Source organism: Heliconius melpomene, chromosome 21 (genome assembly GCF_056956725.1).
Source record: "Heliconius melpomene rosina isolate 202511_hmr_F chromosome 21, ASM5695672v1, whole genome shotgun sequence".
Taxonomy (NCBI): domain Eukaryota; kingdom Metazoa; phylum Arthropoda; class Insecta; order Lepidoptera; family Nymphalidae; genus Heliconius; species Heliconius melpomene.
Window position 1 is genome coordinate 5,148,131 of NC_140409.1, and position 121,896 is coordinate 5,270,026.

At 32.0% G+C, this 121,896-nt stretch overlaps 6 protein-coding genes and 3 long non-coding RNA genes across 11 annotated transcripts; 5 read left to right on the forward strand and 4 right to left on the reverse strand.

Moving 5' to 3' along the window:
• The first annotated feature begins 7,633 nt into the window (after positions 1-7,633).
• On the forward strand, positions 7,634-12,100 carry LOC146526969 (uncharacterized). Its single transcript, XM_085206153.1, has 2 exons — positions 7,634-7,761; positions 11,589-12,100. The coding sequence occupies exons 1-2, from the start codon at positions 7,634-7,636 to the stop codon at positions 12,088-12,090; spliced, it is 630 nt and encodes a 209-aa protein (XP_085062279.1). The 3' UTR covers positions 12,091-12,100.
• Positions 12,101-12,841: 741 nt separating this feature from the next.
• Positions 12,842-13,988, forward strand: LOC146526970 (uncharacterized). The gene is made up of 2 exons (XM_085206154.1): positions 12,842-12,859; positions 13,464-13,988. The coding sequence occupies exons 1-2, from the start codon at positions 12,842-12,844 to the stop codon at positions 13,986-13,988; spliced, it is 543 nt and encodes a 180-aa protein (XP_085062280.1).
• A 977-nt stretch (positions 13,989-14,965) lies between these two features.
• Positions 14,966-63,733, reverse strand: LOC146526971 (period circadian protein-like). The gene is made up of 33 exons (XM_085206155.1): positions 63,629-63,733; positions 62,812-62,895; positions 61,683-61,840; positions 61,051-61,145; positions 60,684-60,755; positions 60,162-60,293; positions 59,747-59,822; positions 58,170-58,373; positions 57,071-57,299; positions 56,248-56,359; positions 55,685-55,804; positions 54,226-54,375; positions 51,983-52,101; positions 51,489-51,578; positions 50,796-50,945; positions 50,275-50,452; positions 49,577-49,715; positions 48,714-48,818; positions 47,560-47,661; positions 46,969-47,118; positions 46,184-46,335; positions 44,273-44,419; positions 43,521-43,601; positions 41,925-42,107; positions 41,604-41,708; positions 41,326-41,427; positions 40,746-40,883; positions 39,981-40,081; positions 38,849-38,868; positions 29,265-29,474; positions 25,495-25,560; positions 21,104-21,237; positions 14,966-20,588 (listed from the first exon to the last, which is right to left on the reverse strand). Exons 1-33 carry the CDS (start codon positions 63,715-63,717, stop codon positions 20,265-20,267), a joined length of 4,317 nt encoding a protein of 1,438 aa, XP_085062281.1. The 5' UTR covers positions 63,718-63,733; the 3' UTR covers positions 14,966-20,264.
• A 3,292-nt stretch (positions 63,734-67,025) lies between these two features.
• LOC146526972 (coatomer subunit gamma-like) lies at positions 67,026-71,876 on the reverse strand. Its single transcript, XM_085205764.1, has 2 exons — positions 71,206-71,876; positions 67,026-69,238 (listed from the first exon to the last, which is right to left on the reverse strand). Exons 1-2 carry the CDS (start codon positions 71,749-71,751, stop codon positions 67,190-67,192), a joined length of 2,595 nt encoding a protein of 864 aa, XP_085061890.1. The 5' UTR covers positions 71,752-71,876; the 3' UTR covers positions 67,026-67,189.
• A 2,427-nt stretch (positions 71,877-74,303) lies between these two features.
• Positions 74,304-79,469, reverse strand: LOC146526973 (uncharacterized). Of its 2 annotated transcripts, XM_085206527.1 has the most exons (3): positions 79,176-79,445; positions 75,649-77,092; positions 74,304-74,554 (listed from the first exon to the last, which is right to left on the reverse strand). In XM_085206527.1, the coding sequence occupies exons 2-3, from the start codon at positions 77,027-77,029 to the stop codon at positions 74,529-74,531; spliced, it is 1,407 nt and encodes a 468-aa protein (XP_085062653.1). In that variant the 5' UTR covers positions 77,030-77,092; positions 79,176-79,445; the 3' UTR covers positions 74,304-74,528. The 2 variants fall into 2 exon arrangements, 1 of the variants encoding a protein (XP_085062653.1); XR_014879316.1 differs by lacking the exon at positions 75,649-77,092 and having other exon boundaries at positions 79,176-79,469.
• An 887-nt stretch (positions 79,470-80,356) lies between these two features.
• LOC146526974 (uncharacterized) lies at positions 80,357-82,752 on the forward strand. Its single transcript, XR_014879253.1, has 4 exons — positions 80,357-80,515; positions 80,849-81,020; positions 81,186-82,540; positions 82,573-82,752. It is a non-coding gene; the product is annotated as an uncharacterized LOC146526974 (long non-coding RNA).
• Positions 82,753-95,452: 12,700 nt separating this feature from the next.
• Positions 95,453-100,620, reverse strand: LOC146526975 (uncharacterized). 2 transcript variants are annotated; one of them, XM_085205765.1, is made up of 3 exons: positions 100,327-100,606; positions 96,800-98,243; positions 95,453-95,703 (listed from the first exon to the last, which is right to left on the reverse strand). In XM_085205765.1, the coding sequence occupies exons 2-3, from the start codon at positions 98,178-98,180 to the stop codon at positions 95,678-95,680; spliced, it is 1,407 nt and encodes a 468-aa protein (XP_085061891.1). In that variant the 5' UTR covers positions 98,181-98,243; positions 100,327-100,606; the 3' UTR covers positions 95,453-95,677. The 2 variants fall into 2 exon arrangements, 1 of the variants encoding a protein (XP_085061891.1); XR_014879240.1 differs by lacking the exon at positions 96,800-98,243 and having other exon boundaries at positions 100,327-100,620.
• An 887-nt stretch (positions 100,621-101,507) lies between these two features.
• On the forward strand, positions 101,508-103,903 carry LOC146526976 (uncharacterized). Its single transcript, XR_014879245.1, has 4 exons — positions 101,508-101,666; positions 102,000-102,171; positions 102,337-103,691; positions 103,724-103,903. It is a non-coding gene; the product is annotated as an uncharacterized LOC146526976 (long non-coding RNA).
• Positions 103,904-119,336: 15,433 nt separating this feature from the next.
• Positions 119,337-121,662, forward strand: LOC146526977 (uncharacterized). Its single transcript, XR_014879246.1, has 4 exons — positions 119,337-119,495; positions 119,783-119,954; positions 120,120-121,450; positions 121,483-121,662. It is a non-coding gene; the product is annotated as an uncharacterized LOC146526977 (long non-coding RNA).
• The last annotated feature ends 234 nt before the right edge of the window (positions 121,663-121,896 follow it).

The following is a 121,896-nucleotide window of genomic DNA, read 5'->3' on the forward strand; positions in this document are numbered from 1 at the left end:
TCCAACAACATCACCACCAACAACGTCACAACCACCAACAGTAACACCAAAACCCGATGAAGATTGTGATACAGGACCAACAAAATGGCGAAACTGTATGTTTAGATATAGCAAAGTTTCGTGGTATAATACAAGAAGTTATCGAAGAACACAAGCAAGGCCACTGAAAAAAAGATTCTTAAAAAAAAAATACTTAGAAAAGTTTTATTACTAAAAAAATATTTCTTAAAGCATAATTTCAAACACAGTTAAACAGAAATCTTATTCTTATCTATCATCATTTCAAGAGTCAGAATCATTTCAGGATAGAAACTTATTGTTGTACGTGTAAAAGTAAAATGGTTTTCTTTTTTGAAAGTGTTATTTTTTTTTATTATTTTAAAATAGTATACTATTTTAAGTGAGCGTCATAAAAATGTAAATAAGCATTGTAATATAACAGATTAAATAACTTGAAAACTACATATTTATTTAATTTAAAAATAAATGGTATTATCACAATATAATGCTTCCTAATAAGAATTTACAATATGACGATGACATAATTATAGTATAATCCACCTATATCTGAAGAAAAGAAAGGAAAGAAAAGAGGTTTAGGTGTGTTTTAAAAAAATATATGTCTAATTGTTATTCATCTCGCCGCTCGACTCGCTGTAATCCAGTAACTAAAACACAATCCAGCACAAAACTATGTGTATAATGTTGAATTTTTTCTTCAATATCTATGGTTGGTTTAGATTTTTCAGTTGCAAAGTTTTTTTTACTTAATATTTATTTGATGATGAATTTTATGTTAATCTAACATTTGAATGATTGAATATTTATATTAATCTAATATTTTCAAAATTATAAAGGAAACTATTTCACCCTGAAAATAACAAGAACAGACAGAGACAACCTAGTGTTGTAACACTCCATTCGCTGTACTTAAATCAAACAACTGGATGTTTGACGGCAAGCTATTACTTGCCGTAGAAGCAAAATTTGAGAAAGTAAGCAAGCGCTACGTTTTCAATTTCTTCTATTAAAAAATATTAAAGAATTTAAGTCTTGTTTATACTCTAAAATATCATCATTTTTAAACATTCAACACCCTAATATCAAACCAAAACACATGTGTAATTTAACTATAAATCTATACTAATATAATAAAGCGGAAGAGTTTGTTTGTTTGTTTGTTTGTTTGTTTGTTTGTTTGTTTGTTTGTTTGTTTGTTTGTTTGTTTGTTTGTTTGTTTGTTTGTTTGTTTGTTTGTTTGTTTGTTTGTTTGTTTGTTTGTTTGTTTGTTTGTTTGTTTGTTTGTTTGTTTGTTTGTTTGTTTGTTTGTTTGTTTGTTTGTTTGTTTGTTTGTTTGTTTGTTTGTTTGTTTGTTTGTTTGTTTGTTTGTTTGTTTGTTTGTTTGTTTGTTTGTTTGTTTGTTTGTTTGTTTGTTTGTTTGTTTGTTTGTTTGTTTGTTTGTTTGTTTGTTTGTTTGTTTGTTTGTTTGTTTGTTTGTTTGTTTGTTTGTTTGTTTGTTTGTTTGTTTGTTTGTTTGTTTGTTTGTTTGTTTGTTTGTTTGTTTGTTTGTTTGTTTGTTTGTTTGTTTGTTTGTTTGTTTGTTTGTTTGTTTGTTTGTTTGTTTGTTTGTTTGTTTGTTTGTTTGTTTGTTTGTTTGTTTGTTTGTTTGTTTGTTTGTTTGTTTGTTTGTTTGTTTGTTTGTTTGTTTGTTTGTTTGTTTGTTTGTTTGTTTGTTTGTTTGTTTGTTTGTTTGTTTGTTTGTTTGTTTGTTTGTTTGTTTGTTTGTTTGTTTGTTTGTTTGTTTGTTTGTTTGTTTGTTTGTTTGTTTGTTTGTTTGTTTGTTTGTTTGTTTGTTTGTTTGTTTGTTTGTTTGTTTGTTTGTTTGTTTGTTTGTTTGTTTGTTTGTTTGTTTGTTTGTTTGTTTGTTTGTTTGTTTGTTTGTTTGTTTGTTTGTTTGTTTGTTTGTTTGTTTGTTTGTTTGCTTGCTTGCTTGCTTGCTTGCTTGCTTGCTTGCTTGCTTGCTTGCTTGCTTGCTTGCTTGCTTGCTTGCTTGCTTGCTTGCTTGCTTGCTTGCTTGCTTGCTTGCTTGCTTGCTTGCTTGCTTGCTTGCTTGCTTGCTTGCTTGCTTGCTTGCTTGCTTGCTTGCTTGCTTGCTTGCTTGCTTGCTTGCTTGCTTGCTTGCTTGCTTGCTTGCTTGCTTGCTTGCTTGCTTGCTTGCTTGCTTGCTTGCTTGCTTGCTTGCTTGCTTGCTTGCTTGCTTGCTTGCTTGCTTGCTTGCTTGCTTGCTTGCTTGCTTGCTTGCTTGCTTGCTTGCTTGCTTGCTTGCTTGCTTGCTTGCTTGCTTGCTTGCTTGCTTGCTTGCTTGCTTGCTTGCTTGCTTGCTTGCTTGCTTGCTTGCTTGCTTGCTTGCTTGCTTGCTTGCTTGCTTGCTTGCTTGCTTGCTTGCTTGCTTGCTTGCTTGCTTGCTTGCTTGCTTGCTTGCTTGCTTGCTTGCTTGCTTGCTTGCTTGCTTGCTTGCTTGCTTGCTTGCTTGCTTGCTTGCTTGCTTGCTTGCTTGCTTGCTTGCTTGCTTGCTTGCTTGCTTGCTTGCTTGCTTGCTTGCTTGCTTGCTTGCTTGCTTGCTTGCTTGCTTGCTTGCTTGCTTGCTTGCTTGCTTGCTTGCTTGCTTGCTTGCTTGCTTGCTTGCTTGCTTGCTTGCTTGCTTGCTTGCTTGCTTGCTTGCTTGCTTGCTTGCTTGCTTGCTTGCTTGCTTGCTTGCTTGCTTGCTTGCTTGCTTGCTTGCTTGCTTGCTTGCTTGCTTGCTTGCTTGCTTGCTTGCTTGCTTGCTTGCTTGCTTGCTTGCTTGCTTGCTTGCTTGCTTGCTTGCTTGCTTGCTTGCTTGCTTGCTTGCTTGCTTGCTTGCTTGCTTGCTTGCTTGCTTGCTTGCTTGCTTGCTTGCTTGCTTGCTTGCTTGCTTGCTTGCTTGCTTGCTTGCTTGCTTGCTTGCTTGCTTGCTTGCTTGCTTGCTTGCTTGCTTGCTTGCTTGCTTGCTTGCTTGCTTGCTTGCTTGCTTGCTTGCTTGCTTGCTTGCTTGCTTGCTTGCTTGCTTGCTTGCTTGCTTGCTTGCTTGCTTGCTTGCTTGCTTGCTTGCTTGCTTGCTTGCTTGCTTGCTTGCTTGCTTGCTTGCTTGCTTGCTTGCTTGCTTGCTTGCTTGCTTGCTTGCTTGCTTGCTTGCTTGCTTGCTTGCTTGCTTGCTTGCTTGCTTGCTTGCTTGCTTGCTTGCTTGCTTGCTTGCTTGCTTGCTTGCTTGCTTGCTTGCTTGCTTGCTTGCTTGCTTGCTTGCTTGCTTGCTTGCTTGCTTGCTTGCTTGCTTGCTTGCTTGCTTGCTTGCTTGCTTGCTTGCTTGCTTGCTTGCTTGCTTGCTTGCTTGCTTGCTTGCTTGCTTGCTTGCTTGCTTGCTTGCTTGCTTGCTTGCTTGCTTGCTTGCTTGCTTGCTTGCTTGCTTGCTTGCTTGCTTGCTTGCTTGCTTGCTTGCTTGCTTGCTTGCTTGCTTGCTTGCTTGCTTGCTTGCTTGCTTGCTTGCTTGCTTGCTTGCTTGCTTGCTTGCTTGCTTGCTTGCTTGCTTGCTTGCTTGCTTGCTTGCTTGCTTGCTTGCTTGCTTGCTTGCTTGCTTGCTTGCTTGCTTGCTTGCTTGCTTGCTTGCTTGCTTGCTTGCTTGCTTGCTTGCTTGCTTGCTTGCTTGCTTGCTTGCTTGCTTGCTTGCTTGCTTGCTTGCTTGCTTGCTTGCTTGCTTGCTTGCTTGCTTGCTTGCTTGCTTGCTTGCTTGCTTGCTTGCTTGCTTGCTTGCTTGCTTGCTTGCTTGCTTGCTTGCTTGCTTGCTTGCTTGCTTGCTTGCTTGCTTGCTTGCTTGCTTGCTTGCTTGCTTGCTTGCTTGCTTGCTTGCTTGCTTGCTTGCTTGCTTGCTTGCTTGCTTGCTTGCTTGCTTGCTTGCTTGCTTGCTTGCTTGCTTGCTTGCTTGCTTGCTTGCTTGCTTGCTTGCTTGCTTGCTTGCTTGCTTGCTTGCTTGCTTGCTTGCTTGCTTGCTTGCTTGCTTGCTTGCTTGCTTGCTTGCTTGCTTGCTTGCTTGCTTGCTTGCTTGCTTGCTTGCTTGCTTGCTTGCTTGCTTGCTTGCTTGCTTGCTTGCTTGCTTGCTTGCTTGCTTGCTTGCTTGCTTGCTTGCTTGCTTGCTTGCTTGCTTGCTTGCTTGCTTGCTTGCTTGCTTGCTTGCTTGCTTGCTTGCTTGCTTGCTTGCTTGCTTGCTTGCTTGCTTGCTTGCTTGCTTGCTTGCTTGCTTGCTTGCTTGCTTGCTTGCTTGCTTGCTTGCTTGCTTGCTTGCTTGCTTGCTTGCTTGCTTGCTTGCTTGCTTGCTTGCTTGCTTGCTTGCTTGCTTGCTTGCTTGCTTGCTTGCTTGCTTGCTTGCTTGCTTGCTTGCTTGCTTGCTTGCTTGCTTGCTTGCTTGCTTGCTTGCTTGCTTGCTTGCTTGCTTGCTTGCTTGCTTGCTTGCTTGCTTGCTTGCTTGCTTGCTTGCTTGCTTGCTTGCTTGCTTGCTTGCTTGCTTGCTTGCTTGCTTGCTTGCTTGCTTGCTTGCTTGCTTGCTTGCTTGCTTGCTTGCTTGCTTGCTTGCTTGCTTGCTTGCTTGCTTGCTTGCTTGCTTGCTTGCTTGCTTGCTTGCTTGCTTGCTTGCTTGCTTGCTTGCTTGCTTGCTTGCTTGCTTGCTTGCTTGCTTGCTTGCTTGCTTGCTTGCTTGCTTGCTTGCTTGCTTGCTTGCTTGCTTGCTTGCTTGCTTGCTTGCTTGCTTGCTTGCTTGCTTGCTTGCTTGCTTGCTTGCTTGCTTGCTTGCTTGCTTGCTTGCTTGCTTGCTTGCTTGCTTGCTTGCTTGCTTGCTTGCTTGCTTGCTTGCTTGCTTGCTTGCTTGCTTGCTTGCTTGCTTTAAACTAATATATTTTAAAGTACTTTCTAATTTGACATGCAATTTATTCTGCCATGTTAATAACAACCGTCGCGTCGCTACGCAACCGTTACCGCGACATTTTGATATTCATTCTTATGAAAATAAATATAATAGACCGACGCAAAAATATTCATATAGTTCAAGCAGGCGTAGCCGCGTCCGGGTCCACTAGTAATATATAATTGTACTACGTGACATATGAATCCACACTCTCTATACATAAGGCAAAGGAGTTTGTCCCGTTGAAAATTAACCACAACTAAGCGAACTCAAAAGAATATTTTCATTAAGTTACAATAAAATTTTAATTTAAAGTTCTATTTGACCAAAAATTATTTCTTATAATTCCGCAGTAGGAATACCCACTTGAATATTCTAGATATAGCCAAAACTTTAGTCCGCTTCAGTTATTAAAAGTTTAGTCCTTATTGCGCCAACTCCATCAATTATGTCTTTCTGCCCCTCTGAAAGTGTGGTCAATGAATAAAATGATATTAAGCTTCACGGTGTATCCCGCTTACAGCAGGGTAGGTAGAGGGAACCTAATGTTAAAACAGTCCGTCCCCTACTTTCTGTCAAATATTACGAATGCGTGTTGAGTGGCGGAACTCAACTAGTTTGTTGGCTCAGTTGAATGTGGTTAATTAGTAAAAGATAGTTTTGTATCTATCTTATAATTTACACGAAAACAAATAAATACCAATCGATATTTAAAAAATTATGTTACTTAGTCCTTCACTTTTCTTTCCTCCATTCAGATTTTGCTTTTTTACAGAGTATTATGTCTAACCAGATCAGGGATATGTTTTTTAGCTTCGTACCTATACCGCACATGTTAGGGAGGCAGAAGGAACCTGGAAACCTAATGATAACAAACTCCGTTCCTATTAAGTCATCCGTAGCCGTTCTGAAGACATTGGCATTCTGCGTGTTGAGTAACGAAACTCAGCGCAGCGCTTTACCTCGTCAGCAGAGCAAGATAAATGAAAATATTACATATTTCATCAAGAAAATGAAAATATTACATATTTCATCAAGAAAATGCAAATATTAAATATTTCATTTCCTCGAGTAGGAATCGAACACACAACTGCACGACAGGCTTCAATAAATTGCATATTTGATTTTATTTCCTCATATGCTTATTTCAATTGTAAAAGTTTTCCACAATAAAATAGAAAACTACATGCTTAGTAACACATGTGTGACTACGCTACGTTATCGCAAATATAATAAATAACATATTTTTATTATTATAGCATTTGTTGGGAATAAAATGAAAACAAAAACAAATCATTTAAATGATAAAATGCGAAGCTTAAAAGTCTTCGAGGAACTTTTTAATTCATTAAACATCGAAACGATCCTATGCACAGATGAAATAAAGAAAAGGAAAATGAGAAAGAGAAGTGTTGAAAGAAATGAATATGTAATAACACCGGTGTCAGATAATACGAATAAACTATGCAATTGTTACCCCAGAACACTACTAATTCCGGCATTTATAACAAACTCTAAATTCAACAGTTTTATTGACCGCATAACAGCGAAAACAGAAAAAATTCAAAATAAAGTTAATTATTATTCAAGCGAGTAAAATTATGTATTTCATATATTTTAATTTTTATTACTTTAGTATTAAAAAAAATATTTAAACATTTCTCTAAAACGTCTTAATCTAAGAATATTATACTAGCTTCTAGATACGGCATCACATGGAAGTAATTAAGAGCTCTGTATGACATCGTCACATCGAATACCAACCCAAACAGAATGTTTGATGTCGACCCAGTAGTTTCTGAGATTAGCGCTTTCAAACAAACATACTGTTCACCATTATAATATTAGTATAGATATAATCTAAGACAGCATGGGAATAGAAATAGAAATTCTCCTTGCTCTACACATGTGAGTGTCTGTATCGTACAAATAATAATGATGATAGTAATCTCTTTATTGACAGCAACATATATCTTTTTCCTATTAATGCGAGAGACAAATCTTGGGGCATGTAATGAACAAGCGGCACATGTTCCCGTGTGCATTATTGTCTGGGAAAACTTTTAATAGATGTGAAATATTAGGAATTTTGAGTTTTAGTAATAGGTACGCAAAATAGCAATTTAAGGCTGAACTACTGATGGCCTCTTTTTTTAGTTTTAGTTTCACGCTGAAACACGCACAGAGCAGGATACGCAGCCTGCAAACCTAGTATTAAGATTAGGACACTGAGTTCCCAACTTTCCGCCGAATTCTTGAAACCTTCCGTGTACAATGGTGGTACTCGTTACCAGAACGAGGAAATGAAAATATTAAATATTTCATTCCCCCGAGTGGGGATCGAACCCGCTAAACAACGCATTTAGTCATATGCTTGTGCCCCTGTGCCATTATGGCTTCACAAATAAAAAAAATAGAATGAGTGGAAAAGTGGACAACGCGGTATATCTTTTATTTCATAGTTATAAATAACAAAAACGCACAAACGTTTTTTATACACTTTTAAAAGTAGTAATCTTGATGTGGTCCGACACATTCCACACCGAGTATCACCTTTCAGCACCCATTATCTTAAACTACGAAGAAAAGGAAGGAAGGGGAATGTAGGTATACCACCACCATATACCACCTATTCGTACGCGGCGCTTCGCCTCCACTTTCTTAATGCGAACGGTTAAGGAGTGGAACTCCCTACCTGCTGAACTGTTCCCCGCCAAGTATAACCTGACCGTCTTTAAAGAACGAGTGAATAGGCACTACCTAGGCAAGCATGCTCCACCTTCCTTCACCAGGTGAGATAGCGGACAAATGCTTGTCTATCAACAATAAAAAATAAAAGAAAAGGTATCATATCATAATTTACATTTCAGTATATCAATTTTGCTTAAAAATAAATAGCACAATTTATAATAATCGTCGAATTCAGTTATATATATTTAACATTTAAACGTATAATAAAAACATACTTTACAAAATACAAACTTTTTACAACTTTGATATTTACAAACAGAAAAAGTAAAATATTAAATGAAATGGAAAATTATCAAGAACTTAATTGCCTGAATGCAGCCAACGAGATCTCTTTACGCGTTTTTTTAAATCTCATTATTTTACTCGTACACACATAAATTACACAGGATTTTATTTTTAAATATTTATTTTTCATAACGGTAAATAAATAGTTTCAGACATTTTCACAAGATATTCTGTAAATACTTGCAATATTCATGTATAAGTCAGACATTTTATTATATTTTTGTATTTATAATATATCTTTATACGTTCTTAACATAATTACTTATTATTGAGCTCTCTTTTTCGTCTGGCAAGTGGCAGTGGCAAAAAGTGTGATTGTAAACCGGCTCCTGGGGGTACGATCCCCCCTTGAGGAAATGAAATATTTATTTAAATTTATATTTCCATTTCTTCGCTCTGGTGTTGAGGCAAAGGGCGGCGTTGAGTACCGCCACTCAACACGCAATGTCTCCAGAATTCGGCGGAAAGTGAAGAACGGAGTGTCTTAACACTAGGTTCCCTCTGCCTACCCTGCAGTGTGTGGGATACAGCGTGAAGCTGATAAAAAAAATCTTGCAAACGCCGCCTTCAATGGTTCAATCTTTATAATATGTTATCATTGTCCAGGCAATTATAACGATATGCTAGAAGAAAAAGAGTGCTATGTGAGGGATACGACGTAAAGCTGTTTTTTCTTGATAGTTTTTATTTGCTTATAATTTTCAAGATCTATTCCTTTAAATATTATTATTTTAACTATTTATATAATCACATATCAATTTTATTATAACACATTTTAAAGTCATAAAATAAAACAATAAATATTATAACGGAATTGGTTTTTATTTTATGGCATTAGTTGTGAAATCGGAAAGGAATTACAACAAATATAATTTGATGTCAGCCAGCATCGAGCCCATGGCTTCATCATGAATAGAGCAGTCATCATTACTGTTCTCTGTTTTCATTTTTGTATTAGCTATAATATCACTGATACTGAAACTGAAACACTAACAAATATAGAAGGTAAATACACTCTTAAAATTTATTATTGATCCTGTATTTTTTTTGTTTTTTTTATTTATATATTTGTTTTAAAATATAAAATTTAATATAAGTAAGTTCTATGTAATGAGTAAACAAAATTAAAAAAATAAATATATTTTTACAGGTTGTCCTCCAAATTGTGAACGCCCACCGATCATATTTTTACCGGTGTTTATAAAAATTTATCGATATCCAAAAAACAGCACCGTAACAGGGTACCTCCCCAAAGCATTGTATGACTACTTTGACTATGAATAAAATAGATTTCGACATCGAGATTCCAAGTACAAGATAAAAGAATTATTTGAAATTCTTGTAAATCGTCTTGTAAATTTTTATATTTCGGTAATTTATATAATTACCGAAATATTCACACAGCGGGCCTGCTCGATACACAAAATATATGACATTTTAAAAATACCTATTACATTGAAACCACCATTTCTTATTTATGGCTGGTACCTTAGAGCCCCACATTAAATGTTTCAAATCCTTGTTTATTATAATTTATAACGCAAAATATACCTAAATCGACTACAAACGCAGTTGTTTGTTTGATTCCCACTCGGAGAAATTAAATATTTCTTATTTTCATTTAACGCACTAATGACGTTACAGTCACGACGGCCGCTATAGTTATCTATATATATAAAATCGAAAGGTCACTCGCTCATCACGAAATCTCAGAAACTACATGTGCTAGGAATCTGAAATTTTGCAAAGGAGTACTTATAGGACGTAGGTGCACGCTAAGACGGGAATTTGCAATATTCGACTTCTAAGGGGTTGTTTTAGGGGTCGAAAGTTTGTATGAAACTTCGTTACTACAAATGCTACGAGTCTCAAATTTTGCATAGACGTCACTAGGACGTAGTCATGGAGACAGAAATTAATAATAACATAGTTCACGCGGGTGAAACCGCGAGCGGGCCGCTAGTGCTATATATAAATTAAAGAAAGTCATTCGGGACGCAAAGTGAAGAGTTTTTTAAGTATATAATATAACATTATTCTAAAGAAGATTATTAAAGAAAGATAATGTAATTGATTATTCGAGGCTTCTCGTGGCGCAGGGGTACAAATGTGTAATAGTAAACGCAATTGGTTGTGGGTTCGATCCCCACTCGAGGAAATGAAATATTTATTTAAATTTAAAATTTCATTTCTGGGCTGCTGGCATGGCTGGTGCCGAGAAAAAAATGTTTCGCCACTAAACACGCAATGTCTCTAGTATTCGGCGGAAAATGGGGAACGGAGTGACTTAATACTATGTTTCCTCTGCCTCCGTAGTGTATACTTTATTCGGAATACAGTGACACTAAAAAAAAATTGAAATAGATAAATATATGATAAATATGTAGGTATTTATTACTTTATTACATTGAAATATATCAATTGATAACACAGAACACCCTGCGTCCAACCGCGTTTCGTGCATATCTATAAAAAAAATCATTTGAAGTATAAAGTTGACAGTAAAACAATAATGTCTCTTTTAATAAAAGAAAATCTTAATGTATTGCTGCTATTTTCTTCTTTTCACTGAAAGCGTGCGTCATTGTATTTCGACTCGCACCAAGTCAATTACATCACATGGCAGGTGGTCTTTAAAATTCGTTCGCTGACATTCTTCAAAGGAACAAGAGAACGTGGCTGTAAACAGGTGTTAACAATACCTCGTTGAAATACTGACTGACATTTTGCTCTGGTGATATTGTTGAAAGATGAGCTGGTATGTTATAGAATATTAGATAACATTTTTAAATTTTGTTAGAGTATGTCGGTTTCGTGTTGTAAAAATTATATTTATATATATATATATATAAAAATATAATATATATATAGTTCATTTATATTTGTAAATATTTTTTTAAATATTAGACTACTTGCAACCTTTTCATTAGTAATTTCTATCATTCATTTCATGGAGTGAGGGTTTCAGAAAAGACAACATAAGAACAGTACAGGTAGCTGATAGAAATGCTGCTAGAAAACAAATATTAAATAGAAATAAAAAAGCGAAAAAAAAGTTTGAGAAACTTTGTTTTCTTTGCTTACATTTTGTCTCACGCCCAAATGAATAGACTATAGATTGCTAATTAATGGTCAACGATCAATAGTGTTAGGTACTATTATAAAGTAACAAGTTCAGCAAAAGGGGGGCAATTATAGGAGGTGACCTCTCAAAACACGGATGAGCAACCACGGATGAGCGTACTGATGAATTATTTTAACGCAGAATAAATTTCACGCCCACATATACGAGTATTGGCGAGAAGTTGCGGATTGCTTTAATTGTGTTTACATGGTACCGGTGCAGTTCCACTACATTGTCATCTGAGTATTTCGCTTTAGAAATTTAACCTTCATTATTTATTTATTTGTTGATCTAAAGATTAGTACATATATATTTAAGATTACATAAATAGATTTATTACATATTAACGATTCAAACACGGCCAAATGTACATTTAAATATATATAGTTTTATATCAATTTTAATTGTCTAACAATTAATACTTTTTATTTCGCTAAAATTAATTTCCTTAAACCACAGGCTTATTTGGCTGAGCTGGCCCTTATTTTTTGGGCATTATTTGGAAGCATCCATTACTGGGATCACGTACATGGACGACCTTGACTTCCCACAACGCTACAGGGACGTGAACGAGTGCAACCCATTTCACTGGCATCCTCTACATTTGCCGGAAGAATGCTTACAAATGTTTGAAAAGTTAATGCTCTCCGGACTACGTACACTCACGCCATACAGAATTGTTAAAGAAAAAGAACACCAGGCCGAATCTATATATTCATCGAGTTACTTACATATTCCTATTTATAGAACTGAAAAGTCATATAATGAAATAGAACCACAGACACCATTTCAAATATTGTTCAAAATGATACAAAGAGACGTAAATTCTTTACCCAGTGCCCCGACTTTGGCTATTTCACCGTTTTTCGGTATGACAGCTCTGTATCGACAACCTGTGTCCTACAAAACTGTGGACATGATAAAGAAATTGAGTAAAGCTTACGCGAACTCTTATTATTAAGTAAATATATGAAAACAATAATAATAATGATAAAATATGTAATTTAATTAATGTAATAAAAAAGATTAAAAACCGATTTGTTTTATATTTTTTGTATTTTAAAATATTATTCGCAATACATTCATTTTACTTTCTATATCTAGCTAACTGCAACTCATTAAACTAAATTTAAACTATAACAAGTCTAGTCTTTAAAATCTTTGCTCTCAGTTTCACATTTAATTATTTTTTTTTTATGATATTGCATTCTTCCGTAAATATAAATCTCATATTACTTTTCTATGAATCCTTTTAATGGTTCTAGCATTTTATTCTTTAGAGTAGTGTATAAAAATCTTTCATTATTTACTAAATCCATAGCCTCGTTCTTTGTGCGTTTTATATTATCCCCTGACATCTAATATCGTCTTACTAGACGGTAAACGACTGACTTTTTAAACTCATAGTGTTTGAGTGACCTCTTTGTAGTTGGAAGTCATTTTTAATCAAAGTTGGAGCTCTAAGGACTTGAGTAATTCAATTATGTTTGAGAGAATCGAATACGCCAGGAATAGAATTGTACTGGGTTTAAATAATAAAAAGTTCTTAAATTATAAGCTTAAAACAATCAATAAATATATTTTTTTTCTTTTGTGTGTTTTCTCAATGAACTTCTTAACTTCAATTCTTTAAAGAAATGTATCATCAAGTATTATAAATATAGATTCCGTACCTTGTACACCTTGAGAAAGCGTGAAAATTTCAAGCCCAAATGGCACGAAAAGTGGAAGTGATGCTGTATCCCGCACAAAAGCAGAAAAGGCAGAGTAAGCAGAAGGAAAGAAAGGGTTCTCCATTTTCCGCCGAATTCTGGAGGCATTGCAAATCAATATCGCGCTTTGCTTCGATATCAGAGCAAAGAAAACAGAAATATTAAATATTTCATTTCCTCGAATGGGAATCGAACCCACAGTCTGTCGCAGTTACAATCACACTTTGTCCCTAGTCGTGACTGACATAATATTTATTATGTAACTTTTAATATAAAATAGTTAAAAGAAACACAAAATTCATCATAACATCAGTACTATTGAAATCCATTGAGTTTTATTAAAGTGAAAAGTTTGCCCATTTTCTATGCTCATTGTTCTATGAAAAAAATAAAAGAGACCCTATTGTCCGTTCAAAAAAGTCCTTTCATTGAAAAGAATCTACATAGAGAGAAATTCCACTTTAAAATCACAAATACAATCATTGCAATCAACAACTCCACTAATGAAAATTATAAGAAACAGCGTTTATTCACACCAAATGGTAAGCTTGACATGCAGATAATAATTTAAAAATTATCTATTTCACACATATTTTACCCTTCTTATAAATATTTTTTTCAGCATATCCTTTTGGTGATGTCGTTTGTATCAGAAATTTCGTGTACTTTAACTGGCTTAACATATATGGATCCTTTAAATAATAAAGAACACGACAACCGACCTACTTTAGAAAATCCTTGCAATCCACTATATTGGTATCCAAGAAACATACCAGAATACTGTCAAAATAAAATAAACGTTGATCTGCCCCAAACGCCGTACTGCCCTCCAAGCACCACCGTACCCTCGCTACCGCAAACACCGCCTGCTGTTGACCCTCGTTTGTTACCCATGCTGCAACCTGTACCTATACCTGTACCCGTGCCTTCTTTCCTCCCAATGCCCCCACCTGGTCTAATGCCGCCTCCTAGGATTCCTGGGCAATTCGGGATGGTCCCAGGATTACCTGGCATAGTGAGTCCAGATGGAGGTATCAATATAATGCCATTCTCAGACGCCTACACTGATATGCTTGAACAACATAAAAATAAAGTAATACGAAAGAAATTGAAAAGGATATTAAATCGCTTCAATTATAATTATTGAAGTACATTTTACTTTGAAAACGAGAATATTTCTTGAACAAATACATATTTGTGTTCGCATATTATAATAGGCATTTGACAGAAAATAAATTATATGAAAAAATATAAGTTTCTTTGTTAAAAATATGTAATTTAATAGATAATAATGATAGAATCAACGTAGAGCGATCGGTACGTAAAGAACCATTCAACAATAAAATACCGGAACCTCGTGAAAGAAATAACGTTTTAACCACGCTATGCTTTTATCTTAGCAAGAGACGCACTGAAAAAAGTATAAAAATGTTATACTTCCAGAATCAAAGAAAATATTTGTCAAAATATATACTAGATAGGTATAAAGAATAAAAGATTACATAATTAATATAGTGCTGTCAAATCAAAATTAAGAACATATATTATCATGTACACTATCAATTGCTATTATCTAAATATATATACAAATTTGTTTTAAATAGACTCTCAATCATTTGGCTCACACAGAACGTAAACCTCATCAGGTATAATAGCATTAGTCAAAGTGTTCATATTAATGCCACTAATTGGAGCATCCATAATAAGTTTCCCTTGAAATCTGTTAATCGAATTTAGGTATGAAAATTGTACCTACCTATAATATTTATCTTCCTGAAACATTTCTATAAATATTGATTTTTTACACACTGTATCTTATATTTAGCAGGGTAGGCAGAGAGGGCCTTGTGTTAAGATACTCCGCTGCTCGAGAGGCATCGCGTGTTAAATGACGGAACTTAACGCCGAACTATACCTTGACCACAGAGCGAAGAAATGAATATTAAATATCTATTATAATATTAAATATCTCATTTCCTGGAGCGGGAATCGAACCCACAAGTCACAACATGTCGTGTTTACAGCACACGCTTCTGCCGCTGCGCCACGACTCGCCACAATAGATATATGATAGATAGAATAAAAATGATTATCTACTTTAAAAAAAATACAAAAAATCAATACAAGTAAAAATTTAATAGTTTTTAAAATAGCGATGTTTCATGATAAAGCAAAATGTTATTTTCTCTATAGAAGAAAATTTTCAAACTGAAATACATATTTAAAATAAGCAATGCCTTGGATTCCAATCCAATCGGGTTTTTCCATTAGGCCGCAGACCAAAGAAAATTTACAATCTACTGAAAATTTTATTCTATCAGAGTCGGCACTTTCACCAACTTAATGGAAAGATAATGTGATTTTACAGCACCATAGCCGCCATAGCGTAGAAAATGAAAATAACATAAAGAACACAAAACATAAGAAGTACATAATTTATTAGACAAACTCTAAGATGCCATAATACTTTAAATCGGATTAGAAATAACAATAATTATAATATATTAGTAAAGTATCATACCAAGTTATTAATAACAATATTCTCACGTTACACAATAAATGTGTGAGCAGTATTAATTACAATATTAATCAAATTCCTTATGTAAAATATTTCTTAACATATTCTTACAAACAAATGGACGGACTTTCTGAGGGCCTCTGTATATACAAATACTTACTTAGTTTTAGCGTTTAGTTTTTAATATTTTATTCTAAATATTAAAATAATTGTTACATATCGATTTTGAATCGTAATAATTTTAATATTATACTTAAGTCGTAAGTGGGATATACCACGTATTTAATCCTATTTAAGTATCCTGTTGCCGCGGAGTGGGTATTACAAATTTATTCTACGTCTGAATCTAAATACAAGACATGAGCAGATAGGGACAAAACAGAAATATATAACTGTGAAATCTATTATTTCACTATTGTAATGTATGTATATAATTCAAATTCTTTCGAAACATATAAAAGCGTTTTTAACCGCCTACAAACCCAGTTGCTACAAAATTATTCCAAAATTTAATTTATTGTTTAATTTAATTTTACGTTTTTTTTTTATCTAAGTCGATAGAATTTTGAAATATTTAGAAAGACATAGCAACAAGTTGATCATTATAAATATGTACTTATTTATATAAAAATGTATGAATTAAGAAAATCAACGTCATTCTAGTGTTTTCTTATACGAGAACAATATAACATTTAATCATATGTTAAATAAACACTTAATCTAAGAAGAACACTTTCAAATCTTTAATCTTATTTGAATTGGAACCAGCGCCTCTTGGCGCTGATAAATTCAACATCTATACATCTGTAATTATTATATAGAATTTGGATATGTTTATAAATTCTTAACATGTAAGAGTGTAAGAGACACAGTGAAACACATGTAGGTGCGTAATAATTAGCAACGAAAAACTTAGTTAAAACGAACGCATTTATTTTATTTTTATTATTTATTTTTTTTTGTTGAAATTAATTAAAAAAAACTCTATTCGGTCGCGAACCTCGCATTACATAATATTTACCCTTCCACATTTTCGATTGAGAGGTCCGACGGTAGACGACCACAGAATTTTCAATCAACCGATGAAATGCATATAAAATTATAAATAGCTTGTATCTATTTTAGTTAGTTTAAATACAGGCACATCGGTGTGGTTTTCGTAATAGCATTGAGTTACATTTAATAATTTAAATTCTGTATTTTTTTTAATATCAAGTTCAGAGGGTGTGTTTTTGTGATTATAAAATTATAATTATTAAAGCATTTGTATTGATCAAGTGCTGAGATGTTACTAGGGATCTACCTAAGACTAGCTAATAATATCTAAACAATATCTAAAATAATAAAGTAATTGGAATGTATCGTATGGACGTTTATAATCTTATATATACCTAATAACTAAAATAGATTTTCTTAAGTACTAAACAAGATCTACATTTATACTTATAATAAATGTGTAGAAAAGTCGTTTCTGTACATTGAAAATATAAAAAAAAAATTATCCAGGGTGATATCGTACTGTTTACGAAGTCGCTCAACCCCAACCATGCAGCCGTGAAGCTACAGCGCGCCCTCGACCTGCTGCCGGACTGACTGGCGGAGAGGAGGCTCGAGCTGAACATCGCAAAAACCTAAGCGATCAGCTTTGGTACCCAGATGAGACAGCCTTCTCCGCTGATCCTGCAGGGCCAACAGGTCCCCTGGAGCAGCCGAGCAACCAACCTGGGGGTTGTGATAGACATAGATGTGACAAGGCATATGTCAGGCCTCACTTGACATACGCTAGCCCCGCGTGGTACGCCCTCGTCAGCGAGAACCAGCGAAGAATTGTGCAGGTGGTCCAGGACTTCGCCTTACGGCGAATAACCCAGGCACCTTCGAAATTCAACACTCCACAAAGACCTCAAAATGGAAAGCCTAGAGGCTCACATCGGCCGGCTTGCGTCTCCACCGGGCCTAGTGCCCACCACAAGGACGCGGTCATAGTAATGGCCGCCGCCATAAACCACGGCGAGAGGGCATCGCCCAGCTGCCGTTTCCCAGAGCCATGGCGCTGGAGGAAAGAGATTCAACAATAAATAATTAATGTTGATAAAAATATGTTATTTTAAACAAATTCATTCGTAGTACAAACTACAAAATAAATAAAATTGAATAGTTTGTAAAGGTTACTGTATAGCGATACAGTATACATACAGTCTATCAAAACATTAAAGGTTTCAAGAAATTTATATTTGACAAAGTAGAAACAGATACGCAACGATGTCTATTGACTACATATAATATTATAGTAATGAATGTTGATAACGCATAAAACATATTATTGAGTTATTATTTGTTAAACATTAGTTACATCGAAAAGGAATATTAATGAAAATCTTGAAGAGTAATCTTAACAAATTATAATAATATATTTCATGCAAAAGATGTCATTTTCTGAATCGCGCTGGTAAGATGCTTGGCAAAAGAATGACTTTAAAAAAAGAATTGATTATGTGACTGTTGATAAATGTATTTTTAAAGTACTACGATATAACGTCACAATAAGGACCACATTTATATTTTTTTTTATTACTAATAAGAAATATATTGCAAATTATTATTTTACTTATGATTTCTTCAATCTTTTTGTTAAAAATTTTTTTCCATAATGCCCAGATATTCCGATTTGTTTTTTTTTCATCATTTTTCATATTTGACGTAGTTGATGATACATCGAGTGACGAGTACAACTAGGGTTAGAGATTGCATTTTATTAGTATGCTACTCATATATTATACATATGAAAATTGATATAGAGGAAAGTACATTTAATACTATAAGCTGACTTTAAAATAATTTGAAACACCTGACATGACATGGTAAGTAATGTTGTTCTTATTAAGTGACTCTGAGTGATTCAATGCACTTTGAGAGACCATCCACTAGAAAAGTTAACATGGCAAAGTCAAAAAGTCAACAGTCAAGTCTCCTTCGTATTTAATGTATTTCTATTATTTGTAACTAGTGTACGTCGCGTCCAAGGATTCCCATCCTTCATCCTTTAAGACTATTTCATTATTTCCCATTTTGGGGGGAAGGAGCACAATAATATGGTATTTACGACATTATATTACACATATTGCGAAAATGAACCATAAGAATTAACAAAGGGAAATGAAAATCTAATCTAAATTCGAATGTAATATATGTGCATCGGAAATGCAATCTAGATAACGTGCGTTTCGATAACCCTAATTCATTTCAATGGGCAATGTCAGGCGGACTATATTTATTTTAATAATAAAAAAAAATACAAAGGGATCATAATTGACTTTGCAATACTAATGCATGTTAAATTCCATTAAATCAAAAAGTCGAGATTTATATTACAATAGGAGGTGCACAAATATTATTTTTCAAATTTATTTCAGAAGTCCGCGGACGAAATATATTTATAAAATATATTTCAAGTTTTTAAGCTAATTTTGACAATAAATCACAATATTAAAAGCTATTTGATAAAGGAGGGGAAGGGAGAAATATACAAACACAAAATGACATTTACATTAAACATTCATAAAACAACAAGTCTAGAGTAAAAGCGGACGGACGGACGGACGGACGGACGGACGTACACTATTGTGAATGAAAAAGGTTACATCAAATGCTTATACATATTACACATACATACACATATATGAATTAATTTATCACTTATTTCTCATTATTGCTTGCCAGCGAGATTTATTGAACTATTTTTGTAACTACATATTTCATATATGTACCTATATATAGTATTCGTTTAACAGTAATGAACAAACAATAATGAACAACAAATGTATTACTTACATAGAATAAATATAGAACTATAGTGACAACTCGTATAATAAAAAACGATTTCAGCCGCGCTTACTTTATTACTATACTAAAATATACACATCTTTAACAATTAGAAGACAACAAAAACTATTTAAATATAATATTGAATTGAAAATTAAGAAGATATTTCAAACTTCCTAAATATTTGCATGATATGGCGAATATTATGGATAATTGACGTCAAAATGACTTTTACATTTTAATTACACCACCGAAGTGTTTCAGTCTATTAACATTTCTGGCAATAATCCGTAGTAAAATGAGATAATTTATTAATAGACTGACTGATAATATATTACTTGTAATTATTCATTAGAATAATATTTGAAAATTACTGTGAAGTAACGCATTCATATTAATTTGTTACGTTATGCTCGGCCAGCAGTATCTATCAAAGCATTGTAGGTCATTATTTTGAACTGAATTATAATTCCTAATATTTGAATTATATCAAGCTATAATACCTCTAAATGGGGAACACTGGATTCCCTTTGCCTATCCTGCTGTGTGCGGGAAACAGCGTGAACCAATTAAAAGAGACTTCCACGTTACTGTTCTAGTTAAATCGAAATAAATACTTTCCCAGGAAACAATTATAATAGGTAGGTATATCCTGCCGCAACATGTGATGTTTGTGCTCTACTGAACTATATATGTGATGCTTCGTATCTCACTGATGAGCCAGGGATATCGATCGAGGGTACGACGACGAGCGGACATTTATATCATCACCAATTATACATCATCTTCTTGCTCCTTCTTCTGTATACGTATTATATCTTCTAGATACTTGTATGTTTTTAATATTTCGACTAAATCATTTATAAAAATGTAAATAATTCAATCAAAAACAAAAACAAGAAAATACAGATATTTCAGTATTTTATACTACTTTACAAATTCCATCATTAATGTTATTATAATAAACTTAAACTTCTACTGACAAAATATCCATATTAATAACACACTTTTAAATATATAAAAAGTGCATTATATATTATTTATTAACGTGACCGTTTCTCCGCCAAACGTCACAGCCGGGCCTCAGAACCTGTGACTACCGGCCGGCTGCTCTGGAGGTGTCACATTCATACCCATATTATCATATGAGAAATCTAACGTCGTATCTTCAGCTGGATGTCGATTGCTTAACGTCGTGCTTATAGTCTTCGGGGTCGTTGCGCCAACGCTTTTCTCGGTTTGGGTTCTGTTATCTAAGTCCCTGGCGTTCAGTGGCTGTGGGTTCTGTCGTTTTGGTGGGTCGGGGTTTCGTATCTCTAGTTTCAATTCGGGTTTCGGTTTCGGCATTGCCATTTCCGCGTGGGGGTTATGATGCGTAAGATCACCTGGGTATTGCTTCACACGATTCTGGGAAGAAAAACCTGAATATAAATTGTTTATAACCTTATTTAGTTGACTTGAAGTAAATTGGAAGATATTGAAGCATTGCATTCTTTTTATAGAATATTTTTAGATAAAAACCCATAATATACTTTAATAAGAAAACAAAATTCTTCTATTAGTCGCAAAATCAGTATCTAATACGGTATAGGTAATGAATAGAAATTATGAAGATTTTTTTCAGATACTTCTTCCGTGATTCTTTTTCTTTTATAAAGATACAGAAAAGTAGTTGCAGTCGTGGCGCAGGGGCACTAGCGTGTGACAGGTTGTGAGTTCGATTCCCACTCGAGGGAAAGAAATATTTAACAATTTTATTTCTTCGCTCTAGTTCCGAGGCCACTCAACACGTAATAGCCCCATAATTCGACGGAAAGTGCGGAAAGGAGTGTATTAATACTATGAATCCTCTGCCTATCCTGCTACGCGCGGGATGCAGCGTGAAGCTAAAAGAAAAAAAAAGAACAAATAATATTTATTACCTTTGAAGGCTGAAATTTCTGCTTAATATAACGCCAAGACAGTTTTCCCCTGCATAATATAATGACGATGAGAATCAAAACTGCGAGAGCAACGCTGCTTACGATGAGGGCTGTCTGCGCCTGCCGCTGGACACCTTTATGAAGAAAATCCAATTAAATTTATTGCATTTAATAAAAAAATATAATTTGATAGAATTGAATTGAATACTCGTAGTTTTACAGCGTAATATTTATATAACTATTATTAATAATAAAATATAGCTATTAATGCTTCCTATCCCAGATATGGGTAGATATACGCAGAGATAATTTATCGTAAACATAATACGAAACTTAATAGCGGAACTTAAAATATTTTTGTAAATATAATACTCCCCCGAGTGAGAATCGAACCCACAAACATCACATGTTGCGCCACGATAGCCTCATATTTATAATAATGTCAACATACAAATAATACATATTTAAAACATCAACATTAGGAAAGTCATTTAAATAAAATCATAATTTCGCAAAGGCAAAGGCAAATTACATTCTAACAATGGATGCTGTTTGAACAAGCAACACAAAAGGTGTGATCTAATATTCGCATTCTTTAATATTACATAAGAATAATTATTTTGGCGGCAAAATAATTTAATACACAGATAAAACAAAAAAATAATTACAAATAATACAATAAAATAACGATAAAATAGCATATTTATAAAAAATATGTCGCATATCATTTTATTTCTATAATCAAATAATATAATAGAAATTGACTACTTTCGTGAATTATTCCTTTATAATTCTATAAAAACACAGTTAATATCACTCTCTCTCCACGTTCTCCACGTGCTACCTAATTTTCTAGATATTGTGTATTGACTGGCGTAACTCAACGCGGCGTCTTAATATCAGAGCGAGAAAATGAAAATAATTCATTTCCCCGAGTGGGAATCGAACCTACAACCGTTGCATTTACAATGAGACGCTGTGTGGCTGCTATACACCGCCATGATGGCCCCACCACTATTTTTTTTTTCTGTATCCGCACCCACCAGGGTATGCAGAGGGAACACAGTGTTAACACACTCTGTTTCCCTCTCTGCCCAATTCTGGAGGTATCGTATATGCGGAACTCAACGCCTCGCTCTTCCCTCGATAACAGAGCGAAGAATCACACCCTTGCGCCCCACCGCCACGACGGCTTCATAATAATTTAATTGATAAAAAAGTTTTCAAATATTACATAATAGCCGATCTGGCCGGTTTCGCCCGCTTTGGTTACAAATATTTATTAAATACAAATATTTGTATATATATCTCGCACATAGCAGGGCACTCTGCAAGCTTAGTCAAAAGCACTCCGTTCACCACTTTTCACATAAATCTGGAGGCATTACGTGTTGAGTGGCGTAACTTAAAAGGAGCAAAGAAGTGAAAAGAAATGAAATAAAATATTTCATGTTCTCGTGAGGAAATCGAACCCAAAACTTGTCGCGTTTACAATTACCCGCTTGTACCAATACGCCACGACAAGCCTAAATAATATTTAATTAATTTTACATAAAAATTATCATTTATTTTATGTTTTAATTTAATATTTTTTGAATTTCTGAAATAAATTAATAGTTTAACATATCTTCCGATAGATGGCGTTGTAAAGGAATAATTCAAGCTATTGTTTGGCGCAACCGCAAGTATAAATTAAGTTTTTTTTTAAGTATTATGTTATGAATCGTATCTGTAGGTACAAACTTTTTGGGACGCGAATTTGTACTTAATTGTACAATTTGCGCATTATTTTCACAAGTTAACAACTGATCAAGAATGTCGATAGTGAAAGTAGTGAAATTGTACCAATAAGTACAATTTCACTATCGTCGTTCGGTCAATCTCCGTGAATCTTTAGAATCATTGGATTGATAGACTCAGGAAGCGACTCGCTCTTTGCTCAGGCTAACGTTATATCGTATTATATTGAATGTGTAATTCTTGTGCTATATTCGTATCTAATGAATATAAATAGGCACCTTTAACTATAATGTCATAAATTAAGAAGTAACAAATATTAACTTGGAAACATGCAGCAATATAGATTCTAATTCTATTATGTTTAAGATATATTTTATTCCCGTTTTCATATGTCTGTGTATTTAATACCATTTAAATAAATGGTAGGAAGAGGGAATATAGTACTCTAAGACACTCCCTTCTCTACTTTCCGTTGAACTCGCCACCACGCTAAACTCGATATTAAATATAAATAATTATTCGAATACAATACACATACAATTATGTCAGGCCTGTTGGCATATAGCATTGTAAAACATATTATAAGTAGATACATTAATTTATAACTGCCATTGTCTCCAAACTCTTTCCAATTGGCGAAAGAGTTCTTGACAATTGTTTTGTTGAGCACGAGATAAAAATATATTGTGAGGCAAGTGGCCTAGAATGAAGGAATTTTAATAAATATATATTCCACATGTGACATAGCTGAACACGTCTTGGGACCAGCCAAACTTCTGGGATTTATCTAAACCAGAAAGACAAGGTCGCAGTACGTAATGCTGTATTATTGTCTTGTCTTACGATCCGCAAAGGCCAAAATTAGTGAAGTATAAACATGTTAACTATAAGAGGAGTAAAATTACTCACTCACAACATAATAATACGCTACATTTTGATATTTTATAACTTAAAAAAAAATATCCCATAAAAAATCAATAATTCTTCTACATCGAACATTGCATTCTTATAATTTTTATTCTCGTCTAGTGTCTCGTTTAATTAAAGAATTATTTTTTAAGCATATTTTCAGGTTAACAAAAAATAACATTTTGTAATTTAAAATCTATTTCATTATTTTTTTTATAATTAGACTTCATTTAAAATGCCATTAGCTATTTATTACCCATAATGTATATAGATTTAAGTAAATATATTTTGGAAGTAGTAGCTTATATATGTTTTATAAATATATTTACTATGGATACTTTTTATATATAAAGGCCATAAGGCCTCATACTGACAAAATTGCACATTATGTTTACTTGAAGATATAAGAATACTTCAACTACTAAAATAAATTAAATATTTTCCAACTTGTTTCAAATGGTATCGTAGGATCATGATACCATCAAAGGATGCGGAACACTTGATGATGGAGAACACTTGACTCCCAGACGCACCCTGGCGAGTATGTGCTATCGGTGCGCGTACGCGGCAGAGATGGCTATACTATGATCAAACGTTAAGTAAGTTATGTGAAAAAGTAAAAAAAAAGCATAACTTACGAAAACAAATATTTCAAACTTAAGTTTTCTAATATTTATTTATTTCCTTCCTGATTTTGTTTTTATATTACTCTGTTTTTCAGTGTCTTGTTAAGTGGCATAGTAGGGATCTAATATTTAATTTAAGAAAAAAATATATATTAAATATAAAAAATATATAAAAAATTCTATTTATACTCAATTTATTATTTAATGTATTATACTAATAAGCATCAAATCTTACTTAAAACTGAAAACAAATGGGTGGAAACAAAGGGTGAATTCTAAAAGACTCCGAAATATGTGTTCAATTAAATATTTTTAAGAGTCAGAATTTCAAATTTCATAAAAATCGGTACTGATTTAATTTTTTTTTCATACAAATTTTCAACCCCTATTTCACCCCTATAGGGTTAAAATTATTCAAAATACCTTCTCAGTGGATGTCCACGACGTGCGACGACTGTGCGTGCGTCTTACCTCAGTCAGTGGAAACATATCCTTTTATATATATAGATAGATTATACTAAAAAATTGTATTCGCTTATTGAATAAATAAAATTCGCAAGTTTGTCTTATTGCTATGAAAAATTGTATGTAATGCGTTCGCCTTGGAACTATAAAATAAAACACTTAGAAAATAAATAGTTCTTCTCAGTCGCAATGCTCTTGCACTTTGTGTACACAGATTATAGAAAGGAAAGAGTAAACAACATTAAGTGTTTTAGATGCAATAAAATCCCTACGGGATCCCTGTCCTGGATGTCCTGATATCCCTGGGTGAAAAAAAAACCTCCTGCTCCGGTAGTAGTAGTTTACGAGCATACTTTAAAATATTATCATTGAATTATCATTATTTTATAAAATATAAAAAAGCAGTTGATTGAAAATAACAATAACATCGATAAATTAATATTCACTTGCACTCGTTAATTCAGATATGTTTTACTTAAATCATACATATTAATATAATACAAATAACAATGCGATTTGGCAGGTCGTGCTTCTCTATCGCTCGTTCTGCGCTCTCGCTTGCACGCTCAGCTCAGACGGAACGTGACAATGAGACACTTTTTCATGCGTGCAGCCGGCGTTATCACGTCAAAAATAAATGTTTGAACTCACCGCTTATATCAGATGGTGGACCAACTCCGTCAGATTTCAGCATGTATCTCAAATCCAACAAGTAACCTGAAATCAAAGGTAATAATGATGATTTAGCAAAACCCATACATATCGCGTGATTGATTTAGCCTCAATATACCACAATATTACTAAATTATCTGTCAGGATCCACCAGACACCGAAAATGGAGATTTGGTAAAAAAATAACATGCACCGCACATGTCGTATATCTTAAACAATGCATCGATTGGAAGGAAGGAGAAACGAATAATTTTAGTACATACTATAAAATTGATAATTAAAATAATGTGAATTATCTATAAGTTAAGAATCGAGTAAGGCAGGGGTTAAATTCATTTTAACTTTTAACACACCTACAGTAGAGAATTGAAAATGTTCTCACATATAATAATAAAGTTTCTATATAAAAATATTTTCAATTAAAAGTAACAATTATGGACGTTCTCTACATTTAAGTACTTCAAAAAGCACAAAGTTAATTTTTCTTTTAATAAAATTACTCATTAAAAGAGCACGCGAGTATATTAGTGTCGTATAGTTTACCGTATAGGAATGTACAATGGAGGTGCAGGGACGAGCTTCATATGATATTTAATTTTTCATTTTATAAAGGAAAGTTAGTTAATAGACGCTATGAAATTTACTAAACAATTTCAATAGACGTCCCACGGCATGTTGAAATATATTTGTCAAAGGAAAGAATATTAGAATGTGCTATCTGCTTTTTATTGTTCATACTGCAGGTGGGTAACTAGGTACCTGTTTCGACATGTTGGTCACACACGCGCACACACACACACACACACACGCACACACACGCACACACACACAGACACAGACAAGTGTATTCACGCGACTGTGCACACATATACCTGTCCGTGTTCCAGCCAGCGGACCATGACGTTTTGGCCATTGTAGCACCCCTACCATTTACCTGTTGACTCTTTTAATTGATTTGACTTGTATTACCAATTTAAGAATAATATTGTGTATTTGAAATTTTTCTTCATCATTTCACCATTTGAGTTCAATAATATATATAATAAGATTATTTAAGTATTCTATTTTTTTGTTTTACTTCTCTAAATTAAATATATTGACAATTTAAATCTTTGCTGCTCCTTTGCATAATACGAAATAAACATTCGTTAAGTTACATGGTAAGCGGAGACTAATTAAGCGACGCGACGCCCTCGCTCAGGCATCCGCTTTCTTTTAATTCTAATCATTGCTGGACCGTCCTCTGACTTCGTTCTGTTGCTGTTTGTTTTCAGTATTTGCTTAAATGAACGTTATTTTTACACTTCACGCTGTATTCCGCACGCAGCAGGGTAAACAGAAGAAATATAGTGTTGTGACACTCGGTTCTCTCTTTTGCATCGAATTCTGAAGGCATTGAGTGACACCAGAGATATGAAATGAAAATATTAGATATTTCATTTGCTTGAGTGGGGATTGAACACACAACCTATAGCGTTGAGATACACACATTTGTGCCCCTTCGTCACGGCTGACCTTATAAAAATAAGTAAATAAAATCTTAGCCGAGTCCACAGAATTGCCAAACGTGACATATAGTAGGTATTCAGTGTTAAATTAATGAAGAAAAATAATCAATTTATATAAAATTAATAACATGAGAGCTGCTAGATCGTTATAATTATTATCAAACAAATGTGTTTAAATTTTGTATGGAATTTTGCATCTATAATAAAATAGGATTCCGGGGCCGTAATTACATTCGTGTCAAAATCAGCCAAATTGTGAGGCTTTAGTTTTTGATGACAGTATGGCAGTATGTCGGCACGTTCCAGGTAACATTTAGTGGACAAAATTAACGATAAAGTCATTGACGACCAGAACAGAACGACGAAATTATGAAATTTTGTCATAAACTACGGTCGAACAAAAGTTAAAATTACTCGCTATAATTAAAATCTCAAATGATTAAATTTGTATGTGGGATGGGTACCAAATTGTTACAAAATAACGTTTTAACATGTATAATGGGTTCGCTTATTAATATGAGATTGTAAAATCTAAATTAATATTTCGCTCTATTTCGATTATGTCCGTTGTATTAACATAAAATTATTAAGTTTCATTATCAATAACAAACACGGGCAGCACACCAGGAATATATTATGATTCCTTACTTATCTATTATATCTATATATATAAAATCGAAAGGTCACTCACTCATCACGAAATCTCAGAAACTACAAGTGCCAGGAATCTCAAATTTTGCATAGGAGTTACTTATACGACGTAGGTGCTCGCTAAGACGGGAATTTGCAATATTCGACTTCTAAGGGGTTGTTTTTGGGGTCGAAAGTTTGTATGAAACTTCATTACTACAAATGCTAGGAGTCTCAAATTTTGCATAGACATCACTAGGACGTAGGCATGGAGGAAGAAATTAATAATAACATAGTTCACGCGGGTGAAACCGCGAGCGGGCCGCTAGTAACTTATATACGATGAAAAAATACTGAGGGAAGCTTAAATCAATTATTAAAGAAATATCATTTAAATGTACAATTGAGATGAAAGCTGTACTTGAGACAAACCTACGTGATTTTTTGTAGTGCCTTATTATTGAAAAAATAATATTTGTATAGATATTATTGATAGCAATAAATAAAAGAATAAGGAAAAATTATATATCCCATGTTAAAATTTACTAATTGCAAAATCCAAATCAGCTTCATGCCGTATCCCGCTCACAGCAGGGTAGAAAGGGAACCTGGTGTTAAAACACTCCGTTCCCCACTTTCTGCCGAAGTCTGGCGGCATTGCCTGTTGAGTGGCAGAACTCAACGCCGCGCTTTGCCTTGACACCAGAGCGAAGAAATGAAAATGTAAACGTAAATAAATAGTTCACTTCCTCGAGTGGGTATCGAACCCACAACCGTCGCGTTACAGTCACACCCTTGTGCCGCTACACCACGACCGCCTCAAATAATTATTTTACTAATTGCAATCAAGACTAAAGTTACAATAACTTGAAAACAGGCTTGGAGGCGACGTTCGACCTAAACCTTACATTCTTAAACTGGTGTGCGAGTGAGGCAGTACTAGTTAGAGAAGGCTAACCTATTTGTAGGCGGCTTGCCTCACGAAACTGGTTGTAAGCAATACTGCAAAATAACAAGTTACTCTATGACAATAAGCAATTAAGCTCATTTTAGTTGTAAACTCCTAAGAAGGCCTCCATTATTATTGTATGTAGGAATATTAGTCATCGTCAACTTAAAACGTACATATACTCATCTTAGCTTAAGAATTTTTACATAATGTTATAGAAAAGTTTAAACTATTTTTAATATTAAAATAATAAGTAAATAAGGTGGCCAGTACTGGCGCAGGGGATTAGGTGTGTGACTTTTAGACCGACAGGTTGTGGATTCGATTCCCACTCGTGGAAATGAAATGTGAAATGTTTAATATTTTCAGGCATGAGGCAAGGCGGTAAAGTGAGCATCGCCACTTAACTGAATTTAGCGGAAAATGGAAAGTGGAAATATCTTAGTGGGAACGGAGTGTCTTAATAATAGATTTCCAGGTAACCTCTGCCTACTTCGCTAGATGCGGCATACAGCGTAAAGCTAAAGTAATTGTGTAAACTACTATATATATATACTAAAATACCTTGTTGAATTGCTATGAAATAAACAATTCGAATATATAAAAAAATCACTTCTATAAACACGTTGCCATAAAATGTGAAGAACTCCAGTCTAACCAACCTTGACACTCCTTGATGCAGAGGCCAGAGTCGTAATTGTGATGGGTCTTGTTGCAGACGACGCTGCAAGGCGCACAGCGGTTGGTCTCCGGAGAACAGTACTCATCCAGCTGACACGTGAGCTGGCCACACTTGATGCCATCCAGCGTGAGCTGGGCCGAAGTGACCCCAGCCACGGCCAGGAGACAAGCGAAACGAGACATTTTCTTGCCTGAAAAAAGTAAATAGTGATGTAACGGCTATCTCAGCTTAGGTAACTATGATTGAATGAAAAATTCAATAGCGTATTTCGTAAAGCAACATTTAAAAACACCATGGATTTTTTCAAAGGACCATTTTTATATACTTCAAATTATAAATCTTTTAGAGGCCAGCCGTGGCACAAAGTGTGACTATAAACGCGAGAGATTGTGGGTTTGATTCCCACTCGAGGAAATTAAATATTTAATATTTTCATTTCTTCGCTCTGGTGTCGAGGCAAAGCGCGGCGTTGAGCTCCGCTACATCCTTTACATCAACATGCAATGCCTCCGGAATCTGACAGAAAATGAGAAGGTTGTGTAATTGCTAAAAAAAATTTATATATTAAAAGAAAACCTTCTAAAATAAAATTAGAATACACACATATCCACTAATTCCTTACTATTCGCACTAAAAAGTACTTAATAAGTGTAGACTAGATTACATTATGAACTTCAGATTAAATTTAAATATCAATTTTCGGTATTCCTGCGTAAAATTTTAAGAATGAGGTTTTCTAAGCATATGGCGGTATGAGTCATCCTCCAGGTAGGCAGGTAGGCCGACGGCTTTGCACGACGGCGTGAGTAAATATTGCCCGATAGACAATGTCGACAAACAACACAGGTGTTTGTCCCCCTTTTTACTACGTCAGATGCTTTACTATCGTCATTATTAGTATGACATAATAGTCATTAGCGGCCTTGCAACTTGATTGATTTTATTATATCGTTTAATTTTCCGTGATTTGTACTTGAAATATTAAGTTTTTATTGTAATTAACTTTATTGTTAAAAATCATTAAAAAAAAATTCTAATAAAAAGATAAATACACATTTGTAATTATGGCTAGATAATTAATAATTAATAATATATTTAATAATTAAATAATATTAGTTATTTATATTTTTGTATACCGTAACAGTTCCTTTTATATTTACGAACGTTTATAACGTTCGATAAATATAAAAGTTTACGTGACTTCAATACAAGAATAGAGAAATCTTTTACTAAATAATAAATGAATGGAATGAGTCATCGTCGACCTAATGGAAATAAAAAAAAATGTTTTCTTAGCCACTGCAACTCAACAAGCAATGCCTCCAGAATTCGGCGGAAGGTCGGGAACGGAGTGTTGTAACACTAGGTTCCTTCTGCCTACCCTGCTGAGTGCAGGATACAGCGTAAATCTGATTTATATATTTTCTTAGTATTCACTACTAATTTACTTCCAAATATTACTAAATATTACTTGTACTTATGTATAAATAAAGATAAAAGAGTTTAATCAATAGTACCACAGTAAATAGCAAAACGTTAGAAAAATATGGATTATAATTATTATAAAATATACCTACTGAAGCTAGTATTGTGAAACTCCATGAAGCCAACTTCCACCACTGAATATTGAAAGACGAAATGGAAAAACTACATATCTTAACAAAGCTAAGCAAGTATTGTAGAATATTACACATGCACACATATTTAATATATTAAATTTAAGGAGGAAACATTGATTTTACAATTGTAATTCTTTTAATCATTGTTTGAAATTAAAATATAACAATGAAAGGGTCTCACAACTTTTACAATACTGTTGCTTAGTAACGGGACAAACACAGCTTTAAGTAGATGTTCAAACAAGGTTCTAGTCTAGTCCTTTTTAGCGCAGTGGAATGTGCGAGTCTAATAACAATGTTTGTAGGTTCGATCCCCAATCGAGATGGCGAACTATTTTCCTTTACTAATAATATAAAGGAAAGCGTTGAGTTACGGCGTGAAAGTCGTGTCGATTATCTTAACATCTCATTCTAATTTTAACCGGAATAAAAATTAGCTTTTGAAAAAAACTACAAAAATTCGTTATATTATGTTACGTGTTAAGATCAAAAAGTTAATAGTGTTTTAAACCAAGTTATAAAATGTTGTGAAATAAGTTTTAATTAAAATTAAATTTTAACAGTAACATCAATATTATTCGTAATTAACTGTTCTCCTTTTAAATAAAATCAACTTTTTCAAGGTTCTGTATTTCAATTATTTTCTTTTAAGGAAAAAAATAATATTTTCATTTCCACGCTCTGGTAACGAGGCAAAGCGCAGCCTTGAGTTGCATCACTCAAAACGCAATGCCTCCAGCATTCGGCGGAAAGTGGGAAACGGAAGTGTCTTAATGGGAACAGAGTGTCATAATACTAGGTCCGGGTTCCTTTTGCCTACTATGCTATGGGGGGGATACAGCGTTAAGCTACAAACAAAGAAACATATAGGTATTTACTTACAAGGTAAATGTTTTCATTCACCTTGAGACACCTCACGTAATATAAAGAATCTTGTAGTATCGAATAATATTTTATTTAACTGTTTTACTGTCAGTTATAACTTACAGATAATAAATCGCGGCATAAGAGTCAAATGAACGTATCTACATTTTCAAAATTTTAAAGTACAGCCAATTATACTACCTCTATTAATAAGTCGGTAAATAGAATAATATAAAATGGTGATTATTCACAGTATTTTTGCTCTTCGGTAAAATTTAGAAAATGTAGATACGTTCATCTAACCCTTATGTCGCCAAATATACGTCACAAAAACTAGTACATTCCAAACTTTTATAATAATATTGTGTAGATATTATAATTAATATTATTTTGTGGAAGAGAAACAGCAATTTGATAGCTTAGGATTTAATAGAATCGAAGTATTAGAAATGTCGATCTAATATACGTTAGAATGCCTTGCAGAGGCAATGTGTTCAAGGGGTTTTCATCTATCAATTTAATCAAAGCTGATTGATATATCGGCTTAATAAAGATCACAGCAGGTAGAAATCAAATTTTTAGTTCGAAATTGCCAACCAAAATGCCTTATTTACTTAGAAAATATTATATGGGAGGAACTGTGTTACGATATCCACTATAACGTAGAAATCTTAATTATAATTAAGACTTCTAAATGTGCATTAATTTTTCTATACAATAAACTTTTTTTGTGCATTTTGTCTTAAAAGTATAATGTATCTTTGACTTTTTTTATTATCTTATATCTTTTCTATAGAATTTTAATCAAAAAATCAAATAAATTTTAACAATGTTAGTATATAACAAGTAACGGAAAATCGAGCAGTATAAAATCTAAATCTAGATCTAATATCGATTTCTAATATAATTATACTAATATATATAATTAATAAAAATAAAATATCAACATTATATATACACGTTAATAAATTAACTGTGATATAGCGAAGGTAGTAATGAAGCATTTATCGGAGTGTATGACCATCCAGGCAGGTTGTTAAATACCATTCAAAATAGTTCAGTGCAATATCCGGGGGAGCCGTGTTCACCAATAATATCCGGTTGTCTCTCTAGTGCCTTTGCTGCACAAAGGTGGTCGTAGTTGGTTGCTTATATTACAATTAAGTTGAATTTATATAACGTTTCATCACTATAGCAGGGTAGGCAGAGGGAACCTACTGTTAACATACTTGGTTCCCCACGCGTAACGAGTTGAGTGGTGGAAATCAAGGCTCCACGCCAGACCGAAGAAATGGCAATATATTTAGATAAATATTTCATTTCATCGAGTTGGAATCGAACCTACAACCATTCGAATTTGCAATATATTACACAGTGTTTTTGCTATCACCATTAAATGAAACAACAATTTTAACTACGCCTAATACAATTAAAACAAAAGAGATTTTGCCGAAAATTAAAAAGTGATATTTTCAAACAAAATAAATAATAAAATTATTTTTTAAAAAATAAAACACCATTTGTTAACCTCAATTCAATAAAATTCTTGCATGTTCCATTTATTTTTGAAATCGTATAATTAAAATTTGAATGTTGTAGGATTAGAAATATTGATAAAAACGTATGGCTTATTGGTGAAAACGTCAAGACGGTTTGCAATTGACGGGGATTCGAATCTAGCTACGTTCAAATATTTACAATTTCATTGAAAAATATTTTTGTATGCTTAGCTTAAAATAACACTTAATAACAGTAAATATAATAACATAAGTTTTGAATTAACCACGCTCTTATCCATATCCTATAAAAAAAAATTGTAGTAGTAATCAAATTGAAAATATTTTTGGCACGTAGATACTCAACTATGAAAACCTTTCCACGCAGTATTTACCTCTTTTGTTATAAATAATTGTATTTTTATAATTTGGAATTAATAAATAGATTTTATAATTCATGGAACACATATAGTAATAGTATAATAATAATTAACAGAGTGACTAACAAGTATTTAGCCTCGGTTTGGCCGTATTTTGGCCGAAGCCGAAACTATGGCCAAATCTTCGGCTGGTCATTAGTATTGTATATCAAGTAAAAATGCATAATATTTCTTTGAAGATTAAGTTTTTAAAGTAATATGAACGGTTTTGCAACAGCATACGAGTATAACGTCATAAAATTAGAATACAGTTTTGAATGTGCCAGCTAGTAAAGATTCATACAGCCTTTACTGGCTCTGGATACCACTGTAGCATACAAATGAGACAAAAACAATAAATATATACACTATTGCTATTCCGAGTGCCTTTATATTGAAGCAGCTTTCCTCATCACTTTAAAGTTGACGTTATAAAATTGTAGTTCTTGTCGCCGGTTATAGGTAACCTTAGTTTTTCTTTTAAGGGTACCAAATAACTGAAATATCGGTAAATATTATATTACCGTAGATTAAATGATTTTCTTTAAAGAAGTCGGTTTACTTCAGTTTTATGTTTCAGTTTTTTTTTTATTATTAAATTTATTTTTCTTTATTTCTGCATTTATCAATTATATTATATATATAATCTTTTTCTATAAGTAAAGTCGAATAATAAGGTTTCAATATGTCATTAAAATGATGTCGATAATCGTTTAACTTACTGTTAAGTGACTCATTTCTCCTTAACTTTCACATTATTAAAACGTAACAGAACACAAACAATTAAACATAGACAATGTTTAACAAAGAGATGTGAAAACTTTTTTTATTACTTTTAAAATGTAATGAAATTTGAACCCATAACAACGTAAAGCGTTTCAGTGACGCCTCGATGACGTCACACGTTAGCAGGTATAAACAGTAGACATGTATACCTTCCTAATGATGAACTTCCAAGAAAAACTATTTTTATTATTATAATAGAATACATTGTTAAATCTCTCTTTGGTTTCTTAAATATCGATAAAGGTTAATTTATGCTGTTTAACTTAAAAATATGAGGCCATTCGTGGCGCGGGGACACAAGCTGTGACTGTAAATGCGACTGGTTATGGGTTCGATCCCCAATCGAGGAAATGAAATATTTATTTTAATTTATATTTTCATTTCTTCACTCCGGTGTCGAGGCAAAGCGGAATTCAGCGGAAAGGGGGGAACGAAGTGTCTTAAGGCTACACCTCCCTCCTTATGCCTATGCCTCCCAGCGTGCAGCGTGAAGCTGATTTTTTATTACTAAATTAAAAATATATTACTATTTTATAACATTTTCATTATTCTATATATTACCTAGTTAATCAGTTAAAACGAAGTATTACACATCTGCGCTTAATAAACATGAAATTGTGTGTGCTTGTCTATAAAATAGGGAAACGTGTTCTTGGTTTATTTAAAAGTACGTGATATATTATGGATTTTAAAAACATTGATATATTTAAAAGTACGTGATTAATTTTCACATAACTCTTATAGGTCAAGCTGCCTTACATATCTATATATATAAAATCGAAAGGTCACTCACTCATCGCGAAATCTCAGAAACTACTGTGCTAGGAATCTCAAATTTTCCATAGGAGTTATTTATAGGACGTAGGTGCTCGCTAAGACGGGAATTTTCATTATTCCCTTAGGAAAGGGGTTGTTTTGGGGTTGAACGTTTGTATGAAACTACAAATGCTAGGAGTCTCAAATTTTACATGGACGTCACTTATAGGTACTCATGGAGACAGAAATTAATAATAAAGTAGTTCACGTAGACGAAGTCGCGGGCGTGCCGCTAGTTTAATATAAAAAAAAACTTAGATATAAAATAAAACATCCAAATTGTTGAATGATTTCAGATTTTCTCTCCTAAATATAATATCTAGTATCCTTATTACGCCTTCTTGGAATCCTAATGAACCTTAATGTCATCGTTCGTTATAGAAACACTTCTTATCTATTTCATTTATCACCCTAACAACGTTGACTTTAAAAAAATTGGTATTTAGTAGTCTTTCAAAAAAGAAGATAAAGTTTCAGTTTAGTTACATTATCAATTCATACATTGACTTATCTTACAATGAATATTTCTATTAACAACATAATATAAGTAAATCGTATTATTAAGTATAAAAAACAGCATTGCAAAAGGTCAATGATATAATTAAAAATATTAGTGAAAACATCGCAATTTTAATATAATTATTTATATTACAATGTTTTTTTTACACAGGCAGAAGTAAAGTTAGTTTGTGAAAGTTTTTATTTTTACTTTAACTTTATAAAAATGTAGTTACGCTATAGAATAAAAATATATTATCTGACCAAGTTTTAAATGACTCATTCAGGTAATATGTAATTAAAAACATCTGAGATCACTCAAGTAAACTTTTTATAAGTATTTTTTACTACGTTTAAAATAATTTAAGGTTAAATCCTATCTTTATAATAAATAACTTTTAGCTTCAATGGAGCACAGAAATATACAAAAAAAAAACTGCAATCGACAACTAAGCAAAAGAATTGAAACAAACATCCACACGGCATTGTAATATGATGACGAGTTACTGTAAACGGATAGACTGACGTGATAAGTAAGGCTTTGGCGAAGCAGTTTTCTGTTTTAGAAAATTTCTTACATAATACGAAATATAAAAATAAACTTACCCTATACAATTATCATTGTGACAGACAGGAGAAATGGAACACTATATAACACTGACAACTTTCTAAAGTAAATTTAATACTGTTAAAGCCTTAGAGGCTCGGCGGCCAATCGTGGCGGTGGGTGACGGAATGCGACTCTTGCGCAGGTAGAGCCGTGTCGGTGTTAGTGGATACTTGCTTTGTGTGTGTTAATGTAATTATTTACATTGTAGTCGCAGAGAGCATGCATGTGTGCGTTTCGATAGCGTAGCGATGTAACAGGTTCTTGTAGCGGGTGGATTTCTTTTTAAACACTTGAAAATACAACAATATGATTAATACAATATTATGTACGATAATGACGTTTTAAGTGATTGATAAAATATTTAAGCAGGCCCCTATATTAACAGGTGTACGTCGTTATACTTAATTATGTTAATTATGACTTAACTCAAATTTAAAAATAAAACATGGTTACCAAAGTAGATTCACAAATATATTTTAAATATTGTAAGTGTTATATATGTGTACTTTATATTGGATATTCAATAGGGAGGTCATTCAAACGTAGAAATTTAAAAAAAATATCTCTAGAGCCCTTTACGTTGAAGCTCTCTCATATTGCATATTCTGTACGAACTATTTTATTTTTCAAAATATTTAAAAAAGAAAACACGTTAAAAGGGTGTATAAAAAAAACATCTTTCCTCTAAGTGCATAATAGTGTCTCACATCAAATGAAACATTTTTATTGTTTTTAGTTAAAGTAAATAGACATATTTTGTGCAATAAGTAGGTATATAATTGATATAAGACAACGCTCGTAAGGCTCTTTTTTCACCAGTATTCGTATAACTCTTTAACATTTCATGGTACTGATAAGGTAGAGTTACGGTGTTTCATCACTTTTATTATTCTTATCATTATTATTATAATAATCTGTTTTTTTTTAAACTGGCTTAAGACGTTACTCAAGCTTGATGTTGTACACTAGAAGTTCTTACAAATAGTAGTAACTCTACTTAATGTATACGTATTTCCTCTCTCCGTTTGTTTGTAATATAGAGAAATATTTTTAACTTGATGTTACTTATGAACTAAGACGTTAATTCATCTCAGGGCCCACCCGATCCCCCTTTCCCTTCCTATAGCCATGAGCAGAGAAAACCTAATGTGTTTGTAAAACATAGTGTTTTTTCATTTTCTATTATAATTAGACATATTGCTCGTCGAGTGGCTAAATTCAACGCCACACTTTATCTTTATAGAAAAGGACATTATAAGAATTGGAAATAATTTAAATCAATATCATTTCTCCGAACAGGGATTAGCACCACAGACATACATATGTACGGTTTACGTATTTATTTTTAATATTAAGTTCCACATGAGAGCAATCCAAAAAAAATGTTTTATTAAAAAAGTATGTGTAAACCTACATGTCGATATCTTTATATCTGTGGAGCACAAATATAATACAACAAATACTAGGTTTAAAGTTTTAATATCTATGTTGGGGTTATAGTTTTAAAGAACAAAAACAAGCAATGTTTCTGCTTGGCCAAACTCTAAGTCACCAAAACATTGGGATAAATAAAAGAAAAACAAATTTTAAATACATCTTTTATTATAAACATTGATTAGTAAATTACACAATTAACATCAAATTAAAAAATAACTATCATATAAACTTGAAAGTAGGTATATAAAAGTAACTTATAAAAACAAACGAAGCATTATAATATACTCTATGCAAGTCGAAATGGCTTTAACTTTTATATGTTTAAGGTATAAAATATTCATAATTTGCATATGATTCAAATTGAATACATTCTCTTATAAAATATATAAAAATTCAACTATTTTCAACAATCGTCAATACTCTTTATTTCTAAATATACTAATTTCTGAGAAACATTTTTGGTCCTTTATATTTTTTTTTTTGTACTAACATGATTTCGGCTTTATAAAAGATACGTATAAAATATTATATCACAATATAATATAATCATATTATAGTAACGTAATAATTTCAGATTTATATTTTAGTATATTACGTAAAATTCGAACTACATATAAGTGGATAGTCAACGTGAGACATATATCTACATCTCACGTTGACTATCATATATACTTATATGTAGTTCGAATATCATGTAAATATAATATATGTATAATTTATAGATTTCAGTTAGCACAATTTAGATCAATATATATAAGAAAATACATTTTCAAAATTGTATATGTCCCAGTAAAATTATAAAAACTCTCTACCCTCGTCTCCTTAAAATTTATAAACAATAACTAACTAAGGTAACTAATAAAAATATATTTTAGATTTTTTTATAATAATTAACTTATAAACATTGAAATTAATTCTCACAATTAAAATATAAATGCAAAATCAATGCATATAATATGTGCGTAACAACAAAAATCTCTCAATAAAATTGCTTATATAATATATTTCTTACTAAATACAATCATAATGCACACTATGTCTAAAAAAGAACAAGAACTTAATTTAAATTTAGTTGAAAATAACAATCTCCTCAAATATAGTACTTGAAACTTGAAACCTTCATAATATATTACACAGATAGAGGAAATCCATAACCAATAAAAAATATATGTAAACATACACTTTAAGTAAAATATAACAAATTCTATAATATTAAAGTAATTTTTTACCATTTTTTTTATTAAATATAGTATGTATTTTTAATGTATGTAAAATTTACATTTAATATTAATATAAGGTATTCTAATTAGTGAATTTCTCAGAAAATATAATATAAATATAAAGTTTATAGGGTATTTGGATTGCATATACATATCAATTTATGTTGTTTAAATATTGGAAGAAAAACAGATTTTAATTTTCATTTAAAAACATTAAATATAAAACTATAGCTTTTATAAGTGAAAAGTATGTAAAGAAAATCTGAACATATAAGAACTATAGACATACGAGTATATAAATAATAAATATTTAACAGGTATACTTAAAAAACAATTGCTAACATATTATCTATACAACATGTTATGTATGATATATTGTGTATCCATTGCGAAAAGAGTAAAATTCTGAAGCATAAAAAAATTACATACTTTAAAAATATATACTTTAAATAATAACTTAACGCTGTCTCACGAATAGGAAGCCAGGTAAAAAAACCTAATATTAAGACATTCCGTTCTCCGGGCACCACCCAATTTTTAAGACATTGTGTATTGAGTGTTGGTTGCCACAGTGATAATTCGTTCACTCCAGAGTGTAAATCAAACCTAAAATCATCGCGTTTACAATAGGTACTATTCTGTTAGGATTTTAGTTTTTTTTACATAACACTATCACATACACTATCACATACATTAAAACTTTATTCACTCGACACCTACTAATATTTATAAGAGTATCTACCGCACAGATATATATTTTTATCTTTTGTAAAAATAATTAAATATTTGTAAAAACGTGAGTTGTGATGCACGTTCAACAACAACTGCAACGTAAAGAAATTCGAGCGACTTTTGTTCTTATTTTATATAAACTACCATTATATATTTATTTCGGGATGCTCTGTATGGACATAAGCAGTGCAAGTACTACGATCTGGATGAGCTCCCTGCGTCCTCTGGCGGCGGCAATGGTGCATCTTCTTCATATATCATCACCAGTTTGCTGTATTCTCGTTTTCGACGCCGAATCTGCTTTAATATGAATATCATTCGATTAATTTCTTAATTAATTCTATATCACTCATATGTATACTTTAAAAAATCAACTTCACGCTGTATCCCGCTACGGCAGGTTAGGCATAATGGAACCTAATGTAAAGACACTCCGTTCTCCACTTTCCGCCCAATTTTTCAAAGCATTGAGTAGCGGATCTCAACGCCGGGCTTTTGCCATTGTGCCAGAGAAGAAAATATTAATAAATAATAATTTACTCCCTCTAGTGGCGATCGAAACCATAACCGTTGCGTTACGACGGTCTAAAATCTTTAATTATTTTTCACGTAATTGCATTTTTTTGTCAACCTTATACTTTATAAATAATACAGAAAGACTAATTATGAAGTTTAGGAGAGTCTACTCTAATATTAAATTCTATATCAAAGTTATAGACAATAATAATTTATAATATTAATATGGACTTAAAAATATATAGTAAAACGAGCTGTTTTCAAAATTTTGAAATTTCGCCGTCTACGTACATTCTATTTTCGATTATTATTTTTCTTCTTATATCGTGCACCGATATAACGTCTCGTCTCATCTCGAACACGTTATATATATAGGAGAAGTGATTTGCTTATCCTGCGAATTTTTGCTGTCGAAATCAATGAACAAAGAAATTATACATATATATACCTTTGATGATTTCGCCGGGGTCTCTTCACCAGAACTGCTGGAGCTGGTAATGCCTTCTTCTAGTGTAAGCCTTGCGGCGACTCCCTCTAATTGTAAGTCTAGGTAAAGTTGTCCCAGCTGCTCGTTCACCATTGAAGGCTGAAAGTAAAAGAAATAAATATTCAAATTTAGGTACACATTTTATAACTTTACTTTGTATCCCGCCATATAAAGAGGCAGAAAGCCAGAGAGACAGAGTGCTAGAAGAAGAGTGTCTTAGCACTAAATAGGGTTAAGGCAATCCTTTCCACACGCACTCCCAATTTCCTAGATATTTCATGATGTGTGACGCTGCTCAAAGCCGCGCCTTGTCTTATAACCAGAGCAAGGAACTAAAAACATCTTCACTCCTTCAAGTAGGAAACAAACCCACGACTGTCGCGTTTACACATAGACCCTGTGCCCCTGCGCCACGACGGTTGCGTATAGCTATATTTGCAGTAACATTATCTGGCAAGTTTCTCGTAATTAATTTTGTCGAAACGAATATGTTTTAAGCATATCTTGATGGTTAATTATCATTAATAATAATGGCACTGACTTGTTCAAATTTTTGTAATTTTTCCTTATCGCGGGTTAGCACCTCCTCCATATTTTTCGTTAGAATTTGATATTTGTAAATAAGCTCTGATGTGAGACAAACCTGCAAAATGAAATTCTGATTAGTACTGTTTATAAAATATTTAATAGTTGGTAGTGCTCACAATTCACAAATTGCTAAACAAATCCTTTATTTAGGCGTCTTTTTATACAATGTCTAAAGTTTATTCCTATCCTTAATATGGAATAGTACTTTAAAAATGTAAAAAAAATACTTACTTGTTCCATTCTGGTGACTTTCATAGGGTGTGGCTCGTTTGTGCTGCCCGTATCAATATTTGACATTAGTGAGGTATCACCCATTCGCCTTTTCTTCTGCCACAACTGTTGATAAACGGAATTTTATAATAACTTTAAATTATATGAGCAGTATTAACAGCATGGGCCCTTATATGTTTTCTCTTGTAACTGCTATCGCTTATATCTGGTAACGTGCAGGCATAGAGAGTGGAAGAATCCGATTTGTCAATGTCCGATAAAGGCACCACAAAGCCGTCAGTGTAGTTTCCTATAAAAGAAAAGCAGTAGGCGTGTACGTACCATTCCATCTTCTCTATTTGTATTTCTCACATCACTCTCTTCAGTACTTCCAGATTCAGTCTTGAAAAATGACGAATAGAAAGAAGAGTAGCTAGACTCCTCATCAGTCTTTTCGATAGTGCCATCACTATTGCCACGGTGGCTTTTCCTTTTCAATTGATCTTGAACTGGTCGCTCAGTGCACTGATGGCAAAATATTATAATTTCTATATAGCAACAAAGATGTTTGCCAGTACTTTAGTAAAAACTAACAAAAATCTTCAGAAGATAACACTAGGCTTTATTTCTTAAACGGATTACTATCCTTTTTAACGGAAAAGAGTTAAAATGAGTATATTTCTATATATACAACCGATTAAAAATAAATATCAATAGGACATAACTAACGGGTACTGAGCAGAATCTTCTTGCACAACCAATTAATGGTAAAACGTTGAAAGATAGCCAGTGTAATATATAACAATATCGTCTAAAAATAATCAAGTAATAAAGTATTTACTTAATTTCAAATATACTATGCTAATAAAGTAATACATAAAACATCATTTACAACTCTAATTATCACTTATTTATATTATTTAATGATGAATATTAACTATGATAATAATTTATTTTCAAATTTGAGAAAAAAAAACAGAAATAATACAATAAGCAAAAGCATGAACAATCATTTAAATATACGAAAGAAAGTGTAATTACAAAATAAAATTCACTTTTTTTCTGAAAAGCTCGTCTAATGAAGGCAATAGTGCATGATGCCCTATCATCTATGTAAGTATCAAGAGTTGTTTGTACAACAACAACAATATACTATTAATATGGTTATTTTTCAGTGATTATCTGTGGACGACATCGGAAAAATATCGAATATAATAACTTTAGAATACGAATAGAAATATGAAAAAAATAGAATAATTTATAATAAACCATATTTACTTGTGCTTCTGACTTCATGTAGAAATTGATTTGTTATATATCTGTGGGTAGTAGGGTAGTAGATGCGATATACATATCTTGTGAATATCGTCTAATGATGTTTTATCTTAAAAAAAATGTAGACATGAGCGCGTATGAACATCAACTTACCTATGTCAAGAAGGGTTACAATAATCATTTATTAATTTTATGATATCAAAATCATAAGTAAACATAGATTTGTAACTTGAATAAAAAGTGACTTGAACTTGAACTTGACAACCCATTGTCATATCTACTATAGTCCTGATACGAATAATTGGAATTTGGGAAAATCCGAATAATTTAAACCCACAAATATATATAATTTATATAAATATATAAGAAAGTTGGAAATTTGGAAGTGATTTCTATCAAGGATCTTCATCAAACAGCCACCATGCCGGTCATACTCTGGGATATAATGTTAAGCAGCATGCCTGCGTGCGAGTAACGATCACTTGTTGAACACACATCTTTTTGTTCATGTTACTAGAAACATTATATACAAGTTACTGAAAGCTTTATAGGTGTAACATAATTGCATAAAATAAATACTAAGCAAAAACATATAACTAAAATAAATTATTTACTAACATATATACGACCACATAACATTTAGGCCCATTGTCTTATTCTAACCTGAACATGATTGAATGAAGATCTCATTTCAGAAGTAAAATTCCTTACCAAACCTTGTAAGTCGCAGCCGCCGCTCGAACTCTACGAGGTATTGAACGAACTTTAGCAATGATCTTTGAAATATAAATTATGATAATTTTACACATTTAAATTTGAATAACTTATTTAGATTTCATTAATATTCAGAAATAATTGTTTTCTGTTGCTCGTCATGTCCCCTTATTTCAAATATGCCTAATAATGTTCGATTGAAAATATGATGTTACGTGAAATATTTACAACAAACATATGAAAAAATATCAAATCAATATACTAACACTAATAATACTTGGAGCGTCTTTGTAGTCTAGACAAGTGTAAGTTCCAAGGTTGAAATGTTCCAGTACAAGATGGGGTTTTGTAATATACTATTATTACAATTAAATAAATCGTTATCGATGACAGTATTTACGCTAAACTATCAAATAACAATAATAGTAGGGTAAACCATACAGCTCTTGCCCACTTCAGGATTTTAAAGGCATCGTTATAAAAATGCATAAATATATGGCAGTTACTAAAATACTTGCGATTTACGGTTTGTTACCCATTACGGTATTTTTATAAGTATTGCCAATATATGCAGAGTGAAGAAAATGAAAATAATAAATAATACATTACGCAAAGTGGGAATCCCCTACTGCGCCACTCAATTCCATGAGCAAGCTTTGGTTTACCCTACATATAAACGGAAGTTTCCATCAATGCCATACCCTATTAGAGGTGCCAACAGAAGAATGACGGACGTCGCATGTTTTTATCCCATCCTGTACATTTGATTGTGATTCTGCAGTCTTCTCTCGCCGGGTGTTCGTGGTAAACCATTTGCCGGTTTTCATTGGCAAAGTAAGCTTACACGCCTGCGATGTATTTTCATTATACGATTGACTTATAAAATATTTTAAATATTTCAAGCTTTTGGGTTAACATTTGTTAAATGAGCTGACGAAGCGACAGTATTATTGTATAATTTCTAAATGAGTACTTATTTGAAGTAATTATGACGTGTTGAGGTGTTACGTGATATAGCAATTGAAGTAATAAATTCCACCCATTATGTCTGAATATCAACTTTACAGTGGCAGTTTTAATGTGAGAATGAATTTTGCTTTTGTAATGTAATGGGTGGGCTCAGTATTAGGGCATGTATTATTATTCTTGATTTTTTTTTTATCTTCACGCTGCAACCGCTGTTAAGACACTCCGCACCCCACATCCTGCCGAATTCTGGAGGCATTGCGTGTTGAGTGGCACCAGAGTGAAAAAAATAAAATGCCGCTGCGCCACGACTGGCATCGACGAATTTAATAAACAATTAACACAACAATAAAACGTTCACTAATATTAAAATGCCAAACGTTATATGCAGAAAAATATATATAATACTATATTTATAAAATACATATATAAATATGATAATGGAAATAAAATTAGTTTTTTAATGTTAATGCAAGAAGCAAGTGTGCATGTTAACATGAGTTGAAGCGAGTAAGCTTTGTACGGTGTATGACAAAAAACCTAATTAAGTCTTGCACACAAGGTACATACATGACGAAATTAAGTTTTTGTAACTATTATTAAAAAAAGTGCAAGAGGAAATGTTACTGGCTGATTAGGTATAGCATTTGTCTGTCAGTTGATATTATATTTATTGTTAAATACCGCCATTTTCCATCGCCAATACTTATATACGAAACTTATTATCGACTAGCAGACTAATACCACCTTGGTGTAACTATGTCCACAATCTAGTGAAATTATCGTAAAAAAGCTATTTAATATTATATATAGTGCCCTACATTGAGGGGATATGCAAAGAACTGTAAATATTTATATATATTTACTATAAATATTGATACTGATTTTGCAATTGACATTTTTATTTAACCCTCAAAATTATATACAAAAAAACAATAAGCATTCCTTATTGTAATTTGAAATGCTCATCATGTTTAGTGATTAAAAATGTACATGTTTATAAAGTAGAAAACAAACGGATTTTTTAATAAGTTCGAATACAAAACTATTAATTCTATTTAAAAATATATATATTGTATGATTTTCTCAAATGTCAATAAATTAGGCTTACTTTTAAGTAACTTTTAAAAACTATGTTTTATAAACACCTTTTTATGTTATAAGCAATTGTTTATTTCTTTTAACTTTATGTTTAAATCCATTTTATATCCTACGCCTTAAATGATCAGATAGTTCAGATACCTATTTCACTTATTCCTAAAGTCCGCGAGTTATATTAACTTACATATTATAATCTTAAAATATAAATATCAAACAAAACAAAATAAAACGTATATAAACTACAAAACACTTAACTAATTATATATGGAGATTATTTAGGAAAAAAAAAACGCTCATAATAATAATTTGTTGAAAGCCGTTGCCAAAATCAAATGTAAAATCTAAGAAGAGCTCTGATTTGAAATGTATTAACAATGTTAAATCACTACTATGTAAATAAAATTATTTTGTCAACAACATATAATATTTCTCTCTCACAGAACTCTTCTTATAAAATAATGTGATACATGTTACAAGTTTGTTAATATAAAGCAAGCCCCTTTTGCCATATTATGTACAAAATAAAATATTAAAAAAAAACTCACTTCTTCGTAATTTCTGCCGGAAAGGCCCAGGGGTTGGAAATTTTGTATATTAGGATTTACAAAATTCTGTTGCATAGCATGCACTTGGGGATCAACCGATGAATACATAAATGGCGATCCATAGACAGCCTGGCCAAACATCATGCAGGGCACTGAAAAAAAATATTGTAGATATAAATGTATGGAAAATCATGTTCTGGAGATCCATAACCCATTCTGATACAAACGGCCGATACCGAATTGAATGCAGTATTTCGTTTGTGGCTAACTTTCCTTGACATTTGTTGTTTGTCTTATTTAAATCGGTTCATGAATACAAAAGTTATATCAATATAAAATATTTTTTCGAGTAAATTAATGTAAAATAATAATAAAAAAAATAATGTAAAATAATGTTGTATTGAATTGGCTGAAATTCAATAAATAAACATTGTGTTTAAAATTATAATGTTACTAGAACATGACAGTAATCCAGGATAGAAAGATATAAAATATAGATAGAATTGAGGTCGTCGTGGCACCGCGGAACAAGGGGGTGACTGTAACGCTACGGTTGTGGGAAGTGAAATCTCTGGTGAAGAGGCAAAGCGCGGCGTTGTGTTCTGCCACTCAACACGCAATGCCTCTAGAATTCGACAGAAAGTGGAGAACGGAGTGTCTTGACACTTAGTACCCTCTGCCTGAAACTAACTTTTTTTTTGATAGTAAATAAATAATTGTCTAGTTTAAACGGGTTTAAATGGCGAGCGGGCCACTAGTATGAATATATATAAAAGAATACATACTTAGATGTTGAGATTGATAGTGCATATTAGCACTATTGGTGACTGCGGGTCTGCTAGCAGCGCTTGTACTTGGCGAATTTATGCAAAACATGGCGCTCCCTTCACTGAGATGTGGAAATTGTCCTCCATTTGCACTTGAATTTACAGGATCTGTTATATAATAAAAATTATTTTAGAACACCATATAAACATTCTAACTAAAAGCAAAAAACATCAGTTATAATTTTATATGATTTCTAAAAAATATTTTTCTACATTTAGTGTGAAATAATACTTTTTAAAAGTTAAAAATATCTGGTTTATATATTTATTATAGAGTATTTTTATATAATATAACATAAATAAAGACGTCGAAAGCGTGACGATTGTGGGTTCGATACCCACTCGGGGTAGTGAATTACTTTCATTACATTGCTCTGGTAACAAGTCAAAGTGCGACATTGTGTTCCGCCATTTAACATGCAATATCTCGTAATTTGGGTAGAGCGTCAACAAAAAAAAGGTATTAACACAATCCGTCCGTCCGTCCTGCCCAGCTAGAAAGTGAAACGAAGATATAAAAAGAAAATACTAGAAATCAATGGAACTTACGTGCAAATCCTTGGAATTGTGTTGTATTGACATTACCACTGCTGGCCTCGGTTGTAGATATAGGTCGATTAACCGCTGGAGAATAGTACATTGGGAACATGCCTGTAATAAGTTAATTTATTTTAAATAACTTTTTTTAATTAAAAGCGCGAAAATATTCACGCTGTAACCCGCATATTTCATTAGGGTATGGGTAGGAGAGCGAACCTAGTGTGAGGACACTTCCGTTCCCCACGCATTGCCTAATTTTCGAGGCATTTCGTGTTAAATGGCGGTATTCACTTTTGTCTTGTTGCAGGGACAAAATTGTAAAAATAGTATTAATAACTCGAGCAGAAATCGAACCCACAACCGTACCGTTTACAAGCAAAACCAATGCCTCTGAGCCACGGCGCCTTACTACTTACTTGCTGGTTTAATTTTGAAACTTTACCGTATATATAATAACACTATTTGTCTAAAGTAAATTATAATATCATTACATAAAATTGTCTATAATTTTATACCTTTTGCATAAAGGTACAAAATTTAATATTCTATATATCGAAATAAAACAAATATCAAATTTGTAAGTGTTGCAATGTTTGTAAATAATATACGTAATGACGTTGTTATTATAATGTTTTCTTTGCTTAATAGTTTTTAAATTTCTTTGTAAATCATATATTAAATACATTTAAATTTTATAATCTAGCACGTGTATATACTGAGTGACTTTCGTAGTTACGAAATGGATGAACCGATTTTGATGTAGTTTTTTGTTAGGAAAATGACTTAATCGTAAGTGTTATAAGTATTAAAGAAAATATTTTCAGTTGATTCTATATCATCAGCTCTTTTCTAGTTGATGATAGGGTGTACACAAATTCCATTGATCTGATCCACTTATAATTTCATATTTTATTTACTTTTAACACTTATGTTGGGGTTTTTTTTATTTAATATTTTTGTTAAATGGAAATACTTAAGAGTTATGTAAGACGTAAGGCATTCTAAATGTCCGAGGTAACTTAGGTATCGGTAGGTACAGTGTGTTACATCAAAACAATAAACGTGTACCTTTGTCAATAAATAGATTATGCAATACAAAAAGATTTTTTCAAATTGAACCAGTAGTTCGTGAGATTGGCGACTTGTAAGTCCATATTGCTTACCTGGCACGTGCATGGGGCTCATTATTGACATTTGTTGTGGTATTCCCAGACCAAGTATGAACGTATTCATACCATTCACAGAAGTCCCTGCCCAAGGTGAACTCACTGAAAATTATGTTTAATAGAATTTATTTCACTATTTAGGTATGTATACATTTAAATGGAAAGTTAACAAGAAATTTTAAAAAGTTTAAAAATATTGAAAACAAAATATAATAAACCTTTCAAATAACAACGTTTTTCATTCATTTAGTTATTTCTTTCATTGGTGGCAATTTAAGGATCTTCAATTTTTGATAATTTGGTGCCGACTCAAATTAACTTAGGTTAATATTACATTTTATTAATATAAGAAATTCTTTGTTAAGATTAACTAATATATAAAATTGTCCGTGGAATGGAAAACCATCGGTTTTTTGTCGTTTGTAACCGACGAAAAAACCAAACCGAAACGAATTTTACAATTTTGTAAAAAAAAATATAAAACGGATCGTTATTATTTTCCAAATCCATCGTATGAAATCAAATGTAATATATATGTGATTAAACTTGTTAGATAAAAAAGAATCAAAAATCAAATCAGCTTCACGCTGTATCCCGCACACAACAGGGTAGGCAAAGGAAACCTACTGTTAAGACTCTGTTCCCTAGTTTCTGCCGAATGAATTCTGAGGACATTGCGTGTAGAGTGGGAGAACTCAACGCCGTGCCTCTACACCAGAGCGAACAAATGGATGAATGAATGAATAAACTTGTTAGATGCTAACAATAACATTAAAAAAAAACTATTTTTTGTAATAATCAATGTAGACATTATTCTTATTGAATATATATTGTCTATATTTAATAAATAATCAACTTACCGGTTGGAGAGACAGTTGTAGGCTGAGAAACATTAACTAAATTTGGACTTTGCCTCCTTCGAAGTCGTGGAGGTGAGCACCGATGCTTGTGCCCACTTGGTTCTTCTAACTGCTTTGAAGCTCTCTTAATACCGTGAGGCTAAATATGAAATATATATAATTAATTATATATCGTTTTAGTATTTTTACTTTCACTGAAAAAAAATGGAGACATTGCGTGTTGAGTAGCGGATCTCAACTAGTTTTGTGCTCTGCCAGAGCGAAGAAATTAAAAATAATTAATTTCTTCGAGTGGAGATCGAAGTCACAACTGCATTTACAGACGCTGTTCTTCTGCGTCACGACTGCCCAATAACATGTCTACTTAAAACAGAAATTAATTCATAATTTATTTATGTAATTACTAACACAACACATAATTGGATATATTGTTTACAATAAATAAATAAATAAGACATTTGATTATTCAATTGAATTGAATTTCAAATAAACATGCACATGTTTTTTGTTATTTTGATGATATGTAATATGGTTGTTATTAATTAAAAATGATATTTAATAAATACACACATATGTAACTCATGAAATTAACCTTTTTGAACCTCAAATTCATTCTTTGTCAAATAAAATTCACATTTACACACTACAAATTCATCCAAAAAATAACAAAATTTCTTGTCTCTTAGCATTTACCATACCTGAGATTCTAAAGTTGACAATGCCGCAGTTGGGGGTTGATAAAACGCATTGCATCTTGCAAGATGCTCTTTTTTCTTCTGTCTCGTTTCGTTTGACGATTTATCTCTATCGCCTTTGTTACTTGATCTATTTTCCCGATGCATTTTTACTAGTTCCTTTTCCATTTCGGCGTTATGTCTAAAACAAAGCAATATTTTTAAAATACAAATTCAAAAGTCATTATTACTAGTTGGGTGTTTTAACGTATGTAAAAAAATCTAACAATGTACAAATCGATTACTTAGGCTTATAAAATTCATGTGAAAGTTCTCAATTGTTTTTATATGTATTTTTAAATACGCAAGTACATTGACACCCAGGCATATCAGGATACGACCATACCAGGTCCAAAACTCATTCAAATACATAGTCTCATCAATTCGGTCCTGTCATTTAGGAATAATAGGGTGACAAACACACATACAGAAGAATTATATATTAAAAGGATGTCATGAAGAATAATAATTATAAAAACACTAACTTGCTTAGTAAGGACTCGGTTAGCCGAACTTGATGGTAGTCGTCCATGCTGGTTTGACTACAACTTGCTAGGACGACAGCGCTGGAGTCCGACATACTGGTACCTTCGACATAATCCCCTGAACTACATCCCATTGATGATAAGAAATTGCTGAAATTATAATATCATCAATTAATATATTCCATGAAATATCCACTTTGCTATAGCGAAATTAGAATTGAGCTAAGATTTTTTTAAAAATGTAATAAAATTGCCTCCTAAATTCATACACTTACAATCACTCCAGATCTACAGTTGACTTTTTATATACAATTCTCTTAAATTAATGAAAAACTATAAATATTAATTTTATCTTATTTTAATAAATCTATATATATATAAAATCGAAAGGTCACTCACTCATCACGAACTCCTATGAGTTACTTATAGGACGTAGGTGCTCGCTAAGACGGAAATTTGCAATATTCGACTTCTAAGGGGTTGTTTTTGGCGTCGAAAGTTTGTATGAAACTTCGTTACTTAAACTATTACATTACAATACATTTAACTTACTTCGTTAAATGCTAGGAGTCTCAAATTTTGCATAGACGTCACTAGGACGTAGTCATGGAGACAGAAATTAATAATAACATAGTTCACGCGGGTGTAACCACGAGCGGGCCGCTAGTATTAAATATATGTAGCTGTACCTACCTACTAGCACCTCCAGGCTTCTTCATGTCCATTTTCGTATCAGGCAACGGCACGGTGTATTCTTCAAAAGGTTCGTGACTATCAAAATATCTGACGAGAGTAATGATTTAATGAGTTAATATAATTTTTAAAAATCAGTCTACAGTCGTGGTGCCCCGCGGCACAAGGTTCGATCCACAGATTGTGGGACGGATGTTAGGATCCCAGATTCCCTCTGCCTACCCTGCTATGTTCGAGATGAGCACAAATATAAAAAAAATATCTATCTTAGTTTGCGATGGATGTGAGTTCGATTCCCACTCGAGAAATGAATTATTTTCATTTCTTTATCCCAGTAACGAGATAAAGCGCAACACTCAACACGCAATGTCACGAAAATTGATCAGAAACAGGATTAACAATAAGTTTCCACTGTCTAATATCCAAAGTTGTCTCCTAAAATATAAAAAGAGATAAAAATGTCACATCTATTTTATGAGTATTATTCACATTACCTTTGTAAGTTTTCATTGTAATTAAGCTGATTGTAGCTTATCGGCGTTTCGGTACTGGATTTGCTGTCATTGTAGTCGTGATGAGGTGATATACCGCCGAGCATCACGGAGTCGCGTTCCTGCGCACATAAGCAAATACCATGAGACAGTTATTTCTAGTGATAACAAACATTATAAAGTAACATTAAAATTTTAATTGAAATTAAAAGATGCCACAATATCTTATTTCAGTAATGAGATCTAAATTTTTAAGTGGGGAAACCTAGTGTTAAGACACTCCGTTTCACAACTGTCGCATTAGTTCGACGCTGCCCCACTGCGCTACAACGGAATCGTAAATGCATATTTAAATAATAGAAATTTACATCAAAGCGAAAACATTTTGTTACAATCCATTATGTTTAGGTTCATGTAAACTTAGTCATACAAAAATATTGTATTGTAAACAAGTTATTTTATAAGTTTTAATATAACAAATTATTTTATTAAATTAAATATAAATAAACACCTTCCTATATCTTATAAAACAAAGTCGCTTTTCGTGTCTGTCTGAACTTTCTAACTCTTCTTCTTCTTCTAAACCACCCAACGGATTTTTATGCGGTTTTCACCACTAGGTCGAGTATTTTGCAGGGAAGGTTTATATATAGTTTATTATTTGTACATTCTTATATAAATTAACATAAATACGATAAATGTGTCTAAAGTCCTACCCGTTGAGACACTTTCGCGCATGCGCTGCTTTAATGGTAAGTACTACATGAAAAAAATGTACTGGAGTATTGTTCCTCTTAATAAGATCTACAAAAAAGTCCGCGAGAGCATATTTTTATCTTTTAAGAATAACGTGTAGTGATCATATTTCTGTCTAAAAATAATAAATTCAATATATTTTTTATTGTGAGGGATATTTTTCCATAATGTTATTAATCCTTATCCTTTAAAATACTTTATTAATTTTCTACGTGAAACGAAGATAAAATTTGCTTTTTACACTATTTCGAAATTGCGAGTAGTATTAGAGAAAAACGTATTTAATTGTTGACATATCCCGACGTTGACTCATCAGCTGTGCCGACTCAAGTTTTACTTATCCCTTACTCTCAGCATATAAATAAGTATATTAGTTACGTTGGCCATTTAATGTAGATCAAAACTGTCTTTTACTGTTTTTTCATTTTAATAAGTACTTTAGAAGTTGTTACAATATCAAAACATCCTTGCTGCGAAACGCGCCCTGCGACGTTTTGCTTATACAAGCGCGTCATGAGCAGTCATCGGTGGTTCAGTGGTAGAATGCTCGCCTGCCACGCGGGCCCGGGTTCGATTCCCGGCCAATGCATTCTATTTAATTTTCCTCACAGGCAGCCACGTAGTGCTTGCTTTTCATCAGGGACAGAATACCCTCTTCAGCATTAACCACAAGCTCGAAAAAAAACCCACCCGCTATAGAGGCATAGCAACGAAGATTTAGATGCGTTTGCACGTATTGGATAATTGGAGTTGAATGTATTATTTCAGCGCGATATATTTGGTTTCATATTTTTTGTAGTAGTTATTAGTAGGTAGGCTTTTGTTTATAATTTCTTTCGTTTAAAAATAGTCATTTAACTGTCTAAAAATGGTCATTTAAATATATTTTAATAAGTACTTGAAAAGATTAGTAGCACAGATTTAAAATTACGGTACCTACTAAAAATCCTTGCTGTGTAAAACAATTGGAAAATCCTTATTGAAACTACGAAAATGCGGGTTGCATTAGGGTTTAATTAATTTTCACATTATCTTAAGGGCTTTGCAAACATACATTATATGAATAATCCAGTAGTAAAAGCGGGCGAAGCCGCAAGGGGGTCGCTAGTATAATATAAGAACAATAATTCTCAATTACATATTTTCGCGAAAAACGAAAATAAGAAATTGTATATCTCTTATTTTATTTATTTTTGTTGACATCGATCAATATCCACAACAAACTACCTTTGCTTCTTAAGATTATCTTCACAATAAAGAGAACCCACCGAACGCAACGATAGTACGAACATTGCGTTTAATTGTAACTTCTATTGTTAGATTTTTGTAATATTTTGAAATTATTTACTATTTCAAGAAAACTTTCTTACGGCCATTTATTTAACCAACTTAGCTTACTTGAAAACATATCTTAACAGGACATGTCAAATAAGTAATTACACAAAAAAATCGAAAAAGGCAGGATTTACAGGCAAAGCAGGATCACTCACGTAACAACTGTGATCAGGATCATGAATTTCCAATCTAAGTTCTTCATCTCCTTTAGGCGTGTCCTCCATTAATGTCTCCATGAAGGACGCCAGATCCTGACACCGCTGGCTCATCTGCTGTTTGGCAGCCTCCGCTGGTTTAGTCAAAGCCTGAAACATAAATTATATATTTATTTATTTATTTTTCTATACAGAAAGTCCTTAAAATACTCGTAAAACATTTTCTTAGTGTCACGCTGTATCCGCGGGGTAAGTAAAGGGAATCTTGTGTTAGAACAATCCGTTCCCCAAGAACCGCCCAATTTTCAATTTTAATTTGCACATTTTGCAAGGAAACTAAAATAAATTATTCCCCCGAGCGGAAATCAAACCTACATATAGTTTCATAAATTTTAATTAAAAATATAACTCTAATACAGACATAACAGGACAGCTTAAATTTTACAAACAACATTTTAATTAATATGTTTTATAAGATGCGTATAAGAAGCCCTGTGTCAAATTTACGACTAAACGATTCAAACGAATGCAAGCTTTTGTGGAGTCATCAATAAGTAAGGATGTTTTTAATCTAAACATTCTATGAAATATGTGCACCGAGAGACAAAAATTTCTTGTAACTAAATACTCGAACGATTATCATTTCTAATGAATTAAGATGAAGTCATTAGTTTATGTACACTAAACAGTATTATGTTACATATCAACATAGTAATCTATATATATAGATAGGTGTGATATTTTGTTATCTCCTTACATTTTGGATACATGTCGTATGTTAAATATAAAAGTAGCATAATTCTAAAACCACATTTTACAGTATGGGTCATTTAAGGTTTATCTATCTTGTTTTGTATTCTCTCGCTGTGAAAAAAAAGTGTTAGTGTTTTTGAGATGGTATTTAAAATGTTACAGGCAATCTGTATAATTTTGGCCTTATATACAATATCTGAGGCGTACATTACCTTAAAGTATAAAATATTATGGATGATATTGTCCATTGTCAAATATTCACATATCGCACCAAGGTAATTAATAAAATTCCTAGGGGTTGTATAGAATGCCTGCTGTTCTAAAGGTAATGGGTAATATAGATAAATCTTGGTCCATATTCCTATATTCGAGGTATAATATTGTCTTACACACAGGCCGAGTCAGAGACTCTCATGGTACAGGGGCATAAACCCCGACCGTATGGCGATGATTGTGGGTACGTTCCCCAGACAAGGAAAAGAATGAAATATTATTTTTTAATATTTTCATTCTTCGCTCTGGTGCCAAGGCAAAATCCCGGCGTTGAGTTTCGCTTCTCGACACGCAAGCCTCGAAAAATACACTAAGTAAGTGTCCTCTATGTGTGAAATACAGCGTTATGTTAAAAAATATATTTTATTCCTTTCATGAATATGGCATGAATATCTTGTAATACTGTTGTAAAGAAAAACGTCATAAAACTTACCTCATTCATAATCCTGGTTATATTTTGTCTCAAAGTTTGTGCCATATTTTTCTCTTCTTCTGACAGTTTTAAATTGTTCTCAGAATCCGGTGATTGGAAGACGTCAGGGTTTATTGGTCCCTAAAAATATAAAATATATTGTAACTTTATTTTCTCCATGAACTTCCTTCAATTTGTGTAGAAAAACGTAAGAAGTCATTAAATTTTTGTTCATTAAAAAACAATTATTGTATGTAGTCAAGATAAATGCCATTATAGTCAAAAGCAAATCAGCTTCAAGCTATATCCCGTTACACAGCCAGTTAGGCAGAGAGAACCTAGTGTTAAAACACTGCGTTCCCCACTTTCCGCCGAATTCTGGAGGCATTGCGTGTTGAGTGGCATAACTCAACGCCCTTTGCCTCGACACTAGAGCGAAAAAATAGACATATAAAATTAAATAAATATTTCATTTCCTCAAGTGGAAACCGAACCCTCGACCAGTCATGTTTACAGTCACACTGCGCCCCCTATAAAATTACTATATTATGTCATAATTTCGTACCATTAGTAACGTGACTTACCTCAGTTATAAAATGTTTTCCTATGACAAATTCCAGCTTTTTTGACCAAGGATTAATAAATGATGACCACTCAGTTTCTAATTTTAAATAATGTCCATTTTGAGCCATCATTCTGTATATAAATAGGTTTATTAAAATCTTTTATAAGTATTTGAATTTTAAGCAGAGAGTTTAAATACTGTAATCAATACTAGGTTTATTAGTCGCGCGCCGTCTAATTTTCGAGACATTGTGTGCTGACAGAAGAAAACTACAATACTAGTACAGTACTACTAGGTAGTGTATATAAAATAAATCACCTTAACGCTGTATCCCGCATACAGCAGAGTAGGCAGATCGAAGAAATGGAAATATAAACGTTAATAAATAATTCACTTTCTCGAGTGTGGATTGAACCCACAACTGTCGCGTTACAGTCACACCCTTGTGCTGCTGTGCCACGACGACCTAATTTTTTATTTATTTATATAAATTTAAAAAATATAGTACAGCACGCCTTACTTAATGTCCCGCAACAGCTTATCATGCAATAAATATATGCATTATCAAAATGTTTGCACAGTTTTAAAAATTGATTTGTATTCTCTACTATATGAAATACAATAAAGGTCAACTTTAACTTTTACGTTTGCACTTTCGAATGGTATAAAAATGTGTACTAACGAAAAAGAAAAAACGGCAAATGAAAATATTTTGCAGGTTCATATACTAAGCCGACGTTATTATCAAATAATATGTACATTTTTGAAACTTTGCCCACCAGATCGGAGCAATGAAAACAATTTAAATATAATCTAATATTATGTATGTAAATAATACATACCTATAAGGTTTCGACCTCGAGACAACTCCTTCCTTGACAATCGTCTCGTATACTTGGCGTAAGTAGACCAAATCCGCTGGATGATACAATTGCAAGGCATCCTTCTCAACAATATCTTGGGGCAAGTAGCCAAGGTATGGAACTGATTCAGGATCTATATATTCCAAGCTACCACTTGAAGAATGCCTTATAATGAACGGTACAGCTTTTGAAATTGCTTCGTTTGGCGCTGAAAGTCGGATAATATTGTATGAAATTAAATAGAAAAACTATATTCTATTTTCTAAGATAAATAAAATATATTTTAAGATAATATGACTATCAATCTTTTATTCTGGTATAGGACCAGACAGAGTATGTAGTGTTTTATATATGGTTTCCTTTAAAATCTTTTTTGGTAAGTAAATTTTAAAGTAGCTTTCCGTTATTTCACTTATTAACAAATTTTCATTTTCTCGCCTTGGTAAAGCGCGGCAAAGCGCGACGTTAAGTTCCGCCGCTCAACACGCAAAACTTCGGCGGAAAGTGGGGAACTGGAGTGTCTTAATGGGGAACAGAGTATCTTAACACTAGGTTCCTAGGTTCCCTCTGCCTATTCTGCTGTGTGCGGGATAGAGCGTGAAGCTAATAAAAAATAAATATTATATACCTCATGCACGTAAACGTGTACAACATTTATATAAAGAGTTTAATATAGACTATGAATTAAGGAAAGGGCAAGTCAACACAAGTGGGTGTTGTGTAGGTGTGGGTGGTGGATCGTATCGGCAGCTGCAGATAAACGTGAATAGACACGTGCGTGTCACTAAATCCATGTTTTTCGCTTTGTAGGCTTCTTCGGTAACAAAATACAATAAAAACTTAATTACCACTGGACTTATTTTAAATATAATCTATTGGACTTTTACTAGTCTGGACTTGGCGTAAAAAAAATTGACTATAGACTGTCAAGCTCAGTCTCTCCGCACAGTTTCACTTGTATTTTTTAAATTATTTTAGCATATATTGGACACGTTTAATAAAAAAAATACATTAAAAAGAACCCTATTAATTTACAATCATAAACAATCTTATCGTATACTAAAATATCGATACTTACATTTGAAAGCGGAAAAAAACGGCGTTGCCTGTATCACTAGATAGATCACATGTCCCTCTTCATCATTGATGTTCTTAAAGTAAAATTTCAGCATGAAAGGCATGAACGTCACCATTCTATCTTTCACTCCAAACCCTGAAGAGAGCCCCCTGTATCGTCTTATACGACAAACCATCGAGCATACGTGGTTGCCTAAAACAGGCGCTGCTGGACATAAAAAAACACATGTTAGTCACACATACCTTCGAAACTGACACACAGGATAACTTAAAACTTTCAATGTATCGAATAAAATAAATATCAGAAGAAATGAACTCGTACTAATAACATAAAATTTATCGACAGTTGCATAGTGTCTGTAAATAGATGGAGTCGTCGCGCTTATTGGCAATTGATAATAATAATAATAATTTATGGTAGAGAAAGAGAAGTGAGAAAAGATACGAAATATAAGGAAAATGCACAGCGGGCGGCCTTATCGCTATAAGCGATATCTTCCAGGCAACTTTAAGGTGTAGGAGTATGTAAATCGGTAGGCGGTGTACTTAATAGTATATAAAATACTTATATATACATAAATATACACATACATACATTAATACATACATACATATATATATATAGTGCTTAGAATAATTAATTAACATATAAAACATAGAATTATTATTAAGCACATACATATATAGTTAAAATAAAAAATATATATGACTAGCGGATGCGCGCAGCTTCGCCTGACCCAATCAGTGGTGATTTAAAGATTTTTCCATACAAACTTTCAACCCCTTATTTGCAGCCTTAGGGGGAGAATTCTAGAAAACGATGAAACACGTGTTCAATTAAATACTTTTAAAAATCTAAATTTCAAATTTTATAAAGATCGGTGCCGATTTAATTTTTTTTCTATACAAACTTTAAACCCCTATTTCACCCCTTTAGGGTTAAAATTTTTCAAAATCCCTTCTTAGTGGATGTCCAGATAACAAAAGTAAACATCTGTCCAAATTTGACGTTTCTACCATAAGCGGTTACGGCTGTGCGTGCGTCTTACCTCAGTCAGTGAGGACAAGTCCTTTTATATATATAGATAGATGATAGAGAAAAAAAATTAAAATAAAAGAAAAAAACAGAACATAACAGTAAGTACAAAAAAAAGGAAGTCAAAATTATTACAGAAAAGAGTAGTGAGCTTTAAGCAGCTATTGATAGGAAGGGAATTCCATAATCTAGGGGCCATGACTGTAAAGGAGTTGGTGAAATAGGAAGAGGAATGAGAGGGGATTTTGAGGATTATATTTTCTTGAGATCGGAGGGAACTCAACACGCATTGACTCGCATTTAGAAGGTAAGCTGAGGACGGAGTGTCTGGACTCTAAGTTCTCTTCGCAGCGGATGGTAATGTTCACCATTGCACGGGTAATAAAGTCCACACTAACAGTGTTGCGGGCGGTTGCTAGTTTCATATAAAACACATTTATCTGACAAACACTAACTAGAATGCCAACATAACATAGTGCATGCAATGGCCAAAAGCAAAAAATACAGTGAGTTGGCACGATGGATTGAATTGAAAAAATTACCTTTCGCTTGCGTACCATTAACATTTTTCGGAACTGCCAGACCTCTGGTGATTTGCGACGCGAATGTGCTGCGATCCTGTGAATATATTAACACATGAGTAATAACGAAAAATATATCTAACTTTAGAAAAAAGTTTTTTTAGAAAATGTATAAAAGTTTGAACGCAGCGGGACTTGCACATAGTATAAATCTTACAAAGAATATTCCGCCTTAAATAAGTCATGAAACTGAAGGGCCAGAATTTATATTAATAGACAATAGTAAGTTTAATCAAATCTACAAATTATCATCGAGGGACAAAGGAACAAAACCTATATATGGTATATATGAACTTACGATTATATAACATACAGTATCATATGTTAATTATTAGATTAATTAAAGAAAAGTTTAAAAATTAAATAAAATACCTACCCTTGGATGAACAAAATCTATGAACGATCTGCCAACCCACATGTCCTTAGGAAATCCGAGGGCGGTAGTGATGGAAGACGCTGTATACATGACCACTCCATCTTGCATAGATATGACACATGAGAAACCATCCTGAAAAAATATTCATGATAATTTGATTTGATATTTTTATATTTCTTACAAATAATTTTAAAAAAGTAAAAACAAGTGTCGCCGCAATTAGAAGCAATAACAAGCATAATATGTTACACCTAGAATATATCTAATTATCGAAAATATGAAACTAAAATTTTAAAAAATGTACATAAAATAATCGGTAAACCGTATAATCGAATATTGAATTTATTCACCATGAGAATATGGCTACTTAAAAAATCAGGATTTTAATACAATATTTATTAGATACTTTCACAATAATTCACATACCTTTATGTATATTATTTTAAAAAATAAGGTAGATTATTGGCATATCTGTTTAAATATTAAGTAAGCATTATCGAATAAACAAATTATTGAACTTACTGAAGAATGTACTGAATTCCGTCTGCTAGTTACATGCGCTGATACCGGAATTGGTATATTACAGGAACTTGACTAAAAGAAAAAAGTCGGTTTATAATATATCTTTGAAAGTACTAAACGTTACGTTTTATCTCTTAATAAATGCTATTTATAATTATTAAACATGCTCCTAAAGTCTATATATACGAGTGTTAAGTCAAGTAAAAGTATATAAAACTCTATGTATATTATAAATTTAGTGTATAATGCAAGTAAAATTAAGTAAACTATATGTAGTAGTTGTGTAGTGTAGTTAGACTAATTAAAAGTTATTTTTAAGATTGGAGCCTTAATTATAGAAAAATAAATTAATAAAAATATAAATTACTTCGTCTTTTCCACAAGTTTTCTCTGGACTTATTATTTCCATACTTTCAGGGCCTTTCTCCACTTGTACGGTCGACGTTGGGGGTGTACGAGCAACTGCAGAACAATAATATACGGAAGATAAACATGAACCTACTATTCACTTGCTATATATCTAGAAATCTGAAAAAAACCACCCCACCACCATCGAAACGACAGAAATTCCTTTTTACATACCAAATCAAATCTCCATATGGCATTTTTACGTAACTTTTGTACTTTACCTTACATAAAATGAGATTCGAAAGTGTCTCTAATAAGCCCCGAAATTTAGAATTGGGATAATCGAAAGCAATGGATCTGCAACTTCTGTAATAATAATAATATGTTTATATCTTTCGTCTGAGTATGTTCATATAAAAAGAAATTTTCCTGAAAACAATGTTTTTTGTTATTATTTTCAACGGTGCGCCTAAAGCACTCAATATTTATTAAAATTCCACCCAAAAAGTTGCTTAAAATTTAATAATTTCTATTTGTTTGAGAATTGAAAAACATAAAAACATATCACAATATTTCACTTATAAATGAGTTTTCGTTTCGTAAAATACCTACTTAACATAACAACCGAAAATATTAGTTTGTATCACCCACCATCTTTAATATCTTCTTTCGGTGATTCAAAGACGGGCGCAGGAGGCCATTCATTTTCTTTCTTTGTTTCTGTAGGGTTTGTCTCGATCTTCACTTTCTTCTTTTTCTTAGCTTCCTTGTCTTTAGTTCTTTTTTCTGGCGGTTGGCCTAAGTTGTTGCTAAAATAAAATTTAAATTAAATGTATTCCAGAGGAAGAGGAAGTAATTTATTTGTTACGATCTAAACTGACGACGATATGCATACATATTACAGTACCTAGCTTCATATAGAATAGTTAGTAAGATAGTACTCTAACCAATCTATATATATAAAATCGAAAGGTCACTCACTCATCACGAAATCTCAGAAACTACATGTGCTAGGAATCTCAAATTTTGCATAGGAGTTACTTATAGGACGTAGGTACTCGCTAAGACGAGAATTTGCAATATTCGACTCGAAAGTTTGTATGAAACTTCGTTACTACAAATGCTAGGAGCCTCAAATTTTGCACAGACGTCACTAGGACGTAGTCATGGAGACAGAAATTAATAATAACATAGTTCACGCGAGTGAAACCGCGAGCGGGCCGCTAGTGCATTTATATAAACAGAAATTCAAGTGCAAAATTTAATCTGTAAAATATGCTGATTTAAAATAAAACAAAAATGTACTTAGTATTCCATAGAAAATTTACACATAATTCCTTTTTATAATATCTTAATGTATCATGAGGCCATCGTGGCGCGGCGGCACCAGGGTGTGATTGTAACGCGACGTTTGTGGGTTCGATTCCCAATCGAGGAATATGGAATATTTATTTACGTTTATATATCCATTTCTTCGCTCTGATGTCGAGGCAAAACGCGGTGTTGAGTTCTGCCACTCAACATGCAATGCTCTAGAATTCGGCAGAAAGTGAGGAACGAAGTGTCTTAACACTAGGTTCCCTCTGCCTATCTTACTGTGTGCAGTCTTAAAACTAGTTATAAATATAAAGAAGGTAAATCTCTACATCTATGCTAAGACGCAGAATAGACAATTCTCTGTTATATATATGAATAAATAAATAAATTATTAAATTGTCACACATATGCTTCTTTTAATAAAAAATATTATAATAGAATAAGTTAATCTCTGTTTACTTACCTATATCCAGAAGTGGAAGGCTTACCGCCATAACCACTGCTTCCACTTGAATTACTTCCAGAATGAGTAGACTTGGAACTGTGACTGAGTAATAAACATATATAATTTAATAAAATGTTATTTAATTACTTTATGGTTGATATTTTCCTATCCTGCTAATATTATAAATGTGAAAGTTTGTAAGGATGGATGTTTATTCTAATTTCATGCAAAAACTACACAACGGTTTTAAATGAAACTTCACTATAATACTTATATCTTATTTACAAATTCTCAAATTACAATATGTATACAGAGTCGAAGCGTCAGCGCTTCTTTTACGGGAACAGCATATAGGGTAAAATATTTTAAACTCATACCTAAAGAAATTAATCAAGATACCTCAACAGTTTAGACATAGGCTTTTTTTTTCATTTCACTATGTTTATCCATACCTGTATTTCATGTCACATACTACTACATGCATGTAGTGTTCCCAGTGTTATGTATACTATTGTATATTTCTCTTCCATTGTGTAACATTTATTAATAAATGAAATAAATAATGAATAAATACATAATATAAGTATTGATTTAGTAGTTATTTGAGGCTGTTGAGGCGCAGGGGCACAAGTATGTGACTGTAAGCGCCAACGTTGTGGGTTCGATACCCACTCCGGGGAATGAAATATTACCTTTAATTTACACCACTTAACATGCAATGCCTCAAGAATTTGATCGAAAGTAGGGACCGGAAGTGTCTTAATGGTGTACCCTGCTATATGCGCGACACAGCATAAAGCTATTAGTATTTATTATTCTCGTCCTCAACACTTACCTTCTTCTGGATTGGCTGTTACTACAGCTGTTTGAATATGCTGAATCTGATATTTTAGCATTGGTCTCCGAGTCATCCAAATTGTCCATAATTATAGTTTTATTACTGAAAAATATATATTTGTATAATATCGCATATATCAGGGACGGCGAATATTTTTTGAGGTATGTGCCACAAAGTCACAAAAAAATATTTCTTAAATAGGCAACAAGACTTAAGTGTAAATTAATGATAATTTTCAATTCATTTTTATCAAATAAGACATCTTATACAAAAACCATTTTGTTTTTGTGTGTACCACCAAAATTTTCAAACATGCCACTTGTGGCACGCATGCCATTGGTTCACTATCCCTGGTATATATTATAACTTACACCTCAAGGTTGTTTTATCATTTAGTATATAAATAAATAATAATATTGTAATATATTCTTATTACTAGAGTACAGAAGTTCATTATCCATTTTCATATATTTACAGATTTGGCTGAGTATTTTTAATAACAAGTTTAAAAGTTATGCATTCAAAGCCTCCGCATCTCAAAACTAGAATTTTAAAAAATGATTTTAAAGCTAACAATATCTATTTTTGTAAAATTTAAGTACAGTATTAAATAAAAGCATTGATCCACTAGACATATTTTTTTGATATAATTATGAATAGATTAGTTTCTGAGTGGAATTTATTATACAAAAAATTTGGCTTGCAATATTTCAAAATAGTGAGACAGATTTAAAATCCATTTACATAAATAAATTTAAAATAACAATACTTTGTTTTTAACAATTATTTTTAAGTTATCATTTCGCAAGTAGGCTTATTTTATTCGCATACTAAATATCAAATCGCCATTGCAGGGGTGTAATAAATATGTACATGAACTAAGCATATATTATTTTTATTATTTCAACATAAAGGTGTTTAAAACTCTTTTAAGTAAGTCTTGTACTACAAAATATTAAAGAGCAATTTTCCATAAAATTTTAATTATAATTATAAAAAAATAAATATTTATAAAGAACAACATGAATTATGAGGTGTATAAAATTAAAGTAATTAAACAGAATAATACTTAAAGATTAAAAAATAAAACATAAGTAAATGACTTAGAACAAAAATAAAGTTTAACAAAATAAAATGAAGAACTATTTACTTTACAATTTGTTAATTACTTTCCAGTTTCATTGCAATAGTCATCAGTCGCATAAATATTTTTTTTTCTTACAATTCACATTAATGATTAAATAAGAATCTATAATTTTAATAGAGTATTAATGAATAGTATATTCATAAAAGTATAATTATAAAAGTCTATCATTTTAATAGTACTAGTGCATTACATTTTAAGCAACTAAAATGTAATTTATTAATTAATACTATTAATATTATGGGATTTTATAGTAAGCATAAGTCTCCTCAATTTTAATTATAGTAATTAACTAAGCAAATATATATTGTAAAACATCTTACCTGCAATTGAGTTAATAGCTCATATTGCTAATATTTTCTTGCAAATATCACGTAAATTATCAATATAATTCTTTAGTTCTTATAAATTGTCACTAATAACTACTTTTAATATTTTAAGAATTTTTATGGTAATTAAAACAGCACTTCCACTAACATTTGTTTACGATATAAAGTTTCTCACGTTGTGTTCGTAACGACTACTATGGGTACATTAGGCTATGCCTTTTGAGTATAGGGATGTCCTAGTACATCGATTAAACTAGTATATCGATTAAATCACAAAAAAACCGTACACTTAAAGGCGTACATATTTTTTACTATTTATTTAAAATGTGAAACATGACGTACATAATTGTATATTGTGAAAAATCTTGAGATAAAATACTATTTAGTACGTTCCGACAATATTACGCGACGGGCAGTTTATATTTATTTATTTATAAATATATGTATCTGTGTATATGAGCTTATCTTTTTGTATACATCATAAATATATTATGATCTTTGTTTTTATAAAAGGTTGCCTGTAAGAGATTGCTTGAAGCAATAAGGCCACCTTTGCATACTTGTTTTTATTTATTTCTTTTGTATTTGTATTTTTTTATTCTATTATTTGTGTGCAATAAAATATAAACTAAACTAAAAGGCTGTTAGAAAGATCCATATTTTAATAAGTTTACATTATTTTTGTAACGTATTATTTTGTTACTATATGAAATTCTACATACTACTTTAAAACACTGTGACATTTCCACTAGAAAATTTATCTTACATATTACATCTCTTATCTTACAATAAAAAATGCATTTTTTAAAATAATATAAATTATCAACATCATTATTAGTATATTTTTACACCACTATCATTCACGCACTGGAACACGTGAACGGCGAGATAGAGTGAAACAGGTATAGTGTACGTGTCTCGCGACGTGCGCCCGAGAACGTGGCAATTGAGAGGAACAGCGATATTACGATGCAGCCAGGCTTGTGGAAATGGAAAATGAAGGCACAGGAATTATTAAGAGGAAATTAACTTATAATGTCGAGGCGCGGCGTTGAGTTTCGCCACTCAGCACGCAATGCCTCTAGAATTCGGCGGAAAGTGGCGAACGGAGTATCTTAACACTAGGTTTCATCTGTCTACCCTGCTGATTTATTTTTATTTTTGTATTTATAATAAAAGATGCGTATCATATAGTTACGTATCTCCTTACGCATATTATTAAGATGATATAATTTTTATATCTATCCTGCATTACATTCAATAGACATTAATTCCATACAGGTTTATCCTCTACATATTCTTGTACAGCTTTACTTGTTAGAATTTTTTTTACAAATACTTTTTTTTTTAAAATATTTTTTTATATACACGTATACTTATGTTTTAAAAAGAGTTTAAAATATTATTATTAGTCCTGAAATTTCAAATATACTTATAGGATTTATTTATTTTCTTTATAAAAACTCAAAACTTATTTATTTATCCCTAAATTGAAGGCAAATGTATATATATATGCACAAAATAGAAACATGCGCGCACACACACTCGGACACACACACACATCCATACACACACATGAACGGATATCTTTTTTTTTGTGAGTTTGTTGTTATCTAAGGAGTAACTGGAAAACAGCGATGCTTGAGAGTCAAAACTCAAGCATCATATAGCTGAGTTACGCCTTTTCCCATAATGTCAGCTGTAATGTCCTATTGTTATAAAATTGTATATGTGTATTTCATGGCAATATACGAGTTAATTTATTTTTATTTAAAATATTAGTACTCAGGCCTAATTTCATTTTCTATCATTTTTTATCTTATAATCATTATTTTTTTAATTTAAATAATGTCTAAATTCTATTGTATGATAAAATCTTATCATATACCAAAATTGTAAAACAAAATAAAAAACATGTGAATTTATTTTTAAAATATTTATTTCGCTTTTTAGTTACATTACACTACATAACCATCGAGTTTCGGAGTTTTTGTATATATATATAATAATTAGTAATAAAGAATAATGCAATTAATTATTATAATGAAATATAAAGATTATTTTAAATACAAAGTAGAATAAAGATTAACCAACGGCGGCCAATAATAATGTTGCAATATTTTCACGGGGTGAACGGGCAGTCAGCTGCATAGTGACAGATCCTTGGGCGGCCACCAAGCGCGCTCGAACTAACACCGGAATGCCTTCACGCCACAACCCACTTCCTCGAATCTCTTTGACAGCTTCTCCTCCTACGGCTGCTTTGGGAAGCCCCAAATGGTTGCAAACTGCAAATGCTGCTTCATTTACATCATTTTGTGACAAACCAAAAGTGTCACATACTTCTACGGCTGAGGCGGCTCTTTCCCAAGTGGCTTCCCATTCGTCGTTGGCGGCGCGAGTTCTAAATTGTTCAGCACATCCGATCTCAACTTCTTCCAGTGGGTACGTATCAGCGTAGCCTTCTCCGGAATCCGGTAATCCTGTGGTGGGGTCGCAATCTCGTACCACAAACTCTAACGTTGCCCCGAAATTGCCCAACGTCTCTATTGGATTCTCAGGGAACTCTAAAATGCAGAAAACGCTTCCTTGCTTATCATATGGTAATTCCTTACATCCAACTTCTCCAAGAACTTTGTAATCAGGAGCAACATCAAGGCGGATGTGCACCTTCTCTAAAAGCTGATCACTAAGTGTGTTTAAGCATTCAAACTGCAACACTAAATATTTTGAGAATATATGTTTAACGCAGCGAACACGATATTCAGTTTCTGGTTCTGTTAAATCAATAGCTTCACACGTCTTGAATATGGGACCAAGTTTTTCAATAGATGGAATAACTTTTAGTTGATCCGAATACATTTCTTCACGAGAAACAATTGGCTGGTTGCGCACTTCGACTTGGGCTGGCACTTCTTCGGGTTCTTGGTGTTCTTCTGCAGTTGGTACACTCATAATATTGAACGGTTCATCAATTTTTAAATTAATATGATCCTGAAGAGCTTTTTCTAACAAAACAGGATTTGGTATTGGTACATTGATGATATATTCATCAATCAACTCTCGATCGTTTGTGTCTAATATGGCACTATAAAATATTGCCCGGTCGCGAACTTCATCATCATCATCTAATTGACAACGAGCCAAAAGTACTCTTATATTAGGTAGAAGTTCTTCACGTGCAGCCCCAAACCGTGCAACTGCGGATACTGCTGCAGCTCGAACAGGCCCAGATTCCAAGATAACTCGGTTGTAAATATATCGAATGTACCTGGATGGTTGGCGAGCTTTTGGGCCTTCGCGCCCCAAAATATGCAAAATTCGAACTGCCAATGAAGTATGTTCACAATCTTCAATAAACTCGCAAAGATGCGCTAAGCCTGTCTCTTTAGCGTCAGGATTTTCTTCGACTAACGCAATAATTGTATCTGCAATAGCAGTCTTGTATTGCACACCTCCTTCATCTCTAAGCATTCCAGCTAAGAAAGCCGCTAATGATTGATGTTTTCGTGGATATTTTGAGCAAAGCCTCCTGATAGCGCGTACAACTACGATTTTAAATTCATCTGAAATCTCTGACATGAAACTTGATATTTGTTTCATTAGTCGATCAATGGAGCTCTCAGCTCCAGTTGCAAGAAGAGTTGTCACGGCCAGGGTTGCTACGGAGCGATTCGGATCTGATATTAAATTTTCTAAATCTACTGCACAAGCGGCTACGGCATTGGGATGTTTTGCTGTAAGTTTGGCCAGAGTACGTGCCCCAGCTAACCTTAAGGTAGCTTTAGATGATCCACAGAATATTTGCAGCACGCTAACTGCTTGTGCCAAGTCACGTGCGGATTTTCTTAAATTGACGATGGCGTGTGCTGCTTCATACACAACGATTTCTGATTTGTGACGAAGACATGACTCTATGAACTCTAAGTATGGCTCTGAAGCATCGCTTTGGTCTTCCTCTGCGAGTTTTGCAGCATGACGTACTAAAAGGCAGAGTGCATATGGTGATCGCAATGGAGAACGGGCCAATTTTGTAACAAGCTTCACTGTCGACAGGCGATCATTGCGTCGGGCTCCGGCAACTACAGCCAAAGCATGATAAGATACCATCACATTGTCAGACATGATAGCTTCCTGAAAATAAAAAAAATATATCAATATATTTACAAGCTACTGCTCTTTTTAATCTACCCCATTATACTTCTTTCATTGTTTCTAAGTTATATCATATTATGTTATATAAACTAAAATCCATTATTTAAATACTATCTTATACCTTATTGTAACAATATTTCGTTTATAATTCTATTATTTGCACAGATAAATAGTTTATTAAACTATGATCTATAAATGACTAAAAGAAAAATTATAACTATTAAAACAAAATTAAAGTCAATATTTTCAAGATAATATATTTCCGTGTAAATTTATAAGCAATAAATTTACACAGAAATATATTTTTTTACATAGCATATAAGTTGTATTAAATCATCAAGTCATTGTTACCAAAGTAGCAAAGTGAAAAAATTTCATTCCCCCAAGAGGGAATCAAACCTACAACCACTGCATCAACAGTTAGAGCACTCTAAACTTATGAGGCGTCACAACGCCTCAATACATTTTTATTATATTACAATTTTTAAATAAGTGTATAGTAACCATTAGTTTTTATATAAAATAAAATAATAAAAAGTGCTGTTCTGTTAAACTGTTATAATACTATGTTACATATTATTTGATAGAATCTAAACAAAAGCTTAAGTATGTTACAAGGTGTGAGTTATAAGTCATATAATACAATGTTAATAACTGATATGTCTTACCCCATAGTAGAATGAAAATAATTTAAACATAATCATCAATTTCATAGAATAATCATTAGAATTATTTGCATTTCCTTACTCTGTTAACAAGCCAAAGCATGGCATTGAACTCCACACTTAACATGCAATATATTGTAAATTTTGCAGTGCTTCAGGGAAGGACTGTATTAACACTGGATTCCCCCTGCCTATTCAAACAACAACATGCGCAACATGTGGGATACAGAATGAAGCTTAAAAATTATAATAATCATTCTACTATGAATGTAGAAAAGTGAGATGTTGCTAAATTTGAAATTTCAGCTTAAACCATTCGCTGCCATGCCTAAATTATATGAAGTCATTCCTATTGCCATTTTATATTTTGAGTGTTATTGTTTGCCAAAACACTGTTATTTCATGGTAAGAGCACATATATTATCATACATAATCATTTAGAACGAAAACCAAAGACAAGTGTACTAGTCGTTGGCAACGGCATGGGAAGGGAGAATGGTTTTTTACATATTTATATTTATGTTTGTGGCCACAAAAAATTTGCTAATTCAAAAGCCTGCATGTTATAAGCAGGACAAGTACACTCTTCCTGGCAATGCGTGACACCCTGCCAAAAACGAGTATACTTGTCCTTAGTAGTGAATGGGTTAATGAAAGCAAAGTTGTTATATAAAATACTGGTGAACCACCTGCTGCTTTGCTTGATACAACTATTTATTTAATAAGCAGAATTACATTATATTGATAGTGACATTTAATATACACATTTTAGTAGTATTTAGATTTTTTATTGCTATGGAAGTAATAGAAAAATCTTTTAATTATATATTTTATAACAATACTTTAATTTTGCCCATATAATAGTATATGTTTTGCAATTCGTTTACAATATAGTAATATATTTTGTGACACTCATCATGGTTTTGAAATATTTAAGTAAGTATTTTTAGTCACTATATTACAAGAGAATGATTTATAAGATTTTAAAAATTAAAAAAATATATATAAGAAAATGGCAAGAAAAAACAAACAATATTTGCAGATTTAAAAATATTTGTTTAAGTGAGAGTCACAGTCAAATTACAGTTAAAAATAACAATATATGATATATAATAGAAACTTGTATTATGACAAGCAGAAATATAAATTAATATTTTTTTATTGTGTGTTCTCCATACAATGTGACATTGGCGAAGTGATTAGTGCTCAACTGGCACGCCTGAACCACCATAAATTAAGAACTGAACTGAATAAATTTTTAAATGGAATGATTATATTTACCTGTGCATCATTAACCCATCTCCTCACCAAGTCAGGAACAGAAGCAGACAAGTGGAGAGCAGAAACAAGGGCAGCTGAACTAACAGCAGGATTTTTATCCACAATAGCTTGTTTCATATAGCGTTCTATAGCTTGTAGCATACTACTATCGGTTATGCTGCATAAGGCACGAATAGCTGCTGCTCTGTACAAATCTTCTTTTCCTGTCATATCCTTGGTCAGTGAAGATGTAACGATAATTACATCTTGCGCCATAGAACTTAGTTCTTTAATACATAAATACACCAATCGACGCAGTACAACATCTTTAGATTGAAATAATTTAGTTGTTGCAAAGAACATATCAGTAGCTTCTTGAGTAGTAAGTTTTTCTCCTTGATTGAGTAAATATAAAACTTTGGTCAATATATGAATGCATTTTCTTGGATTTACCGGAGTAGAATTAAAATAGCGAGCTTCCTGCAGCAAAGTTGTCTTATCAAGATTTTGAAATATGTTTGCTCCTCCATCTTCTTCTTCTTTTTTATCTCGACGAAATGAACTCATTGTGTTGTTTTCTTTAAAAATTAAAATTTTCCTCAAATATAATTAATACACCGCTACGTGTAAATTGTCACCAAATCATAGACAAAAATTGACACCTCAAAGTAATCTAGAACCACAGATAAGTCAAAAATATACAAAGTACCAAAATAAATACGATATAGATAACGTATTTGCTTTACGAGATGTGAAAGTGTATGATAATTTCGACACGGTACTGTATTTATATTTTATACATCGTTTACTCACATCGTATACCGTACAATCTCCTTCTTGTGTTCTCCATATAACGTGACATTGGCGAAGTGATTAATGCTCAACTGGCACGCTCGAAACGCTATAAACTAAGAACTGAACTGAACTCACATCGTGGAAGTTCGACAAGTTGACAAACGTCAACGTGTGAATACATCGCAGGCTAGCTGCCGCTAGCCGCATATTTCCTTTGATCTGCGTTCAAAAACCGACACTGGTCTGAATCGGCAATAAGTTATCGCAAGCTTTGACGCTGACGCTCAGACGCTGGTGTTAATAGAGTCTCTTGCCGAGACTTGCCAAGCGTGTTAATGACGTATTAATACGCTTGGTAAGTTAATAAATAAGAAACGTTAAACCATTTTTTTCTTAAATTATATGGCAGATATTACTAGCCAATGACCATTAATTCTACGTCATACAGCTAAAATTGATAATACAATTATCCTTGGCATTTTCTTTATAACCAAAATTCTTATTCTTATTCTGATTACCAGTATTGACTACTAATACAAATAATAGAAAATGATTATAATATATAATGTTTTATATATTTTAATCATTTTCTATTATTTGTATTTCTATTAGTTCAGGAATACCTTTATTATATAAGAGAAATTAATTTAGCATTTTTAAGTATAAATTATCATAAAAATTACGATATATACATACAACGACGAGGCAAGGGTAAAAGCCATCGCTGGTCCAGAGAGAGGAACCTCCTCACACTACACGCGGTTTCAAGTAAAATTGTCTTCTGCATCCGGTTCTTGATCTGACAGCTAAGCGATAGCCTTTTAAGATGTTGGTCGAGGTTTTTCGCTATTAAACCGTTAATTAAAACCTCTATCGGCACAATGATAGTCGCATTGACATCCCACATGGCAGTATTCTCATGAGCTAAGTCCAAATATTAAGATAATTTTTTCTTTATGGCCTTTGCGAGATTGTCATCATCTCGTATCCGCCATCTCTTAACATACTTCCCAAATATACCACTTCATTCACTTGTTCTAATATCATACCATTTACACTGATCTTGTATTCCGTCTTTTCTTCAATTCTTTCAAATACCAGAACCTTTGTCTTATTCGTATTCAGGCTTAAACCATTAGTTTCACATACTTCTTCCAGAGTGATAACTAAAGCCTGCTATGAGCACTGCATCATCTACCAATTCACATTCAAGTCACCTACTTTCACTTCCATGTCACTTTGTTTCATTCCTTGAAGAGAATATCAGGTATATTCAGGTAATCGGAAAGAATAGACTGGTCCTAGTAGAGCAAAGCACAGCTGAACAAAGCACAACTGACGTGGGATTGTGCCTATAGTAAGGCATCTTTAATTCCACAGGACCATATTAAAGAGCAAGTCATCTTGGCTACTTAATTGTGACGTGACACTCCACTACTGTGTGGTTTCGTAGGAACTTCCGTTCACATGTTACGCAGCTATGGTATGGCCTACCTGCGCGTCTATCTCCACCTCTAAGGCCGGCAACACACCTGTAGCTCCTCTGGTGTTACCCGGTTATCTTTTTATATAGATGGCGCACACTGCAAATAGCGATACTATTTCTTTTGCTCTAGCTCTAGAAGACCCTCGTGGGACCCCCATGCTGATTACTGAACCAGAAGATTTTTTGCCATGCACAACGATCTGAACTCTGTCAGCTAAATAAGAGGTCAGAAGATTGAGTGCACTTTCTCTTATGCCGTAGTAGTGTAGCTTCACGGCCAATGTTGAGTGCTGTAGGCAATCAAAGGCTTTGGACAAATCAAAGAACATGTCAAGAGCATCCTGTGATCCCTCCCAAGCCTCACATATGTTCTTTATAAGACCTATCAGCATCTGTAGTTGAACGACCATACTGTTTGTCGTGCATAAGATTATGTGTGCTAAAATGCACTAAAATTTTATTTAGGATAGTTTTCCGAAAATCTTACTAAGAGAGGGTAGTACAGAAATGGGTCGAAAATTATTGGGATCAGATATACTACCCCTTTTAAATATAGGTATGACTTTACTAAATTTCATTAGGTCAGGAAACACACCATACTCAATACAATTATTATAAATGTGAAGTGAGGAGCAACAGCATCTATTATATAATTAATTAATTTGACAGAAATACCCCATAGGTCTGATGTTTTTTGATATCTAAGTACATAAATGTCTTAATGATGTCTCTTGAACTGTCTGATTTAAATTTAAAATCTATATTACATTTGCGTACAAATCAATTTTACAATCATACTGTGCCCCTGCGCCACTACTAGCCTCAATAAAACAAAAAATATGAAAATAATATTTATTCAAATTCTAATTCAACTTTTAGGAACCATAAAAAAAATTAAATTTTCTAAAACGATGAAACATTTTAATAATTAAAAACTTTTATTTTTTATTTTCAGTTAGTTTCGATACAATTTGTAAATCGTCTTCCAGTAGCGTCAGCATTGCCTTCTTCTATTGGCATTCGTCAAGCAGCAGCTCTTCAGCATTTTGTTCAAAATTTTTTATTAGTTGTTCGTAGTGTTTTTCAAATCTATAAAGGTAATAGCAAAATATTAAAAAAACAATAAATATTTTTTCGTTGTTTTGGCACACATACATTAAATTGTCTAATGTGGGGAACGGAGTGTAACACTCTTTGCCAATCTCACTCGTCGAGCGGGAATTGAACCCACAACCGTTACGTTTCCAGTGAGACAATGTGCCGCTGCGATTATCATTTTACAATAGATGTTGACAAACTTTAGGTTTCCTAATGAGCCAAATCAGTGTTACACACACAGTGTTAATCCATATTTATATTACAAATTCGAAAGTAACTCTGTCTGTTACGCAATCAGGGCCAAACCGCTAATTTAAGCGCCGTCTCAACCTCATGACACACAAAAACAATGTTTTACAAAAATATTGTTTTAAAAAGTCCGTGACGGTATATGTATAAGTTTATCTCTGAAGATTGAGCAAATGAATTTACTTTAAATGTATCGGGATTTTGTATTCATGTATTTTCTATAATTTGATATTCATCCTTCTGAAAATAAATATAATAGTCACTTTTAGCATTTCATCTAGATTGAAACTACCTAGATAGACTACCGACTGATTTTCTACGAGTAATTTTCGAATAATAGTAATAAATCGAAATTTCGAAAAAAACAGCACCACTTTAAATGAAACCACAGTTTTAACTACTCTATAAAAGCCTAATATAATTTGGAAAAAAAATAATTCCCAAAAATAAAAATGTTATTTTTTCAAACAAAATAAATAATAAAATTATCATTTTAAAATAAAACGCCATTTGTAAAGTACAACATAGGCACGCACACACTTACCTGTCAAATCGGAAACGTCGCACACGTATCTGTGCGTCACACGAAATACAGGTATGGATAAAAATCGTGAAATGAAAAAAAAATCCTACGTCCAAACTGTTGAGGTACCTTGATTAATTTCTTAGGTGTGGGTTTGAAATATATTACCCTATATGCAGTTTCAATAAAAGAAGCGCTTCCTCTTCCACTGTATATATATATCTCTTCCGGAATTGAACTCAGACCAATGGATTTAATAAGGCAAATACTATAAAAACAGTGTTTTATGCAAAAAAAACAAAACTAATCTCACCCGTGGGTTTTTCGCGATTGTTTCGCCTAAGCCAATCTTGTATATTAGAACTGATTACAGAACCAATATCTTCAATATATAGTGCATTTAGTGTTAGTTGTAGCTTTTCGAAAAAATCCTGCGTAGATGGATTTAGATATTCTACATCTAGATTTCTAGGTGTTATTGGTTGGTTTAATTGTTCTGTGTTAGGGGGTGCGCCTTCAAGGTCACCCCGCGCTGTGATAGGTGACTGTCCTGTAGTAGGTATTGTTCCATCCGAAGTATACTCTCTCTCTCGTCGTTTCGTCTCTTCTGAAATTGTGGATAATGTTCTTTTAGAGATGCTTTTAGAGCCAGAGCAGGCTTTAGTTTTCGATTTATTTTTATTAATATATCTTGAATCATTTGATAATGTTTGTGTCTTATCTTTTTTCGCTTTAGATTTATTATTTTTTTTAGTCATCGCACTTTTGTTTTGTTTATTATTAGTTTGTAGATTGATTTTGTTAAAGTAATCGATAATATTCAATTTAGGAGGGCTTCTATTATTTGTTAAATTTTGCATTGTATGTAAAACAGATTTAACTGAATCGTCCACCTCTCTATGTACTTGTGCCTTTTCCACGATCAGAACTGGTAAAGGGCTTTCTGAATCCTGATCGCTATGTTTTTCAACGTTATCATTTTTCTTTTTAATTATTTTCTTTAGCGATCGATCTTTTTTTATATTTTTTTTTACTTCATCAATGATAGTTTCCATTTTCAGTTCCTTTATAACTGGTTCTACTTCAGTTATATTATCCTGTGGTTCTTCGATCACTAGAGAAGTGTTTAGCACTTCTGCTACAGTACCTCTCATACACTGGTCTTCTAAAATTGGGCTAGATTTGAAATTATGCTTTTTTGTTTTTGCCCTAGTCATAATAGTTTTAGGTTTGGAAGTGTCCTTATTAATATTTTCAGTCTTATTGTTCACTTTATTTAGTGTTTTGTTACGTTGAGTTTTTCGATGCTTAATTGATTTTTCGTTCACTAGAGAAGTGTTTAGCACTTCTGCTACAGTACCTCTCATACACTGGTCTTCTAAAATTGGGCTAGATTTGAAATTATGCTTTTTTGTTTTTGCCCTAGTCATAATAGTTTTAGGTTTGGAAGTGTCCTTATTAACATTTTCCGCTTCTTCTAACTTAGTTTGATTCGATTTCAAATGATTCTTTTTTGCCTTTGCTCTAGTAATAATAGTTTTAATTTTGAAATTACTATCATTTTCAGTTTCAATTTGGTTATTTTGAATATTGTTGATTTTATTTAGTGTTTTGCCACGTCGAGTTTCTCGATGCTTAATTGATTTTTCGCCACCCAAAGTAGTTATGCTAGACTTTTTTACAGATTCTTCCATGTCGATGTTCGTAATGGGAAAATCAAATGGTTCACTTGATTCTGAACTTGTTTCATTAATTTTCTGAAATGAATTATTTAAAAAAATAAAATTTTAATTAAGCTAAAGCTAAAGCAATAAATGCTATTTCAGCTATATTTATTTACATAAAACCGAACATTTTTTTAAGTTACACAATGAACAGTTATATGTTTCGTTAAGTTATTTTTATTTGCTAGTAATAAACCGTATTTTTCAATTTGAAAGACATAAATAAATAATTAAATATAAATAGCAATATACTTTCAAGATTTTTTGCGTAATTACGTAAACCTTTATGTATTTTTTGTGTAATTCTATCGATTAATTTGCAAAAAAACTCTGCATCTCAATAGATCTTATGTCGGTGAATTCGGGAACGACGCATTACTTGGCTCTCACTTCATATTTATGTGTTTATTCAAATTCAAAATATTCTTTCTTCAAATAAACTATTACAAGCACTTACCACACACCACAAGATTATAAGCACTAAGAGAATAATGATAATTAAAACACATATTAATAAACTTCAAAAATAATTAGAACCTACAATCGTAACCTTTCAGTCAAGTCACGACATTTAATCTTCTAAATAAGTAAATTAAAAGCAAAAAATCATTTTTAGAAAAAGCTTTTATTTAAACGCTCTAGAAAGGAGAAAATAAAGTTTTTCTCTTAAATTTCATCTATTAACTCATAACCTCATATATTTGATTGAATTGAAACTTTAAAAATTGTAACTTAGCAGATTTTACGTAATTAAATTAGTACTAGATTATAATTATATACAAGTAAATCGCGTTTATAATTTTCAAGTCGGTGCCAAGTAAAACAAACAGTCTTAGTAATTAGAAATTATAATAAGGTTGTTGGATATTGTAGCATTAGCTTAATCACATAAGTCTTAAATTTGCATTCGGTACCTATGTGCGCGACAAATGGACGAATAACTCAATGTCACGCCAACCAATTTCGATGATTCTTATTTATTTGAAAAGATACAGTTCAAGGATAATTTGGTGAATAGTATCTATGAGAAAATCACATAAGTTGTAAATAACAAATGGTCGAATGACTAAATATCACACCAACCGATTCCAATGACTTTTTTTATTTGAAAGGATAGGTACACTTCAAGGATGGTTCGGTGAAAGTTAACATATAGAAAATATTAAATCTAAATTATCCTCCCTACTTGGTTCGTTACGTGGTAACTATCGTTGTCTGCCTCGTAGTCTGTGCTATACAATATATTACTCATTAGTTCATTCAAATGTAACTTATCTAGTTGAAATAATATCTAGAAATAAAATAATATCTATAAATGTCTAGTCGCTTCTAAAATTATTTTTAATTATTATTAATTAATAAACGATTACAAATAGATGCAATTTATACTAACACATTTATATTAACACATGTATTCTTAAAATAAATAAAACAAAATAAATAAATCATCTTCACGCTGTATCCCGCACACAGCAGTGTAGGCAGAGGGAACACAGTGTTAAGGCACTCCGTTCCCCACTTTCTGCCGAATTCTGGAGGCATTGTGTGTTAAGTGGCGGAACTCAACGCCGCGCTTTGCATCGACACCAGAGCGAAGAAATGGAAATATAAACGTAAATAAATATTTCACTTCCTCGAGTGGGAATCGAACCCACAACCGTCGCGATACAGTCGCACCCTTGTGCCGGTGCGCCACGACGGCCTCATGTATTCTTATTCGTAAATTGTACAAAACAATTTACAAGCGGACAAATAGGAAATAGATCACTTAATAGTGCAAATAATTTATACTTACCCACCAAAAACAGGAACCAAATCTATTATTAAAAATCTATTATTTATGAAGGAGCTCAAATTACGATAAATTACCTCAAGATATAAAAACATAGAATTTTTTTGATTTTAAGACTAAATTAAAGAAACATCTTATAAAAATAAAATAGAATCCGATCTTGTATTATAACTTCAAATGTGGGTAAGCCTAACTTTATTGTAAACGTACTCATCGTTGCATTTCTTTTTGAATCAACTTCAAAAAGAAGATATTCTCATTTTTGACTGACTTCAAAAAAAGAGAGAGAATGCAGCGTGATAAATAAATAATATAATTAATTACCTCAATGTTCTTTTTTCGTTCCGTTGTATTTCCACAGGATGCGAAAACTTTTTCAATAGTTTTCAATAGTAGTAGTATTTCAATAGTCTAAAGTCAATATGATATGATGATAATTATTTATTACGTAGCTGGATTACTTAAATGTTTTTTATAAACAACACAAAAGCACTATTTCAGTTAATTTAAGTTCAGTTCCGCGCCTAATGAATACACGTAAGACGACAGGTACACCGAAAAAGAAGAGACATTTTGAATTTGTAACCGTAAGCAGTGTTGCCAACAAAAGTTAAAATGCAAATATCTAACCAAAGTATTGTAAATTTTATTAAAATAAATTAATTTTATCAACATTTTCAATTTCGAGGCTTTCGACGTTCACATTGTATTTTTTTTTGAGTTACGTACAAAAAAAACTTTATACTTATATTATTTCGTTGTTCGTCTGTTTTTATGTATCTTTAGACTGCTTATTTCAAGATCGAGTATCGGATATGTTAAGCTGAAATTAATATCAAATTAATATCAGAGTTACGACTTTTATAATATTAATTTAATTTTCCACATGTTACTTTTTTGTATATATTGTTATATTTGTCAATGGCAACAACGATCTTGTTATTCCATGTAATCATGGCCGATTAACTCCAATACTAAAAGTTTTACTTGCACACATAGCTAACGTTTGGATGTCCGCATGTTTGGTGCTTAATGAGACACCAAAAATTCAAATAAAATTAATTATAATTCGTAGTACTGGCAACTGGTAATTTTAAGGTTCATTGGCAGATTCTTACCCTTGCAACATTTTACGTTACTTTTGACCCTCAATTACCATTATATGTATATATTATTGTACCAAGACTTCTCGACATAGTAAACAATTAAATTATATGAGTGGTAAATACTTATATTCTTTATTAAACACAAACAATGCTTCAACGCTATCAATACTATACGTGTACGTCGAACACGTCTTACTTTGTTGCTAAAAGCGGAATGAACAATGCATGCTTTTCTTAATTGTAACGAATTAAATTTATCCGTTGAGGAATATTAGACAAAAAAAGAGCAATAAAATGGACGAATATAATATTAATATCGTTTCCCACATAAAATATTCAAGGTTTATTTTTCGAATAATTTTGTTATATTCAAATATAACTTTAACTTATAACTTTCTGCCAATGGCAACACTGCTATTTACGTCAACTAACATAGCGGTTGATTGTTATTGTTTTGATTGATATCATGAATTTGTAAAGTATCTTTGAAGACGAAGAAGAAGTAAAACATGTCTTGTTTCACAGATTTCCTAAGACAGAAAAGCTAAATATTACCAAGTAAGTGTATAAATATTACGTAAAATTACTTTATTGCGAGTACCTTCAAGCGTTATAATTACGTTATTTATTTGGTAGCCAGTATTTGGTTTGAAATTTTGTAGCTGTCAACAGATCACACACAGATCTTCCACATTTAACTAAAAATCAATAACGTAAAGTGTGAATATTAGAGAGCAGTAAATACTAAAAACATGCATGCATTCAGTTCACATGACTCTTAGGGTCAATAAAAGTAATTTCAGAAGAGAATTAATAATGTTTTTGCAAAATAACCTATATGTAACAGTTCTATATTTTGAAGTTCATTACCTAAATTTATTTTGTTTTCAGGCACAGGCTTGGGTCAAATGTTGTTGGCCTAGGACTTATTTGGAGTCATTACAATCCCTACTTACTTACATTAGTTTCGGGAGACATAATTTAGATGAACAATGCCAACCTTGTCTTTGCTCTGATTGAAAATACAAAATATTTACATGTAAATGTAAAACACCTTATAAGGGTAAAACTTGCTTCACAAATATTTAGCCAGTTTGTTGCTGCTGAGAATTTATATTTATAAAACTTGCATCCAATAAGTGGAAATGAAATAAACTTTAATAATTTCTAAACAGAACATTTTTTTAGAAGAGTTGCGGGAATTTTATGTTATTTTTTTTATTTACAGATTGTTATGAATGAAAATGTACTAAAAGATTTAAAGAAGAAGTGAACAGGATACCTTACTTTGACAGAGCAAATACAATATTGTGACATTTTTAAAGTGTTATTGGAAAGAAAAATATTATTTTGGGAAACTTATAAAATATCACCTCTTGTGGTGGTTGAACAGTTTTGAAAAAGTGCCAGTTTATATCCTATTTTTATATGTTTTCTAAATAAATAGCTTATAATTTATGATGAAATTGTTTTCAAAATATTCAGAAAACAGGTGGTGGTGGTGGTCCTTTACACCTACTGTAATGGAGAGTGAATACCAAATACTCTCAGTTTTGGATAATCAAATACACCCCAACAACTACGACTCGTCGATCATACTGTAAATATTAGCTTCACGCTCACACCAGGGTAGGCGAGGGAACTTTTGTGTTAAGTCCGAATGCAGAATTCATTAGGCATTCCGTATTGAGTGGCGGATCAACGCTGCGCTTTTCTTCGAAACCAGAGTGAATAAACGAAAATGTTAATTGAAATAAATATATTTATTTCTTTGAGTGGGGAACCCACAACCAGTCGCGTTTACAGTCATACTTTGTGCTTCTGCGCCACGACAGACCTCCGTACTGTAAAAAACGATCTCAAATTACCTGATATTTAGTACTAAATATGTTTCTCTATGCTTTATCGATTCTTTTAAAATTACTTCTAGAACTAATAACTAGCGTAACGTCACAATCTTGTAACATTATTAAAGAATGCATTTTCGAAGGATCCACTATTTTAACATATATTACCTACAGTTTCTGGAAACTTCCTGTAAATTATGAAATTATGATATTTTTTGATTTTCTTGTCCATTAGCCATTAGTGTAAATATCTCAGGGAAAACAGATCAGTATTTAGTGATAACATCCTGGAAATGCCATCGCCACGCCATCCTGGAAATGCTTCGAAGCGATTACCAATGCGTATACCATCAGAATCACACCACGCCGCACCAAATTAATAAGTATTAGTGAAATTCTGTAATCCAGGTGATAAATAAAAATAAAAAAATAATGTATTGTTGTTATCTTTATTAGTTAACCAATCTACAAATACGTTTGTACGTATAATTTGAAACTTGTGGCATCTTCAGCCCTAATACACACACCACATCTCAAATAATACATTCGACATCCCTACAGCGTGTGATGCGCCTAAATAACAAAAAGAAAACCAAACAATAAAAAGTAAAATATGAACCTATATATCATGAAGCTTCTCTTCACTAATGAAATTAGCAACAATTCTAAGCTCGTCATGATATTTTATCTAATGTTACATAGACAAGGTAAGTAACAATATTTAGTATAACAGTAGGTAACAAAGGTAACCGTATGCATCACCGGGAGTCAGCTGTCACAATAGTCATCTCAGCAGTTATTTGTACATACATAATGTTATACTATAATAGTACTAAAAAAAATATTTAACAGTTTTATACTTGGAGTATATAACACAAACAGAATAGATGGAAGAGCGTACGGAGTCTTGTAGAAATCCGTGGAATACAACTTATTCATGTAATGTAACTTATTGATATAACGAAATAATATAATTAATATATTATATATACAAATTATGTATTTGGTATATAAATTGTCTATTTTAATAAAAACCGATCTTTGGTCTAGTTACGAGATGGTAGCTGCTTACGAATAAGTAGATAAGTGATGCAGGTGTTTCTATTGAAAAATCTAAACTGTTTTAGAGATCAATTTATATTTCCTACTAAAATTAGTAATATCATATGGGCTAAAATCATGTAAAAATTACAATATAAATACTATTTTCGAAGAACTACTTGCAACAGTAACTAGCGTTAAATGAAACCATCGTAATAATTAATGTAACAAGTCAATTCAACGATGTATTTAATATGACATCAAATATCAAATTTTCTATACTTCTTTGAAACGCATCTTGCGAAACTTAACAACAAATCAATATTACATATTAAGTATACTGTATCATCTTTTAAGTAATATACCTACACTAAGTGTAAGGCTTATGCTTACTGTTCCTCACAATTTGCCTTTATAACAAGATAATGGAATTAACGATTCAAGTTATATTATTCTTATATATTAACATTTTTAACTCTAAGGCATTGTTTTTCTAATACTGCGTGCTATGACGATCATCGAAGTGAGTGACAGTACTTTAACGTCAATATTATTTTTAAATTACTCTGGTGGTCTGGAATTTATCGAACATTTAAAGAAATAGGCTAAACTTTTTGAAAGTTACCATTTTAATGGATAATGCCCATTTACTACTACATACAACTCGTAGACGACTTATCGTTTTATATCACGTGGGCATTTGACTAAAAAAAATCGCTGAAATTGTCAATAGTCCATATTGAATACTTATGTACTTAGATGTAGGATTGTACGTCGTCGTAGGATTAACTCTGAATAATATTGTATGGTTTAAATTTTGTATCTACTTGTCTATAATATAATGGTCACTTGAGTCACAACATTCTTTATTTCTTAATATTAAAACTTACTTCAAATTCTTTTCTAAAATTATTTTTTTTTCTTTTATATTTTCTTATACTCGTATATTATATGAGCTTAAGTTAAATTTGGAGAAGCGAAGTGATTTTACAACAATTCTAAATTGTACGTCGAAGATATATGAAAATACACATGAAGGATAAATTATTATTGATGAGAAATACAATTTAATTTTAAAATCTTAGTATTAATAAATCTACTATAATAATTGTAACATTGCCTCTATATGACTTTATGAAGTATTTGACTAGTTTGGCGAAGAAAATAGTAATTATTTATGGGTAAAGTCACATAAAATTAATGGTAGAGTATACAAAACTGCCACGCAGCGAAACAATATCACATTGCAGAACATAATCGACAACGTCATCGAAGTTGTCTAAAAGACATTGTTAACTTATCTAAATTTATTCTTACAAATAACATAGACAAACATTACGTTTTAAAATCGCATCCCACATTGCTCATATATTATTCTAAGTTCGACCTAATCTTCACTTAATAAAAACATATTTTTACAAAATACAGTAAGTATAGGGAAATACTATGTACATTAAGCATTATTTATGTTCTTTTTCTAATTTACTATGTTTTCTATATGCTGCCCAAAATTCTATAATATATAAAATTATAACATTTTTCTTTCGCTTTACTACGAATTCTATAAGATTTTTTAACATTATTTATGTCCTGGTAGGTGATAGAGACAAACGGAAAAAAAAGAAGCGACGTTAGATGTAACTTGCTGATGTTGTGTTATAACGCCAAACTAAAATTGCGTACTTTAGTTCTTAAGATATTGATTTAATAATATGTTAACATGTTTTCTGTGATTTCTATTCTGTAGTTCATATTACAAGCGCAACGTGTTATGATGCTTGGAAGAATCACGGACACACAAGAGTCACGCTCGCAACTACCTCGCGTCACGTACGAGCGAGTACCACACTTTTAGAGTTTTTGACGTGACAACCTCTTATGAATTGATGACAGACAGACATCCTAACTTCAAAGTTAGGATTTGCTTACAACTTACTTACATGCGCGGGATTGGCTAGTGTCAGTTTTCTCCGTCATCATAACACTGTGCGCCATTTATATTGTTACATGTAGGTTAGTACCTATTTTCAATTAAATCATAACATTCTTAAATATAGGTACAATTATTAAGGTTCAGAATGTGATTATATCTATTTTATTCCATTTATGTATACATAATATGGTACTTACGGTTGATTTTTGCAATCTCAAAAATATTTAACTTTTCTTTTGGAATGAGGTCAATCTTTGGTCTCCTTAGTGTGGTAATTGTGCGATTTTGTTTCTGTATCTATTACCTATACATAAGCAAGCTTATGTAAATTTTTCAACATTTTCTTTAAAAATAAATATTCATACATTTGATTTGACATTCAACTAAAAATATTAACCTGCATGCCTATAGAACTCAATACAACTACGTAAGAAAGTATGTAGTTTTATATCAAGTAGAGTACGTAATCTAAACAAAAAGAGGCTTAAATGGCATTTTGCAATCTTTAAAATAAAATTATGTTTTACAATTGATGAATTGGAATGTACCTATATGTAGGTAAATATGGTAAATAGACAATGTCAGAAAAGGAGCAATCTTTTTATATCCTCAATTATATTTGCTACGATTCAAATTTAGGTTCAAATTATTGCAATTGTGATGAAATAAAACACCTCGAGGCTTTTACAGAACTTATATTTCTTCCAGGGCTAAATAACATTAGGCTTCTACAATTTATATCTCAGGACTTTTACAGAACTTATACTTCTTCCAGGGCTAGATACCATTAGGCTTGTACAATGTATATATTAAATTATAATACAATATTTTATTCTAGAGGACCACTTTCCTCTTCAGCTCCAAATCTAATAATGCGCATCAGAATTTTCAACACATCAAGCGTCGCGCTAGTTCTATGTATAAATTTTCAAATATATCTTTTTATTAAATAAAGAGGTTGATTTACATTTTTCTATAACAAATTATCGTAAATATAAAAACTATTTATATAAAATCATTACATTCGGCCATCCGACTTCGTGCAATCTCCCGATGCACGACTACTCACAAAAACAGTTAAAATCAACCATGTATTATTATAAACTCATTACATTCGGTCGATTACAAATAATATATGTATTGATATTGCCGCAGCCTACTTGACATCACTAGTTTCAACAAATACAACTAATTAAGCCATTGCGTCTTATGGAGCTAGTACAATCATATTATAACAAAATGCGCAATAGATACTAGACTTAACATATAATTTACAAAAAATAATTACTTTTGAGACCAGAAGACTTTTGGAGTTCTCTCAGAAATTTAACCATATGTACATATAACGAAATTGTAACTTATCGCTGCGTGGAAAAAATACTAGAAAATCTATCAATAAATAAAAGATGTTTTGTTAAAATGTCTGTCGGTTTGGTCGGTTTATGTCTCCTTGCGTTTGTCTGTACGCATATCCTGAGATTATGAACACTTTAAACATTTTAGTAATAAAAGTTGAGCAAGTAAAGGAATATGTAATATATATAAAGTTTAGTTTCAACTCAAAGTAATATCAATAATCATACACACAAATATAAATATTATGTCCACTGGCTACATGCTTGTTTATCTCTGCGTATATTGCACTCTTTACCTACATTATTAAGTTTATTTTCTTGCTGTTACCTATTATTATCTGTCAGTTTCGTTATTGAACTTTAATTTCACTTCTAAATATATAAAATAATAAGCATAGCGTATTTATATTTGAAACTCCTGTAATGATACTCGCTATAATTACAAATATCCTACGAAATACTTTGTCCATCATCAAATAAAGAGAAGTAAAAGAAAATGCTTAACATAAGAAAATGCACAGCAGGCGGCCTTATCGCTCTAAGCGATCTCTGCCAGGCTACCTTAAGGTGCACTCGGAAGTGTATGTCAATCGGTAGCCTACCGCTGCTTTATATCCTTATACACATACGTAATATATCCTATTATATTGTATAGAATTATTAATTATAATAAAATATAATTTCTAATGTCAACAAATATATATAAATACGGTCACGTTAATTTGTAAAGAAAAGGATACAAAAACTTAAATATGTCTAGGTCTAGGTCTAGGTGTAAGGATACCTAGGAAATATTATTAAGCAATTTTAATTAACACAATAGATGTATGTTGATAAGTATGTAAAAAAAAATCCATAACAGTACGTTCAGAAAGTAAGGATCAACGATATTACAGAGCCAAGTAGTGTGCATCTAGCTGGGCTAATATAATGTTTGGATTGAGAACGTTACATTCGATAGGAATACAGCGTCGAGCTATTGGCATCATCAAAAATAAATATATATAATAACAATTTTGCAGTTGAGTTATAACAATTACTTCACATACATACTCATAATAAAATCGTAAGAGGTTCGGTCTTGACTTGAAAAATATTTTTTTAAAAAAACGTTATTAACCTAATAGAACCCAAAACAATTATTTTTGAATTTTTATTTATTTGTCCGTTTGTCTGTGCGTTTGTTATCTTAGAATCGACTTAACCGATTTAAATGCGGTTTTCACTATTGGGTTCTGGGAAGCTCCCGAAAACATATAGGGTTTATTTTATTACAATCGGTTCATAAACAAAAAAAAAAAATAAAAGTTATGCCAATTTAAAGTATTTAGTTCGACAAATTTGCTAATTGCCGTAACAGTTATTTTATACAAGTGTTTTACTGAACTGACTGAATCTTTAGTTTTCAATTCCTTTATTAATATTTCTATTTCAGGCGGGCGTAGCCCCGGACGGGCCCACTAGTAGTAAATAAATTCTTATGTAATGTAAAGAATAACCTCATGAGAAACACTATAACGATTTTACAAAGTTATTTTTTTATTTTAAAATCATCCAATATGAGAATTCCAATTTTAATTAAGTAGAACAACATGTTCCCTGAACTATTCAAGACCGACCTAAACACAGCAATCCCTAACCATGCCACGGAACGACATGCAAGGAGAGTTAGCTGTGGCTGAAATATTCGAAACGATCATCTGTTGAACTATATTTACATAAAAGTCATTTAAACCATCAAGTATTCTTTGCGTTGTAAAATTTACTCGTTAAAGAACCGATTCCGAAAATTCCTCAAATTTTTGCAATTGAAATTTACTGAATTTAGGTAAAAAAATACATATATATATATATCAAGGACGAGTAATTTCGACGGCTAAATCAAATTTTAAAAACTATGATTTATATAGATAAAAAATAATTTTCCGTATTATTTCTTAACGTATACACAATGCTACAAAAACTATTTTTTTAGTCCTATGTAACTTCCCTAGTAATTTCCTAAAAAATATTTCTTTTGAGATACTTTAATTTTTATAAATAAATTTAGAAATCTTTATTGCCCATTTACGCTTTATGACTAGAATTGGTTTATGAATAAAAACGTTATGTTAATATGAAGCACGTTTGTAAGACAAAATTGCTGCAAAATAACTTATTGAATCGGCTAAAAATGTAATTTTCAACGTATAAACATTGTTTCTAAGTCTACGTTGACGATGCGGTCCCAGAACGAAAATACACTAAATTGTGACCACCATGTTGTCATAAGGGGAACAAAATCGCGTTTAAATAACTACGTACGTAGCAGTTATTATTATTTACAGTTACCAGCAAACAAATTGCGATCTTTTACGAGCTACCAATTGTTAAAGTTTCGAGTTCGTAAGAGAGTAAACATCTATCTTCGTGACAAATTTGACTAAGACAAGGTAAGCAACAAACGCGGAACGCCATATTTTAATGCAGTAAAATCTCATCTACAACTAGAGCACTAACGCCTGCCTAGTCATCAGATGAATTTTCAAAAGGTAAGTAAACCCCTGGACAGAGGTCCAAGAGAGGTGAAGAGAAACTAACAAGTTTACTAGTCTTAGTTTACATGTTTATTAAATTTATGAGCTTAAGAAATGCAGATATTGACACTCGCTCTAGGTGCGTTTCAATTCGCTACCATAAAGAAAATGGCAGAATACATAAATATACATTTTGTACTAAATAATATATTTTGGAACTGGAGAAAAATATATGTAAAGACTACCTTTTTAAACATAGCGTTTCATTTTTATGACCCCCGACAGATGTCTATAATTAATTGACAGCCTCGTACAAAGAATAAAATACTGAATACGTGTGAATACAAAACCAACGTAAGAAAATAATAATTGCTATAAATCAAAGCAGACTGGATAACCCTAAAAGACAACAAAGTGAGATGAATAATTAATTGTGACTGTCGTTTCTCTAATTTACACATAACTTGCAACGTCTGTACATATTGTAATTATGCTAATAATAAAATTGTAACGTGTGTATGCTAATAAACTCTTATGTACATAGAAACAAATTTAATTAATTTATTCCAATCACCCCAACCCGATATATAACTATATACTGGAAATAAAAAATGTCGAAACTTGTAGGTGGTACTACACTGGTGGCAGAACCTAATGCTGTGACTTTGTTATCGTGTTTCTATTTATCTTGTTTAATATATTTGTTGCCACAATAATTGATACATAAAAAATATATATCTTTCAATACATAAAATTTTGAACTAACAGACCAAACTAACACTGTTATGACCTATAATATTTATGACACTGACGGTACCTGATCCTGATCCTGATCCTAATCCTGACCCGATACCCGAGTGAGACTAATTTTCTACTTTTAATGCATGATATCTGAGATAAATCAATAAATCTTCTGGTTTTTTTACATTTCTAATAGGTTTATCGAGTATCCTAATACAGAAAATAGCTTTTTTCTTTCGTTTTAACCAGATCTAAAAGTAAAGCTAAGGGTAATTTATTACAGAAATATTGATGTATATTTTTTTTATTGTCTAGTATTAGCTTTCATTTCTTTGAGAAACTGATCATAATTTCGCTCAAAGCACTTTATTAAACTTTTTGTAGATACGAATTATTTCCTCACAAGACCCATTATAAACAAACGAGCAAAATTTATACACTCATTTACTTATGTAAGCCAATTTTCTATATGTCACACAAACTGCGGAATTACATTTAAATGTGATCTATTAACTTTTATAATACCAGTAACTAAAGTTTAACTTTAATTCTTATCTATTATACAGAAATTTATAAATCTAAACATTGCTTTTGTATACCAGTAAAAAGTTCCTTTGCTTGTCTTTATGTCACCGAAGCGCTTTATCACATCAGATGAACCGCTCATCAGAAGATGTAAATCACTCCTACGGCCGCGAAGATCTCGAAGTTTTGCATTTTCGATAAATTCCCTTTTTTTTTTGTTTGTCATTGCCATCATTCCACTGGGTGGTTCCTCTAGGGTGCGTCTCAGCATCCGACTCCATTTCCCTCAAATTAATGCAACAAATGTCATTAAAAACTAATAATCTTAATAAATTAATTGGTGTATTTATAAATTATCAATTCAAAAGTATTCTCTTTTAAATGTCATTCAAAAAATATTTAAAATGGATCGTCAAAATGTCAATAAATAAATCAGAATCAATCAAAAGAGAAAAAAAAAAATACTAAAATAATCAATATTAATAAACAAACATAATAATTTAAGCATACATTACTTACAAAGACTACTACACACTATGCCTGACTGCCGCAATCATCAGTCACGAGCAGGCGCTTACTTAATGTTTTACTTTACTACTACGCCCGACATACCGAGGCCACCACCAGCCTCGAGCAAGCAGGCTCTTACTCTAAATACATAATATCAATCATCAATCTTCGGCACGCTGACCGATAATTCATCTACGGCACGCTGACCGTTAATTCATCTATGGTATTCTAACCATTCTTCTGTGGCACGCTGACCACTAATTCATCTATGGTATTCTAACCATTCTTCTGTGGCACGCTGACCACTAATTCATCTACGGCATCCTTAGCCGTGTATCAATCTTTATACTATTCTATAAAATATACTTTATCTTCATACTATTCTAATAAAATATACTTCATCATCACACTATTCTACAAAATATACTTCATCATCACACTATTCTATAAAATATACTTTATCTTCATACTATTCTAATAAAATGCATAATAACTCTTAAAGTGACTAAATTTTCAATCAAAAGCTCTCCGATCAATAATATTTACAAAAGCTAGCAGTGGAAAACTTGATTTCCATGTTTTTGTTGTACGTACCTCACTTTGGGGCTGGATCTGATCCCACTTCTGAACTGTGATGAAATAAAACACCTCGAGGCTTTTACAGAACTTATATTTCTTCCAGGGCTAAATAACATTAGGCTTCTACAATTTATATCTCAGGACTTTTACAGAACTTATACTTCTTCCAGGGCTAGATACCATTAGGCTTGTACAATGTATATATTAAATTATAATACAATATTTTATTCTAGAGGACCACTTTCCTCTTCAGCTCCAAATCTAATAATGCGCATCAGAATTTTCAACACATCAAGCGTCGCGCTAGTTCTATGTATAAATTTTCAAATATATCTTTTTATTAAATAAAGAGGTTGATTTACATTTTTCTATAACAAATTATCGTAAATATAAAAACTATTTATATAAAATCATTACACAATTGACTTACTTAACCTTCTTTTGTGCGCTTCATCTATAACCACGTCCATTATTTTATGTGTCTCGTTTTACAAGCAATTAAACTTATTATATAATATAACGACAAAATATTTTTTTTTATCGCTACACACACTCACACACAGATTTTTTGATCATTTCTCAAATGTCAAATTATAATTATAATACTTACCTATAACTATTACAATTTCGTATAATAAAAGTGAAAGCAACATTTTCGTAATTTAACTTATATTTAATTACAAGGCGTTACTTTTTGTTAACCTATTTTTTTTTACAGATGCGACTCTTAAATATATTTTTTAAATAAATAATATCTATAACAACTAGGCCGTTTATGGAAAGACACATACAAAAATTATATAATGGCAGCAAATTGAATACTCGCACATATTCTCATAGAGTACTATAACTCAATTATTTAACTAACTGTTTGGCACGCATACACAGTACAGTACACCTATATCTTTTTAGTATTTCAACAACTGAATCTTACACTTCTTTTGGCTAACTCAATCGAAACTCCAATTTTTATATTCTAAGAGTTAGCATTTAGCAAAATATTGGCTTGTTAAGAAAGTCAATTCATTTTATTGTATTAATGAAGACTACATTTATGTGACCAGTATTGGACAAAATCTATACATATATTCTTCTCTATTGTCATCTCTCCGTTATCGTCATCGTCATGACTACATCCTTAGAATTTGTGATTTTTAACAACAAAAACCAATGGTGATATAAAATATCCAAGGTAACTGCAATAATTTTTCACGAATAGTTTTTCATTATTTATTCTATGGAGATCTCGATTTAAATGGCCGATAGCAAGCTGTCTCTATTCAAATTTCTTTCGTAACATGACATACGTAATAATTTGAAAATCTATTCAACTATCCTCCAAAACGTAAAAAAAAAAAACAAAATTTTACAATAGGTTCCAATGAAATTAATTGTGATTCATAATAAAAAAAAGTATAATGCGGCAATTTTCTATATTATTAAATTATTACATAGCTTCCACTTTATATAGCTTTGCCTTCAGATCCAGTTGACTCTATTAATAAAATTTAAGCAAAATTTTAACTAATATGGTCGATATTTACTGTCCGCGAAACGTCACTATATTGTCAATGGATAAATCGATAAAAAACATAAATTGGAGGAATTCCTGTAATTTTCAAGATAATTTAAAAAAAAATCAGTTTTGACGAAGTTACAATTTTGCAACAAATTATATTTTAATTTAATTTAGTTTAATAGCGTTACTCTAAAAATATATAAAAAAATAAACGGGATTAGAATCTTCACATTTTTATGTTTTTCCAAAAAATGCGGTTCATATTAATAGTTGATACAGCATATTCGAACTATTCTAATAAATCGTTGTTTTTAGGCAGTTATTTTGTAATGCACTAATCTCTGTCTATTTGACTAGAAAAAGTTTCTTTTGCAATAAGCAAAGTGTCAGTATGGACAATTTAATTGCAGCAATCGTAGAATGAATCCTCAAATATTTTTTCGCCTGAATAATACTAATAATATAATATTTTTTTTAAATCACCTATATTTGTAGCACAGATATATATATGTATGTACATATATGACACTAATATGATACTTCCCTCAATATCACGTCCTAAATAATAAATATACTATTTATTTTCTTCTGACAAAAATGCTTTGGTAACAGCGACAGTATTTCGCTGGATATCTTTGGACAATTAGCAATATTTAATAATATTAACGCTCTATGCTTAATTCTTAATATTAAAATACACACAGATGGTTGGTACAACAATTTCAAAATTCGATTAAGACTTCAAATTTCTTACAACGCCGATAGAATGGATATTTCAATACATCGATATTAACAATAATACTTGATTAAGTTTATTTGTCTTGATATCTTGATGTCAAAACATTGATTGTACGGACATTCTTTTTGAATTATTTATTAACATCCGTAGAACCTCCCGGTGGCTTGACGGAGATTCGGACCGCATCTGGGCCCACTATAATTTTCACCTGAAAGTCAAACGTTTTTTTTTAGAGAAGAAACAATAAGGCGATGTTAATTGAAGAAGAGAAAAGGTTTAAATGTTAACAGATGTGTGTGTTAGATGTTAGATGTGAGGTTTAAATATGAAAAGTATCGACAGGGTGCGGTGGGAATACCCCACCACCCACAAATTATACAAAACTTATATAACCCAAATTTATATAACCTAGAATTTATACAAAAAAATATTGCCCTAAAAATTAAAAAAGAAAAAAAACAAGATCTGAACGAACATATCTGTTCAAAGCTGTGTTGCTGAGTCCAGGTCCCCCTCAGAAAATATCTCTAAATGCGCCCATCTGTATAAGTATGTCATAAACAGGGGTTAGGCAAGGGTAAAAGCCATCGCTGGTCCAGAGAGAGGAACCTCCTCACACTACACGCGGTTTCAAGTAAAATTGTCTTCTGCATCCGGTTCTTGATCTGACAGCTAAGCGATAGCCTTTTAAGATGTTGGTCGAGGTTTTTCGCTATTAAACCGTTAATTAAAACCTCTATCGGCACAATGATAGTCGCATTGACATCCCACATGGCAGTATTCTCATGAGCTAAGTCCAAATATTAAGATAATTTTTTCTTTATGGCCTTTGCGAGATTGTCATCATCTCGTATCCGCCATCTCTTAACATACTTCCCAAATATACCACTTCATTCACTTGTTCTAATATCATACCATTTACACTGATCTTGTATTCCGTCTTTTCTTCAATTCTTTCAAATACCAGAACCTTTGTCTTATTCGTATTCAGGCTTAGACCATTAGTTTCACATACTTCTTCCAGAGTGATAACTAAAGCCTGCTATGAGCACTGCATCATCTACCAATTCACATTCAAGTCACCTACTTTCACTTCCATGTCACTTTGTTTCATTCCTTGAAGAGAATATCAGGTATATTCAGGTAATCGGAAAGAATAGACTGGTCCTAGTAGAGCAAAGCACAGCTGAACAAAGCACAACTGACGTGGGATTGTGCCTATAGTAAGGCATCTTTAATTCCACAGGACCATATTAAAGAGCAAGTCATCTTGGCTACTTAATTGTGACGTGACACTCCACTACTGTGTGGTTTCGTAGGAACTTCCGTTCACATGTTACGCAGCTATGGTATGGCCTACCTGCGCGTCTATCTCCACCTCTAAGGCCGGCAACACACCTGTAGCTCCTCTGGTGTTACCCGGTTATCTTTTTATATAGATGGCGCACACTGCAAATAGCGATACTATTTCTTTTGCTCTAGCTCTAGAAGACCCTCGTGGGACCCCCATGCTGATTACTGAACCAGAAGATTTTTTGCCATGCACAACGATCTGAACTCTGTCAGCTAAATAAGAGGTCAGAAGATTGAGTGCACTTTCTCTTATGCCGTAGTAGTGTAGCTTCACGGCCAATGTTGAGTGCTGTAGGCAATCAAAGGCTTTGGACAAATCAAAGAACATGTCAAGAGCATCCTGTGATCCCTCCCAAGCCTTACATATGTTCTTTATAAGACCTATCAGCATCTGTAGTTGAACGACCATACTGTTTGTCGTGCATAAGATTATGTGTGCTAAAATGCACTAAAATTTTATTTAGGATAGTTTTCCGAAAATCTTACTAAGAGAGGGTAGTACAGAAATGGGTCGAAAATTATTGGGATCAGATATACTACCCCTTTTAAATATAGGTATGACTTTACTAAATTTCATTAGGTCAGGAAACACACCATACTCAATACAATTATTATAAATGTGAAGTGAGGAGCAACAGCATCTATTATATAATTAATTAATTTGACAGAAATACCCCATAGGTCTGATGTTTTTTGATATCTAAGTACATAAATGTCTTAATGATGTCTCTTGAACTGTCTGATTTAAATTTAAAATCTATATTACATTTGCGTACAAATCAATTTTACAATCATACTGTGCCCCTGCGCCACTACTAGCCTCAATAAAACAAAAAATATGAAAATAATATTTATTCAAATTCTAATTCAACTTTTAGGAACCATAAAAAAAATTAAATTTTCTAAAACGATGAAACATTTTAATAATTAAAAACTTTTATTTTTTATTTTCAGTTAGTTTCGATACAATTTGTAAATCGTCTTCCAGTAGCGTCAGCATTGCCTTCTTCTATTGGCATTCGTCAAGCAGCAGCTCTTCAGCATTTTGTTCAAAATTTTTTATTAGTTGTTCGTAGTGTTTTTCAAATCTATAAAGGTAATAGCAAAATATTAAAAAAACATAATAAATATTTTTTCGTTGTTTTGGCACACATACATTAAATTGTCTAATGTGGGGAACGGAGTGTAACACTCTTTGCCAATCTCACTCGTCGAGCGGGAATTGAACCCACAACCGTTACGTTTCCAGTGAGACAATGTGCCGCTGCGATTATCATTTTACAATAGATGTTGACAAACTTTAGGTTTCCTAATGAGCCAAATCAGTGTTACACACACAGTGTTAATCCATATTTATATTACAAATTCGAAAGTAACTCTGTCTGTTACGCAATCAGGGCCAAACCGCTAATTTAAGCGCCGTCTCAACCTCATGACACACAAAAACAATGTTTTACAAAAATATTGTTTTAAAAAGTCCGTGACGGTATATGTATAAGTTTATCTCTGAAGATTGAGCAAATGAATTTACTTTAAATGTATCGGGATTTTGTATTCATGTATTTTCTATAATTTGATATTCATCCTTCTGAAAATAAATATAATAGTCACTTTTAGCATTTCATCTAGATTGAAACTACCTAGATAGACTACCGACTGATTTTCTACGAGTAATTTTCGAATAATAGTAATAAATCGAAATTTCGAAAAAAACAGCACCACTTTAAATGAAACCACAGTTTTAACTACTCTATAAAAGCCTAATATAATTTGGAAAAAAAATAATTCCCAAAAATAAAAATGTTATTTTTTCAAACAAAATAAATAATAAAATTATCATTTTAAAATAAAACGCCATTTGTAAAGTACAACATAGGCACGCACACACTTACCTGTCAAATCGGAAACGTCGCACACGTATGTGTGCGTCACACGAAATACAGGTATGGATAAAAATCGTGAAATGAAAAAAAAATCCTACGTCCAAACTGTTGAGGTACCTTGATTAATTTCTTAGGTGTGGGTTTGAAATATATTACCCTATATGCAGTTTCAATAAAAGAAGCGCTTCCTCTTCCACTGTATATATATATCTCTTCCGGAATTGAACTCAGACCAATGGATTTAATAAGGCAAATACTATAAAAACAGTGTTTTATGCAAAAAAAACAAAACTAATCTCACCCGTGGGTTTTTCGCGATTGTTTCGCCTAAGCCAATCTTGTATATTAGAACTGATTACAGAACCAATATCTTCAATATATAGTGCATTTAGTGTTAGTTGTAGATTTTCGAAAAAATCCTGCGTAGATGGATTTAGATATTCTACATCTAGATTTCTAGGTGTTATTGGTTGGTTTAATTGTTCTGTGTTAGGGGGTGCGCCTTCAAGGTCACCCCGCGCTGTGATAGGTGACTGTCCTGTAGTAGGTATTGTTCCATCCGAAGTATACTCTCTCTCTCGTCGTTTCGTCTCTTCTGAAATTGTGGATAATGTTCTTTTAGAGATGCTTTTAGAGCCAGAGCAGGCTTTAGTTTTCGATTTATTTTTATTAATATATCTTGAATCATTTGATAATGTTTGTGTCTTATCTTTTTTCGCTTTAGATTTATTATTTTTTTTAGTCATCGCACTTTTGTTTTGTTTATTATTAGTTTGTAGATTGATTTTGTTAAAGTAATCGATAATATTCAATTTAGGAGGGCTTCTATTATTTGTTAAATTTTGCATTGTATGTAAAACAGATTTAACTGAATCGTCCACCTCTCTATGTACTTGTGCCTTTTCCACGATCAGAACTGGTAAAGGGCTTTCTGAATCCTGATCGCTATGTTTTTCAACGTTATCATTTTTCTTTTTAATTATTTTCTTTAGCGATCGATCTTTTTTTATATTTTTTTTTACTTCATCAATGATAGTTTCCATTTTCAGTTCCTTTATAACTGGTTCTACTTCAGTTATATTATCCTGTGGTTCTTCGATCACTAGAGAAGTGTTTAGCACTTCTGCTACAGTACCTCTCATACACTGGTCTTCTAAAATTGGGCTAGATTTGAAATTATGCTTTTTTGTTTTTGCCCTAGTCATAATAGTTTTAGGTTTGGAAGTGTCCTTATTAATATTTTCAGTCTTATTGTTCACTTTATTTAGTGTTTTGTTACGTTGAGTTTTTCGATGCTTAATTGATTTTTCGTTCACTAGAGAAGTGTTTAGCACTTCTGCTACAGTACCTCTCATACACTGGTCTTCTAAAATTGGGCTAGATTTGAAATTATGCTTTTTTGTTTTTGCCCTAGTCATAATAGTTTTAGGTTTGGAAGTGTCCTTATTAACATTTTCCGCTTCTTCTAACTTAGTTTGATTCGATTTCAAATGATTCTTTTTTGCCTTTGCTCTAGTAATAATAGTTTTAATTTTGAAATTACTATCATTTTCAGTTTCAATTTGGTTATTTTGAATATTGTTGATTTTATTTAGTGTTTTGCCACGTCGAGTTTCTCGATGCTTAATTGATTTTTCGCCACCCAAAGTAGTTATGCTAGACTTTTTTACAGATTCTTCCATGTCGATGTTCGTAATGGGAAAATCAAATGGTTCACTTGATTCTGAACTTGTTTCATTAATTTTCTGAAATGAATTATTTAAAAAAATAAAATTTTAATTAAGCTAAAGCTAAAGCAATAAATGCTATTTCAGCTATATTTATTTACATAAAACCGAACATTTTTTTAAGTTACACAATGAACAGTTATATGTTTCGTTAAGTTATTTTTATTTGCTAGTAATAAACCGTATTTTTCAATTTGAAAGACATAAATAAATAATTAAATATAAATAGCAATATACTTTCAAGATTTTTTGCGTAATTACGTAAACCTTTATGTATTTTTTGTGTAATTCTATCGATTAATTTGCAAAAAAACTCTGCATCTCAATAGATCTTATGTCGGTGAATTCGGGAACGACGCATTACTTGGCTCTCACTTCATATTTATGTGTTTATTCAAATTCAAAATATTCTTTCTTCAAATAAACTATTACAAGCACTTACCACACACCACAAGATTATAAGCACTAAGAGAATAATGATAATTAAAACACATATTAATAAACTTCAAAAATAATTAGAACCTACAATCGTAACCTTTCAGTCAAGTCACGACATTTAATCTTCTAAATAAGTAAATTAAAAGCAAAAAATCATTTTTAGAAAAAGCTTTTATTTAAACGCTCTAGAAAGGAGAAAATAAAGTTTTTCTCTTAAATTTCATCTATTAACTCATAACCTCATATATTTGATTGAATTGAAACTTTAAAAATTGTAACTTAGCAGATTTTACGTAATTAAATTAGTACTAGATTATAATTATATACAAGTAAATCGCGTTTATAATTTTCAAGTCGGTGCCAAGTAAAACAAACAGTCTTAGTAATTAGAAATTATAATAAGGTTGTTGGATATTGTAGCATTAGCTTAATCACATAAGTCTTAAATTTGCATTCGGTACCTATGTGCGCGACAAATGGACGAATAACTCAATGTCACGCCAACCAATTTCGATGATTCTTATTTATTTGAAAAGATACAGTTCAAGGATAATTTGGTGAATAGTATCTATGAGAAAATCACATAAGTTGTAAATAACAAATGGTCGAATGACTAAATATCACACCAACCGATTCCAATGACTTTTTTTATTTGAAAGGATAGGTACACTTCAAGGATGGTTCGGTGAAAGTTAACATATAGAAAATATTAAATCTAAATTATCCTCCCTACTTGGTTCGTTGCGTGGTAACTATCGTTGTCTGCCTCGTAGTCTGTGCTATACAATATATTACTCATTAGTTCATTCAAATGTAACTTATCTAGTTGAAATAATATCTAGAAATAAAATAATATCTATAAATGTCTAGTCGCTTCTAAAATTATTTTTAATTATTATTAATTAATAAACGATTACAAATAGATGCAATTTATACTAACACATTTATATTAACACATGTATTCTTAAAATAAATAAAACAAAATAAATAAATCATCTTCACGCTGTATCCCGCACACAGCAGTGTAGGCAGAGGGAACACAGTGTTAAGGCACTCCGTTCCCCACTTTCTGCCGAATTCTGGAGGCATTGTGTGTTAAGTGGCGGAACTCAACGCCGCGCTTTGCATCGACACCAGAGCGAAGAAATGGAAATATAAACGTAAATAAATATTTCACTTCCTCGAGTGGGAATCGAACCCACAACCGTCGCGATACAGTCGCACCCTTGTGCCGGTGCGCCACGACGGCCTCATGTATTCTTATTCGTAAATTGTACAAAACAATTTACAAGCGGACAAATAGGAAATAGATCACTTAATAGTGCAAATAATTTATACTTACCCACCAAAAACAGGAACCAAATCTATTATTAAAAATCTATTATTTATGAAGGAGCTCAAATTACGATAAATTACCTCAAGATATAAAAACATAGAAATTTTTTGATTTTAAGACTAAATTAAAGAAACATCTTATAAAAATAAAATAGAATCCGATCTTGTATTATAACTTCAAATGTGGGTAAGCCTAACTTTATTGTAAACGTACTCATCGTTGCATTTCTTTTTGAATCAACTTCAAAAAGAAGATATTCTCATTTTTGACTGACTTCAAAAAAAGAGAGAGAATGCAGCGTGATAAATAAATAATATAATTAATTACCTCAATGTTCTTTTTTCGTTCCGTTGTATTTCCACAGGATGCGAAAACTTTTTCAATAGTTTTCAATAGTAGTAGTATTTCAATAGTCTAAAGTCAATATGATATGATGATAATTATTTATTACGTAGCTGGATTACTTAAATGTTTTTTATAAACAACACAAAAGCACTATTTCAGTTAATTTAAGTTCAGTTCCGCGCCTAATGAATACACGTAAGACGACAGGTACACCGAAAAAGAAGAGACATTTTGAATTTGTAACCGTAAGCAGTGTTGCCAACAAAAGTTAAAATGCAAATATCTAACCAAAGTATTGTAAATTTTATTAAAATAAATTAATTTTATCAACATTTTCAATTTCGAGGCTTTCGACGTTCACATTGTATTTTTTTTTGAGTTACGTACAAAAAAAACTTTATACTTATATTATTTCGTTGTTCGTCTGTTTTTATGTATCTTTAGACTGCTTATTTCAAGATCGAGTATCGGATATGTTAAGCTGAAATTAATATCAAATTAATATCAGAGTTACGACTTTTATAATATTAATTTAATTTTCCACATGTTACTTTTTTGTATATATTGTTATATTTGTCAATGGCAACAACGATCTTGTTATTCCATGTAATCATGGCCGATTAACTCCAATACTAAAAGTTTTACTTGCACACATAGCTAACGTTTGGATGTCCGCATGTTTGGTGCTTAATGAGACACCAAAAATTCAAATAAAATTAATTATAATTCGTAGTACTGGCAACTGGTAATTTTAAGGTTCATTGGCAGATTCTTACCCTTGCAACATTTTACGTTACTTTTGACCCTCAATTACCATTATATGTATATATTATTGTACCAAGACTTCTCGACATAGTAAACAATTAAATTATATGAGTGGTAAATACTTATATTCTTTATTAAACACAAACAATGCTTCAACGCTATCAATACTATACGTGTACGTCGAACACGTCTTACTTTGTTGCTAAAAGCGGAATGAACAATGCATGCTTTTCTTAATTGTAACGAATTAAATTTATCCGTTGAGGAATATTAGACAAAAAAAGAGCAATAAAATGGACGAATATAATATTAATATCGTTTCCCACATAAAATATTCAAGGTTTATTTTTCGAATAATTTTGTTATATTCAAATATAACTTTAACTTATAACTTTCTGCCAATGGCAACACTGCTATTTACGTCAACTAACATAGCGGTTGATTGTTATTGTTTTGATTGATATCATGAATTTGTAAAGTATCTTTGAAGACGAAGAAGAAGTAAAACATGTCTTGTTTCACAGATTTCCTAAGACAGAAAAGCTAAATATTACCAAGTAAGTGTATAAATATTACGTAAAATTACTTTATTGCGAGTACCTTCAAGCGTTATAATTACGTTATTTATTTGGTAGCCAGTATTTGGTTTGAAATTTTGTAGCTGTCAACAGATCACACACAGATCTTCCACATTTAACTAAAAATCAATAACGTAAAGTGTGAATATTAGAGAGCAGTAAATACTAAAAACATGCATGCATTCAGTTCACATGACTCTTAGGGTCAATAAAAGTAATTTCAGAAGAGAATTAATAATGTTTTTGCAAAATAACCTATATGTAACAGTTCTATATTTTGAAGTTCATTACCTAAATTTATTTTGTTTTCAGGCACAGGCTTGGGTCAAATGTTGTTGGCCTAGGACTTATTTGGAGTCATTACAATCCCTACTTACTTACATTAGTTTCGGGAGACATAATTTAGATGAACAATGCCAACCTTGTCTTTGCTCTGATTGAAAATACAAAATATTTACATGTAAATGTAAAACACCTTATAAGGGTAAAACTTGCTTCACAAATATTTAGCCAGTTTGTTGCTGCTGAGAATTTATATTTATAAAACTTGCATCCAATAAGTGGAAATGAAATAAACTTTAATAATTTCTAAACAGAACATTTTTTTAGAAGAGTTGCGGGAATTTTATGTTATTTTTTTTATTTACAGATTGTTATGAATGAAAATGTACTAAAAGATTTAAAGAAGAAGTGAACAGGATACCTTACTTTGACAGAGCAAATACAATATTGTGACATTTTTAAAGTGTTATTGGAAAGAAAAATATTATTTTGGGAAACTTATAAAATATCACCTCTTGTGGTGGTTGAACAGTTTTGAAAAAGTGCCAGTTTATATCCTATTTTTATATGTTTTCTAAATAAATAGCTTATAATTTATGATGAAATTGTTTTCAAAATATTCAGAAAACAGGTGGTGGTGGTGGTCCTTTACACCTACTGTAATGGAGAGTGAATACCAAATACTCTCAGTTTTGGATAATCAAATACACCCCAACAACTACGACTCGTCGATCATACTGTAAATATTAGCTTCACGCTCACACCAGGGTAGGCGAGGGAACTTTTGTGTTAAGTCCGAATGCAGAATTCATTAGGCATTCCGTATTGAGTGGCGGATCAACGCTGCGCTTTTCTTCGAAACCAGAGTGAATAAACGAAAATGTTAATTGAAATAAATATATTTATTTCTTTGAGTGGGGAACCCACAACCAGTCGCGTTTACAGTCATACTTTGTGCTTCTGCGCCACGACAGACCTCCGTACTGTAAAAAACGATCTCAAATTACCTGATATTTAGTACTAAATATGTTTCTCTATGCTTTATCGATTCTTTTAAAATTACTTCTAGAACTAATAACTAGCGTAACGTCACAATCTTGTAACATTATTAAAGAATGCATTTTCGAAGGATCCACTATTTTAACATATATTACCTACAGTTTCTGGAAACTTCCTGTAAATTATGAAATTATGATATTTTTTGATTTTCTTGTCCATTAGCCATTAGTGTAAATATCTCAGGGAAAACAGATCAGTATTTAGTGATAACATCCTGGAAATGCCATCGCCACGCCATCCTGGAAATGCTTCGAAGCGATTACCAATGCGTATACCATCAGAATCACACCACGCCGCACCAAATTAATAAGTATTAGTGAAATTCTGTAATCCAGGTGATAAATAAAAATAAAAAAATAATGTATTGTTGTTATCTTTATTAGTTAACCAATCTACAAATACGTTTGTACGTATAATTTGAAACTTGTGGCATCTTCAGCCCTAATACACACACCACATCTCAAATAATACATTCGACATCCCTACAGCGTGTGATGCGCCTAAATAACAAAAAGAAAACCAAACAATAAAAAGTAAAATATGAACCTATATATCATGAAGCTTCTCTTCACTAATGAAATTAGCAACAATTCTAAGCTCGTCATGATATTTTATCTAATGTTACATAGACAAGGTAAGTAACAATATTTAGTATAACAGTAGGTAACAAAGGTAACCGTATGCATCACCGGGAGTCAGCTGTCACAATAGTCATCTCAGCAGTTATTTGTACATACATAATGTTATACTATAATAGTACTAAAAAAAATATTTAACAGTTTTATACTTGGAGTATATAACACAAACAGAATAGATGGAAGAGCGTACGGAGTCTTGTAGAAATCCGTGGAATACAACTTATTCATGTAATGTAACTTATTGATATAACGAAATAATATAATTAATATATTATATATACAAATTATGTATTTGGTATATAAATTGTCTATTTTAATAAAAACCGATCTTTGGTCTAGTTACGAGATGGTAGCTGCTTACGAATAAGTAGATAAGTGATGCAGGTGTTTCTATTGAAAAATCTAAACTGTTTTAGAGATCAATTTATATTTCCTACTAAAATTAGTAATATCATATGGGCTAAAATCATGTAAAAATTACAATATAAATACTATTTTCGAAGAACTACTTGCAACAGTAACTAGCGTTAAATGAAACCATCGTAATAATTAATGTAACAAGTCAATTCAACGATGTATTTAATATGACATCAAATATCAAATTTTCTATACTTCTTTGAAACGCATCTTGCGAAACTTAACAACAAATCAATATTACATATTAAGTATACTGTATCATCTTTTAAGTAATATACCTACACTAAGTGTAAGGCTTATGCTTACTGTTCCTCACAATTTGCCTTTATAACAAGATAATGGAATTATTCTTATATATTAACATTTTTAACTCTTAGGCATTGTTTTTCTAATACTGCGTGCTATGACGATCATCGAAGTGAGTGACAGTACTTTAACGTCAATATTATTTTTAAATTACTCTGGTGGTCTGGAATTTATCGAACATTTAAAGAAATAGGCTAAACTTTTTGAAAGTTACCATTTTAATGGATAATGCCCATTTACTACTACATACAACTCGTAGACGACTTATCGTTTTATATCACGTGGGCATTTGACTAAAAAAAATCGCTGAAATTGTCAATAGTCCATATTGAATACTTATGTACTTAGATGTAGGATTGTACGTCGTCGTAGGATTAACTCTGAATAATATTGTATGGTTTAAATTTTGTATCTACTTGTCTATAATATAATGGTCACTTGAGTCACAACATTCTTTATTTCTTAATATTAAAACTTACTTCAAATTCTTTTCTAAAATTATTTTTTTTTCTTTTATATTTTCTTATACTCGTATATTATATGAGCTTAAGTTAAATTTGGAGAAGCGAAGTGATTTTACAACAATTCTAAATTGTACGTCGAAGATATATGAAAATACACATGAAGGATAAATTATTATTGATGAGAAATACAATTTAATTTTAAAATCTTAGTATTAATAAATCTACTATAATAATTCTAACATTGCCTCTATATGACTTTATGAAGTATTTGACTAGTTTGGCGAAGAAAATAGTAATTATTTATGGGTAAAGTCACATAAAATTAATGGTAGAGTATACAAAACTGCCACGCAGCGAAACAATATCACATTGCAGAACATAATCGACAACGTCATCGAAGTTGTCTAAAAGACATTGTTAACTTATCTAAATTTATTCTTACAAATAACATAGACAAACATTACGTTTTAAAATCGCATCCCACATTGCTCATATATTATTCTAAGTTCGACCTAATCTTCACTTAATAAAAACATATTTTTACAAAATACAGTAAGTATAGGGAAATACTATGTACATTAAGCATTATTTATGTTCTTTTTCTAATTTACTATGTTTTCTATATGCTGCCCAAAATTCTATAATATATAAAATTATAACATTTTTCTTTCGCTTTACTACGAATTCTATAAGATTTTTTAACATTATTTATGTCCTGGTAGGTGATAGAGACAAACGGAAAAAAAAGAAGCGACGTTAGATGTAACTTGCTGATGTTGTGTTATAACGCCAAACTAAAATTGCGTACTTTAGTTCTTAAGATATTGATTTAATAATATGTTAACATGTTTTCTGTGATTTCTATTCTGTAGTTCATATTACAAGCGCAACGTGTTATGATGCTTGGAAGAATCACGGACACACAAGAGTCACGCTCGCAACTACCTCGCGTCACGTACGAGCGAGTACCACACTTTTAGAGTTTTTGACGTGACAACCTCTTATGAATTGATGACAGACAGACATCCTAACTTCAAAGTTAGGATTTGCTTACAACTTACTTACATGCGCGGGATTGGCTAGTGTCAGTTTTCTCCGTCATCATAACACTGTGCGCCATTTATATTGTTACATGTAGGTTAGTACCTATTTTCAATTAAATCATAACATTCTTAAATATAGGTACAATTATTAAGGTTCAGAATGTGATTATATCTATTTTATTCCATTTATGTATACATAATATGGTACTTACGGTTGATTTTTGCAATCTCAAAAATATTTAACTTTTCTTTTGGAATGAGGTCAATCTTTGGTCTCCTTAGTGTGGTAATTGTGCGATTTTGTTTCTGTATCTATTACCTATACATAAGCAAGCTTATGTAAATTTTTCAACATTTTCTTTAAAAATAAATATTCATACATTTGATTTGACATTCAACTAAAAATATTAACCTGCATGCCTATAGAACTCAATACAACTACGTAAGAAAGTATGTAGTTTTATATCAAGTAGAGTACGTAATCTAAACAAAAAGAGGCTTAAATGGCATTTTGCAATCTTTAAAATAAAATTATGTTTTACAATTGATGAATTGGAATGTACCTATATGTAGGTAAATATGGTAAATAGACAATGTCAGAAAAGGAGCAATCTTTTTATATCCTCAATTATATTTGCTACGATTCAAATTTAGGTTCAAATTATTGCAATTGACTTACTTAACCTTCTTTTGTGCGCTTCATCTATAACCACGTCCATTATTTTATGTGTCTCGTTTTACAAGCAATTAAACTTATTATATAATATAACGCCAAAATATTTTTTTTTATCGCTACACACACTCACACACAGATTTTTTGATCATTTCTCAAATGTCAAATTATAATTATAATACTTACCTATAACTATTACAATTTCGTATAATAAAAGTGAAAGCAACATTTTCGTAATTTAACTTATATTTAATTACAAGGCGTTACTTTTTGTTAACCTATTTTTTTTTACAGATGCGACTCTTAAATATATTTTTTAAATAAATAATATCTATAACAACTAGGCCGTTTATGGAAAGACACATACAAAAATTATATAATGGCAGCAAATTGAATACTCGCACATATTCTCATAGAGTACTATAACTCAATTATTTAACTAACTGTTTGGCACGCATACACAGTACAGTACACCTATATCTTTTTAGTATTTCAACAACTGAATCTTACACTTCTTTTGGCTAACTCAATCGAAACTCCAATTTTTATATTCTAAGAGTTAGCATTTAGCAAAATATTGGCTTGTTAAGAAAGTCAATTCATTTTATTGTATTAATGAAGACTACATTTATGTGACCAGTATTGGACAAAATCTATACATATATTCTTCTCTATTGTCATCTCTCCGTTATCGTCATCGTCATGACTACATCCTTAGAATTTGTGATTTTTAACAACAAAAACCAATGGTGATATAAAATATCCAAGGTAAAAAAAAAAAAAAAATAAAAATAGCTTTATTCTCATAGTTTTCTTAACAAGTTGAGTCGCTGAGACTTCCCAGTAAGTAATCAAAGATACTTGTGTTGGGAATGACTCGCTTCTCCGTTTGATACATTTAAGCTTAGAGAATAGTTAATATATAACAGAAGACAAATAAGGGGGCCGTATACGTGTGTGTGTGTGAGTGCGTGTGTGTGAGTGTGTACGTGTGTGTGTGTGTGTGTGTGTGTGGGTGAGTGTGAGTGTGTGTGTGTGTGCGAACATGAGGTATGAGAGGGTTTTTCGTACATGTCCTGTTCTATATATTAATAGGTTATATTTATCTGTGCATTGTGTGTAAAATAGGGAATAATATTACGAAAGTAATGTTTCAGTTTCTATATAAGAAAGTTTATCTAGCCAATTAGTCAAAATCTTCTTGCATGAATAGTTTTTCATAGAATATATGCGAAGGAAGCGATTTATTTTATTGTATAAAGTAGCCGATTGGAAACCATATTGTCGTTTTGCGAAACTCGAGCGTACTTTACATATTGGGGCAACACGATCATTTCGTCGTTTCCTTAATTTATTTTTATCAAAATACATAGTTCCATGACACTTTAAGATTAGGTTTAGAATATAGAGTTTTCGCACAGACAATATACCGCTCATTTTATATAAGACACTTGTTGGAAATCTGTATGACTTAAAGTACATCACCTTAATGAGAGCTCTTTGGGCTCTTTCTAAACTAAGGAAATGGGACTTTGCAGAGCCACCCCAGATCGGGATGCAGTAAGTAATAACAGTCTGCACAAGTGCAATGTAAATTCTCTTCAATAATTCCTTATCCATCACATGCCTGAGTGATTTGAAGACCCGTATTAGTTTTCTGATACGAGTCATCAGGAGTTCAATGTGAGCAGTCCAACACAGCCTTTGGTCCAACATAATCCCAAGGTACTTTGTGCTTATAACTTTCTGCAAGGTGGGACAGTGACAAATGTTAGGAGTAGAGTTGTCTTGTTGACAATTATGAATCTTTAGGGAGAAATCAAGAGTAGGTTGTGTATTTGCATACTTTGTGAAGCATATATAGCTTGTCTTTTGTATGTTTAATGTTAATAAATTATCACACAACCACTTTGATATTTTTGCTAAACCGGTTTCTGCCTTATTTTTTACGTCTAGCCAAGACTTGCCAGTAAACACGATGGCAGTGTCATCAGCATAGGAAAAAATATTCCCTCCAATGTCCTGAAGCTTACATAGGTCGTTTATGTAAATTAGAAAGAGCGTTGGCCCGAGGACGCTTCCTTGCGGTATACCGTAAGTGACACATTCTTCACTACTTAGGTGTTCTCCAATCCTGACCATTTGCTTTCTATCCCCAAGATAGCTCTTGAATAGACTAAGAGCTTTATCTCTTATACCTATTTGCTCCAGTCGGCGTACAAGTGTGACTACAGAGACCGTGTCGAAAGCCTTTTTTAAGTCTAGGAAGACTGCGAGACATTTGTTACTCTTATCTACTTCTTGAACAATAAGAGATGTAAGTGCTAAAATGGCATCTTGTGTAGAGAGCCCCTTCCTAAAACCGTATTGTGAGCTGGATAAGATATTAAACTTGTTCAGGTATCCCATCAGTCGATTATTCAAGAGTTTTTCCACAATCTTAGAGATAGAAGTCAGAACTGATATAGGCCTATAGTTATTAACGTCGGTTTTATCCCCACCCTTAAACACAGGAGTCACTATAGACCGCTTAAGTACTTTAGGGAATATACCCTTTTGAAAGCATAAATTAGCCAGCGAGCAGATCAACGGGACTATAAATGCTCTAGCCATCTTCAAAAATTTGGTTGAAATACCGTCCCAACCCGGGGCGCTGTTTGAATCAAGACCAATTAGTATTCTGTCCACTTCTGTGGGATCGGTGTCAAGCAGAACAAAAGATGATACGGTGGAATATTGGCTCTGTGAAATCACGGATGTGTTTTGAAATTGTTTTGAACTATAGATGACCTCTGCCAAGCTTTGTCCAATACTGACAAAATACTTGTTCACATGATTTACTGACTCTTGTGGAGTGGTTCGTACTGCCAGTAAATTGGTGTTTGTGGTTTTTTCTTGTTTATATTGGGCAATGTAATCAATAGTAGACCATAGTTTTCTTGGCTGTTTAAGATATTTATTTATTTTGTTTTTATGATATTGTCTTTTTAGTTTATGAATTAAATTTGAACAAAAGTTACGATAACGCTTAAAAGTTATTTTTAAAATTTCATTGTGCGGATTTGTCCTAAGTTTAATTTGCATTAGATTTCTTAACCTAATACAGCGCAGAGCACCTATTGTGATCCACGGCTTATTAATTCTTTTGTTGGATGAGATGGATACAACACGGGAGTGTTTACTGAGAATAGTTTTTATCATATCAATTAGCGCCACAGCATAACATTCTGGATCTTTGAATATGTTAAGACAAAGTACGTCTGCGGTTATCAGTGAATTGTAAGCATTCTCATAATCAATAATAGTTTTATATTTTAGTAACTTAGATGTCTTCAATCCCTGCGAGATGTGTAGAGTAACCATATTGTGATCCGTCACGGTAGTATTTAAAACCGCAACCAAGGATGAGCTGTGGGAATTGCAATAATTTTTCACGAATAGTTTTTCATTATTTATTCTATGGAGATCTCGATTTAAATGGCCGATAGCAAGCTGTCTCTATTCAAATTTCTTTCGTAACATGACATACGTAATAATTTGAAAATCTATTCAACTATCCTCCAAAACGTAAAAAAAAAAAACAAAATTTTACAATAGGTTCCAATGAAATTAATTGTGATTCATAATAAAAAAAAGTATAATGCGGCAATTTTCTATATTATTAAATTATTACATAGCTTCCACTTTATATAGCTTTGCCTTCAGATCCAGTTGACTCTATTAATAAAATTTAAGCAAAATTTTAACTAATATGGTCGATATTTACTGTCCGCGAAACGTCACTATATTGTCAATGGATAAATCGATAAAAAACATAAATTGGAGGAATTCCTGTAATTTTCAAGATAATTTAAAAAAAAATCAGTTTTGACGAAGTTACAATTTTGCAACAAATTATATTTTAATTTAATTTAGTTTAATAGCGTTACTCTAAAAATATATAAAAAAATAAACGGGATTAGAATCTTCACATTTTTATGTTTTTCCAAAAAATGCGGTTCATATTAATAGTTGATACAGCATATTCGAACTATTCTAATAAATCGTTGTTTTTAGGCAGTTATTTTGTAATGCACTAATTTCTGTCTATTTGAATAGAAAAAGTTTCTTTTGCAATAAGCAAAGTGTCAGTATGGACAATTTAATTGCAGCAATCGTAGAATGAATCCTCAAATATTTTTTCGCCTGAATAATACTAATAATATAATATTTTTTTTTAAATCACCTATATTTGTAGCACAGATATATATATGTATGTACATATATGACACTAATATGATACTTCCCTCAATATCACGTCCTAAATAATAAATATACTATTTATTTTCTTCTGACAAAAATGCTTTGGTAACAGCGACTTTGTTTCACTGGATATCTTTGGACAATTAGCAATACTTAATAATATTAACGCTCTATGCTTAATTCTTAATATTAAAATACACACAGATGGTTGGTACAACAATTTCAAAATTCGATTAAGACTTCAAATTTCTTACAACGCCGATAGAATGGATACTTCAATACATCGATATTAACAATAATACTTGATTAAGTTTATTTGTCTTGATATCTTGATGTCAAAACATGGATTTTTACGGACATTCTTTTTGAATTATTTATTAACATCCGTAGAACCTCCCGGTGGCTTGACGGAGATTCGGACCGCATCTGGGCCCACTATAATTTTCACCTGAAAGTCAAACGTTTTTTTTTAGAGAAGAAACAATAAGGCGATGTTAATTGAAGAAGACAAAAGGTTTAAATGTTAACAGATGTGTATGTTAGATGTGAGGTTTAAATATGAAATGAATTGACAGGGTGCGGTGGGATTACCCCACCACCCAAAAATTATACAAAACTTATATAACCCAAATTTATATAACCTAGAATTTATACAAAAAAATATTGCCCTGAAAAATTAAAAAAGAAAAAAAACAAGATCTGAACGAACATATCTGTTCAAAGCTGTGCTGCTGAGTCCAGGTCCCCCTCAGAAAATATCTCTAAATGCGCCCATCTGTATAAGTATGTCATAAACAGGGGTTAGGCAAGGGTAAAAGCCATCGCTGGTCCAGAGAGAGGAACCTCCTCACACTACACGCGGTTTCAAGTAAAATTGTCTTCTGCATCCGGTTCTTGATCTGACAGCTAAGCGATAGCCTTTTAAGATGTTGGTCGAGGTTTTTCGCTATTAAACCGTTAATTAAAACCTCTATCGGCACAATGATAGTCGCATTGACATCCCACATGGCAGTATTCTCATGAGCTAAGTCCAAATATTAAGATAATTTTTTCTTTATGGCCTTTGCGAGATTGTCATCATCTCGTATCCGCCATCTCTTAACATACTTCCCAAATATACCACTTCATTCACTTGTTCTAACATCATACCATTTACACTGATCTTGTATTCCGTCTTTTCTTCAATTCTTTCAAATACCAGAACCTTTGTCTTATTCGTATTCAGGCTTAGACCATTAGTTTCACATACTTCTTCCAGAGTGATAACTAAAGCCTGCTATGAGCACTGCATCATCTACCAATTCACATTCAAGTCACCTACTTTCACTTCCATGTCACTTTGTTTCATTCCTTGAAGAGAATATCAGGTATATTCAGGTAATCGGAAAGAATAGACTGGTCCTAGTAGAGCAAAGCACAGCTATTTTCAAGAACTGACGTGGGATTGTGCCTATAGTAAGGCATCTTTAATTCCACAGGACCATATTAAAGAGCAAGTCATCTTGGCTACTTAATTGTGTGTATTATTATGGTATGGTTACCTGTTACCTGCCACCGATATTTTAACCGCACAGTATGTCAAAAACTTAAGTAATATCTACACCATCTGGATACGTGACACTCCACTACTGTGTGGTTTCGTAGGAACTTCCGTCCACATGTTACGCAGCTATGGTATGGCCTACCTGCGCGTCTATCTCCACCTCTAAGGCCGGCAACACACCTGAAGCTCCTCTGGTGTTACCCGGTTATCTTTTTATATAGATGGCGCACACTGCAAATAGCGATACTATTTCTTTTGCTCTAGCTCTAGAAGACCCTCGTGGGACCCCCATGCTGATTACTACCAGAAGATTTTTTGCCATGCACAACGATCTGAACTCTGTCAGCTAAATAAGAGGTCAGAAGATTGAGTGCACTTTCTCTTATGCCGTAGTCACTACTACGGCATAAGAGAAGGCACGGCACTCAACATTGGCCGTGAAGCTACACTTAGCTTCACGGCCAATGTTGAGTGCTGTAGGCAAAAAGGCTTTGGACAAATCAAAGAACATGTCAAGAGCATCCTGTGATCCCTCCCAAGCCTCACATATGTTCTTTATAAGAGTTATCAGCATCTGTAGTTGAACGACCATACTGTTTGTCGTGCATAAGATTATGTGTGCTAAAATGCACTAAAATTTTATTTAGGATAGTTTTCCGAAAATCTTACTAAGAGAGAGTAGTACAGAAATGGGTCGAAAATTATTGGGATCAGATATACTACACCTTTTAAATATAGGTATGACTTTACTAAATTTCATTAGGTCAGGAAACACACCATACTCAATACAATTATTAAATGTGAAGTGAGGAGCAACAGCATCTATTATAAAATTAATTAATTTGACAGAAATACCCCATAGGTCTGACGTTTTTTGATATCTAAGTACATAAATGTCTTAATGATGTCTCTTGAACTGTCTGATTTAAATTTAAAATCTATATTACATTTGCGTACAAATCAATTTTACAATCATACTGTGCCCCTGCGCCACTACTAGCCTCAATAAAACAAAAAATATGAAAATAATATTTATTCAAATTCTAATTCAACTTTTAGGAACCATAAAAAAAAAAAATTTCTAAAACGATGAAACATTTTAATAATTAAAAACTTTTATTTTTTATTTTCAGTTAGTTTCGATACAATTTGTAAATCGTCTTTCAGTAGCGTCAGCATTGCCTTCTTCTGTTGGCATTCGTCAAGTAGCAGCTCTTCAGCATTTTGTTCAAAATTTTTTATTAATTGTTCGTAGTGTTTTTCAAATCTATAAAGGTAATCACAAAATATTAAAAAAACATAATAAATATTTTTTCGTTGTTTTGGTACACATACATTAAATTGTCTAATGTGGGGAACGGAGTGTAACACTCTTTGCCAATCTCACTCGTCGAGCGGGAATTGAACCCACAACCGTTACGTTTCCAGTGAGACAATGTGCCGCTGCGATTATCATTTTACAATAGATGTTGACAAACTTTAGGTTTCCTAATGAGCCAAATCAGTGTTACACACACAGTGTTAATCCATATTTATATTACAAATTCTAAAGTAACTCTGTCTGTTACGCAATCAGGGCCAAACCGCTAATTTAAGCGCCGTCTCAACCTCATGACACACAAAAACAATGTTTTACAAAAATATTGTTTTAAAAAGTCCGTGACGGTATATGTATAAGTTTATCTCTGAAGATTGAGCAAATGAATTTACTTTAAATGTATCGGGATTTTGTATTCATGTATTTTCTATAATTTGATATTCATCCTTCTGAAAATAAATATAATAGTCACTTTTAGCATTTCATCTAGATTGAAACTACCTAGATAGACTACCGACTGATTATCTACGAGTAATTTTCGAATAATATTAATAAATCGAAATTTCGAAAAAAACAGCACCACTTTAAATGAAACCACAGTTTTAACTACTCTATAAAAGCCTAATATAATTTGGAAAAAAAATAATTCCCAAAAATAAAAATGTTATTTTTTCAAACAAAATAAATAATAAAATTATCATTTTAAAATAAAACGCCATTTGTAAAGTACAACATAGGCACGCACACACTTACCTGTCAAATCGGAAACGTCGCACACGTATGTGTGCGTCACACGAAATACAGGTATGGATAAAAATCGTGAAATGAAAAAAAAATCCTACGTCCAAACTGTTGAGGTACCTTGATTAATTTCTTAGGTGTGGGTTTGAAATATATTACCCTATATGCAGTTTCAATAAAAGAAGCGCTTCCTCTTCCACTGTATATATATATCTTCCGGAATTGAACTCAGACCAATGGATTTAATAAGGCAAATACTATAAAAACAGTGTTTTATGCAAAAAAAACAAAACTAATCTCACCCGTGGGTTTTTCGCGATTGTTTCGCCTAAGCCAATCTTGTATATTAGAACTGATTACAGAACCAATATCTTCAATATATAGTGCATTTAGTGTTAGTTGTAGCTTTTCGAAAAAATCCTGCGTAGATGGATTTAGATATTCTACATCTAGATTTCTAGGTGTTATTGGTTGGTTTAATTGTTCTGTGTTAGGGGGTGCGCCTTCAAGGTCACCCCGCGCTGTGATAGGTGACTGTCCTGTAGTAGGTATTGTTCCATCCGAAGTATACTCTCTCTCTCGTCGTTTCGTCTCTTCTGAAATTGTGGATAATGTTCTTTTAGAGATGCTTTTAGAGCCAGAACAGGCTTTAGTTTTCGATTTATTTTTATTAATATATCTTGAATCATTTGATAATGTTTGTGTCTTATCTTTTTTCGCTTTAGATTTATTATTTTTTTTAGTTATCGCACTTTTGTTTTGTTTATTATTAGTTTGTAGATTGATTTTGTTAAAGTAATCGATAATATTCAATTTAGGAGGGCTTCTATTATTTGTTAAATTTTGCGTTGTATGTAAAACAGATTTAACTGAATCGTCCACCTCTCTATGTACTTGTGCCTTTTCCACGATCAGAACTGGTAAAGGGCTTTCTGAATCCTGATCGCTATGTTTTTCAACGTTATCATTTTTCTTTTTAATTATTTTCTTTAGCGATCGATCTTTTTTTATATTTTTTTTTACTTCATCAATGATAGTTTCCATTTCCAGTTCCTTTATAACTGGTTCTACTTCAGTTATATTATCCTGTGGTTCTTCGATCACTAGAGAAGTGTTTAGCACTTCTGCTACAGTACCTCTCATACACTGGTCTTCTAAAATTGGGCTAGATTTGAAATTATGCTTTTTTGTTTTTGCCCTAGTCATAATAGTTTTAGGTTTGGAACTGTCCTTATTAATATTTTCAGTCTTATTGTTCACTTTATTTAGTGTTTTGTTACGTTGAGTTTTTCGATGCTTAATTGATTTTTCGTTCACTAGAGAAGTGTTTAGCACTTCTGCTACAGTACCTCTCATACACTGGTCTTCTAAAATTGGGCTAGATTTGAAATTATGCTTTTTTGTTTTTGCCCTAGTCATAATAGTTTTAGGTTTGGAAGTGTCCTTATTAACATTTTCCGCTTCTTCTAACTTAGTTTGATTCGATTTCAAATGATTCTTTTTTGCCTTTGCTCTAGTAATAATAGTTTTAATTTTGAAATTACTATCATTTTCAGTTTCAATTTGGTTATTTTGAATATTGTTGATTTTAGTTAGTGTTTTGCTACGTCGAGTTTCTCGATGCTTAATTGATTTTTCGCCACCCAAAGTAGTTATGCTAGACTTTTTTACAGATTCTTCCATGTCGATGTTCGTAATGGGAAAATCAAATGGTTCACTTGATTCTGAACTTGTTTCATTAATTTTCTGAAATGAATTATTTAAAAAAATAAAATTTTAATTAAGCTAAAGCTAAAGCAATAAATGCTATTTCAGCTATATTTGAAAGACATAAATAAATAATTAAATATAAATAGCAATATACTTTCAAGATTTTTTGCGTAATTACGTAAACCTTTATGTATTTTTTGTGTAATTCTATCGATTAATTTGCAAAAAAACTCTGCATCTCAATAGATCTTATGTCGGTGAATTCGGGAACGACGCATTACTTGGCTCTCACTTCATATTTATGTGTTTATTCAAATTCAAAATATTCTTTCTTCAAATAAACTATTACAAGCACTTACCACACACCACAAGATTATAAGCACTAAGAGAATAATGATAATTAAAACACATATTAATAAACTTCAAAAATAATTAGAACCTACAATCGTAGCCTTTCAGTCAAGTCACGACATTTAATCTTCTAAATAAGTAAATTAAAAGCAAAAAATCTTTTTTAGAAAAAGCTTTTATTTAAACGCTCTAGAAAGGAGAAAATAAAGTTTTTCTCTTAAATTTCATCTATTAACTCATAACCTCATATATTTGATTGAATTGAAACTTTAAAAATTGTAACTTAGCAGATTTTACGTAATTAAATTAGTACTAGATTATAATTATATACAAGTAAATCGCGTTTATAATTTTCAAGTCGGTGCCAAGTAAAACAAACAGTCTTAGTAATTAGAAATTATAATAAGGTTGTTGGATATTGTAGCATTAGCTTAATCACATAAGTCTTAAATTTGCATTCGGTACCTATGTGCGCGACAAATGGACGAATAACTCAATGTCACGCCAACCAATTTCGATGATTCTTATTTATTTGAAAAGATACAGTTCAAGGATAATTTGGTGAATAGTATCTATGAGAAAATCATATAAGTTTATATAACAAATGGTCGAATGACTAAATATCACACCCACCGATTCCAATGACTTTTTTTATTTGAAAGGATAGGTACACTTCAAGGATGGTTCGGTGAAAGTTAACATATAGAAAATATTAAATCTAAATTATCCTCCCTACTTGGTTCGTTGCGTGGTAACTATCGTTGTCTGCCTCGTAGTCTGTGCTATACAATATATTACTCATTAGTTCATTCAAATGTAACTTATCTAGTTGAAATAATATCTAGAAATAAAATAATATCTATAAATATCTAGTCGCTTCTAAAATTATTTTTAATTATTATTAATTAATAAACGATTACAAATAGATGCAATTTATACTAACACATTTATATTAACACATGTATTCTTAAAATAAATAAAACAAAATAAATAAATCATCTTCACGCTGTATCCCGCACACAGCAGGGTAGGCAGAGGGAACACAGTGTTAAGGCACTCCGTTCCCCACTTTCTGCCGAATTCTGGAGGCATTGTGTGTTAAGTGGCGGAACTCAACGCCGCGCTTTGCATCGACACCAGAGCGAAGAAATGGAAATATAAACGTAAATAAATATTTCACTTCCTCGAGTGGGAATCGAACCCACAACCGTCGCGATACAGTCGCACCCTTGTGCCGGTGCGCCACGACGGCCTCATGTATTCTTATTCGTAAATTGTACAAAACAATTTACAAGCGGACAAATAGGAAATAGATCACATAATAGTGCAAATAATTTATACTTACCCACCAAAAACAAGAACCAAATCTATTATTAAAAATCTATTATTTATGAAGGAGCACAAATTACGATAAATTACCTCAAGATATAAAAACATAGAATTTTTTTGATTTTAAAACTAAATTAAAGAAACATCTTATAAAAATAAAATAGAATCCGATCTTGTATTATAACTTCAAATGTGGGTAAACCTAACTTTATTGTAAACGTACTCATCGTTGCATTTCTTTTTGAATCAACTTCAAAAAGAAGATATTCTCATTTTTGACTGACTTCAAAAAAAGAGAGAGAATGCAGCGTGATAAATAAATAATATAATTAATTACCTCAATGTTCTTTTTTCGTTCCGTTGTATTTCCACAGGATGCGAAAACTTTTTCAATAGTTTTCAATAGTAGTAGTATTTCAATAGTCTAAAGTCAATATGATATGATGATAATTATTTATTACGTAGCTGGATTACTTAAATGTTTTTTATAAACAACACAAAAGCACTATTTCAGTTAATTTAAGTTCAGTTCCGCGCCTAATGAATACACGTAAGACGACAGGTACACCGAAAAAGAAGAGACATTTTGAATTTGTAACCGTAAGCAGTGTTGCCAACAAAAGTTAAAATGCAAATATCTAACCAAAGTATTGTAAATTTTATTAAAATAAATTAATTTTATCAACATTTTCAATTTCGAGGCTTTCGACGTTCACATTGTATTTTTTTTTGAGTTACGTACAAAAAAAACTTTATACTTATATTATTTCGTTGTTTGTCTGTTTTTATGTATCTTTAGACTGCTTATTTCAAGATCGAGTATCGGATATGTTAAGCTGAAATTAATATCAAATTAATATCAGAGTTACGACTTTTATAATATTAATTTAATTTTCCACATGTTACTTTTTTGTATATATTGTTATATTTGTCAATGGCAACAACGATCTTGTTATTCCATGTAATCATGGCCGATTAACTCCAATACTAAAAGTTTTACTTGCACACATAGCTAACGTTTGGATGTCCGCATGTTTGGTGCTTAATGAGACACCAAAAATTCAAATAAAATTAATTATAATTCGTAGTACTGGCAACTGGTAATTTTAAGGTTCATTGGCAGATTCTTACCCTTGCAACATTTTACGTTACTTTTGACCCTCAATTACCATTATATGTATCATTTATATAGAAGTATATACTTGTACCAAGACTTCTCGACATAGTAAACAATTAAATTATATGAGTGGTAAATACTTATATTCTTTATTAAACACAAACAATGCTTCAACGCTATCAACACTATACGTGTACGTCGAACACGTCTTACTTTGTTGCTAAAAGCGGAATGAACAATGCATGCTTTTCTTAATTGTAACGAATTAAATTTATCCGTTGAGGAATATTAGACAAAAAAAGAGCAATAAAATGGACGAATATAATATTAATATCGTTTCCCACATAAAATATTCAAGGTTTATTTTTCGAATAATTTTGTTATATTCAAATATAACTTTAACTTATAACTTTCTGCCAATGGCAACACTGCTATTTACGTCAACTAACATAGCGGTTGATTGTTATTGTTTTGATTGATATCATGAATTTGTAAAGTATCTTTGAAGACGAAGAAGAAGTAAAACATGTCTTGTTTCACAGATTTCCTAAGACAGAAAAGCTAAATATTACCAAGTAAGTGTATAAATATTACGTAAAATTACTTTATTGCGAGTACCTTCAAGCGTTATAATTACGTTATTTATTTGGTAGCCAGTATTTGGTTTGAAATTTTGTAGCTGTCAACAGATCACACACAGATCTTCCACATTTAACTAAAAATCAATAACGTAAAGTGTGAATATTAGAGAGCAGTAAATACTAGAGAGAACAGAAGAGAATTAATAATGTTTTTGCAAAATAACCTATATGTAACAGTTCTATATTTTGAAGTTCATTACCTAAATTTATTTTGTTTTCAGGCACAGGCTTGGGTCAAATGTTGTTGGCCTAGGACTTATTTGGAGTCATTACAATCCCTACTTACTTACATTAGTTTCGGGAGACATAATTTAGATGAACAATGCCAACCTTGTCTTTGCTCTGATTGAAAATACAAAATATTTACATGTAAATGTAAAACACCTTATAAGGGTAAAACTTGCTTCACAAATATTTAGCCAGTTTGTTGCTGCTGAGAATTTATATTTATAAAACTTGCATCCAATAAGTGGAAATGAAATAAATTTTAATAATTTCTAAACAGAACATTTTTTTAGAAGAGTTGCGGGAATTTTATGTTATTTTTTTTATTTACAGATTGTTATGAATGAAAATGTACTAAAAGATTTAAAGAAGAAGTGAACAGGATACCTTACTTTGACAGAGCAAATACAATATTGTGACATTTTTAAAGTGTTATTGGAAAGAAAAATATTATTTTGGGAAACTTATAAAATATCACCTCTTGTGGTGGTTGAACAGTTTTAAAAAAGTGCTTCTAAATAAATAGCTTATAATTTATGATGAAATTGTTTTCAAAATATTCAGAAAACAGGTGGTGGTGGTGGTCCTTTACACCTACTGTAATGGAGAGTGAATACCAAATACTCTCAGTTTTGGATAATCAAATACACCCCAACAACTACGACTCGTCGATCATACTGTAAATATTAGCTTCACGCTCACACCAGGGTAGGCGAGGGAACTTTTGTGTTAAGTCCGAATGCAGAATTCATTAGGCATTCCGTATTGAGTGGCGGAACTCAACGCTGCGCTTTTCTTCGAAACCAGAGTGAATAAACGAAAATGTTAATTGAAATAAATATATTTATTTCTTTGAGTGGGGAACCCACAACCAGTCGCGTTTACAGTCATACTTTGTGCTTCTGCGCCACGACAGACCTCCGTACTGTAAAAAACGATCTCAAATTACCTGATATTTAGTACTAAATATGTTTCTCTATGCTTTATCGATTCTTTTAAAATTACTTCTAGAACTAATAACTAGCGTAACGTCACAATCTTGTAACATTATTAAAGAATGCATTTTCGAAGGATCCACTATTTTAACATATATTACCTACAGTTTCTGGAAACTTCCTGTAAATTATGAAATTATGATATTTTTTGATTTTCTTGTCCATTAGCCATTAGTGTAAATATCTCAGGGAAAACAGATCAGTATTTAGTGATAACATCCTGGAAATGCCATCGCCACGCCATCCTGGAAATGCTTCGAAGCTATTACCAATGCGTATACCATCAGAATCACACCACGCCGCACCAAATTAATAAGTATTAGTGAAATTCTGTAATCCAGGTGATAAATAAAAATAAAAAAATAATGTATTGTTGTTATCTTTATTAGTTAACCAATCTACAAATACGTTTGTACGTATAATTTGAAACTTGTGGCATCTTCAGCCCTAATACACACACCACATCTCAAATAATACATTCGACATCCCTACAGCGTGTGATGCGCCTAAATAACAAAAAGAAAACCAAACAATAAAAAGTAAAATATGAACCTATATATCATGAAGCTTCTCTTCACTAATGAAATTAGCAACAATTCTAAGCTCGTCATGATATTTTATCTAATGTTACATAGACAAGGTAAGTAACAATATTTAGTATAACAGTAGGTAACAAAGGTAACCGTATGCATCACCGGGAGTCAGCTGTCACAATAGTCATCTCAGCAGTTATTTGTACATACATAATGTTATACTATAATAGTACTAAAAAAAATATTTAACAGTTTTATACTTGGAGTATATAACACAAACAGAATAGATGGAAGAGCGTACGGAGTCTTGTAGAAATCCGTGGAATACAACTTATTCATGTAATGTAACTTATTGATATAACGAAATAATATAATTAATATATTATATATACAAATTATGTATTTGGTATATAAATTGTCTATTTTAATAAAAACCGATCTTTGGTCTAGTTACGAGATGGTAGCTGCTTACGAATAAGTAGATAAGTGATGCAGGTGTTTCTATTGAAAAATCTAAACTGTTTTAGAGATCAATTTATATTTCCTACTAAAATTAGTAATATCATATGGGCTAAAATCATG

What these genes read in the sequence shown, in the direction of transcription:
- LOC146526969 (XM_085206153.1), top strand. Translation starts at nt 7,634, where the DNA reads ATGCGAACGGTTAAGGAGTGGAACTCCCTACCTGCTGAACTGTTCCCC. An exon ending in GCTCCACCTTCCTTCACCAG is followed by an intron (nt 7,762 to 11,588) that starts GTGAGATAGCGG and finishes CTTAAACCACAG; the next exon opens with GCTTATTTGGCTGAGCTGGC.
- LOC146526971 (XM_085206155.1), bottom strand. Translation starts at nt 63,717, where the DNA reads ATGGACAATTTGGATGACTCGGAGACCAATGCTAAAATATCAGATTCA. An exon ending in GAGCCCCATGCACGTGCCAG is followed by an intron (nt 47,662 to 48,713) that starts GTAAGCAATATG and finishes AACTTATTACAG; the next exon opens with GCATGTTCCCAATGTACTAT. An exon ending in CTGCATCAAGGAGTGTCAAG is followed by an intron (nt 25,561 to 29,264) that starts GTTGGTTAGACT and finishes CTTTGATTTCAG; the next exon opens with GTTACTTGTTGGATTTGAGA.
- LOC146526972 (XM_085205764.1), bottom strand. Translation starts at nt 71,751, where the DNA reads ATGAGTTCATTTCGTCGAGATAAAAAAGAAGAAGAAGATGGAGGAGCA. An exon ending in GATGGGTTAATGATGCACAG is followed by an intron (nt 69,239 to 71,205) that starts GTAAATATAATC and finishes TTTTATTTTCAG; the next exon opens with GAAGCTATCATGTCTGACAA.
- LOC146526973 (XM_085206527.1), bottom strand. Translation starts at nt 77,029, where the DNA reads ATGGAAGAATCTGTAAAAAAGTCTAGCATAACTACTTTGGGTGGCGAA. An exon ending in CAATCGCGAAAAACCCACGG is followed by an intron (nt 74,555 to 75,648) that starts GTGAGATTAGTT and finishes TTACCTTTATAG; the next exon opens with ATTTGAAAAACACTACGAAC.
- LOC146526975 (XM_085205765.1), bottom strand. Translation starts at nt 98,180, where the DNA reads ATGGAAGAATCTGTAAAAAAGTCTAGCATAACTACTTTGGGTGGCGAA. An exon ending in CAATCGCGAAAAACCCACGG is followed by an intron (nt 95,704 to 96,799) that starts GTGAGATTAGTT and finishes TTACCTTTATAG; the next exon opens with ATTTGAAAAACACTACGAAC.